This window comes from Lonchura striata, chromosome 4 (assembly GCF_050655825.1).
Source record: "Lonchura striata isolate lonStrDom1 chromosome 4, ASM5065582v1, whole genome shotgun sequence".
Classification (NCBI taxonomy): Eukaryota; Metazoa; Chordata; class Aves; order Passeriformes; family Estrildidae; genus Lonchura; species Lonchura striata.
The window spans coordinates 10863728-10990619 of NC_140706.1; the positions used below are offsets into that span (position 1 = coordinate 10863728).

The 126892-nt window shown below is 38.4% G+C and overlaps 2 protein-coding genes and 1 long non-coding RNA gene across 7 annotated transcripts; 1 reads left to right on the forward strand and 2 right to left on the reverse strand.

Annotated features, from left to right (window-relative positions):
• Positions 1-32012: 32012 nt before the first annotated feature.
• On the reverse strand, positions 32013-57125 carry HTRA3 (HtrA serine peptidase 3). Its single transcript, XM_021550771.4, has 9 exons — positions 56265-57125; positions 47887-47986; positions 46071-46293; positions 45236-45430; positions 42619-42651; positions 41835-41949; positions 35546-35594; positions 34230-34325; positions 32013-32985 (listed from the first exon to the last, which is right to left on the reverse strand). The coding sequence occupies exons 1-9, from the start codon at positions 56686-56688 to the stop codon at positions 32820-32822; spliced, it is 1401 nt and encodes a 466-aa protein (XP_021406446.1). The 5' UTR covers positions 56689-57125; the 3' UTR covers positions 32013-32819.
• Positions 57126-57242: 117 nt separating this feature from the next.
• On the forward strand, positions 57243-105189 carry LOC144246208 (uncharacterized). 3 transcript variants are annotated; one of them, XR_014955069.1, is made up of 4 exons: positions 57243-57382; positions 58249-58312; positions 87244-87357; positions 105067-105077. It is a non-coding gene; the product is annotated as an uncharacterized LOC144246208 (long non-coding RNA). The 3 variants fall into 3 exon arrangements; XR_014955071.1 differs by lacking the exon at positions 87244-87357 and having other exon boundaries at positions 105067-105189; XR_014955070.1 differs by lacking the exons at positions 87244-87357; positions 105067-105077 and adding an exon at positions 60279-60409.
• Positions 86709-119034, reverse strand: SH3TC1 (SH3 domain and tetratricopeptide repeats 1). Of its 3 annotated transcripts, none has more exons than XM_085578501.1 (18): positions 118923-119034; positions 109689-109940; positions 107337-107411; positions 105028-105155; positions 102469-102574; positions 102126-102269; positions 101275-101449; positions 100891-100964; positions 99884-100079; positions 98784-98911; positions 96139-96180; positions 92870-94555; positions 92322-92502; positions 90311-90461; positions 89021-89143; positions 88576-88726; positions 87511-87707; positions 86709-87297 (listed from the first exon to the last, which is right to left on the reverse strand). In XM_085578501.1, the coding sequence occupies exons 2-18, from the start codon at positions 109894-109896 to the stop codon at positions 87067-87069; spliced, it is 3996 nt and encodes a 1331-aa protein (XP_085434627.1). In that variant the 5' UTR covers positions 109897-109940; positions 118923-119034; the 3' UTR covers positions 86709-87066. The 3 variants fall into 3 exon arrangements, with proteins under 3 accessions (XP_085434627.1, XP_085434626.1, XP_085434628.1); XM_085578500.1 differs by lacking the exon at positions 118923-119034 and adding an exon at positions 115197-115331; XM_085578502.1 differs by lacking the exon at positions 118923-119034 and adding an exon at positions 115197-115280 and having other exon boundaries at positions 101271-101449.
• Between the last annotated feature and the right edge of the window lie 7858 nt (positions 119035-126892).

Below are 126892 nucleotides of genomic sequence, written 5' to 3' on the forward strand. Positions count from 1 at the left end.
AGCTTCCCCTAACTAATAATGGATCATCTGAGTTGAGAATAATCTAATGGATGGAGAAGCAACCAACTCAATCAACAGATTGTTCAGAAATGTCTCTGTGTTGCATCTCTTCTTGTGTATTTTTAATCATTTGGACATGAAACTGACCCTTCTGGTCCTAAATGAAGTCCATGTATTAGTACAGAAGTATCCTGGATTTACAACACTCTCTCATAGGCTGGTGCTCACCAAGAGCCCATGTGTGAGGTAGCCAGGCCATGTCCAGGTTGTGATCAGAGGGCTGGAGCATGTCTCCTGTGAAAAGTCTGAGAGAGCTGGAATTGTTCAGCCCAAAGAGGAGAAGGCTCCAGGGAGACCTTAGGGCAGCTTCCAGTGTCTCGAGGGGATAAAGGAGAGCTGGAGAAGGGCTTTTGACAAGGGCATGTAGTGATAGGGCAGTTGGGATGGCTTTAAACTGAAAGAGGGGATTGGATTGGATTGGATTGGATTGGATTGGATTGGATTGGATTGGATTGGATTGGATTGGATAAAAGGAAGAAATTCTTCATTGTAAGGGTGGTGAGACACTGGAACAAGTTGCCCATCCCCTGGATATGTTCATGTCCAGACTGAATGGGGCTCTGAATAACCTGATCTAGCAGGAGGTGTCCTTGTCTGTAGCAGGGGGTTGGAACTAGATGATCTTTGAGGTGCCTTCCAACCCAAACCATTCTTGAATTCTGTGGTTACCCTGAAGCTTGAATTCTGACTACATATAACTGAAATATAATAGAAGGGCCTTGGCTGAAGTTTGATGTTGTGGTCATCTTTCCTCTAAAGTACTACAACATCAAGGATTCATCGAAGCATGGAAACATTTGTGTTATCCAAAATCAGCCCAAACAATACATTTCTAAGTTCTCCTGTCAGAAAGCCAACATCAAACACTTGACACACTTGACAGAACTGGTTTTGAAAAGGCACCACAAAAAAAATTCAAACGTTTCCAATGCCTCAGTTGGAAGCACGACATCTCTTTAAACATGTTCACTTAAGGACTATTCCCCAAACACAGAGGAGTAAAGTGATTTTTAATTTGTTTACAAAAGAGGGTCAAACCTCTAAACATCAAGGCTGGTGCCATTTTGGTGTATTCTGAAGAGTTGAAGGGCTTGGGTTTGCCTGTACAAGAGGCTTCAACTGCAGCTAGTAATGGTATAAACACAGTTGTGCTTAAATACATATGCTTATACTTGTGTAGCTGATTTTGGCCAGGCAAGGAATTATAATAGTAGAAAAGTTTTTATTAATATACATTTATAACTGTATCCAAAACAGCATTATGCCAGCATATATACACTGGAAAAATAATAATACTCTTAAACAATCCCAGCTACATGATTATAGGCACTGCCTATAATCTTCTCAAATGGCTTTTATCCTTCTTATGGTCCATTTGACATCTTGAAATAACATTAAGTGAACCAAGAAACCTGAAAGTTGGATTTGGCACATGACATATTTGTAAATCAGCTTTCCATTGCATCAAATCCTCCATTATTTTTAATAATTAAATTGGTGATGCAGCCTTTAGCTAAATAAAACATTCACTTAACATCACTGAATCCTTTAAATGATTATTCAAGGCAGGAGCTGGTCTGTTATGCTCTTTATGCTGTGCTTAGAAGCCAAGGAAAGTCTCAATGGAGGGTAACTCAGTAAGAGCCTTCCCAGAGGACTCTGGAGGTTTTAGCAGCTATTCTGCAGAGTAGGTGCCATCAGGTCTGTGCATTTAGGTGAATTCCCAGGGGCAGAGCTGTCAGAAAGGTCCATCTCCCTCTTGCTTGCTTGTTTCACTCTCAGAAGTATTTTCACAGATAAAGATGATTCCACAATTATTTTTAACTGTTTGCAAGCACCATTTAAAATTGTATAAAAATTAAGTGTGTATATTTAGTGTAAACTGTACTTACCATTTTGGAGAGTTATTTTCTAAAGGTTTTTGGCAAATTATGAAACTCCTGCTACAGCTGTGAGTACTTTTTATTTAAACATCTGAAATTCCACAGCTATCAGCACATTAGCTTGAGCTTCAGTGACTCGTAAATCTTTCTCAGCATCTTATTTCATGAGGTCTAGTTCAAGCATTAGATGGAAATTGCATTTTGCAGAGACCATATTTGAGTGCATTGCTTAAAGAGAAGCAAATGGATTTTTATTTTAGCAGTAGTCCAGGTAGATACTAGAGAGTGTTCAAAAAGTCAAGGATCTGCTTTGAGCTAGGCAGCAGGTTTTTAATAGAAATAAAAGACCTGTGCCTTTTATTTTTTACCATTAGTAGTGATGTGAAACATCAGGGATATCTGAAGGATATCTGAAGATTTGAGACAAGAACACAGTGTCTCAAAATGCAGACTTGAAGGCAGGCACAGCCTTGACACAGCAGCTACCTTGCCAAAAGCTGGTGACAAGGGACCCACCCACTCTAAGAATGCTGTCTCGATTCCCTCTTCTTCAGTCCCGCTTAGAACACACCCTGCAGACAATGACAGGGCTGCTTGTTGCGTTTTGAAGCTATCAAGTGCAATCTGAGCCTGCATAAGAGCTTTTTAAACATCCATCTTGGACTAACCTGTGATACAGGTAATAGTATACCTAGTTAAGAAACAAGAAAACCCTTTTGATGATGTTCTAGATGGTTTTCATGTGTTTGTCACCCAGGTATCTATTTTTAGAGATCCTTAAAGCCATGGCCTATTTCAGCCTGCTGAGACACTCAATATTTTTCTGCACCACAAGATATTGTGTGGGTACTTTAACTCAGCCTAGCATAGCACCTGTGCTGGTGGTTAGGGGTTCCTGCTCAGTGCCACGATCTAAAACTTCCCAAATTTTAGAGAACCTAGGCCAGATCTTCTGCTTTCCACTCCATGACTGTTCTATGGATTGCTTGTCACATCCCTGAAAATGCAAGGGTTTGATACCCTTTCTTAAGACCCAGAATGACTTTTGCCTTGAATGAGATCCCATCTTAGCCCAGCAGTTTTCCCACAAAGCAAAGATGCAAATCTCCTCCACCACCAAACATCCACTCAATTGCAGCACTCATATAGGCAGTGGAGCCAGGTTTGTATTGCCCATAAATTTGGAACAGTGTCTTACCAGTGAAAACAGACTTTTCACCAGTTTGCTCCACCACCCAGTGATTATTCAGCAGCTTGTGCACAGTGAAATTATCCATTGAGAAACCTCAGGAGAACAAGTGTCAGTCGGTGCACAAACAACCCTGTGGTTCAGTTCCTCTCCTGACAGACTGGTGGGCACTTAGACATGCACTTATTCTTCTGTGGTGCTGTGGAAGGTGCTCACTAAAGGCTGAGCTATAGACAGGAGAGGCTTCACTGACCTATATGAAAAAAGTCTCAGGAAAAACATCTGGGCCAAACTAGACACAAGGAAAATTTTCATGCATGGAGTGTCGTGATCATTGCATTGTCAAAGACTAGAGATTTTACCTCATTCTCCCAGCTTTTCTCCAGGCAGAATTGGGACACATCCTGAGAGTATTCCCCAGGGGACAGGGACATCATGAGGAAGACTGACAAAATGTGTGGAGCTTAAGAACCCTAAGAGGACTTAGATATGCAATCAGGATTTTGAAAGAAACCCATATTTCCAACACTAGAAATGCAGACATCTAGACATGTTCACTGATGGGAATTACATTTATTTGAAAGGTATGAAAAAATCCAATGTTTTGGATTTAAGTACCTTAAGCTCCTTTGCAGACCTTGGCCTTTCCTTTTTATCTCTGACACTGATGTCATTCATGGCTTGTACATTTTTACAGAGCAAGTGACATAATAGTCTACTACAGTCAGTCAATAAAAATCCAAATAGAGGTGCGAAAAGCAAAAGGCTATTTTTTTTTAAACCCTAAACAGGAATTGTGTAGTGTTTAATGGACTACCTGCAGTGTAGGGAATTGCTTGGGGCCAGGTAGAAATGGGGTCCAGAAGTCCTGAACATAGTCAAAGCAAATAGTTTCCAGACAGTGACACGGTTTTCGGGATTAATAACACAGGGGATGTAGTGCAAATAGGCAGCCTGCAGAGACACCAGTCCTCAACTCCTGCTTCCTGAAAATCAGCTCTGGAGATTTTATTGTCTGTGTGACAATTCTTTTCCAGCGAATTCCCAAGCAGATGCTTCTGTCAGCACATTATGTTTTTCAGAATTGCCAATTAAATTCAGATATGTGACACAGGCTGTGTAACTGCAAAATGGTAGCCCCTCAATGCCTTCATTTTCACCAGCAACTTAAGCACCCAGTCAGGATCAGCCATGCAAGCTCTAGCACTGACAACACAGAAAAACCCAGCACATCATCAGGACTATGACTATTCTCCTACCTCTCTTATATATTACAGTTTTTTTTTCAGCATGTCTACTGAGTAAGATTCTTCATGGAAACACCAGCAAAGGTTTTGGCACTTGTGTTTTTTTGTCATCTGTTAATGCAGTGGGCAGAGCACTCATGCAGCCTGTGAAACACCTATTTCTAGTTGTTTTCTTAGCCTAAGGAATATCAAATTTACATGTCCTAGGAATGTGATCTAAACATTGAATTGTTGGAGGATGACTTCATGCACCCTTCTAGACAGCCAGCTTTTACTGGAGTTATAAAAGATTCACTAGGCCAAGAGATAATCCTTCTATTTTCAGTTTAAAGTATGAGGGCAGACTCATGTTCCAGTCCTGCTGTAAGACCTGTTTAAATATCCTGTCCAATTACTATGGATACAGCAGAAATAGGATGCAAAACTCCTAAATGCAGTAAAATTAAAAGAGAGTTTTTGCAGTTTTCAGGGAAACAACCCAACCACTAAATTAGAGAGTTGATTTCATTGCTTCTTCTGTCTCATTCATTTTTCCTTGAGTGTGATCAAAACTTAATAGTACCATCACTAGAAAATCTTTTATTCTGATTTTAGTAGGCCACATCTGTATTTCATTTCATTTCTGATTTGCCCACAACATTGGTAGCATAGGAACACCCTCTCTACAGTGTACACTCATTGTTTTGTAAAACCAGGTAAAAATAACCAAACCAATAACTTTAATAGCACAACTCCAATGTTATTTGGCTTCCATCTTCTTTTTAGCAAAACCAAACTCTAAGCCTGAAAAAATTTAGTATCAAACAATAGTTTTAATTTTCATCTTAGTGTTACACTGAGTTCATCCCCCTTACTCATGCCCCTTGGGCTATCACTCTTGCTGTTTTGATCTTTCATAAATACTTTAATAAATATCTTTAGCATGTTTTCTTCTGTCTCTTAGTCATAATTTGGAAAAAAAAACCCTTTTTTTGATCTTCCAATGCTTTTCTTAACTAACTCATTGATTCCTCATTAAATATTGTTAACTCTTCAAATTCAACATTCATTTCTTTATTTTAATTAAATTATTTAATACCTATCTAAAATTTACATATGACACACAAAATCACTTGATTCTGGAAGTCTTCAAAGTTAAAAGATGTTTTCTTACTTCTTGATTTGTGTTAAAACTTTACATTGATACCAAGATTTCAGAATATTTTTGTCTGGCTATATATCTCATTCCGAAGAAAATCTTGTGAAGACCATAATTTAATCTTTTTCCATATTTAATAGCATTTATTCATCCTGAAAATACTTCAGTGATGTGACTACTATGGTCATCTGGACTTTTCCTAAATCTGTAGAAAGGTGCTTCTAGAAAGTACATCCTTCTTCTTGACTATTTCCCTTTTTGAAGAAAGTTATCTTCTTTTTTTTCAAGAAAATATAGAAAACTGAAATGTTCTCAGCAAGTAGGACTCAGATAGATGAAGCTAGGCAAGATGTCTTTTCCCTCTTCTGTAGATTTTGGCAAGGTCTGACTTCAGTGTTTCTTAGTTTCCATTAACATGATAAATAATGGCTTTTAGTAAAGCTGGGCCTAGCACCAATTCTTGTAATACTTCTTATGTTCATCTTCCCTTCCAAACTGGAACACAGCCATTATCATTAACCTTGATTTATGGTCCCCTGTCTGCTCGCCAGCCTACTTGAAAGTGTATTTATCCTACTCCTTTTTAATTCATTTCTGAAATGAGATTCCATGCCATGTTATTATAAAGTCCAGATTCAGCAAATATTCTGAATTCCAATTGTGTATTAATCCTGCCACTCCATTTAACCAGAGATGTCACTTCAAGGAGAGCGCAAAACCCAAGGTGTGTTAAGAATGAGCATTCCCAGCACAGAAAGAATAGGGAAAACAGGTCTGACAGGTTGAAGAGAGGACTCTGGATTCCAGGAATAGTCATATCCCTTTTCAGTACAGGAATACTGACCTTCTGTTTTATTATTATGCCAAAGAGCCAGCATGAAATTGTCTTTATTAATTTTCCTCATGAATTGATAAGCATGGGCTCCATTCATCTGCATGAATAGAAAAATAGTTCATTTCTGTTGTTATTTATCTTCTAAATGCCTTCAGGAAAGTTGGCATTCTGAGGGGGAATTGGTTTAGTATGATCATCCTTGATGTATTCAATACAGTTCTATTGTGCTGTAAGGACTAAAACCTGCTCTTTTTCAAAAGCTTTTTGAAAACAGTGTTTCTTTTCAGAGGTCTCACTCTGTAATCCTCATTCAAATGGGTCTTTAAACTTCTCCATTGCTGAAAACTCATTTCTCCTTGATTTCTTTCCACCTTTGTCTTTACTGATAAGAGGAATGGAGACAACTGAAAATCTGATTCATAGAGGCAGGAATTCTGAATCTAGATAAGGAAAAGCCTCCTCTGCACTGGGGCAAACAACCCATTACCCCACAAAAGAGCACCTGAAGAGCAAAGGGGCAGAAATTATTTATATCAAATGCAATTAGAAATTTCTCATAATTTCTTAAATATAATAAGGAATATAAGTAAGAGTAATAATAAATTATCTAGCAAACCTTTTATTTAATGATATTCATTTCTTCTTCCATCTGTCCCTGTGAGCATTTTTGTACAGGATAAGCACACTGAGAGACTTTTAGGTGGTGTAAAATACAGTCTACAACTTCTTCAGAAAGGAAAACAATTATCAGCAAAGCTGGACACTGGGGAGTTCATTCATTTTCTAACTTTGATTCTGTTTAATAAGCCCCCAGCACTGGCAAGAAATAAAGAGCAACAGTCTCAGCTGCTAACCCCCGGCTTCCATCTCCCTCTAGGGCACCTCATGTTCAAAATCTCATCAGACACACTTTGATCCAATAATCTGATGCTTCTGCTGTGACCTTGTAGCTGGTGCTTACAGCTGTGTCTGTGCAGTATGATAACAAAAGAAATACAGGAGCTTGAGTAGACAAAATAATTCCTTTAAAGCAACCAAAATAGTTACACAAGAGCATAAGGTGGAAAGGGAAAATGTACATGAGAAAAGACAAGACATCAGAAGTTCCTAATGAATTCCTAATGAGAGGGTTAGGGATTAGCTAAACTTGGTAGAACAACTTTATATGGTTTCTTTGGGCCTGGGGCACAGAGAGGTGGAAGGATATCTTTACTGATCATGAAGTGTAAAGAGAAAGGTGGTGTAGATATGAGAGTTGGGTTACAATTATGGACATTTCAAGATATTTAATTCTCTTGCTCCATGGGGTTTTTTTGTTGTTTTTTTTTTTTTCCCCTGAGGGAGACAAAAAAAACAACTTTTTCTGCCAACGAAACCCATTTTGATCCCTGACATTTCATTCCATTCTCCATTTTCTTGCCTACCTCAAATTCAACATAAACTTTGGAAGACATTAGTGCACCTATTTGTCTGAAACAACTGTGCTCTTTTCTTCCTTGTTTTAATCCTTTTAACAGCTGCTTTCCAGCAACTTAGAAAGAACTTAGGTCTGCTAGATGTTAATTATTACACTGCTTGCCTACTCCTCCCACCATGTGTGCGCCCTGATCCTGTTCTCCTTCACCATAAAAGCATGACAAACTGCACTACAGAGGTAGCATTACTGTAAAAACGTTTCTACACACAGAGGTCCTTATCTGGTTATTGCTCAATACTCTCTCAGGGAAATTCTACTTCAGTGGGAGCAGAGATTTCAGGTCATGAACTGCAGAGCACAGGAACTCCCACAGAAATTTTAGTTAGCAGATCAAGGTAGTGAAGCCCTGCCAACACGGTCTTGTGGGAACACTGACACCACAACTGAAACGTGTTGACTTCTGCCTCCACTTAGGATATACTGCGAGATCAGAACCTACATTTATATATCAGTTTAAGGCTGTAAAACCTTTCATGACACTTCAAGTTTGATAAAAACATGTTTGTTACTGTTTTAATATTACTTTTAGCATGATCTTATTTATAGACCTAATAGTAGATTTAAGATATCCTCGAGGTAGAGTTGGTAGCACTGCCTACTATTAAACATTACTAACACTTCCACTTACAAGGCTCTGTGCTTAACAGCATATAGCTTTGCCAGACCTGAATGGTTTGGGCTGCAGTTTTACATGCAGCTCAGAAAATACAGCCTTAGGCTGAATTTTATTGGCAAGTGTCAGCCAAAATTGCACAACTGTCCAGCTTTCTTCATGAACAAAACCGAGAAAATTAAATCTCTTTTGCAATGTTAAAAGTATGCAGACATTTTCTTGGAGAAGCTGGAAGACTATGCTACAAGACACATTGGAAATACAGTGAAAACTATGCTTTCTTACATGAAGCATGTTTTCACTTCTTTCCACCAAATCTAGACGAAGTTTTACAAGATAAACTTCTATGATATCATAGATTAAATGGGCTCAGCAGAAGCAGCTTCTGTTTTAAAAGCAAAACAGCACCAGTTCTGTTCTCAGTGAATAGTCTTCATATTCTCACATCTGCTGTAGTGCTGGTCTCACAGAGTTGGAAATAGGGCATCTTCCAGATTTCCACTTTGGAGTCAGATTTCTTGGTATAGAATAAATAAAAATCAAAGTGAAACATGAACTTGGATGGGAGGAAGCACAGAGCTCTACTAAGAACTGGAGAGGGGGCAAAGACAGACCAGTGAGGAGAATGACACTCTGAAAATGAGTGAACGAAGATATAAATCTTTTCTGGAGGATGGAAAGTGGGCCTGGATGAATTACTTGGAATAAGAGGCCCAGAAGAATCAATGCAGTCATAGGAACATGTTGGACAAGGTGAGACATGAAGTGACAAGTTGAGAGTCATAACATACTTTTTTTAGCCTGCAATTGATACCCAGCTTCCTAAGCCCCATCCCTTGCTGTTCCAGATAGTAGCTGTGAAACCCATTGGTGATCTATAATGGATTTTTCTTCTTCACAGCTGGGCTCTATAAATTATGTCAATTTATTTCTGCTATAAATTATTTAACTGCTTGACAGCACCCTGCTGTGCTCAGCAATGATACATGATGAAATACCTCTATTTCTTTTACAAGAAATATGAAATAAGGCCTGGTCAGAAATGGGTACAGTGGTTTAAGATGACACTGCTGTCTAAGCCATAAATTTGACTGCCTCTGGTGGTTTAACTGTACCAATGGCTCCATCATCTCTAAATGTGGCCTAAAAATATCTCTTCCATATGCAGTGTGAATTCTGGTGAGGTTTTGGTGAAAAATTCTCAGATCTGACTGATGTTGCAATGAACTAGACAAAGAGCATTCGCACAATCTGGTCACTTAACTCATAATTGCAGTAATATCCAGCTAGGACATGGCCTAAAATACAATAAAAGAATTCAAATGCTTCATAGCCTAAAAGTCATTGTTTGGTAGGAAAACAACAAATAGGCAGGCCATCATTTATTTGGTATAATGATGGTACAGTGTGTAAAGTTTGTGTAAAATGCTACTTGATATCAATGGAAGGCAAATGCATGGGCCCAATGATTTCTTAAGATTTCAGTGCCTGATTTTAGTTTCTAGATTTGCCTGTGGCATTTTAAATTATTCTGCATGTGCTGACACACACAATTCCCTAAAATATGAAATATTCCTGTTTATTTTCTTTTTTATCACATGAGTTTTCCTTATTTTAGTTCCTGATCTAAGAAATTTTATTCTGGATACCAGAATTTATATACCCATAGTTTATTTCAGTGTTCAGCTCTTTGTTTTTGAAACCAAAGAAGAAAATGACAAACCAATCTGGATACTTTTTCTGGATTTGGTATACTGAACTGAAAGAGCACAGATATTTCTTTGTGGTTGGAAAAACCTAAGGTGCCATTGCAGTTCTATTTCACCTACTGTTGAGGTTAGGAAGAGTCAGCCACAGATTTTTCCACAGTTTAGTTTGGCCTCTGACTTTGTACAGTCACTCTGTGTCACATCAGTGCCAGCAAAGCTACCCACTTCAGTCAGCATCAAACACCAAAACCTCAGCTCCATGGAATTAAATTCTTCCTCTTGCTTACAGCAGAAGGGCTGAAGCTTACTTGAGCTAAAGCAGAGTGTATTTTGTATGTGCTCTCCAAGGCTTCCTACAGCAAGGCTGACACAAAGGTGACTTGTTAGAATTCTAATCAAGCACTGCTGGTTTTGGATTTTCTTAGAAAATCTTTTCATCTTTCTGAAATGAAGTAAATTTGGGAAGATCATTTTTCAGAGAAATACTTCCCAAACTTAGAAGTCCTCAGGTTGCATCTCAAAGCAGTGGCTTTCAGTTATATCTTACTGGATTTGCAGTAAGGCTGCAGGCAAGAGGAGGTCTGGATTCAGTCCTTGGTTTAAATAGAGCAGATTTAGGTCTCTGACAGCTACAGTCAGTGAGGAGCTGAGACCATGAACAGAGGACTTTGGTAGAACAAAGGTACCAATGCCCAAATGGTCAGGCAGGATGCTTCCTGCCCTCTGCCTATCTGGGATGCAGGCAGAAGCCATTCTCCAGCTTTGCCCAGAGGTCCACTTTAGAGAGATTGCTGATCTTGAAGACAAAATACTATTCGTGTATGTAGCATAAGTTTTCCTCCATATTCTCTTCAAAAAATATTCTGTGCAGATTTTATCTGTGCTAGAGTGGACCAAAACACAAGATTCCCTCCTCCACACCATCCACAAGTTGCATACTCCTGGCTTTGCTCCCTGTTGGACCTTGGGGTTCTGTTGGCTTAGTGGAGAGGGAGAGCTCCAGTTCTCCCCAGCGCAGGGGCCAGAGCTCTGCTCTCTGGCAGGAAAGCACAGCTGAATGCCCCTCATTCAGTGCCTGTCTGGCACAGCTCCTTGCCTGGTAAGAGCTTAAAGCACGAGACTCATAAAACAAGAGAATCGCTTCTGTCTTGAGGAGTTCTATTTTCAAAGAAAAGCATGAAGCATTATTCTTTCAAAAACCAGATGTAAATCTCTAGCCACAAAAGACCCTCTACACTATAAAATGTATGGATACATCATCCTGTAGGCTTGAATCCAGACTCTATGCTCTGGAGAGGGATAGTATTCATAACACATAGAAACCATTCTTAGTTTTTCCTATTGGTTAGCATTAAGCTTCTCCTTGCTTAATACATGTGTTATGTATTTTCCAAGATGTCCAGTTTTACCCCTGCTTTTCAAAGGGAGCCAAGTACCTTCATACACACTTATTCTTTGCACTCAGAGGGTCAATTAATTAGAAATGCTGGTGCGTCAAAGTTCTCTTAGGAAAACAACCTATGGGCTAGATCCATACTTTAAATTTCTTGTCTTTGTATGTAACAAAATTTGGTATCATCTCAATTTATTTGGCCTACTTAAAACATCCAGGCACCAAAAACTTACCCTCAAAATAGAAAAACAATTTATAGTGTGACAAGCAGAATGTTTAGAAAACACATTACAGAATCAAAACACTGATTTTTTTGGATACAGAAATGGAGATGTAAGAGCTCTGTATAAAAGAGTCATAGAAAACCACTGGCTGGACTGTTGCACTTCGTGATTCCAAATGAATATTTTTTCATCCAGACACTGAAGCCACCCAGCATATTCTGATGAAATCTGTGCAACTGATTTGCCAATATAAGTGGAACAACTCAGTCTATAATCACTTCTCCTTAGTGTGAATGGGATTACAGGAACAAATACTATCACACACATATTTTCCAGTTACTGTCCTAAGTGTTGCTAATGCCTTAACACCAGGAATGAAATTTCTATTAGGATTCCCTCAACCCCTATCATTCAGTTATCACTGAATAATAGAAGTCTGTAACCTGGATCTCAAATTCTCTAAGTCATTGGGGAATATTTTCCTGGTAGAAAAATACAAGAACTGCATATTACTGATTATTTGTCCTTTTCCTACCCTATTAAAGATGTTACTGGCTACTCAAAAGTTCAGAATACTTTGCTAAAAAGACCTTTGCTCTTTCGCTGCCATCTAAAGTCCATTATTTATCTCTTGGCTGCTTGGAAATGCTAAGACATTTGGGATTGTTCAGCCAGGAGAAGAGAAGGCATCAGAGTGAGCTAATTGTGGCCTTCTGGTACCTGAAAGGGGCTTACAAAGAAGATTGAGAGAGGCTACAGGAACTAGTAGTGACAGGAGCAGGGAGGATGGCTCTGGGCTGCAGAGAGTAGGTTAAGCTTGGGTGTTTGGAAGAACTTTCCTGTGGTGAGACAATGGAATAGATTGCACAGAGAATTCATGGATGTCCCACCCCTGAAGTGTTCAAGAACACTTGAGAGCTTTGAGCAACTTGGTCTAGTGAAAGGCATCACTGTCTATGGCAAGGGGGTTAGAAATAGAAGATCTTTACAGTTTCTTCCATCTCAAGCCATTCTACGATGCATCTTATGATCTGCCTTTTTGTTCTGAAAAACAACAGATTACCCACTACCACCAAATCCATTTGCATCACAATCTTTATTTAATCTCATGCTATCAAGAAAGTTACATGTTCTGAAGTATGAAATCTTGGATCAGAAAACAAAAAGAAGGCTTAGACAGTCAGTAAGGCTACATATTTTTGGGCTACCATCAGCTTCAACCTTCTAATTGCTGTTTGTTCTGGGTTGTTCTGGGTTGTCTTCAAATCTCACTGTGCTTCAAAACTTTTCCTCAAAACTTCAGTAACAGTACTACTCAGACCTATTTTAGGAATATGTATCTAATAGATGTCATGCCAATAGACATCATTAATAAGTATCCAGGTAAAAAATAAGAATTGCATCATCATACACTTGAGTTATAAAAGTTTAAAATCATTTCCCTTTTACAATATAGAGAATTATAGAAAGGAAAAAAGGTGTCTAGCACCTTTAAAGTGGTGAAAGAACAATTATTTCACCTCCAATACTTTGAAAGGAAAATAATACTGCTTCAGTATTGAATATACTGACTGTTTATAAAAAACTATAAACACAAAAAACTCTGTCAAATTCTCTTGCATCATTTTCATCTTTCTGTGCTTGCATTGTTTATATACCCATGGTTTCTCTCTCCCTGACTCAGACATGCATCATCACTATTTCTGGGAAAATATTATTGACATTTTGTCCTCGGGTGTCTGTCATTTGTGGGGGGGGCAGGGTGAGACTATCTAATGCATGGAATGTAGGTCATAAAAAGCTGAGGGCACTCAAGATGTTTTTGAACCAGAAAACAGGCTTTACTGGAATGGGAAAATAAGAAATTAGATGGCTTCATGTGATTTAATTTTAGATACTTCACTAAAACACCACAGCTGCTCTGCTGATAGCATATTTTCTGGAGAAAATTATCTGAGTGTTCTAACAATGGCTTAGCGCTGGTAGGCAAACTGAGAAAAAGTCAGCAATTAAATAGAATTCCTTTTTTTTCCTTCTGCAGAAATATTGGGGAAGTCAACATTCCTCCAGTTCAGCTTGCTCATGCATGGAAGCTGCAAGGTACATGCTGAAGCTTAGACACTACCTCACCACCTCCAGCCCCATCCAAGGCAATTCGTAAAGAGCACTTCACGTTACCGACAAAGGAATTTGGGACAGTTGGAAAGTGCTTCACAAGTTTTTTCCATTCCAATTCTTCATTCTGGGCGGTCCTTACCAGACCCTTCTCTGGGTTTTGGCTCTTCTCTACCTAAAGCTGGCCAGAATAATTTCAGTTATATAACATTTGCCAGACACTCCTCTATTCTTCAATCTCTTTTCACCACATTACCCTAGACTTCCAATTTACCTTACAGCATTTTCTCCCCCTCCTACTTTATCAAATTTTCACCTTGATTGTCATTATCTCTGTGGGAATCTCTACAAATATTTAAAACTATTTAATACCCCTAACTCCTACTTCAGGACTCACAGGTTAATACATAATGCTGCTCTCTCCCGTCTCTTGAACGGGTACCCAGCAACAGTTACAAAGGGAGATAATCATATCTCAGCCATTGGAATCTTTCTTAGGAAACTCTCATTTTCCATTAAATCAGTGGAGAATGCTGTTTTTTCTAACTTTGGTACAGATACTAGGCATAGGGAATAACCTTAAACAATTTTAAATACGTTACAGAGGCTTTAGAAGCATTCATGTAGGAAATATAATTTTCTTATAGGAAGGCAGAAACCTCTTTTATGCTTGTGTTCCACCTAAGTTTTAGAAGAACTAGGAGGAGTGATGACTTGCAGGGCACAAGAAGACTGCTGTTGAGCTGTGTTATTGGTCCTTTTGATATTCTGCTCCCTCCCTGTGCCCTTACCCAGTGCTGTGTGATGAGCAGGTGTTGGTCACAGCCTGGGCACGATCCTGAGCCCACATCTCACTCCTGCCCTGGAGCTGGCCTGGCATGTCTAATCCCTAATGGTAGCCAGGTGGTTACTGAGCATTTTGAAGACTACTGACCCTAGTTATTTCCAAACCAATGTTTATGCAAATGGGAGGCACAGGATGTTTAATGTCTGTCTGCTACACTTCTAGTGCAGTCACCAGAAACCATGCAATCCTCTATCATTATTTAATAGCTCACTTGAGAATAGCAGCCTGATTCCCCTTTCAGCAGTTGTGGCCTAGAAAATGCAAGATTACACAACTTCAGTCACTTCTTGACAGCTTACAAGAGAATAAGTTTAAAAGGTCTTTGTGGGGTTGGAAATTTCTGATTGCAGAAGCCCAATCTTAAATGAAACACCGTAAAACACTACTAGGGAATAAAAGACATTCTTTCAGAGTTACAGAAAAATGCACATTGCAGGTAATTTCCCAGTAAAAGTCCCTATTAGGAATACTCAAGTTTGTCTGCAAATGTAATAAAGTCCAGGAGAGGAAGCAGTGTTGGAGATAAACAATGCAGAAGGATCTCTGCAGTGGCAATGAGAAAAAAGAGGCCATTTGAAATGTATATGATTATACTCCATCTGATTTTTAACAGTAATGGGAAAGAATTAAGAATTAAGTGAAAGAATTAAGTGCCAGATCAAATGTTCATAAGTTGTAATAGATCTAATTAACTCTCATAAAGACTTGAAGGGAACAGTTGCCAATGGTAGATCATATCAGAACTTAATCAAAAAGGAGAAAACAAATTTGCATATTAAAAACTCACCTGAAAATAACATATTCATGGTACAGACACTGGATTTTCCTGTAATAGCCAAAGCATAAGACAAGAAAAAGTACTAAAATGTCATTTAGTCCAAGAGAAAAAATTGGGATGGATGCACTGGTTTAGCACAATAGAACTTGAGATAGGAGTGTGACTGTCAGGATAAGTTTTCTTGAGTAATTAATTCACAAAGGAGAAAAATTCAGAAGTAAAGAAATTAGGAATACCTGCACCAAATTGGAGAGACTAGTTAGATCAGATGTTTTAATTACTGACAGGGCTGTTGTATTTCATGTGTGCTTGATCACTTGATTTACTATCAATAAGTAAATGAAACTATTAAGGACAGTACAGAATGCAAAATAAACCTGCATTAAAGGAATCCAACAACTTTAAATCCAATTCAGCTAAGGCTTAATACTGAAAAGCATCAGACTGTTAATGTCTATCCCAGTCATTCAGTTGTAGCCTGAACTGCAATGTTTGAAAATTAACAGACTCCCACCGGAACACTGAATTTCAAAATATAGTGCTATTGCATGTCTTTTTCCACTTAATCTACCTGATATAAAACTAGTAGGATAAGGGCAGATTGCAAATGAGTCTGAATTTTAAAAATCTGGATATGCTATTAAATGCAGACAATAAGCAGTAGTAAGCACATGGGGCAAATTCTACACTTCAAGCCATGATTTTTCTTTTCAATAACATTTGTGCAGCTCTGCTCTTTATATAAACCGAGACTCCTCAAGTTCTGTCTGCCCCGTTCTGCAATTCTCTGATGATACAGTCTGCAAATCAGCTAAGTACCAAAGCCCTCAAGTATACATTCCAGGCCTTCAAACCCTTGAAAGCAAAGCCTCTTTCAGCTTTTCCTTGGAAAGATCTAGTGGGACAGACACACCAGCTGCTCAGACCTGAAAAAAGGCTTTTTGAAGCAAAAAAAAAAAAAATGAGTATAGCAAATATTCAAAATGAGACTGCAGCACATACAGACTGCCTGAAAATTGGGCATAAATCAGAGCTGTGACACCTATAGTGCCATTTGCATTATATAGGCAGTATTAGCAACTGGCAGCATCTTAGTTTAAACAAGCAGTCAGCCATCTCTTTGACTTGGCTCATGACCAGGTGACCTAGCTAAAGAAAATAAGTTCCCAAAATATTGAAAAATGCTCAACTTAATAAGATGTTTACAATTAAAACCAATTCATTGCAGATTTTGCCACACAGTAGATAACTTGCATATCTGCGAGTGGATTATATCTTCTGATAAAAATAAGAACAGATTTTTAAAGCTTTATCTCTAGAAACTTTCTATTTTCCAATGCTTTAATTTGTGAAGGAAACAGAAATCTGCTTTCTGTTGGAGAGGGGTGGCAGTATATATCTGAGGCTCTAGAAAAAGATAGGAAAAAAAAGGTCTTGCCTGGTCAGTATTGCAGTTGCCCTCCATGGTTACACTTTCCCCCCATAATCAGGCTGAAAGCCACTGAGAAGATTTCTCCCTGGCTGCATGTTCTATCTGTGCTATGGAATGAATACAATCACTAGAGCAGAAAGATTGTACACAGCTCTCATGCTGATACTAATGAGGCTCCTGGTATAATTTCCATACCCCCTCTAAGCTGATGCTATAAATAACAATCAATGCAACCTTACATGGCTAAGTCTTGATAAAGTTTCTGATGGTGCCAAAATATCCTATTTCTCTGCTTGCCAGCTGCTTTCAATAAAGTGCCTTCCATCTTATGGAGCTGTGTTTGCATTACCCTCCTCCCCCTGAGCTGCTTACAGTGATGCTTACAGTTGGGTCAAACTTTTTCCCCTGTCTTGCCCTTTTGCCTCTGTATAAAAAGTAGGCTCATTATTCTCTAGAGCCACCCACAAAGAAGAAAGGATATGTATATACCACCTCTCTCTGAAAGCATTTCACATTGATTTAAAACTTTCTTCCACTCAGGGATCACTTGCACTGCTCTTAGTGAAAGTCTCTAAAAATGGCCAGTAACTAATGACAAATAAAAATAAAGTTGAGTGGAAGGAAAAGAGCTCTAAAGCTGACAATTACACAGAGACCTTTTTTCCTAGTCTTATCACAGCTGCGTTGACATTGGATAGAGGCACAGAGGCAGCTGTAGGTTGAAGTTTGGATGTTTCTCAGAATTGATGGTACTTGAGAAGCATTTCAATATTGCAATCCTGGACGCTTGTATCTAATCCTAGTTAAGATTTATTTCAGATAACTTCTCAGAACCCAGTTCTCATAATCCAGTCTGGTTTCTGTTTTTTTCCCTTGGGGCAGGAATCATACAGAACTCACAGAACACTGAGTAAGAAAGTCCAGTTCTCCCAATTCTTATTTCCAGTACCATTAGACAATGTATTTGTTATAATTCATGAGAGGAATCTATTCAGAACTTAAAGGTCAACTGGTATGAATGGAACTAAATTCTTGCCCTCTGTGGAAAGAAAGAAATAGAAGACATGGAAAAAACAACCAACAAACCAACCAAAATACCCTGAACCTTTCCATAGTGTCCAAGTTCCAGTAATTACAAAAGTGAAGCAATTGCTGTCCCTTCTTCCCCTTAATGAGTAAGCACATGGCTGAGTGCAGCACATCTGCTGGATGGGCTGGTCTGACAGGCACTGCTCAGAGCCCACACTGGGATAAGGCCTTCAAGAGATCAAGGAAGCTGGGGTGGAGGTGAGGTTTCCATGCAAGCCATAGGAATGACCCCAGAATTGCTCAGTCCATGAGTACCCACGTTCACTGACTTCTGTGGCTCCACTGTTGCACTTCTGCCTGTTAGAAAGTTTCACAGGCCAAGTCTTTTACTATTGATGAGGGAGAATATACAAGAAAGTGTATTCCAACACTCTTGCTTGTGCATTAAGCAGCATGCCAGGCAGGCAAAAAATCTCGGGCTAAATTCTCAAAGCTTTTGGGAAATCTATCAAACCACAAACCCAGGCTAAGTCAGAGTGAGTGTGAGAGTCAATGCACTTATTTAGAGTTCAGCAGTGGCTGGGCTACAGGCTGTGCACACAGAGAGAGGGGTCAGTTGTTGCTCTGAAGCAGTTCCAGTCCACAGTAGGAAAGGAGACCCATTTCACTGTGGTACATGAAGCACTAAATGTTTAGTTTTCTAAAGAGATCTGAATTCATTTATGCCCCAGAAAGGAAAATCCTAATAATAGTCTTATCAGAACTCTGTCTACTTTATTTGGAACTGGAAAGTAGGGTTGTAAAGGTTATTTTGTGAGATCTGATAACTCTTTACTAAAAGATAGAATTTTATTACTTGCTATTGAGAATGGGTTTAAAGCTATTCTATTGGAGTCTTCTTAAACTTCCATTATTGGTCATACTACCTTCTGTATCACCATAAATGGATTTAGAAAAGTAACTGGAAAAAGATCTGATCTAATTGCAGAAGTAAGTGCAGGCTCAAAATTCAAGGCTATGATGTTATGGGTTACTTTTTGAGTTTTCAGCCAAATATTTTATAAAGCATTCTTACAAAAGGCTACCACTAATTGGGAGATTCTCTCAGAGGAACAAATATCTGCTGTAACAAAACAGTTGCCACAATTTGTAAGAGAGTCATAAAGATATATCTGTTTCATATTCAATTCCTGTTTGAACAATGAGATAGTGTTGCAAGAGATGTCATAAGAATTATCTGTTTATGAAAAACAGTGTCTCCAGGCTATAAGAGGCAAGGGGCAACACTGAAGCTGAGTGTTTCTATCACTACATCCAGCTCCAAAATAAATGTTTTGAAACTGGCTTTGGTGTGATTAAATTTTATCTTACTGCTGCATCAATATGGAAAATACAATTTTGTTGGTTCTGTATTTATACGTCAGAGGTACACTGACAAACTCTTACAATATTAGAGACTGCAACAAGATTTTTCTATTGCATCTTATTCTTATTATGCATTAGATCTGGTATTTTGGATTGAAGGTTATTATTTTGATTCTTGAGATATCCCTCCATTAAGCCAAGAAAAAATAATATGACATCTAGGCTGTTTCTATGGGTCTGTGTGCTCTGTTTTCTCTTTCAAGTAATTACAGTTACTTGTGGCTTTACATTTCTCACTTCAACAGCAGCATTGGCTCTCTAGTCTAGGAGCCTTCACCATTTGGTAAATGCTAGCCCCCTGTAGTCAGCACTGGTCACATCTCAGTTCTGAGCTCAGTTCTGGGCCCCTCACAGCAACAAGGACTGAGGTGCTGAGAGTGGCCAGAGGAGGACGATGGGGCTGGGGAAGGGTCTGGAGCACAAGTCTGATGGGGAGAGCTGAGGGAGCTGGGGGTGTTTAGTCTGGAGAAAAGGAGGCTCAGGAGGGACCCTACTGCTCACTAAAACCACTGAAAGGAGGTTGTAGCCAGTGGGGTTCAGTCCCTTCTCCCAGATAACAGGACAAGAGGAAACAGCCTTAAGTGATGCCACAGGATGTTCAGATTGTATATTGCGAAATTTTTCATCATGGAAAGGGTTATCAAGCACTGGAGGTGGCTACCCAGGGAGCCACCATCACTGGAGGTACTTTAAAAAAGTGTAGATGTGGCACTCATGGGTTTAGCAGTGCTGGGTTAAGGGTTAGAGTCAATGATCTTGGAGGACTTTTCCAACCTTAGTGATTCTTTGAATCTATGATTAAAATTCAGGGTACGCCTAAGCTGGTCTAAAACTCTTTGAGGACAACATTTTCTTAGATGTTAAACTTCTTCTGTTTTATTTAGCTAAAAAGTGCAGACCATTACATAATCCTATTATTTTTACCAACTGCATGCATTCCTTGAGAAGAGCATTAGAGAATAACACCCAGTGACTGCATAGTCACATTTTTATTTGCTACCTCAGAGAGGTCAAGTCAGGTGAGGACAGAATGGAAAAACATAAAATAGGATAGGAAAGCATTGAATAGGAGAGGCCAAGCCAGGCCTGGCAAGGCCAGAACTAGGTTGTCCTCCATTTGATTTTATGTATTTATATTTGATATATATTTGTAATTTGATTCTTGCAATGTTTCAAAGGGATCTGAACACTTTTAGCTTTGTTTCTTCAGAAGAAGTCAGGTTAGTAATTTATACAGATCCTAAAACTGGCAGTATATTTTCCATTTGGCCACTTGGCTCAAATCCAGGTCACCCCTAAACATAAAATTACAGCCATTTCATCACAGATGAAAAAGGACCTTGTTGATCTTAGACCAGATCTTAACAGCTTGTAACTTACCACAAAGACCTTGTTTGTACTTCAATACATATGGAGGGGATTGCCTGGTGTCTGGATTTACTCCTTGCCTTTTTCAGACTGCTTCTGTGTCAAAACTGAAAATGAAGCCCACAATATTTATCAGATAATGAATTTTTTTTCCCAAAAAAAATAAAAGCTTATTTTTAGGAAAATACTGTTTTCCAACATGTAAAGAAGCCTTCTTATTTACCTACATTTCATTATAAGCTAATGAATAAATCTTGCCTCACTACATCTCCCTCCTGAGATTTACTATATTTCATGTAGATAATAAAAATGTAGCTATTCTTGTTAAAAAGTTGGAATTTTTTTTATTTTTCTGTTCACAAATCCTCCTTTTCTTTGCTTGATGTTTCCCCAAATTGTCTCCTGCCTTTATTTGGAAAAGTCAACTTGGCAAAAAGCAAAGGCTGGGAGCAGAAAGACAGGGATAAAAAGGATACAAGTCATTTAATTTGACCTTAGTGGTGAAGCACAGAGCACACAGCCCTAGTATGATCTCTAAAGGGTTTTCTGAAGGCTTTAGTAGCAGCAAGGCTGGATGTTTTCTTGCATCTTGAGGTATCAAAGAAAATGGAATAAATCTTGTCTTCTATTTTCCCCCTCAAAACTGGCTTTCTCAGAAGCCTTGCCAGTACCAAATAGCTGCCTGATGATTTTATGCTGTATAAAATGCACAGATTACTTGACTTACTTCAAAATTACTTACTACTATATTATTCCATGCCTAAAAATAGGGAAAATCAGCCAGCCTGTGCATATTCTGCTTTCTAACAGATTTACAAGGAGGCTGACAGGTGACTTGTAGTCAGCCACTTCTAGCACACCTCAAAGCCCTGCACTGGTTTTCATATTCAAACACCCCAACAGCTCCCAGATATTTCAGACCTTCCAGAACCAAACACATTGTTAATGCACAAAGATGTTTCTGGGGACTTTTCCTGTTCCTACTTGTAATGTTGAGTTAATTTGTAGGGGGGTGATAATGGAGGCTGCCTTCAAAAAAAACCTGACACTTTCAGACAAATGTTTGCTGTGGTTCTGCAGGTAAGATCTGTCAAACACAATTACAATTTATGCATTTGGGGTTTTTTTTCCCTCCAATCCCTATAAAATTTGGAGAGCATCCTTGTGCTTTAACTTCTCTGAGTTTTGACCCAAGCACCAGTCACTTCCTCTCAGGAGGTAAAAGCAAGTGAAGATCTTCTGGCAAGGCAGGATTTATATTGTTTTGGCATGTTAGCCTTGAGTTTTTCCTATGGTAGGAAGTATGGCCCTAACTTATGAAGAACAAGAAAGAAATTATCTAAGGGATAGTTTAATTTTATATTTACTATTCTATCTTTTAATTACAAGAATCTTAATATCCTAAGAGAGTAGACTTGTTGAGGTTTGACACACAAAGAAAACATATAAAATTAAAAAGAAAACAAAAAGAAAAAACCACCAGCACTGACTCTTTCTGATAAAGGGGAAACAAAGCAGGACTTTACCCAGAAAAACAAAATGTTTTGGAGAATAGGTGGTGACTTATCAGGATTAAAAAATTATTAAAATATAAACTGTCAGCTGAAAAATCAGTCCTAATGAAATGGAGGAAGCTTAGAGACAACACCCTGACTAATTGGGCATTAGTATTAGCTGTCTTTAGCCTGCTGAGACACTGAATTCAGACATCTAGAAAAGCATATGTGCATAGCCATGAGCTAAGGTTTCAGTGAAGAGACTGAATATCAGAGGAGCCAGTGTCCATTGAGACATTTGTCTTCTTGCAGACCACACAGGCTCATTGAGTCGTGTTATTTTAAATCACACAGAGACAGAATTTGCAATTTGATAGCATAATCTTATTTTCCTGAGTTATCAGAATGCTTTGTGTTAGCTTTGCTACCAGTTACATCTAACAGATGCAGGAATTGAAGCAGAGGAGGAGTTAAACAACCAGTCCACCATCAATCACAGTCTGGAATAGATTTAAACTGGAACCTCACTACTCTTCAAGTAAGTTGATGAAAACTTGTTATCTGTATAAATTCAGGGCTTATTTACCACAGCCACCTCCTCCCTTGCCCTCTTCCTGCCACATGATTCTCATTCCTGTGAGATTCTCATTCCTGGTCAGATTTTTTAATGTCTGCTAGCCACAAAATTCATCTGTGATTTCCCTGGTGAATACTTTTACAATTTTTATATTAATTTCTACTTTTCATAGCTAATGCTTGCATAGACTGCATATTCACACACAACATGAATGCATCATGTATATTTTGTGGTATATATGACCTGTAACTCATTAGAAATGTATGCTGTGTTTTCATCTGTCATAAGATCAGGGCTGCTGTGAATTTGCTACCTATGGCAGATGGAAAGAAAATTGAATAAATCTTGTCTTCTATTTTCCCCCTCAAAACTGGCCCTCAAAACCCTCAAACATGTTGGACTGGCAAATCATGATTACTCACTTGCAGAGATTTAGAGAGATTTTTTAATACTTGAAACATGAAAATTCCAGCATGGAGCAGATTTCAGTGTTCACCAATATATTAACCATGTGCTCAACTTCAAGAACATGTTTTCTTTCCCAGATTTTAGGATCAGGCCCTATGGTGTATTTGTGCTGGACTCACAGATTATTTGTTAAGCAGACACAGCTCCTGTGCCTGGAACTGAGGAGCAGATGAGTATCAGTTTCAGAGATAATTATTCTACCTGTTTTCTCTTTCAGGATTTTAGTTACCTTACATTGTCAGCCACTCTCCTGTTTCTGTGTTTACCAAGGCTATTGAGACTTAGTATGGAAAATGAGCAGTTATTTTGATTCATTGTTGTAACAGACTATGAACTCCTCCTCTGTTTTCAGAAACATTTACTCTAGCAGCTGAAAAATGATTTTTCAAAATCTGTTGCTACAGCCATGGGATTAGGTCTTGGGTTTGACTCAGAACACCTCCTATGCCACTAACAGACCCTTCTCTAATTCCCCTAATCTGCACACACACGAAAGTTAAATGACCTACAGTGGCTTGTTTTTTCTTTTCTTTTTTTTAGGGGAAAATTTCAATCTAAACCAAATCTATCCTGTGTAATACATTATTACCAATATAACTTTCTATTTGTTAAAGTTAGCACAATGACAGGTGGGGAATTATCAGCGAGAATGAGCTGCTGCTACACATCACTAAGCATTTAGCCTTAATGTCATGCAGAGCTTTCCTATTTTGTATAAATCTGAATGTTGAACATTAAGTAGTTCCTCAAAATGGTGTGATTTTAGTTAAAGGTGATTGATATGGAGCAAAACCCACATTTTTTAAATTAGTTATATACAGCTGCCATTAAAAATTTGAAAAATTTCCTTCTTGCCTTCTCCTGGACACTTTATGTGCCCTGTGATGTAATGTATTTTATTTTCTTTCTGTCTGAGCTGTTGATGTGTTTGTAGGGAGATAAATGAACCTCAAAATGTGCCTCTGTAATTAGAAGTGTCAAGATGAACCTCAGGGAAGTCTTTTCTCCAATAAAGATGTTTACATGCTGATGCTTTCTCCCCTAAATCAGGACACAAACCAGTGCTGTGGTGTTAGATACTGCCACACACATATAAATTTTGTCTTATGGCCAGTCTGTAGGAAATAAAGTACCACACACAGCGAATCATGTAATCTATAAGGTATTCATGAAATACCACCTACATCTTCTGGAGAACCTGGACCTCAAATCCCATGGGAATGGGACTGTGTAAAGACACAGCTAAATAAACCTCTGTATCATCCAACCACTCTGAACCACAGCAAGAGCAAGCTGAGCTTCAGGCCACCCCTGCTTTTCTCTTCTCCTTCATTTTCCTCCGTGCTAATAATAAAAGCAGGATGGTGGGGAGCTCATTTTTCACTCTTTGACATCCCCTTCCTTGTTTTTCTCTAAAAATAAAAAAGACCACAGAGGCTTGATTTCACAGAGGGTACATCTATCTGTTATCCCACACTGCACATACAAAATGAAAATGTGCCAAGAGCTGTTCAAAATCTGTGATTTTTAAACTGCATAACTTTCTACTCACTGACTACCTTAATCTTAAGTATCTTTTTCCATTTACCCCCCAAATCTCATGGACCTAAACAAAATGATAACTGTAGCAATTTTTTTTGCATATTAGAAGTAAATGTAAGCAAGAATCCGTTTTCAGGAGAAAATGAAGCTAATATTTTATGCTTATTTATCACCTGCAGAGTTATGTTCTCAAACAGATGGAGGTGGGTATCAGCAAGCAGGGGAGGGGGATACAACTTTTGCCCAGCTGCTGTAATTAATAGCAATTGCTGCAAACTCTCACAGTTACATAAAGAGGCAAAGGTATGCCTGGGCTGTAGCAGTCAGCAGAATTACAGAAACCTACCCAAATTACATGGTAGGCCTTAGTTAGCTGACAAAGGAACTTTAAGATATCTTTTACATAGTCTTTATGTCTTAGTTTTTCATCCCAGAATCTGACTCCATACCACTAGTGTTGTCAGCATTAGCAACTTACTTTGATGGGTGAATATTCCTCAGTAATGTGTAAAATAAATGTTGTGTTATGAAAACACTACCTATTTAAAAAGTTATCTTAGACAAGGCTTACCTCTCTCCTATGAAAATTCTGATTTCATTTTATTACCTACCATGTTTCAAAGCAAAATAGTTCAAAAAGTTTTTCAAATATTGTTCCAACTAAAGGAAAATTTGTAATGCCAACCAGTTCAAAATGTGTAGAGGTTAGTATTTTTATTTTCAACACAAATATTAAATTGTTTAAATGGCACAAATAAGCTGTAGTAAAGCTTGCTTGGTAGTGGTGATACAGAGAAGTTGGCCAGGCTGCCTTCAGAGGCTGCTCTTTTTCAATTTTCCAGATTTTACTCATGTGTCTTTTTCTGCAGCTGATGCTACAGATGTGAAGCAAAAAACAAACAACAGAACACACAAAAAACCCTCAAAACAAAAAAACGACCCCCCCCCCAAAAAAAAAAAAAAAATTGCAGCTCCTCTATATTATGTTAAGTTCCTGGTTTTGGTTGCTTAGCCTTATACCAATAAGATGAAAGACATTGATCAGCAAGAGCTCATAACTTCTCCTTAAAAAAATCTCAGAAGCACTCAGAAAATTTACTTCAAAAATAAAACAAACAAAACCAGAGACCATGTGTACAGACATTTTGGGAGGAAAAACCATGCAAAATAATGGTATATATTCATCACTGCCCCTCTCATCACTTTCTCAGATTTCACCCACTGACTTTCCTCTTCATATGACATCTGACATCCCAAACCACTGAGAAACTGCAAAGAGTTTTTCAAAACATCAGAGCTCCGTTAGCCTGCTGCAAAGGCTTCTCTGCTTTTCTCTAAAAGGGGAATTTCACTGTAAGATTTATGGGCCAGAATGGCAATATTTAACCCCAGAGGAGTAACATATTTCAGATGTTGAAGTCTTTCTGCAGAGGCACAGCTGGCAGCTTTATGCCCTTAATGTGAGCTCGTTTTCCAGCAGGATGTACACCTGGCAGTGGGCGACCTGCAGGCAAACAGAGCACTGGTGTCCAACCACAAGGACTACCAACATGATGGACTTCCAAGCTCAGATAATTTTATGTACAAAGAAAAGGGTTTTGGGAGCATTTCTGCTGGTTGAGGTGTATTTTCCTATGTTCCTTGCACCTGGATTTATAGACAGGAAAGAAAGAGCTTTGGTGGTAAAACAACTAGAAAGGCAAGTGCAATTAATGCATTTCAAACACAAATCAGATAACTTTGGGTAGGTGGCTGTGGTGGGCATGTCATGAGGGAGTGAACTTAAAACCTGAACAAGTCAGGAACCAACATTTTGCTACCTTCAGTAGAAAAACTTACTCCATTTCTCTTGTAGATAAACCTACACAATACCATGAATTATCACATATTACTACACTCAGAAAATACATTTCTCTCCTTGTCACAGAACTTTAGGGCTTACTTCTGCTGGGCAAGGAAAAAAGTTGAGGGATTTTTTTCACTCATTCAAAATTACGATTGAGTTGAAACTAGTAATCACAGGTGAAACCTTAATTATTCAGCATCCATCTTATGAATATAAGGTTATTTATTTCCAGAAAGTAATCTCATCTAACTTGGGATTTGTACAGTGCAGTCGGGTTATCTGAGGTTTCTTCAAAGGAAGGAGGTTTTACAAGAAATATTTTTAGCATACAAACTTTTGGGTTTGTTTTGAACCTCTACTTTCTGAGAAGAGGAAAGTTTATTTCCCTTGATGCTAAGGGGCACCTAGACAGGTAGCTCAGATGAGATGACCAGCAGTTTATGTGACACCAGCCCTGGGGGGACTTCTTCCTACAGGAGGAGAACAGAGCAGCTGGCATGACTCTTGTAGTGCTGCACATCTTCTTGATCAACAAAGATGTCAGAAAATCATCATCAAAAGCATTAGCACTGTACTCTAGAACCTCACAATCTCCTTGATATTTAGGATCCTACTGAGAAGACACTTGAAGGCTTTTTATTTTCTTGTTGTGTGTTGGTTCAGTTGTTAGGGTTTGGTTGTGGTTTTGTTTTTTTCCCCAAGATCCTTCAGGGGCTGCAAGCAGCAAATCATCCTGCCCTGCTATTTATAGTAATGGAGGTAAAAATCATTTGAAGAGTGGAGCACAACTTCAGATGGAGGCAATTGAGAGTCATTGAACTCAGCAGCTGTGCAGCTGCGTCACCAAAACCCTCACTCTGCCCAATTATTTTCCTTGGCGACTGCTGTCTTTAAGAACTTGTTTTTTCCTGACTATGCTTCAGTTGGCTGTTTGTGAAGTCCTGGCTGGTGTTTGTTGAACAAAGAAAGAGCAAGAAGTTACTTCTGTTATTCTCCAGAGATCTTTACAGGGAAAATGCTGTTTAATATTGACATATTCTCACAGTCTCTGGGGGAGAGAGAAAGGGAGGGGAAGAGGAAGGGAGGATGGGGCAGCACTGTCTGACCTTTCTCCCCAGAGGATAAAAATCAAAAGAGGAAAAACCCAAATATTTTTTTTGTTTGTGATTGTTGCAGACTGAGTTTCTCTCCTGTAGTGGTGTTTTGTTCTCCCTGAGCATTAGTTCACTGCTGGTAAATATAACCCACATTTTGAGTATAAAAAGGCAATATAACATTTTCTCTAATGATTGACAGAAGATGGAGAATTGGACCAACCAACAAAGTCTCCTAAGCAACTTCCCTTAAGTGACAGAGGTTTTTCTTTCCACCTCGTTTTACAGCCCATGGCATCACCTGCAAAGTTCTTCTACAGCGAAGGTCCAGAAAGCTGCTCTGCTGACACTAGCATAGGGAAAGCCTGGATAAGAGACCAAATCTACTATTTACAGCACAGTTGCAAAAATAACCTGCTACTGTTGGAATAAGGGTCAGAATAAACACAGACTTGGAGGCTTTCCCTGGGCATGTCCAATTAAATGAAGATTATAACAATTATAACTAGCCAAGTAAATAAAGGGAATATAATTAATAAAAAATATGGTAAACACCCTTTTCCTTCCTTTTTAAAGTTTTCTTCCTACTTCAAAGCAATCCTTGGACTTCAGTACTGTATGTGGGCACAGAAAGCACACCCATACTGCCCATACACACTTTCCCTGGGGTATACCCTCAGCCTTGCAAGTCTACAAACACCAGTTCCTGCCTGGTGGTGCCTAAACAGAGACAGCATCTCCTGTATCCTGTATCCTTGTGGTTAAATAAACTTCTCATCAACCCAGTGCCCAAGTATTTTGCTATGGGCTTGAAACAGCTCAGCACAGCACTCCAGACTCCAGAGCTTGGAAGGAAAGAAATAAAAATTCCTCCTTCTTCCTTAATTTTGCTAAAACAACAAAGCCTCAGACAAAAAACAAGCAGTCAAAAGAAACTTTAAAGAGTGTGAGGCTGCTGTCTGGGATATATGGAGGTATGGAATAGCTGGTGCAAAGGGAGAAGGGCAAACAGAGCAGCTGCAGCAGAGGGCAAAATGCAGAGGTGTGAAAGCCCCTGTGGCAGATGCTGTGGGGAAGAGCTTTGCACAGAATAACTGATGCAGAGGCAGCCCCAGGGCATGCAGAGAAAGGAGGGACTGTAGGCTGGAGTGTGGCTGTGCAGAATGCACACAACAGCACACAGAGAGCAGGTTGTGCAGAAGAGCTGACTTGCACTGATTTTCTGTGTGAACATTGGGGCTCCCCAGTAATTCATATTTCTGCTGCCTTTTCAAGCCTTTTCAGATCTCCACGGGCCAAAATTCCTGGAGTGGCAGCAGCTACAACTGCTGGACCATGAGAGTGCTCCGGACAACACAGCAGCCACAGCCTACAAATCACAAGCTTGCTGTGATTTACACATAAGGAAGTGTAAAAGCTTGGCAAACCCAAGAGGCTCATGCACATCTTGAGTCTTGTATAGTTCCTTGACAGGTTCTGGATTCCCTTGTAAAAACATACACAAAGTCCCTTGTTTGCATACACAAAGCACCTCTCTCTCTCCTCCCAGTGATTTTTTTAGCTGATATCAAAGGTACAGATGTGTTAGAGCACTCATTTAGTGGGGGAACAGAAAGCTGTAAACATTCAGCCATTGGAGCAGCTCTGTGGGACTCAGGGAAGATGACAGTGTGTGGCACACTGACTACAGCCCAAAGGCTCTCTCTCCATTACTGCTTCCTCTTGGGGAAAATCACTGATGTTTGAGATGTTACCCATCCTGTACTGAGGGTAGAGAGTTATAAAGTACTATCCCTGCAGAAAGGGGCCTTCAAGTACTCAGCAGCTGTACAGCAGTCTGGCCCAGGGTCACGCCCATCTAGTTACATAAAAGAAAGTAACATACCCTATTTTCCTTTTTTTTTTTTCCCTCAGGAGATGATTATTTTCTTCCTGTTGTCTGTTGTTTTCCTGTTTCCTGCTCCACCCATACCTTGTCTTCCTAACAGCCACAACCTCTATTTATGGATGGTATTTCATTGTGCATGACGTGTCCTCATTCCTGTTTTGTGCCAAACACTGAGCCTGAAAAGTTGTCATTGCCTTGCTCAGCTTCACAGTGGGCACACACAAGCAGGACAGGTGAGAGGGAGCTTCCCCACAGGGCTTAGCTTGGGCAGGGCTGAGCAGCAACCACAGAGGACCTTGCTGGGTGCAGCACAGATGTGTCCTGAAATACTCATGTCTTTCTTATAGCAACTGGTGGTCTCTCTCTTTCCTTATTTTGCTGATTAGGCCTTGCAGAAATAATGAGGTCATTGACCACTTTGTCTTGAAAAAGCTGTAGCTGCCAGTCCAGTTCTTTTAAGAAATCAAGATAACTTTTTTTTTTTTTTTTCCCTAAGAGACACAGCCAATAACTGCTTACAACAGAAAGACTGCCAGAATATTTTGTTTTAAAGAGACACCACCTGCCATTTTACTTCCTTTTATCCAAGAAACAGAGATATCAAGTTTGGGTCACAAACTTGATGCTAACTGCTGGCATCAGAAGATGCTGACCCTATCTTTGAGTAATTACACTTTGCATTTCTGGCTGATGTCAGGGGGACAAGTGGAAGTTAATAAAGTCTGCTCCTATCTCAGCAGACAAGGGTCACACCACAGCTGAAGTGACACAGATGCTCCTGCAGCCACAGGGAATGACAATGCTTTCTTTCACCTCAGCTGGCCTTGTTACCTCAGAGGGACATTTGCTACAGTGCAGCAGCACTTGCAGACCATTAAATATGATGTGTGAGTTCACCAAGGTTTTCAGAGCCAGTTTACAAAACCTAGGAACTGCTGGTAGAATGCAATTTTTTTTGATGAATAAGGAAATAGCCTTTCTCTCCCCACACAGTGACTTGATTAAAAAGCCAAGGCATTTGGCAAGCATCAACAGTGTTTTCAATTTTTAATACTGTTGTGTCACTTCCAGTCTCTATCCAATCTTGCTGGACTAGGAGGTTTTATGCAATTTATTTCAAAATCAGCAATTTGTTAACTGGAAGACAAAAAGCTTCTTTTACAGTAAAATAAGATAATCATTCTCTAGGCTTTCTTAGCAAACAATTTCTTGGCCAAAACTTGAAAAATTAGCAACAAATTCAGAAATACTCTAATTTCTTTTGTATTAATCAATGGTTACAAACAGACACCCCTCACAAACTGTAAAATGTTGGTACTAGCATGGTACACATGAATGAACAGGCTGAACTTTAGCCATGAAAGCATCCTGCATGCCACAGCTACCCTAAGTTCAGAACACAAGCAGGCTTTTTGCAAGCCTGGATGCTAAGGCTGTATCTTAACATATTCAACAGGTACAACTGACCATCTTTTGTTTGTGGTCTGAAAATAGCTCTTTGTTTAGTGACAGCAGGGGGGTGAAGCCATAATTACAGGCACCTATTTCTGTGGTGGAAAGCAACACTTCATTTTTAAGGGGAAGGTACCCCATCCACCTCTGAGCTTTACAGCTGCAGTCCCAGCCAGCAAGGAGGGAGCAGCTTGTGCTTTTCTGCACGTCTGGCACTGCACAAACCTGAAGATGAAAGGCTTGTCACACATGAGTGAGCTGGTATAACCAGAAAGTCTAGGCATGATGGCAACCTCAAGGGAACTGTTCCAGTTTAATTCCTTTTTGCATCAGTGCAACAAAGACATGAGAAACAGGTCTAGAAAGCACAGCTTGATGTGGAAAATGCTCCAGATAGAAACATTCCTCTGACTCTTTGGGAATTGAAGCAATATTCACTAAGGGAGAAGATACTTGTTTGGTTCGGGGTACCTAGGAGATCTGGATTTAGCTCTTAGCAATTCCTCTCCTGGGTTTATTACACAGAAGTCTCACATGTTCTAGCTGTAAAATAGCTTCCCTTCTGCTGGTGTGCTTCCCTTCTGCTTCTCATCACATACAGAGGGTGCTGAGGACAACAGGATCCCAATTTGAGACTCTCTAACTGACATCAAAGCACAATTCGTAAGTATGGAAGAACACAGTGTAAATAAATAACTCGTGTGCAAAGCATTTCTAAACATAGTCTAAATAAAGGCAGAATAATTATATTATAGGAATGCAAAGGGTTTTCATAACATCAGGGCCCAATTTTCTCTAAGAAAATTTTCTCTTGGGAGAGCTTATTCCAGTCAGACAGAAGAAGCAGGGAAAACATACTTGTTTAAAAAGAGGTTTACATCAACAGATTATTTGTGTAAACTTTAATCTCCTTACAGTAGAAACATACACAGTCAAAGCCAAAAGTAGTGTAACAATTTTACAGCAAAGCTTACCAGTAAAAATGCAAAACAAGTTTGTATCAAATTCTTAAAAAATTGTGCACTTTCTCAAACGTAACTTTGTTCAGCACATCGTTTTGATTTATATATAAGGCATTAATTCTATAAGAATCATTTACTATATTCCAAAAATCGCATGACCTAGGTGTAACACTCTATAGCCTGACACCATTTTTGCTCCTTTCAATATTTACAGATTTCATCTACCTGCATTGACATGGAGCACAAAAGCACTAAGAACAAGCTTTGCCAATAATAGGTTCACATTGAAAGTTACATAAAGAGGAAAAAAAAAAAGCTCAATTTTGCATTGCAATGACCTGGGTCTGCTGCAGCCATGATTTCAGTTTAAGAAAAAAATCCCTCTTTTATATACTTCCTCACTTCCAGCAGTATTTGGATCTGCCCATATGCAGAACTGAATCTGCTCTGCATCTGCAGCTACAGGAAGTGGAACCCATTTCTACAAGCTACCCAAAATCAGTTTTTCTCCTCCTCCCCAGAACAGTTCCTAAGTTTCTTTGCAATTTAAATCTTCTATAAATGACATCTTTGAAGTCATTCAAGCTACTATGTACAGAAATGGCTCAGGCAATTAAGTTAGTCCACCTTGTCATTAGTCAACAGGAAGAATAATTACTGTAGCTGTAAAGGAGGTATCTAGTGTTCCAGAATAAGTGAGTTTAATTATGGTGAGAGTTCCCTCAGTTCTATTTACATGACAACTTCAGGCTCAATGTTAAATAGCAAGTCATCATTTCCTCGTCGAACTTCAAGTAGTAGAGGTGATTCATTCATCACAGCCTCCTGCAGGTCACTGGAAGTCAGCAAAGGACGCCCATTGACTTTCACAATAATGTCTCCATCTTGGATCCCTCCTCTGCAAAGACAAGGAAGAGGCAGTAAGGATGCACTCGATGCAGAGGAAAAGTACAAAGGCTATTCACCACCTCTTTTGCAAATGCAATAAATTTGGATTTGTTTTAGTCTCCACTGAAGGGAAATTCCAGCCTCCTGGCTGTGAAATAATAACAGGTGGCACTTGCTAAATGCAAAATAATGGTCAGGTTATTTCACTGAGGATTTTTACGTAAAAAACAAAAACAATTTTCTCATGTCTTCTAAAAAACTACAGCAAATGAAAAAGAGAAAAGGCTTTTATCTATTATAGATTCACTTTACTCAGTCCATTTGCAAAACCATACTTTTATGCCACGAATATGTATTTGAAGAATTAAAAATTAAAACCTCAAAATTTCAAGACAAGTACGCCAGCTAAACTATTGAGAAATTCTCTATTGCTGTTCAAAAGTAATCCTGAATAGCTGCTTTTATTACTTTTGCTTTTGATCTTTCTAAAATCACTTTTAGAAATATTTTATTTTGCAACTGTTCTGTAGAACACCCTCTTCCTTTAAGATTTAGCACTGTCTCAGATAACAGCTCTGACAGTGCCCTATGTGTATGCTATTCTGTTTCCTGTTTAAGCTTAATCCAAGTTTCTGTTTATTAATGTTCAACATACTTCACAAAACTCCTCAAATTGGTTCACTGTATTTTGGATGTTCTTTTTATTTGCACACTGTTAGTGTTTCATAATGTCATCAAAGGTAGTAGTGAGGTGGGTGGCAGTCTCTTTTACCAAGTAACAAGTGACAGGACAAGAATAAATGGCCTTAAATTGTCAAGGGGAAGTTTAGATTGGCTAATAGGAAACATTTCTTTACAAAGAGGGTTTTCAAACACTGCACAAGGTTGACCATCAAAGTTATGGTGTCACCATCCCTGAAGGTTACATAATATTAAAAGATGGATAGAAGTGGCCCTTAGGGACAGATTTTACTGGTGGCCTTGGCAGTTCTGCATTTGTGGTTTGAATTGATGATCTTAAGGGTCATTTCCAACCTATACAATTCCATTATTTAAATAGTTCTGAAATGCTTCATTTTTGTAGAGGTGAGCAAAATCTTAGTAAAAATATTTTAATTTGAGGCACAATTTTCAATTGGCTAAATACATATCAAGCCTGGTATGAGGAAATACTTGAATATTAAAGGAAATATTACCTTCTAGTATCCCTCTGGAGGTTTATTTGTGGTGAAGAAAATAATGGGCTCCACCTACCTATGAGAAGGTGAGTTTGGAACAACTTCATGAACATAAATTCCACTTCTGACATCAGGAAAATCAGCATTACTGTGCTTCAGTTCCTCCACCAGGCTAAAAGAAGAACAAAGTTATACAGAATTTTATTGCACTACAAAAGCATATAAATATTCTAATTTTTTTAAATTTTTGTGACAAAAAGTAAAAAGCTTAACAATTAATCATTTGCCTGTTGTTTTGTGATGAAAATTTAGGGAATTTTCAGATCTGTGTACAGTGTGGGTTAAAATCTATTTATAGAATGGAAGATTTTAAAACAAGGATGGATTACTGGGCTGTCTGCCATGAAAAATTTTGGTCCCACAGAGGGAAAACAAGCCAAAATGACTACACAGCTTCTCTTTGATTTAGTACTGAGGAAGCTAACAATTGAATAAATTAAGCAAACACAACAAAGCAAGTGGTCTTTTTCTGAAAGCAGGTCTGCAGACACCTTACATGGCTTCCTTAGATATTCCAAAAGCAGTAAACTCGCATCATGTTCACAATTATGCAGAGAAACATTCTGAGTTTCTCTCCATCAGTGATGTTAATGCCATTACACTGATTCATTCCAGCTGAGGATCTGACCCTTCAGGGAGGACTGCAGGAGAGTAACTCAAGGAAAAAAGATGGCTTTAGTACAACCCCAGCTGGAAATTGTCTTGTTTAATTTTGCAGTGTACTGCCACATTGGAAGCATGCCTACTGCTGGGAAAGAACATCAGGATAAGAGCCCTCATTTATTATCCAAGAATATACCTGGGTAACAGCAAGATGATAAAGCAATGTAAGAGGGAAAATATAGTAAAGGGCCAGTGAAGGGTGTTCATTTCTGACTTTGTTAATATGGAGACACAAAGCTTTAGTTTGGCACTTTAGCAGCTCTTTCTAGTTCATGGTTAGGCACCAAACCTCACACCATATGGCCTCCACTGGCACTGATAAAACAAACAACCCTGCATCAGCTGATGGGTCCACTGGCACTCAGAGTCACTTGAAAGCACCATTTTGTTTAAATACCACCTAAAACCTGGTGTAATTCCAGGTGTCCTTGTCAATAAACCAAAATCTGTGTTCAGGCTCTTCCCATTTTCCCTCAGCAGGACATCCACTACTATCAGTATTTAGAGAATTTCCAGGTCTCAGAACACAGATTTCACCTATATCATTTAAATGCCCACAGACTTCCTAGAAGCCAATGCCCATTTCTGGATCTTTGGAGATTTGTAAAGAAAGATGAACCACTGCTGACCACACCTTGCATGCATGAACATCCTTTCTAAGATACTTACGCTGGTGTTATTGTCAACATTCTGATGCCAATGAAACGTTTCTTCCCATCTGAAAGGAACACAGAGGATATTTAAGAAATTTAGGCAAACACTGGCAAAAATAACTGCTCTGATGACCCAAAATAGCTGAAAATTAAAACAGAATTTAACAGATTTTAACAAAACTAAACAAAGTCACGCACATTTGTACTAAAGTGTTTTTTTTTTAATTTGCTTTGGTGTACACAATGACAATCCCTCTCCCTGCAACTAGCGGAAAGAGAGAAAGCTCACTGACACGCTGTAAGAGTTTTTCCTCCAGGAAATTGCTATGATTTAGTATCACAAATTCAGTAAATGGAAAATTTCATAACCAACTACTATTTAATCTGTAAGTGGTCAAGACAATTTAATCATATGATATTGTTCTTAAAATGTAGAAATTGAATCCAAACAAATCTAAATTTCCACTTTTCAGAGAAAGGGCAATCAAAAGATTCACACTGTTTATAATGCAAATGGCTTATTTCTACCCCAAAGGATAAAAAGTAAGTTTAAAAAAACCCCAAAACATGTAGAACTTTGCCAAAATGATCACAAAAATACTCAGAGGACTGGAGTACCTCTGCTATGAAGATGGGCTGAAGGAGTTGGGGTTGTTCAGCCTATAGAAGAGAAGGCTCCAGGAACACCTTAATGAGGTCTTTCAGTATTTAAAGAGGGCTTATAAGACAGGACAAAAGGCAAGGGTTTCAAACTAAAAGAGAGCAGATTAGCAGTAGGTATCAGGAAGAATTTATGATGAGAATAGTAACACATTGGAACATGCTGCCTAGAGAAGTGGGAGATGCCCCAGCTGTCAACACTCAAGGTCAGGTTGGATGCAATGAAAGGTATCCCTGATCAGTGCAGAGGGATTGGCCTAGATGACCTTTAAAGGTCCCTTCCAATAGAAACTATTCTATAATTCTATGATTCGCCAGGACTCTGGAATTTTAAGTGGTGAGAAATCACTCCTTTACAAAGAACACCACATTTCTGAAGTTGGCTTTTAGTAAGTCATGATATTGCACAGCTGGCTTATGAAAAAAATGCAGTTTGATGACTTCCTACAGTGAATGCTGCAGTACTCGGTTATATCCAGGATGAAACAATATCCCCCTTACTTGTTCCAGCACAACAACTTAACAAGATCTTTGAGTTTCTCCATGAGGAAAAAGGAGATGTACACAGTCTTCTCTAGCTCTTACTCTTTCCAAGAAAAATACTCCCAAGCAAAGGACTTAGTTCTGAATATTACACATGCCAAGTATTCCCACTGGGGTCACTGAAAATGTTGACTACTAAACATTGGATTTACTACACTCTGAAAAATCTGGCATCCATAACTGTCATCCATTCCTACTTTGCCCTGAAATGTTTGGCTCTCCTCTATTTTAAAGTGACAATAGAAAGCTCAAAATCAGCTATAGTAGGAGTGTCAAGAAGTTCAATTGCTCAAATTTGAAGTCTGAAGAGCTTTGGCATGACTATGAACTCACTCATGGTGCTCCTCCAGTCCCCATGGCAGAAATGTAATTTTTCATTTCTTAAAAATATTCAGACATGATAATTCTCCCGCCTGAAAATAATCCCCTTTTCCATACAATGTGGACAGTTAAAACAATGAAATTCCTTTTGTAAGATCAGTGACAGCATCTGTGGTGACAGTTTTCTCTTTGCATTAAACAATTTGATGCTGGTCATAGCCTGCGAGGCAGAAATTTGCAGATGCACCAAGATGATCTGGAGCCTGAGTTAGAGATGTTTACATGATGAAAAATGAAAATGAAAGAAGAGACAAAAGAAATTGACTTGGAAGAAACAGAACAGCAAGAATGAAAAGCCACAGAAGAAATTACACTAGTGATAAAGGGAATTATTTCTGCAGTGGCTAAAGATTACATGTAAACATAAAGCATTAGGGAAAAAATATATCTTGCAACTATAGACTTATTCCTAACCAAAACTCTAATCCTACTTTCAACTTTGGGCAGGTCAAAATATTATTTCACTCCTGCTCACACACTGAAATCCAAAAAGGCCTTTTGCCCTCTCTCTGCAGTAAGTTTGCCATACTGCAAATAGCAATTCATACTACAAGAGTAGCAGGCTATTGTATAAAGTAAAACTAAAAACTATGAGCCACAGGTTACTTTAGCAGCAGAGTATACACTCCTCTCTTTCCCCTTTCCAGACATTTTGTGAGTCAGAATACAAGTAAAAAAAAATTCAATCCTTTTTTTTCACAGAAGTCCAGTCCACTGAATTTTACCCAAATCAAACACCTTCAACAAAAACCAAAGTTTTCAACCAAGATTAGTGGGAATATAATTGTCCATATCTGAAGTAACAGCAGAGACTAAACAGGCACAGACAACCACGACTGCTGTTTTAAAATTCCCAAAGTTATAGGCATGGTGATTCTGGGGCTAAGTGACATTGCCAGGGACGGTATGTGGCACTGGGAACTACCACTGTCGTATTACATCTACTCTGTGAATAGAAAGTCTCAAAACCTCTCATTCTGGCAATTTATGCAATCATGAGGGAAAAGAAAAAATAATTAGGAGATCTGGAATAAAGTGATGTCATAAATCTAAGGAGCACATCACAAGGGTGCAGTCCCAACACTAGTGAAAAGAAGATTCATATGTTAAAATAATCAGATTTAGCAAATGTGAAACCATTGTGGCCTAAAGCTGGAGTGTAACACAGAAGAGAAAGACTCAAATCTCATTTTTGTAAACACCAGGCCAGATTAAACACTGATTCCAGAGGTACAAAGTCAAGCAAACCAGCCTCAACCACAAGTTTAAACTTGAATCTGCTTAGTGTTAATAGAAAGTCAAAAGCAGCTGACCCCAAGTATCTAGAAGCAGTTCACTATTCCCAGAAATTCCTGTTCCACAGTAAGGAAAGCACTTGCCTTACTGTTAAACTTTACTTATTGGTGCTTGCAACAATAGAGATACAAACCAGACAGATAAACACCAATTGAAGGCAGAAATGTTTATGATTTATAAACTGTAGTAAAAAGAACTGATAAATCCAAATTAAGGGGTCACATACTCAAACATCTATGGGCTTGAGTAACTGTGGTACAAAATTATACCCAATAGCAGATTTCAGTGGGGGCCAGGATATCACCAGGACTTCCAAGTAAAGAAATGGATCCTGCACTTCTTATTCAAGTGCCAGGCAAAACTACTTTTCTGCTAATCTCTTTTGCACCTAGCTCATCTTGTAGATTACATGAACAGCCCTGAAAACATTTAAGAAACATTCTACCGCCAAACAGAAAACATCTCAAACCAATAATGCTGGTCTGTCTGCAGTGTCCCCTTCATATAAACTGCATAGCTGAATTTAATCATTGGTCTGAATCTATACTCAGCAAGGCTCCTAAGCAACCCTCATGATTTGTGGTAATTGTTATGGGTAATAATCATTCAAATACAAAGGTAAGAATATTGGTTCAACACAACTAATACAAGGCCCTAGGGATGTAAAATGAGGATTCATGTGAATGATATACTGGGTGTAGCCAAGACAGGACTGCCCCATTTCCCCTTGCCCATCTGAAACAAGGCCTATTCACTTTTCTGCTGACAGTGTTAGAGGCCAAGCTGACCTACTAGGATGGATTTTCTCTCTCACATTTTCTTCAAATTGCTGACTTACTGGCCTCCACTTCAAAGCATCTGAAAGACTTTCTAATTTTACTGTTTTGCTCAAGTCTAAACTAGGAATAGATAGATCCAAGACCAAAATGGAGAAATTCCTAAAAAAAGAAATCTAAAAAAAATAAAATCAATCCATGCTTAAGCATGTAGTTAACTTCCAGATGTAAACAAAGAATATACAGCTGGTTAAAACTGAGCTACAGATGAGACACTTAACGTCACAAAGCAATTTAAGACTTTCTAACTATAAAAGGACATTAACCTTTTTACTAGCCCCAAAATTAGCAAAGGCTTTCAGACCATTCAACAGACAAACATCTCTATGATGGCTGTGGCAAATCTTTGGTCAAAAGATACATTAACAATGCATTAGGTAATATAGTATGTACAGATAGCATAATTAGTGCAAATTCTTCATTCAAATGACATCCTTTACTTTTCCCCTGCTCTCCACTCCTGTTCTTCAGTAGATCAGATATTAGAAGTTATATATAATAGGTAAGATTTTAAAAAATATAGGCCTTCTATATAAAACAGTTATCTGATCAACTAAAATTTGAAAGACTAAGCTTATTAAACAATTGAGTATCTGCTATGCCAGAGTAGATTTGGAAAGAGTGGTATCCTAAGGGAGTGTTATCTTCAGGCAATATGATATAAAGACCAAAATGGTAATTCCCATAAACTTTCACAATTAGGTCTTTCTATGACCTAATTGTACCATAAGGGAGGATCCCAGTGAAACTACTGAAGCATAACTGGAAGAAAACATGATAAAAACATCCCTAAAATTCTGCTTACATAAATTCATTATACTAAAAAATAGCTACTATACAATAAACCTGAGAGTTATTACTAAAGGCCTAAAAATGCAAACTACATCTCAAATATGTGGTGAAAAGATCTCCTTGAAACTTTCTCTATTTATCAAGGGCTTTAAATGACTGTTCTGCCTTAGCAAAATTATAAGATGTACTTCAGAGAAGCAAAAGCAAAAAAAAATTGAAAATTAAATAACATTTCCTGTGCTCCAGGATATTTGAAGCAGTGATGCTAAGAGAAACTGTGAATCCTTTTGATCAGGGAATTATGTGACATGATTAAAAATAAAAATCTGTATGTTACAATCATGGTACAGACTTTGATTTTCAGTCTTTTCCTAGGGTCTTTCCATGGGCAAAGCTGTCTCTGGGCCCTTAGCTGGGCTCATCATTCTGTGGAGGTACAGGTGCCTGAAGGGTGACTGACTCTCCAGCCCCAGTTACCAGGAGATGGTGGGCTCTGCACAAGGCCTGAGCTCATGCCTCTAGGCCAGGCCTGCAGGCTGAGTCATTGCTTCTCGAAGGATTGGGATGAGCAGTTTGGTTCTGAAGAGAAACAGCACTAATGAGACACCTGTTTGTTTCAGAAACCAACAATAAGTTAGTAACCAGGGCAAATACCTAAGTTTTCTTGACACGTTGACCGAAATAAAATTATGTCAGCTACTGTGAAATGTATTTCTCAGCCTGTAATTAGCAACTTTTTTTCAACTATTCCTCCCCCTTCCCTCCAATCAACAGTGAAAACAATGATTTGTGGAATTCAGCAAAACACAGATGAGGGGACCCATCAAGTTTGTGATGCTCTCATACAAGCAGATGCATCACTTTAAAATTGCTGACTATGGGAAGTTTTCAAAATAACAGTATCTGAGCGGACAATGGTGCAGGGAAACAACCCTGGCATCAGAACTGGATGAACTCAGGAGAAGACAAGATTAATAACAAAAAGATTCAAGAGAAAAAGCAGCAACAGCCAATATTCATGGTAAAAGATTAGTAGGAGGGTGTGGACAGATAAATTGGCAAACAAAATAGTAAGGAAGGTTTGGCCTGGATGCAGCATTACGAGATCAGATTTGGCTGTGCAGCCTATGGTATGACATCTAGAACAGGGTGACAGATATGTTGCAGGCACATAAAAACAGTCTAAAGTACTGCACTTGTCATTGCCAATATACTTAGATTTATATGCTCTTTGATGCACAGGCCTTTCTTTCTGCCTCTCCCCATCTTCCCACGTATTTCTTCATGAACTAATAACAGCTCTTCTTTTACCAGGGCCTGAAAGTCTATCACAATATCTGATTATATAGCACTGACATACATGACCATGATAAAATATAGGTCAGATTCTATGGACTACATCCCACCTGTGTACAGGTGCTTAAAAATTTTTTTCTACAGTATACCTTAATCTTTTTGCTTGGACAATAAATGAAAAGAGGAGAATAAAACTCCTTAAACAAGTGATCATCTGTTCTCAAGATCATTTGAGACAGTGATGATTCATCTGTGTCCTCACTATTCTCAGAGGACCTATTTCCCATATTTATATATACACTGTCTGCTCTTTAGGGGTGTGAGTAATAAAAAGTCTTTCCTATTTCTGTGAGATTGTTTTCTATTTCCCAGTCTGTGATGCTCTATAGTGGAGAAGGATGCTGCTCCATTCACTAGTAGGATCCCACACCCATGTCTTTTGGCACTTCACCTGGATCAGTGTAATAATTGGAAGATATCCCCGTTTCTTGCAGATCTTACCTTTACTTTGTTTGTCATGTGACTCTGTGAGAAACTGAGTGATACGGTCTGAAGGAATAGCAAAAGAAATTCCAGCTGTGACCTTCAAGGTGTTAATCCCAATCACTTCACCATCCTGTTGAGAGGCAACACCCAATTAAATTTGTTCCTAAGTACAGGATCCAGCTCCCTGCCTAGCATTTCATGTTAAAAACTGGTGCAAGAGATTTTAGAGTGTTGTAATCACTCAAGAAATAAACACTACTTATAAGGGAGGATCTGGGCTTTGATTCATGATCCGTTTCACGTTTAACCGTGATGGCCAGAGAGATTGCAGTACAGTGTGTTCATCCAAGGTCCATCCCACCACTCAGGAAGACATTTCCTCTGCCAAGTGGGCAGTGGAGTCACTACTACCACTACAGCCACAAGTCACTGCCCTGCAAAACCAATGCTGATTTAAAGCAATCTACTTTGAAAGAGTTGTGTGGGTGAGCCAGATCCCATCTCTGTTGCACATCCCAGGTTCCACAGCGTGAACCAGCCTTACTGCTCCCTCCAGATCTGATGATCCTCACTCCAGTGTAACATTTTCTGTGCTCAATGGGGCAATGTTTTCCTATGGTGTGTCTACTGAGACCTAATTTGCATATTCTGCATTAGCTACAGGCTATCTGCCTACCATTAGCTAAACAAATGGAAGCTGGAATGACCTATGAATCTTTCCAAGGGAACATTCTCACACTTGAAACTAATTCTTGAAACAAAACCAACAAAGCAACAAAACCAAGCCACATGGACTTACCAGATTAACTAGAGGTCCTCCAGAGTTGCCATACTGTAAAAATGACATAAGGGAACAATAAATTAATACTTCTCTCTTGGAAATTAAACTCCTTTTACAAACAGTACTGTTTTTGTACAGAAATGAAAGAGAGGAGGTAATTTCTTAGGCAGCACTGACAGACACAATATTAATCACAGAAGATTACAAGTAGATCTTATCCTATCCCTCCACCCCTCTCATGATTATACTTGTTTTTTGGTTTTTTTTTTTTTCAGAAACAGGAATTAAGTTAGGAGCCACTCCAAATAGGCAGACCCTGAGTTTAAGACACTGAATAGCTAAAACTAGTATTTTGATTCTTCTAAAGCCTGTCAGAACAAGGTTTTGAAATAATAAATAGTTATTTAAATTTATACTTCAGTGAGGTGCTTGTACAATTTTCATTTCACTCATCACTTTGGTTTGTAACACTGTCAGTCTCTCATTCTCCACTGGAGTAAAATAGAGTGGCTTACATATTTAATCACTGCATATTGCTATGAGGTAGCTACTACATAAGGATTGATTTAGTAACCACAGACACATATCCTCCCTCTCTAGGGAAGGCATAAAGCAGCTCTGAACAGCCCAAAATTACCTAATACCTAATGGCCTTTAAAGGAAACATGCAACAGGACCACAGGAAATGAGAGTTGGAGAAGCTGCTTGTCCATCTTCAAGCTGGCTCAACAATTTGTTTTTGAGTGAGGCCAGAGTTTTCAAGTAGGTTTGCAAAACAGCCAAGAGCAGTAACATACTACTCAAAAGAAACAAAAGCTAAGTGATGTATGACAGAGAAGTGAGACACAAACTGTTTACACTTAGATAGCACTGGGTAAAGTTTATAGATTCTTACAAGAATAAAATAGACATTAAAATTTATAAAACAGCTTCAAAGTTCAAATTCAACAAATAGATAAGTTCCTTATATCATATCTCTCCAGTGACCAGAGGCTACACACGTGATTTTTATGTCTGACTGGCACAAAGAAACCAAAATAGTGATTTTTCAGCCTAGCTCAGCACATAGTCTTTCATTCACTTGTCTCCTGCTTGAAGGATGTGACTTTCAGCAATACAGCTCCATTTAGAACCTTAAGGCCCTGTTTTCTCCTGCCCTATGTTACTGCTATCCCAGCATTTCTCAAAAGGCAGCTGCATGCACATTCCTGCAGGAAAGTCTTGGCTGAGCCACAGGAATGCTCTGAACAGACCAACTCTCAAACTCCTCCCATTCTCAGGAGAAAATGAGTGCATTAGCTAAGCACAAAGCATCCTTATGCCAGGGACCATCTTCATATTTCGCAGTCTCGGATGCCAAAGCAATTCAAACTTAGTGTCGTTTTCCTCACCTCATCTGCCATCACTCTTCCTTTGGTCCAGCATTATCTGACACACTCTGCTATCCTTGTCTAAACCTACTCATGAGCTTTGGAGGGCAGCACATGTCTAAGTATATACACAAGGAAGGAGTCTGAGCTTGAAAAATATGTATAGGCAGGAAGTCATGAATTCCATGTTCCAATTCTGTCTCCACCACCAATTCAGTGTGTGCTCCCAACTAACCCATATTGCCTAAGTTTTCCTTATTCTCCTTGCACAGCTGAAAAGAGTAATTCCAATTAGATGTCTGGAGAGGTTCAGCTCTTGGGTCATACAAAAGCTTTTTGAAAAAGCTCACTTTTATGTCATATCTTAACACAAAAAATAATTACCCTCTTTTTTCCTCCCCACACAATTTCTTTCAACAAGTCTGTGACAATAACCATTTGTGAAGCACTCTGTGTGTGTAAAACACTATTTCTTGTTATGTCAAATTTGACATTAAAGTCCAGCAAACAAATCCTGAAAATATTTTCCTTTCAATGTGCAACAGATTTAAGGTACAAAATTTCAGGCCATTTTCCACCTCAGATATGTGTGCAGTGCTCTTTTTAGAAGCAGTACAAGCTAAACACACACCGAAAAGCACTTCACTTAAGCTCTTTGGATCACTCCAAGATGCTCTGAAGGAACATTATTTTAATGTATTTCTATATAACATGCAATGTTAGGACCCTTAGCTCCAAACCGTACCACAAACTTTTTGTTATTTTCAACCTTGATTCTTGTTTTGATTATGTGGTATGCAAAGGGAAAACAAGAACAGCAACAAAAACCCCCACTCCTCTGCTTATGCTCTTACCTGGGTATCCTGTCATTAAACTGAAGCACACACTCTCAATGTGACTACTCCATCTTCTTCTAATGGATGGAGATGAAAGAAATTTTGGCTCTATTCTACAGCTTCCTTGACCAGAGCAACTCAGCAAGCAGAGAGAGAAATGTTTTGATTTACTGGGGGTTGATACAACCATGTCACTGCATGAGATTTACAGAATTCAAAGCATCTGACCTATGCAGCATCCTCACAGACAAACTCAGTGGGAGAACTTTTATTTATCATTGCCTTCACAACACTGCCTGAACACACCTTACAGACACTGCATAGAGTTTTGAGAAAGACAAACAAAGCTGCTGGATTCATCTCTCAGAGCAGGCACTTCCATGCAGGGACAGAATGTGAAGTGGAGCTCATCCCACACCTCGTGCTTACATTAATAATGGCATCTGTCTGGATGTAATCCATGTCCGAGTCCCGGAGGCCCAGCTCTTTGCCATCTCGCTGAGCAGTGCTGACAATACCTGTGGTCACAGTGTTCTGTAAGGCAAATGGACTTCCAATTGCCACCACAAATTCTCCTGGCCTCAGATCAGCAGAGTGTCCCAGTAACAATACTGGTAGTTTTTTCTTAAGTAAACAGAAAGAGAAAGAAATAAGCATTAGATCATACTTAATCTGATTGCAAAGATCAAAAATTAACAAAAAGTTAGGAACAAATATTTTCCATTACATTAATGAAAAAACCACTCACTATCCTATACCCAAAACTTATGCTAGGAGGGTTGCTGTTTTAAACTGTCTTCAAAAACAAACAGCTATCTGTAGTTCCTTGCAATTTCACTGAGAAAAGAGCATCAAAATTTCCCTGTTTTCCAGCAGATTGTTGCTTCCCCCTAGAAACAGCATAAAAGCCAACCACTGACCAATTGTTGACTGCCACTCCCTATGCATTATGCCCACTTTGCAGTCCATGCATACTGGCACAAAGCTTTGAAAGATTAGCCTGGTTATTTACATAAATATAGCACAATTTTGCCAAGCATTAAATGAGTGGTATTTTTTTTTCTTCTTCGTTTGGTACAGTTTCTTGCACAGAAGACAAAGTAATTTAATTCTAAGATACAAAAAATTTCCAGGCCTGTATTTCAGTACATTGTTTTGCACAGATCTTTCTAAGGAATCCTTAATCATATATTCTAGTCAATCACTTTGTACTAAGTGAAACAAACTGCCCAAATGAAGGCATTCTCCTGTTTAAGTCACTCACCTTAGGGTGAATCTTTATTGTTGCAATGTCAGATTTCTTGTCAATGTCTTTGATGGTCGCTTCATAGGTATCTCCATTCTGGAGCTGTACCTTCAGTTGTTGTCTCCCTGATATTGCATTTGTGCTTGACACCACGTGAGCATTGGTCACAATTAAACCAGAATCAGACATAATAAACCCAGATCCACTGGAAAGGGGGACATTCCGACCAAAGAGAGGGTGCCTGTACAAAAAGCAAGCAATTTCGTGTCATAAGGGAAACCAACTTAAGAGAGGATTATATTAGACATCACTTACCACCTTTCACCCTGAGCATCAATTTTTTAAAAAATTACAAAGAAAGGATCCCTTACTGAAAATTGTAACTGGTTTTAGTCAGTCAGGGAGATAGGAAATGAGGTTTACAGACAATCAGCAGGATCCTTTTCCTTTGATTTCCAATTCTGTCTTTATAAACTTCCTTGCACAGAGGGTAGGTGACAAAAAGGAAGGAGGAGCACATCTGATCCCACAGGTTATTGATTACGTACTGAAAGAGGGAAATAATAAAGCTAAAAATAAACTGATCATCTAATGGGAAAAGGGGAAGAAGGAACCTTGCAGCTGGACAGAGGCATAAAGGAAGAGACAAGGTCTAAGGGGATCACGAAGCCCAAATGCAGAGTGGGTGGCGAAAGCATGTCTGGAAACCAAAATTACTGGGAATTTGAAAGAAAAAATCAAAAACACTAACAAAGGGTAAAACTTGGCGAGAAACAACATGTGCTGCGAAACAGACAGATAAAAGATTCTATACACTGTTCAAGGCATTATGAATTTTCTCTGTGAACAACTGCTATAATGATCTTAGATTGTTAGGGGAACATAAAGTGCCTGTGTAGCAGAAGATGAGAAAAGAACCAAAATCTTTCTGCCAAGACGTGGTCCTGGTTAGAATATTATTTGAAAGTTCTGAGCTATTTAGCAGTAAACAGCTAATTAACAGCTATTTAGATGTAAACAACTAATAGGAGCCAATCCCAGGAAAAAGTAGTATCAAAATTAGCACCCAGCAAGCTGCTGGGCAAACATTTACTTGTAGGGAATGAAAAAACAATCAGTGCAAAAATACATATGCAAGATCTTAAACATCTTCAGCTAAAACATCCTCTCAAAGGACCAATCACCATGTGCATAAAACTGTGCCTCCTGATATACTTGATTGTCTTGATTTTGTATATTAAAAAAGCCTATAAAAATTCTCCAATAAATTCTTATATCTGTGGAAATTGAGAGAACTCCATGAAGAAAGGTATTCACATAATGGAGTATATACAATATTTGCAGTAATTGAAGCAGGTTGTTCTGAGGACTCATATTTAAACCTCCCAGGTTGTTTTGAGCACTCAGTTTTGATCTTGCCAGCTCAGGTTCAGCTTCAGCATCCTGAATATCAGAGATGCATTGGTCAAGAAATTTAGTACGTTTTTTTCCAGCTTAGCGTCTGAATACACACACACGCACACATATATATGTATGTATTTAAATTGAGATAACAAATGCAGTCCAACAAGCAAAACATTTTAGTGAAGGCTGAAGAGACCTCCAAAGATGAGACAGACTTATTTTAGGGTAGACAGCATATATTGTATAGTACTGTAACCCATTAGAATAGACCTAATGAACAGGAACAAAACCCACATATGTGTGCTTCTCTGGGGAAACAGGTCTGCTGTAATGTTTTAGAATGTTTTGTGAACCTCGGAAATTCAAAAGGAAAGTTACTACATTGTAGACCTTTATTAAATAATGTAACCAAAAGAATTCAAAGTGTTACCTGAGGAAAAGTTCAATGTGCACAACTGCAGGTGCAATCTTTTCCACCACATCAGCTATGAAGTTGAATTTGTATCTTGGGCTGCTGGACTGTAGGTGACCTATACTAGCAGAAAGAATTGGATATGTTAATAAGACAATACATTTTTTTATCAAGTAGGCAAGATGAACCTGCCTTGATTTGGTCTGTTTCTCCTACTAGAACAGCTTCCAAACAGTACTGGAAAAGGAATTAAAATCACTAAGATTGTTCAAAACTTACCTAGCATTCTGTGTGATCCTGAGAAAAATAAACATCAGCAACACTCAGCTCTAAGTTCTTTTCTTTGGAAGTCTACAAGCTCTGTCTTGAGCACTTTTCTGAGGACAACTACTTGTTATTATCTAAGACACACAGAATCATAAGATAGGTGAGGCTAGAAAGGACCTTAGGTTCTGCCTCCTGCTCAAAGCTGCATCAGCTTTGAGGAAAGGGAAACAGAGCTGGGACTTGCAAAACTCCAAGGATGGACACTCCAGAAATTACCTGGGAAACCTGTCCCACTGCTTCACTGTTCCCCATGATGCAGAGGTTTTCTTACATCAAGTCTGAACTTATTGAGCTGATGTTCCAACTCATGCCCCTTGGCTTTTATCCTCCCATTATGCACCTCTGGATAGATCTGGCACACAGGGAAGCTGCTCTCAGGTCCTCCTGAAGCTTTCTAATCCCAAGGCTGAACAAGCTCAGTATCCTCAGTTTCTCCTCACAGGAGATATGTCCAGTTCCCCCAGTCATCCTCATGACCTTCTGAACTCACACCAGTTTGTCCATGCCTTTCTTGTACTGAGAGATCCAAAACTGGATGAAGTATTCCAGATGTGGTCTAGCACATACCGAGTATCACAGCTGCAGAATTTGGGAGTCACAATTTGAACTTAAGTTCTAATTTTTTTAAGTAGACATATTAGAAACCTGTTTTAAATTACAAACTTTGCACCTAAAACTTCCTGCAAATCCACATTTAAGCTGTCACATGCAGCTGGGCCTAGCAAAAGATTACTAAAATGTCTGACAAAAGCCAGTATGGTACTACATTAAACAGCACTATACACAGCATTCATTAAGAGTGAATAAAATATTGGGAAATTAAGATCTTAAAGAGGGGGAGGGAAAGCCCACAGCATCCTGGATTCTAGCATCACAACATCCCAAAGGAATAGCACTGTTTGTGCTAAATGTTATATTCTCTGCAATCCTTGATACAGAGTCATATCACCACACTTGTAAAGCATATGATAGGGGATGTATCACCACACTCAAATAACAACCTTTTGTGTTCACAGACTGAAGCTTTAAAGTTAACTATGTGATCTACCAAAGGAAGCAAATGAGTTGAAGAAATCAGACCAAGAAGATTAGGAATTTCTTCACAAAAATCTTTAAGTTTTTTATCCTGTTACTGGACATGGGATTTACTTCTAAATGAAAATAAACGCTGCTTAAATTTAGAAAGTTAGATTTATGTGATACCTAATAAACAAAAGGAACAGCTTGGCAGGACTAGGTTCAGTCTATTATTTCTATATACATTCTCACACACACTGAAGAATCCCTCCAGTCAATTGAATGTGCTTGTTTTAATGCTTAGTTTAAAAGAGACAAGGCAAACAGGAATCACAGAGGACAGTCAAATGTAAGCACAATATACTGTTATTTATTTTGCTTACTAAGCCACTGAAGAGTTATCTTACCTTCAGTTCCCAAGCAGTTTGCCTGATTATGCAGTATGTCCTTTGAAGTCCACTGACATGACTTTGAACACTTGCCTACACAGCAAGTGTTCACTGACAGGATATAACACTGCCATCATGTTTACCTTAGCAGACATGACCATGCATCAGTGAAAAGCAGCTGATGAACCAGCACAGAACTGGGGAAGAACCGGGGATGAATGCAGCCTTTCAGTTGGTGTAAATCAGGGCAACTAAACCCATTTGCATCTTCTGAGTGCTCAACTGTTCTGCCCAGGCCAAATGGACACAGCACTGTGCATGGCCACAAGCACAGGAAGATGCCTGCCAAAAACCTCAGGTCTGGACCACTCCTGACCAGCCACCAGGCAAACATTATGGGTGGCAGTGGCTTTCCAGGTACGATTTGGGGGAGGCAGAGAGCAAGTATCTGAAAGAGGTAGTGAATAAAACATGAAAAAAGGTGAAGAAAATAAAATGCAGCAATACAGAGAGAAGACTAAAATTGAAACAATGTTTTTCTTCTTTTCATACAACAGTGAAAACATTTCTCTGCCTGAGCAGAAGCCCAGAACCTCCCTGCTGGGGTTAGCAGACAAGAATGCAAAAACTTGAAAGAAAATCCAGATCTGCACCAATATTAAAGGGAAATCTGAAACAAAGGAGGCTCAAGAATAACAGGCACCCAGGTTTTGTACCAAAGGCATGCCCAAAGATCTGGGCTGATCAGAGATGAGCTGTTTTCCTCTTGTCTGTTGGGGACCAAACACTGGTGAAAACTGACTTACAAAGCTGAAATGCTTTCATAGAACTTGATCATTCTTGAATAATTTTCTGCAAGCTGGCAGTGATGAGAACCATTAAACACATATGATGTGCCAGAAACTCAAACTACAGATGTGGAAGGTGTAACTGCACACTCGCATTTACTCCCACACATACAGCACTATTTAAGGGAACTGAAGTGTTGGTTATTAACAGCATTTTAGTGCAAAATTATTAAACTGATGGTTTTCATCAGAAGACCTCAATATACTTCAAAAGGGAGGAAATGAAGCCTGGGAAACTGAAGAAGGAAGCAACATCCAACACTGAGTATACTGTATAATGTCATCCTGAATACAAGTGTTACAACTGTAGAGGTAGAATCCATCCTTTAATTTGCATTAGTTGGTAGACTCCAGCTGCTGCTACTGTCCTTACTGAAAGAGAAAGTTAAATATGTATCTCTCCCCTCCATAGTACTGTTGCCTTGTGGAGCCCCACACAGCCCTCAGATCTCTGCTGCCCCGAGCATGTAACAGCTCTGAGCTCAGAGCACCTTTGTAGATTTTGACCCAATGACCCTCTGAATTTGCCACATAGTTTTTCAAAGGTCACTCAATAATCTGCATTATTTTCCATGTTATTACTGAGAGTTCAAAATCATATCACACTAACAAAATCTAATTTCTCTTGGCAAAAAAAACATAATTTGATCCAATTAGCCATGTGTTGTATAACCAAGTTTCAAAGATGCTGCAACCAGGTTGTATTTGAAACAAAACCAAATTTATGCTGCATGAGTCCTTAACCGTCTATGCATTTCTTAGCCAAAAAAAACCTAGATTTCCCCAATCTGCTCCATAACCACAAATCTACCAGATTGTCAGCAGCCTTGAACTTTGAGCCTATAATTTCAACTAAGTGATTAGATCTTCAGGTCTCCAGCTCCCCTTGCAGAATACTCAAAATCCAGACTGCAATGTAAGTGCATAAACTGGAGCTAAAGATTTTCAGCCTATTTTCTAAATGTGATCTTATGTTTCAAATTTTATGGGCTCCAACTACACTGAATTTAAATAGCTAAAGCTACGTGCCTTTTGGAGTAGACTTATTATCAATTTAAGATTTTTTTTCCTGGATAGTAGTGTTACCTACAGGCTATGCATTCATTTAATAGTGGTTTATTTACTTTCTTGCAGAGACAACAGACCCACATCAATCTCATTAACACTGTTGTAAACCAGGAACAATGCCAACAAGTCTGTAGAGTTAACCTAGTATGAAGAGAACTGGAAAAAAAATCAGCAGAAATAATCATTATAATCCCACTGAAGACAATAAAACCAGACCAATTTACATTTGCAAAAGACTGAACATTTCTGAATATCTGCCAACTTAGTCCCTGTAGAATTAAATCAAATCACACTCACTGCTTTCTTAAAGACAATACATTGTATTAAAATCCACACTTTTATATTCATTAAGAATTTGTGAGCCTGGGAAACTAATTTTTTTTAAGGTTGTTTCCCCATCCCCCCTTTTAAAACCAGCTTCAGAAAAGATCTGTGCATTCAGCAAAATTATTATGTCTAAGGGAGGACTGCAACCTGGCAGATCTGATCACCAGGGATAACCACTGTCCCTACTGTGCTTTCATGAAAAGAAATGAAAGACAAATAAAAGATTATAATGTCTCTGCTTAAAAAACAGAAACATCTGCTGGAAACATAGGTTCATGGGCAGCTTTTCTGATGAATTCAGCATTAAGATCAAGTTGCATAGCTGTGCACTGACCATAAAGTCTTGGTGAGTTTAATGCCACATTATGGTTCAGGCAACTTGTTTATACAATGGATGTCTAGTGTGCACAGATGAAAACAATTTGGTGAACCAACACCAAAGTGGCTTTCTTGTGCAATGCAGCAATCACAAGGGCCAGACAAACAGGCTGGCACAAGCCTTCTAGCTCAGACACCACACTGATTTATATGCTTGCTATCTCTCCCTTCCAAGCAACTCTCATGATGACATGCAACAAGAATATACTTTTCCTGTTACCTAGCCTTTAAAAAGCAGTGAAGTGCTCTACTCTGAATTGTACACCAAGTACTGTGCACTATCCATCCTCACCTGCAGTGACTCAAAGCAACTCAGGCATAAGGAAAACAGGCAGTACAGGAATGTAACCAAAGTTTGTGTTTCCAGCTAATACCTTGTACATTTCCCTAAATAAAGCTGCAGGCAGCTTTAAGGCTTTGATGGCAATAACACCAGCAGGAGACTTCTATCCCTTACTGGGCCAACTTCTCAGAAATGCAAATAATCATACACTCAGTTGTTCCTCTGTATCTTCAAGGTCATGTACAGGAACACTCCAAACACCTGTGTGCAATGACTTATGAATTAACTGTGTTTCAAACACTCTTAGGAAAATGAACTTTTAGGTTCTTATCTTGCAAAGATCTGACTGACTTGGATGAGTCTTAACATCATGACCCCATTCTTAGAGTGAATTCAGGTTAACAGTGCAGAGGACAGTAAATGGTGTCAAGTCCAGCCTCAAAGATTTTTCTAAGTTTTCATTTTCCTTGTTCTATTGACAAAAGAGCACCTGTATTAAAAAAAAATTGCTTCCATATTTTAGGTAAGAAAATACAAATCTTTTGACATTTGAACACTCTTCACAGAAGCTATTTGCAAAATAACCTTGCAGGGAATTTAACTGTGCTAAATTGTACTGAGAGATCAAAAACAATCCTTTGTTCAAGAAACACGGAAACAAGTAGATGGACTGTAGATGGCAGGTGACCAAGTGAATCCTTTGAGATGATTGATATGTGGCATTGTTAAAACTTACACTTGCTGCCCTGAGTAGAAGGGATCTGTAAGATTAGATCTTTGATTACAGAGAGTAAGTATTCCATAAGTATTTCTTCCATTACTTACATGCTAGCTTGTAATAGCTTGTTGTCATCACAGTAAGTGACAGAAGGCATGAAAAAAACCTAGCTGCTTCACAATGTATTCCCATAGCTAAAGGTACCTAGTGTCGAAAAAAGTTATAAAAACCCCAGTATTTGTAGCAGGGAGTTTAACTTTGCTCAGGATTTCTGCAGACTGCTCCTGTTAGTATCTCTGAGAAGCCCCTGGGCACTGGCATATTGCAGGGCATCAGTTATGGACCACTGCATGCAGAACTTGCAATCTGGTACGGTGCTTTTCAACCCAATTCAGGACTAAATCAAGGAAAATAACATTTTAAATTCTGTTAATTTTTTGATTATTACTCAGTAACCCTGGTCACCTCATTCCTCCCTTCCTGCATCCTTTACTACCCATGTTTCATGCATCCCTATTCACCCAACTGCTGTCACAAGGAAACCATGCCTAAGAGTTTCTCAGCCTGTCTGGGCTTATCACAGCCAGAATGCAACTCAGCATCAATATAAGCAACTGAAAAAGGAGAGAAGCAGACATTTCAGGAGCCACTCTGGGTCTCTGCATGTTCTAAATAGGGCCCTAGTCATACTATGTGAAGCTTCTGTTATCTGAGATAATTTTAATATATGGATGGTAAAGTAAAACTGCACTTACTTCATAACTACCTTATCCCTTCAAACTCTGAGTCATCTGAGGCCAGACAAGAACAGGAGAAAGAAATTTTACAGCAATTTTAAACTGTCAACTTTCTTCCAAGCCTCTCATTACAGCCATAACATGTTATTGTTTAAAAAAACCAACCAAACAAAAAAAAAAATACCATAATTGAGTTCTATTCCTGGCTCAACCACCAACTCAGCCTGACCTTGGGCAAGACACTCGGTTTCTTTGAGCTTCAGTTTGTGCAGCTGTAGAACTGAATAAAAAAATTAAATCTTAACAAAGAACCAGATGCTTCAGCTAAGCTGAGGTTTTCTGAGACAAAAAAAAAAAAAAAAAAAAGCTAAAATAAAGTGAGCACTAAAATAGTTGCTTTAAAAAAAGAAAGTTCTGCTTCACAGCTCCAAATTCCTAAGCCTATTAACATTAGATTCAGGAAGATTCCTTAAGGAAAATGTCATATATACCAAATGCCAAGTACTCGCCAAGCTCTCAGATGCTGGCTAGTTCACTTATTTTGGTTAAACATTTTGATTATTTCATGTGGATCAGGTTCAACCAAGTTTTAGGAGCACTAAAGTTAACAGATGCTGATGTGAAAAGGTACAGGCAAAATGGAACACTGCAGCTTCAGGCTAGCATTTGAAACAATTCTTGGCTCTGACAAGATGCTCTGAAAGGAACTCCAGGAACATAATTTGAATATACTCCCACTCTGAACTGGTTTACCCTTTCCAAAGATCAGGATATATAAGAAAGATCCCCTAGTAACTGAAAGGCTGCAACAGTACCCCTTTTCCTTCTGAACCCTCCTAATCATTTTGGCCAGCCTGCTATGAACAGGATGGTAAGGAGTTCACCTGACATAACAGAAACTCTAATGCATGTTTGAAAACTGCATTAAGCATAGCATTTCTCTCTTTTCAGGAACTCTATGGGAAATGTAGCAGAATCAAACCCTTAAAATAATGTATCAGTAAGTATGTGGAAAGATATTGCCAGCATTAACACTTCCATAAAGAGACACATTTAATACTAAAAGGAAATTACTAGCTTAAGAGATTACTAAACTTTCCAAAGTTAAATCACCAAGCCTGAAGTTGTGTATCATAGCATATCACAGGATCTGAACAAAGGCCTCAACTTTACTACAACCACAAGAACGTTTGATAGCTTGAATATCAATATTTTCCACTATAAAGGAGATTTTCAGGCTCTTTTTTTTCCCCTACTTAGGGGCTCTACAAGACTACAAAACCCTTTGGCCAAGAAAGCAAATAAGGCAAAAGACTATGTTTTAGGTGGTTTATCTATTACTCAGTAGTAGACTTTTCTGCCCTGATGGGCTTTTAAGGGGTTTTCTGACTCGCCTGTCGGGTCAATGTGATTAACACCCCAAAGTGGCCCAGGGACTGTCCGGGGCTCAGGTGCTCCCGTGTCCGGCTGTGTGTGCAGGCTGCGCTTGGCCGGCTGTGTGTGCAGGCTGCGCCCAGTGCGACCCGCGCGGGGAGCGCCGCCGAGCGCCGCGCTGAGCGGGGGCGGCGCTGGCGGCACGGCAGCGGGATGGAGCCGCTGCCCTGCCCCCAGGAAAGCCAGGGCTGAGCACCCGGCCGCTGCCCTGCCCCCAGGAAAGCCAGGGCTGAGCACCCGGCCGCTGCCCGGCCTCCAGGAAAGCCAGGGCTGAGCACCCGGCCGCTGCCCTGCCCCCAGGAAAGCCAGGGCTGAGCACCCGGCCGCTGCCCTGCCCCCAGGAAAGCCAGGGCTGAGCACCCGGCCGCTGCCCGGCCTCCAGGAAAGCCAGGGCTGAGCACCCGGCCGCTGCCCTGCCCCCAGGAAAGCCAGGGCTGAGCACCCGGCCGCTGCCCTGCCCCCAGGAAAAGCCAGGGCTGAGCACCTGGCCGCTGCCCTGGCCTGGCAGCCGAGCGACCTCCACCCACCTGGCGAGTGCGACGGCCTCTTGCCCCAGGAGCACTGCGGCAGCAACCTGCGCCTCAGCGAGGCATCATCCACGGCCGCGCTGCCGGGGAAACCTTCCCAAACCCCAGCCCAAGCCCACACCGAGCGTGTCGAGGAGTTTTGCTGTTCGGAAAGCACCTGAGCATCCATTCCGCAATACCACAGGTGTGAATAGCAGCTGGGTGAGGTGCCATATCCTTGGAGGTTTTAAGAGTCCCTAGAGCCACCCAGTCTTCCCAGGCCAGGGAAAATCATGGCTTTCTTCACCCTGGAAGGCAGGTCTCCCTCCCCCCCGCCCCGCGGCAGGTCCCACCATGCTCCTACCCGATTCACAAGCTCCCTTCTGGACCTGGGCGACGGCGGGCAGCCCGTGCTGCAGCGCCTTGCGGCTCACCGCCTTCAGCTGGCAGATGTTGTCGTAGGTCCGGCCGTCGCTGCCGCACACCTGGGCGCTGAGCTTGCACTGGCAGACGCCCTTGGCGAAGCGCTTGCCCATGGGGTAGCGGCAGTCGAGGCTGTCCCCGCAGGGAGGGTCCTCCTTGCGGCCGCAGGAGTCCCCCTCGCCCGCGGCGCAGATGAGGCAGCAGCCGCAGCGGTCGGGGACGTACCCGCTGGGGCAGCTGGGGCTGGGGCACGTGGAGACATCGCAGCGGGCCGGGCACTTGGCGCGGCCGAGCGGCAGCTCCGCGGCGTGCGGGCCGGCGCTGAGGGACAGCAGCAGCAGCGGGCTCAGCAGCGACACCCGCATCCTCGGCGGGGACAGCGGCGGCGGAGCGGCGTGCGAGCCCGCCCGGCCCCGGGGCAGGAGGCGGGAAGGTGCGATCGCGGCGAGGGAAGGGGAAGGCGAGCTTCGTGCACGCTCGGGCAGGACAGCGTCTTCCGCCGCGGGCGGAGCGGGACGGCGCAGCGGGCGGAGGGCGGCAGGCCGCAGCGCAGGCCCGCGGAGTCGCGGCCGGCTCGGTCCCCGCAGGACTCAGCTGGCCGGGCTGAGGGGCCGAGCCATGGCACGGAGCGCCGGGGGCAGCGGAGCGGGAGGCGAGGCGGCGGCAGCGCGGCAGGGTTATATGTGGGACGGGCCCGCCGCCTCCCGCAGCACCGGCAGCCCCGGGCGGGCAGGCTCCACCCCGGGCGGGACGGACGGACGGACAGAGTGGGGAGGGTCCGCTCCCTCCGCTCCCTTCATCTGGGCGTGCGGGACAGAGCCGCCCGTCTGCTGGTAAATCACCGCCCCGAGCGGGGAGCGCTGGCGTGAGGCGCTCCGCTGGACACCAGCGGCTGTGGGTGCCCGACGTGGCATCAACAAAGGCGAATCTGTTCGGTCTGAACGCTGTGACCGCTCTGAGCTCGGGGGCAGAAAGCCGGCAGCCGCTTTGCCTTCCCTCCTGCTTCCTTTAATGTCAGCAGTAATAAGGGAGTTAGTTTGTCGCCACTGCCACCGAAGGGTAATCAAGTTTGGCCTCTCTTAGTTTGGTCTCTGTTGCAATGTTAAACACGCTCTTGGGCACTAATCCCTCTTTGCAGGTGTCGGAGCGGAGGCACAACTAGCTGAACATAGTCCTTGTAGCCATTTGTTCTGCTTGGCATCATTAAACATTGTACTTTCCACCTGCCAAAGGCTCCCCACCGTCATTTGCTTCCACAAAAGATTTGGCAGCTTCTCTATAATAGTAGTTGGACGTAATGCCAAAGCCTTAATATTTGAGGTTTGGGCTTTTTATAATCTATTCTTAAATGTATTCAGTAAGACTGTCAGGTGGAAGAGAGCATCTGTTGAGCTCTGTCAACTAGTCACCCTCACAGTCTTCATAACATGCAGAGTAAATTTTGCTCATGCATACCATCTTTATTAAGAAAATACTCACTTTTGCTCTAAGGTAATTAGAACTTTTTCTGGGCGTAACTTTGAAATTAATTAATCCAAGTATGGGTTGAGCTGGCTTTCAAAAGAGTTAAGCTGACTTCAGAAGAAGGATGTTTGACAAAGCTCATCCAGGGACTATACCAAATTTTGGAAGTCTTACTTCTTGGATATGATACATCCAGCCTTGACTTCTGCCTGCAGTTCCCCTTTCCCTCTTTTTCACACAAGGGATAAAACTCATGTAGTCTTGCAAGGTATTGCCTCAGGCCTTCTGATGGGATCCTATGAAAAAGGTTTAAGTAGGCACAATTTACTGAGCTGCATCAGTCTATAGGGTTGAAATCACCATACTGTGTTCTAATTAAGGACCTCTGAATGCAGTAGGCAGCAGCCAGAATCCCTTTCTACAGTTAGTGAGCTAGTGTTTTGTTGTTCCCTCTGTTATAGGGGCAGAGTTGGTCCAAGCCTGGATTTTCCAAGCAGCAGCAGTCTCACTTATGACAAGAAAAAGGTATACATCATAGCTAAAGATGTGGCATATCTTATGATAAAAAAACTGTAAGATTTTGCTGTGGCTTATATTTTTCCACACTTTGAAAAGGTAAGGTTTACCTAAATGACTTTATAGTGCAGCATGTAAAATATGAAAAATGTCAGTGCTTTGATATAAATTTGCCCTTTAAGGAAACAGACTATTAAAAGTGAAAAGTGTTTGGCCTGAAACATGGATTTGAAGGAAACAAGAGCACTGTGTGTAGGTAAGGTGAATATTTTCATTATTTACAATGACAGTTACAAGAAAGAGGTTGGGAAAAATTTCTCAAATTACAAAGTAGTAAATACAAAATAGTCTGTGAAGTACTGCTGTTACTAGTGTTGGATTCCTCTTGTTATCTCTGTAGTCACACTTGGAGACTGCAGACACAATATAAGAAAACAGGGTGAATATCAACAGATAAATACAGCCACCTTTATTGGAGAGAGTTTGGCATATAAAATGAGTTCACATCAGCTTGCATCTCATTTATTTGGGATTAGAAAAAATAAAATAAATAAATCGGAGAGGTGTTTCCTGCTAACTAACTGGTGTCTTGTGGCCAAAATATAACAGATGAAGTTATTTGTCTCAGATAAGCATAGGCATAGTATGGGATACATTCCCCCCAAAACTCATTATTCCAAATAAAAGAGTCATGCAGAGAGTAAGGTTAGGAATAAAAATGAAACTCACAACAAGTATTGGCTGTGTTCCTCTTGGGAGCAGTGAGTAAAGTTTTTTGGCTCTGTTGACACTTGTTGAACACCTTTCACTAGAGTTTGAACTCATTCAGAATTCAAATGTAGCACTAAAAGCTGTTTAGATCATAACTCATTCAGTAACTGTTTTCCATTCCTTAGAAAAATGAGCATTTCATGGGTTCTGAATCACCTCTGTCTGGTGGAAATGATGCTTTACTGCAGAGCTGGAAGGGAAGGGAGGTGCCTCAAGACAAATCCAAAGCAATGCAGCAAATGTTACTGGTGACTCAGTGGGTCTCCGTTTTCTCTCTTGAGGCCCAAATTGTGTTTTGCAGGTCCTAAAGGACGGCAGAGCATGCAGTCATCATGTCCTCAACAGAATATCAGGAGTTGTCTCCAAAACTCACCTACTGCATTCTGAGCTCTCCTCTTTTCTTTCTCACAATAGGAAAGAAATTCTTGTTGCCTTTTTATGAAGTTAATTGTCCTTTTGTGCTTGCTTGTTTGCATCTCCTGGCATACATGCAGGTCAGGTCCCTGGCTGTTCCTGCTTGTCCCTGGCAGCATATGTGTCATCAGAGCCATGGATGCTGTGCTCTTCTGTGTTGTGTAGGCCACATAGCCATGACAGAGTAAAAGGGTGGCACATGACATTACACAGAATTAAAAGTTAAATGATGTTTTAGTGCTGTTCTGGGGACCTAGATGATGCTGATAATGGAAGTGCCATTTGAGTACTATCTAAATCTAAATTTATGAGCCCATAACCATTAAAATGCATACTTAGCTGCTTGAGTAGAAGAATATTTTCCACTCTGTCTTGGCCCAATCCATACTTGGTAATTATGTGCCATCCCTTTAAATCTCTGTGTGTCTCTTAGTTATAAAAATCACAATGCATTCCAATTCACACAGAGTCCTAAATCCTGTTATTCGAATTCATCTTGGTGTATTCATAAGTCTTATAAGTGACTTTGGAGTCAATTGTATAATTCTTTGAAGTGAATTTCTGTGTAATTCAAATTTCTTGTTGTTTCTTTAGTATGGCTAAAGACCAGAAACAATCGCTCCTGTTATAACCTAACTATACAAATTGTGTAAGTTAAAGACCCTCTGATCTTGCCATTGAGGTCTCTAAATTATGTTTAATATTCATCCTCACTTCCTCGTAGGAGTATTTTGAAAAGAAATCCAAAGCACACTTTAAACTGGAGTAATAAACACTGTTTATTTATCAGGTTTTCTGCATCTCATTTCCTGAACTAAACAGCAAAAATCTGTTTGCACTCCTGACGTTGCAAGTCTCACAAGCTGATCCAAGAGAACATCTGTCAGTTTGTTTTCAAGACTGGACATTGCAGAAGAAAAGAAGAAGTGGGAGGAGAAATGAGACTTTCACAAACACATCAGTTCAAACAAAGTGAGAACTTTCTTAGCTGTCTTCATAAGCCAGGCAAGCTGTGCCCTAGAAATATACTTTTAAGGAAAATTTCATTCTCTTTCCTCTATCCCCTAATAGTAATTGAAAAGCAGAGGTCATTTTTCTTTTTTGTGTTCTGCCTCAAACTGATGCCAATAAATAATCTTTGGAAACGTTAATGAATCCAAAAGTCTATTCAAGAAATGTTCTGAAAGTATGCTGAAAGAAAAGGTAAAAATCCAGAGCTTTTTCTCCTCTAACATGTATTCAGCTATTCTAAACTCATTGCATTTGGTGCAGGAGAAAAAAGGTAGGCTTTTGACACAGAGACAGGATGATCTGAAGGAAATGCCACAGCCTGCTCTCTTCTTCACTCACTTTCCAGCCAAAAGAACAGTTTGTGTTAGTATGTTTAAGGAGAGGAAATTGAGACTGTTAATAACAGAACTGGCCTAGAAATCATAAGCTATAAATTTTGCCACAGTCTTAACAGGCTTTTTTTGTAGCTGTGGAAGGGGGAATTGTATCTCAGACTTTATTGTTAAGTTATTCTGCAGTCAAAAGATAAGTGTATTTTTAAGCAGGTGTTTGGGAACAAAATAAGAATCTGTTTTTTTTATTGGAAAATACTGATTCATAAAAATGAAAGGTGTCCAGAGGAACAAAGCAAGAGGATTTGTGTTTTGAAGAGCTGTTTGATATGTGAGGGTGTTTATAAAGAGACAAGGGTAGGTCAAAATACGTGTTTGAAAAGGGAAGAATGGAAAAGGAAAGAAGGAAAGAAAAGACCCTCTTGTTTTTTCCCTCCATGAAATCCAAGTAGCAAAATTTCAGGCTTTCTTCCTGAGCTGTAGGAGACAATTTCTATTCTCTGATCTTTCTGGTTAAGAACAGGGTCTTGGCTTTGGTGCTTTGGTGTTGCAGATGAATATTCTATCTATACTGGAAAATTCAATTTCTTATATAGTTTTAGAAACTTTTGGGTTTTTGCAGAAGGAAAAAGACAGGAAAGATCTAACCCACCTAGGAGTGCAGGTTTCCTGTTTTGCTGCCCCCTCTACTTGTTGCACTGTGCAAGCTCAGGTGGCTGCTGAGGGGGCTTGGGCGGGCTCAGCAGACCTAAGGCAGAGTCACTGCTCAGCAGAAAACCGAAGTGTGTAGTTCTTTAAAAATACTGATCTATTGATCCTTACCTCCTGCTGGCCTCCAGAGGGAGAGTGCTGACACCAGCTACTATCAGTTCAGTACATGAAGGGCTATCTGAAAGAAAGAGGAATCTCCTTCAAGTCAAACTTTTGTGTGTTACTCACACAAGACATGTTGCCAGGCCCACGCTGCATCTGCTCTAGCTCATAGATCTGTATGTGTGTGATCCGAATTTGTGGAACCAGCAGCCACATGGAAATGGTTGTGAGTCATAGAAACTCCTTATTCTTGTAATAAACGGTTACTGTGAATTGAAGGAAAACACAAACGTAAATGGGATTTTGATTCTTTTCTGCTCCATGCACTGCTTTGCTGTTGAACAACTGCCTAGAACTTCAAATAACTTAATCCCAGCTGATGTATCCCTGTGAATATACATGTCCTGCAACATCCTGCTTATCAACAAGGATACAGTGCATTAAAGGGGACTTAATTTCTAAGGAATGAGTTAAAGGAGTCACTTTTAGAGGTTTTCTGCTTGGCTAGGCCAATATGTTTCACTTTAGGATGCTTTAATGAACTGCCAGAGTCAACCTAGAAGAGCAGTTCACAGTACAGTGAAAATAAAATCATTTTATAAGCCTTCAGAAGACCATAACGTAATGAACAGACATGATTAAAACATACCTTGTCTCACAAGCCTAATTTTATCTACAATAGAATAATAAGTATTGTAGACTGTGAAAAAGCTGTGACTGTCACATAATTACATACTGATATTACTAATATCTTTGATAATATTTTTGTAAGCAAATGGTGAAATTAAAATCTAGGTAAAACTTCACAATGCGCAACTTCTTGAAATTCTGTCCATATAGTCATCAGTCCTTCAAAGTCCATTACAAATTATGTTGGATGTTTCCATAGGAACACGTCTTGAACTTTCCTTCAGCTGACTGCAAGACAAAAGAATAGAAAAATTAAAATTTACATTTATTTCTTTAAATGGAGAAGTCTTTCCAGTAAATAAGATGCAATTCAATGAGAGCAACTGCAGAGTGCTACACCTTGGCACAAGTAATGAGCAATCCAGTAGTGAAACTGACTGGTTCAGTACAATTCCCTATGTAAGTTTGCAAGCTTATGATAGACCCCACCACTTCACCTCTCCTGTTTCCTCTTTCCTCACTGCTTGTAAGGTCTCAGTTGGAATTCAGTGCCTAGATTTGCATTTGCTGCTTAAAAAGTAGTACATTAATCAGTTGGAGAAAGTCCACAAGAGTCATTAGACCTTTAGAAATATGACTTAAAGCTAAGCTGTAAAGAACTGATATTGTTTAGTCTAAGACAAAAGAAGACAGAAAAGGGACATGATGAAAGTATTGACATACATAAAAGGTTGCTGAAAGAGTTACAATCTGTTATTTGTGTCCAGTGGGTCAGCTCAAGAAGAAAGTCTCAAAATGCCGCTAGAGAATTTTAGAACTGGTACTACAAAGATTGTTTTCAGTGTAAAATGTATTTTTAAATATAAAAATAGCTAAGGAGTGAAACTGAGTTTGTGGACAATATGTGGAATCTCTATTTTTAAAGACATTGTTTATAAGGAAGCTTATATAGTTTTTGTTCAAAAATTACTCTAGAAAGGACAGGTCCTGTCTTGGAAAGATAGGATCTTGAACTCCCTTCCTATTTTATTTCTGATTGTCTCACCATAATGCAGACAAACAACCTGATTAAAGGGTATATGATTGGATAGCAGAAGTCCTTAAATGAGTTCAGGGAGCCCACTCTCATTTTCAAGATAAAAGAAAGAAAGAGACAGATTGGAATTAGATATGAAGGAGGATTCCACTAAGACTATTGTAGACTAGGAGTTCCAATAGTGTGATAATACTACAAGGCAAAAGCCAAAGAGAAATACAGTGAGACTGAAAGTGAAAATGGTTGTACAACTAGAGTCTGAGGTCTAGGGATGATCAGAGGATAGATAAAATGCTGAGGGTGGGGGAAACTAAGAGAAATATATAACAGATGGGAAGGTGGGGGAAAGAGAAACATTTCCTCCAGATGGCATGTATTATCTCCTGGAAGGATTGGCAAGATTAGAGAATCTTGCCAAGGGGAGGATATACTGTGAATAGAGCTATACTAACAGTATTACATTAAATTCTATTCAGCAACTAAAAAATACATTTTGTAAATTAGTTACTCTTTTAGAAATGCAGATTCCATGTATTAACCCAACTTGCTCCCTTTGTACTATCATTGTTGGTGTCACTCTGCATTCAGTACATAACTATGCATATTTTCTAAAACATCCAAAAATCAACCTTCTTCTGTTTTCCATTTCTCTCCTAATGTTTTTTTTCCTTGATACCATCCCATTTTATATGACTGGCTTTTTGCTTTCTGGCAGAGTAACAAGGTTCTGGAGCCTGCAGATTTTATGAATCTTTTTATGGTGGCTTGGCTTTGTGGAAGGATGGTGTGGATGTCACTGGATGTCAGCCAATCTTTCTGTGAGAGGGTCTGCAGGGTGGGTGCCAAGAGGAATGGGAATTGGAAGACTGAAACAGAATTTTAGAATTAATTAGAGAAACAAATACAGAATTAATTCTAGAAATCAAAGCTAAAAGTTTAAATTTATGAAGAAACCTTTCTTCTCTTTAATTAATGAAAGGATAAATTGTTCAATTTAACTTGGAAAGAGTTAAGGGATTTACCATAAAAATGGTGCTTGCCTAGAGTATATGATGCTTTTCTCATCAATTTTTTCTAATTAAATGATCCAGAGGAAGATTGCTGAAGAAAGGTGAGTTTAGGAGCCTTTCCAGTCTCAAGTTTTCAAACTCCTGAGCCTTTTTCTAGTTATGAATTAAAAAATTTGTGGAGGGGCTATTTTTATGGTCTTCTTTTTATAAGCCTGGGAGTTGTGTTTCTGAGCTTCCCTCTGTGAAATGAGAACTGGAAAATTGTTTTATTATGGAATGGAAAGTCTCAAATTACTGCTGTAGTTGATATTTGAAGAAAACTACCACAAATTTCAAGATTTGCCATAAAATTATAAGAGTTGGAAATTTTGGGTTAAGTCAGAGGCCTAAAGCTTAAAGGTAAGTAGAACTACTTCTGAGGAATTAAAGAAAAAGCAACATAAGCACAGTGAGGAAAATTATAAAGCAGCCTCAGTTCTCCCTGTGAAGCAGAATGATGGCAGAAGAGAGGAGCTAGCAGAACTCAAAAGTCATAGTAGGGAGATTGATAGGATGAGGGAAACCATAAAGAGGGGAGCATGGGGACAAGTGTGGAGAAGATAAGGTCAGTCCAAAGGGCCAGTGTCCTCTCATTTATGGTGACTTAAAGCAGATCCTTGGAAAAAAGTAATGAAAGTGACGCTTCCCATGGTAGATGGTGCTGCTGATTTGGAAGCAGCAGTTTTCTCATATCCTGCCCTTACTGTTCTAAACTGGAGCTCTCAGCCCAGCCATGTGAGTCAGAATAGCTTTGAGTGAAAGGTCTGATTGCAGAGGTGGGTGTTACACCTTCTCACCCAAGCTATGGGCATTTTTATTAGCTCAGCCCTGTGAAATAATTGCCCAGAGCAAATTAAGAAGACAGGTGTTAACTGTTGGTCCAAGCTGTTTGCCACAGGGCTGCATTTGCTTACCCTGGCACGTTTCGTGTGATGTCAGCACACAAAGAATGTTTCTGCAGATAAAGCAAACAGCAAATGATTTCATGAGCCTGTTTGTGACAGATGTGTGCAGTGTGAAGAAACATTGTAGCACTAACTATAGTACTCCTCAAGATCATGTTATTCCAGCTCATTAATCACTTTTCTCTGGTTTGTCTCCATGGATAACAATCTGTTAAAACTCACCAGTACTCACAAGACTTTTTGCTTGCCACCCCCTGCACACAGAGGCCTGTTGAAATTCTGTGTATCGTTATCAAAGCCCCACTGAAAGACAGATGGTAGCTCTACCTCTTTCACGTCTGCTTCACACTCCTCTTCCATTTGGGGCCGAGAGCTGCCTTGAACAGGAAATCTCCCACAATGTTTCATGCTGAAAAAAATAATGGGTTTTCTCACGAATTCTTTTATCAGTGTGCTTTATCCCAATAAGTTAAAACTGTCATGGCTTTCTTTGGTGTTGACTGGCTAAAAGAAGAATAAATAATTGGCAGTTTAAGAGAAATTTGCATAATGAAATTACTGGATCATATAGCTACAGTGAAGTTGGAGCATAAAATATGTTTGGAAACATGCGTGTTTTAAGGGTATTTTTTTTTATATAAGGGAGGAAAAAGAAGAGATGCTTGTCTTCTCTCCTCTCCAAAGAACCCAAGGGAATGTATAATTACTGCTATCCCCAAGAGTTCTGTGTGCTCCTGGCCCAGTTTTTGGAAAATTTTACGAGTCAAGAAGTCATGCATGCCTGTTTCCTCATCCTTTACTTGTCATGGAGCAGCTGCATTTCAGAGTTGTTAAGAAAGAGCAGTGACTACATATGGAAGAGAACAAAATGAATATATCAATATTTTAATATGAGATGAAATCTGAAAATAAACAAGTAATGTGATGTTCATTGTTGCAAGGAAGAACAAAGGGATTAAAAAAATCCCTCTCTCTTGGTGCACAGGCTCATAAATCTTTTCCACAGACAAATCTTTTAACATTAGACATTTTTGGCAGGTTGAGTTGCAAGGACAGTTCTTTTACAGTTCTGCCAGTTTCCTGGTGTTCAGGAACAGCAGCAATGAACCACTCAGGTCCCAAATGGAATACACTTTTCTCCACTGAAGTGCCATTTAGTCATGTCAGAGAGCCTCAAAGTTCCAGTCCCACTCTCCCCACCCTTCCTGCTGTCCTTAGAGAAGGAAGAAGGCACTGCACCCTTAGTAGGATTATGATGGGTTTTAGTTTTCCAGTAGATGAGGTGTTTGGTGTTACACAGTGCTGCAAAGACATGAGCAACTGAGAGGGGATGGAATTCCTCACAACCAGGTGGCTGAAAATCCCCAAAACAGGTCAAGTAGGACATTGCCAGGTGGAAGTCACTGCAGCGAAACAAACACAGGACTGAAATAGCTTCTGCACTGAGGTGTCTGGGTGTAATCCCTGACTGTACTTTGGCCTAAGTCTTCTTTTCAGAAGACCTGAAGGAGATGAAGATTTAGTCAGATTTTATATAGCATTATAAGGATTGGAGAACTCATTCTGAAAGCAAGGAAAAGAACAGTGTGCCATTCTCACCAAGAGGGTGAGAGGAGCTCCTCCTGGCTCTCCATCTAACTTGTCACTAGCAACTTCCCCAGGTTCTTAAGGGGTTGTCTCATCAGAACTACTTTGTTTAATGTTACCTTTGTCTCTCATCTGGCTTCTTGAAGAGTTTCTCTCCTCATTTCTTCCATTCATTTCCTGCCTCATTCACCTCCCGCATTTAAAGAGGTGTCTCTTTCACCAGATGTCTGATTCAGATGTGTTGAACTTCACTCACATAAATCATATAACGTATCAAGATACAGAGGTCCCTTTTCATCCACCAACACCCCCAAATCTTTTCCCCTAGAGCTGCTCTCAATCCATTCTCCTTCCAGCCTATATTTGGATTGGGAATGCAGTCAAGTCTTTCTGTTGTATCCACAGGGTATAACTAACCCAGTGAATTGTAATGATGGTTGTCCCTACATATTGTGCTCAGCATTTTGCTTGTTCATATATAAACCAACCTGTGTTTCCTATTGTTTTTCTCCTGTTAAATGTTCCTCTTCCTATAATATGTTTCAAAAAAACCTTTTAGATGAAAGCATTTATCATGTTGAAATGTTTTTATCAACAAATGGGAAATCATCTGGTATCAATATTTAGTAAATAAGTATGATTTAGCAACACCAAAATGTTTTTTCCCCATTTTTGTAACTCTTTTCTTGACGTGCATAAAGTGCCAACAATCTGTTTTTCTCTTGTAGCTAATGTTTTCTTATACATGCTTTTTGATAGCTGTGGTCTAAAAACATCTGTTCATGGACAGGATCACTTGGGATTTTGGTTGCTTTTTGATTTCCACTTCAATCTTTGGAGTTCAAATAACGCCCACTCACCTGACAACATCAAAACCAAACCAGAACAAAAGCCCATCTGCAGTGGATGAATTTCCCAATGCACAGCTGACAGCAGATCTAGAAGGGAGCTGAACATGGGGCCACATCCAATGCATATTTTGGTTTGTAGAGCTCATTTGAATCCAGAGCACACCAGGAGAAATCTTGGCACCTAACACTGAGTGCAGAATGGAAAACTAGACCCACAATGTTCTGGGCTTGGTTTTAATAGTGTTATATAACCTGTCCAGGTCACTGAGGTCAGTGTCTCCCTTGTGAAATGTTCAGTAAGATCTTTGATTGACCACAGGCCACCAAGGCTCAGGTTTATCTTTCTCAGCACTACAGGGACTCTTTGAAGCACATTGAGCACTTGGAGGGAAGACTGCTGTCTTCTGAATCACTGCCACCCTTTCACTGCAGCATCCAGTAGTTCTTTGAGATCACAGCTGCCATCCAGATTTTAGCCACTCTGAGCCTGCATTGCTCTACAAAATCTGGAGAGATGATAACCTAAGCTTGTGTAGTATCTGAGCTGAAAGTGCCTCACAATCTCAGAAACCTTTAAATCAATGGCTAATAAGTATTTACTATGCAGTCAGGCTAAAATTTCCACAATACACACAACTTCCAGGATACAAACACAGCTTTCAAGACACAAGTAGAGAGATAAAACTGAGTTAGCTAGTGAAAAGGTAAAGGGAACTTAGATGTCATATTAGAAAATCTCTTCAGTCTGAAAGCTTCCTCTTAGGTACTTAAGCCTATGGTTACAATGAAAGAGTTTTAGAAAATTTGCAGGAGATATAGAAAATTATATGATCTGGAGAGCGTAACAGTTCTCTGAGGAGAAAATATCCTTATGGATCAATCTGGAGACACTGACAGAAAAATGAAAATTTCAACTCAGTGTTGGTTATCAAAAATAAGACATATGCTCTTTAACTTTTTTATTGTTATGGACTTTGAGTTATAGAACAGCAGAATGTTTAGTTCAAGACAAGTAGAACATTTAGTTCATTTCATGAATATCATCCATTGAATTCAAGGTACAATTAATTTCATCAAATGTGTCTACTTTCAGATCAGAGAAATAATTCCGTATTTTACTGATGTATTAACTCCATATTAAGATTATGTAAGACATGTAGACATGTCCTTTGCAACTATTTATGTTTCAGTCCCGATGCACATATATGGATCTATTGCCATCTGAGCTGCATTCTATCTGGCCTGCACAAGGGCACTGGCACTGCAGAGAAGCACAGCTCTCTTATATGCCCCATTTTTCCTGGCAGCCTTGCAAATGTTTTGAATGTATTAAAGTGCTAAAAATCACAATCTGCACTGATACTTTGACAGTTGAATTCTGACCTTGAAGTTATGGGAGAGGAATCACATGCATTGTGTCTTGTTTAATTTGAGAGCTTGAACAGGCTTTAGTTCATCTTTCACAGAAGACAGCCACAATCTCTCCCTTGGTTTAGATGGGTATCAGGTAAGCTATATAAAGTAAAGATAACAGCTTGGGAGACTGAATAGTCCTCCAAACTGACACTATCCAGACTGCATTATTTCATTTCAAATAAAAGCAAAGCTGGTCAGAATCAAAACTTACACTTATCTAATGACTGTTTTTTATCTGTCTTGTAGATTGGTACCTGCATCCCTGATAAAACTGGTGTAGTGGATACTAGAAATGTATCCAAGACTCAGATTTTATAATTCTGCCAGTGAATTTTGACTCAGTGAGCTCCAGAGCTCTGTAGTGGGAAGTTACTTTGTAGTCTCAGTGGTTCTAGTAAAGCAATGCTGGTTTGGCAATTGCCCAACAGCTGAGGGTTGGGACTGGGCAGTTACCACAGTAATTAAGTGGAGAAATGTACAGTGCAAAGATGTTGCTGTGATGGGTTCTGATTAACGTTTTCAGGAATTTCTATCAGGCACTGAGCATCCACACTGCTTATCAGATTCAAAGAAATTGGAGAGGGATCTAGAGCATTCCTAAATCGTGCTGGAGAATCCAGCACATCCACTCTCTCATAGCAGTGGAGGTGCTCATGCTGAATCCAGCACATATAAAGCTTTGCTTCTTGGCCTGCATGCAGTTGTCCTGTCCTGACCAAACTGGATATTGAGCTGCCTGTTCTCTAATAAAGCCCATGACCATTCACAATGTTGGTATCTTTATGCCAAATTCTTTTGATGAATTTGTTTCACTAGGCATTTCATGCACACACAGAGAACAGTGACCAGCAGGCATCTTATATTAATTCATTTATTCTAAATTCATGCAAAGACTTGAAGAATATAATTTTAGAAGGAGACCAATATATCTTTTTTGTGTCGTAACTGTTTTTCAAATTTGGCTTCCCTTAGACAACAGAGAGAGTAGAAGAACGTGTGGGGTTTATAAATTGTCACTAGAAAACTTGTGTTTCATCTTTTTAGCCAGATTTTCACATTTGAAAATAACATCTGCTCCTTCCCTCTTTCTCAGTAAGACTTTTTAGGAAGAGATTAGATGCAACCATTTTCTAAAATCCCAATATAATGAAACAGCTGAAAGAGAGGCTTAAAAGAAGGCAACTGAAAAAGAAATATATTCCCCACCATGATCATAACTCATAGCTATGTGTTGTGAGAACTCTAACAAGTTAATCCGTCTGGTTTTGGTTTTCAGTCACACATGAACTAACAGCCTCTCATTTAAGTTACTACATGGAACCACTGTGAGCTTAAGAAGCATTAGTCATTTTATTTGCATTCAAAGGGTTGTGTTTTTTAGAATGCAAGGAATATCCCTTCTCTTAAGAAAGGAACATATCCTGCATAACAAGGGTTAGCAGAGAGGCAGAAAAATATGTGTTAGCTAAAAATTGATTACATAGACTCCTTCGGGTTGGGCAAGGATCCTTCTGTGTCATCAATTCCATTCCACTGCACCAGCATCAAACTGATGATACCAGTCAGATTGTGGGATGGAAGAAAGTATAATTTCAGAAAGGAAGAACCTAAAATTATTTCAGTCTATGTGTATGAAATCAAGGACCTTGAACTGTTCTGATCTCTCTCCTGCAGAAAACACAAACAAGATTTGCATTATTTTTGCCAGCTTTCTATTTAATACCCTCAGTGTGATATTAATCGATACACATTTTAACTCCAAATATTTTCTGTTTCTTTCAAGAATGTTACTAAAAGTCCTTCATGAAGTAGTTCTCAGCAGATTATGTTAGATTAGCAATCATGCTTTTGCCACGTAGCAAAGAAGGTAATATAGGGCCTTCAGCTTGTCTTGGCCTTGTTAAGGCCTGTAGCAGTTAACGAAAACTTCTAATTGTGGAAATATGCTTCTATCAAGGGAAGCCACACCATAAGGAGGCAACTTTGTTCACAACAGGCTTCCTTTCTCAAGAACTCACTTAAGTTTGTTGTAGTTTTTACTCTGCTTCTATTTGGCATTGGGTCAGGCCTCTTCAATGATGCGTTTGAAACCCTCATAGATAGGAGAATATTCTGTGTAATAATAATTCAAAGAAATTACCATGCTACAGTGGAGCATAGCGGAAAATTTTGCTGTAGTAGGAATTCTAGTCTTTCATTTTGGTTTTGACCTAGAAATTATCTGACATGCTATAGACAGATAAATTGTTACCATTTTTTTGATTGTATTTGTTGTTTGAAATAACCTCAAACAGTTAGTTTTCAGTATGTTTTCTATTTTTTTTTAAATACTAGTCTCATTATCCCTTACTCCAGTGCTAACACTATAGATTTCATAGAAAGGCAGAGATTATCTTAAAAAAAAATTGAACTACATTATCCCTAACCCATTGGCAAGTTGTCCTTCATTTCTCAGAGACTGATAAAGTAGGGCTCAACTGGGCTTGGGACAGTATTATCTTTAATTCAACACTTATCTAAGTCAATATATATCTGTTTTCCTGCAGATAGAAAACCAATCAGATGCAGTTACATGGCAGTGCACCCCAGACTCTTACAATGTCGGATATGTCATTTCCCAGAGAACCACAGGCTAACAGCTTTGTTCACAGGAAGCATTTTTAGGACATCATTGTGTAAGGTCACAGGGAAAGAGTCTGGATTCCTTCCCAAAGAGCTCCTGAAAAAAATACTTGTGCATAACTCAGGTCAAAGATGACCAGACTGTTAAATGGAAAGACAGAACAAAACTCTGAATTTCTGTGACCAGAAAATTTCTGTGAAACAGTGCTGTTTATTTTGTTTGGGTTTTTTTAATTATGTTGTTTTTACTAATTTAGAAGCTTCAGTATGGTGTGATTTTTACTGTGGCCTACATCTATCATTAGCTATTGTTTCTAATTCTTAGTAGTTCTGTCACCTCTTCTATTAGACTATAATATTTTAGGGAAGAAGATTATGGTCTTCATTCTACATTTTGTCTACACACATGAGAGTATATAGTCATATGTGTGAAGGAATTTCTTTTCAGGCGTCCTGTGGACAATTTCTGGTTCTCTTTCCAGGCTTTGAGGATATGTTCTCTGTGGTGTCTGCTCTGTTACACGTCAGGTAATATTGGTAGAGATCCCAGAAGCTGTTTATGTGAGAGGTTAGAAACTCATTTAGACAAGCTGTTAAGTTTACCTCAGAAATCTGTTTTTATGAAACCCACAGACAAAATATTATTGAAGTAATCTCCTTTTATATGCATGGTAATAGCCATTTTGCCTTGAGGTGTGTTTGGAATTATTGAATTTTCAATATAAAATTTAATAAAAATATAAATTATTGATCTCACTTTACTTTCCTCACAAAGTCACTGGTCCTACAAAAGGAGAACAATTCTGCACATTCCTAAAATTCAAAATTATACTAAATATTTTATTTTCCCAGTATTTTACTTTATTTTTATACCAAAAGGAAAGTAATTTTTAATTAAAAAAATATTTAAGAATCATTTCCAATCCATACTGCTTAGAGTAATGTGTTGGTTATTCTTAATAACAGAACCAGGACCACATTCTGCCTTATAGCACATGAGGGTTGGAAACTACAGCCTTAATGTTGCCTTTTCAGTCCGCTAGTCTCATGCAAAAATATGGCTATCCAGTTAAACTAAACTAGTTCAGCAAGAGTAATTAGAAGATAGTATTTAAGATCAAGGTCTTGTGAAAGGCATATTCTATAAATAGCAGCAAACAGAATAAAAAACTTATGCCGTCATTAAAAAAATTCTATTGCTAAATTATGCCTAGCACCTGTGGAAGACAGCAATCAGCACCCAGCCTATAAATTTAACATTTTTTGTTCACATAATCAAGTCTCAGTTCTTACAGACTTGGTTCTGAGCTTTGCCATTACCTCACTCAGGATTTGTGCTCACTGGTGTTTTTGTGTTTGTGTAGCAGTGGAAATTTTTTTTCAGCAAGTATGAGAAGAAAGCCTGCATGTTTTTCAATTTTGAAAATATTATCCTTGGCTATGAAAGTGATAAACTGAGTGGCTAAAAATGGTGTACTTTCTAGAGTATATTTCTTGGTTTATACCTGAAATTGGACACCAGACTCAATTATAACAAGTTTCTCAGGTGGCAAAATTAGCACAGTAGCATGATCTCTGCCAATTAACCATGAGGAGGCTCTCATTAATCTAGATTTTTGGAGTTACATAATGATACAAATAATTTCTTGCACATATTACTGATTTGATACCACAGAATGGTTGTGTGCACCTTTATAACTTTTGCAGTGTTACTGGAGAAATCCTTTAGTCACTGGAAAAGCAGTTGTGTTTTAGTTTTCAGGGTGGTAGTCTGAGTTTTCATCAACTTCAAACCACAGTGCTGAAAGGCCAATATAGGACAATCAACAAAGTCAATTGGATGTGTAATGGAAGTTTCCAACACTGGGATCATTGTGCTTCACACACAACTGAGACCCAGCAAAAGCAGGTAGATGGAAATTGCCCCACTGTTTTACAGGTGGGACTTCCTCTTCTAAAAGAAAACTTTTATTCTGATAAGGACCTGCTTTTGGAACTGCAGAGCCCACAAAGATTATCTGGGACCTTTGGACAAATACTAAGATATTCAGCAATGGGATCCATCAATTTGTGGGAAACCACAAAGCCAGAGAGGCCCTGTTTGATTTCAGTCTTATTGACCTGTTTGGAACATTCTGTTACAACTTCCTCCGTTTTCTATTACCTCTTGCCCAAAATTAATAGTGCCTGATGATTAGGGAGGGCAACCTGTTGCTGTTATTATTTTAAAAAGACTGGCTTATTAAGGAAGTTTGAAACTGCTTTCCCGATCGAGCTGTCAATCCAAATAAGCAAAGGAATATCTTGTTAGCAGATTCTGATGGGACTTAGGTTTGAGCTATTAGTCATATAGAAACTAAGGTTATACCACAGGAAGAGCATCAGTCAAGAGAATCCAATGGCCAAAATTGTAAGTGTCTATGGGTTTCAGATTGCTTTAAGCAGTTGATAAGCATGAGTTTGGAGTTCTGGAGCTTTGGTTTCAGGTGCTAAATATCTTGACCATTCATCTGTGTAGCTCACACAATAGTACTTCAAAGTATTTTCATTGAAGGCAGTGGATAGAAAAGCAATGTAAGCCAGAAGAAACAAATAACAAGAAGAATTACTGGAAAATATTGTGTCATGCTTCACCCAGTATTACATCTGATTCTTCCTGATAAATATTGTAAAATTTTTTAAGTAGCTTCATTTTTCCGTTACCATGAGGGAGTCTTACATTCAGCTGAAATAAAAATCTGCATAGGAAACAACTCTGCCTATAAAAAATGTTTTAGTAGTGGAAATTAATTTCTGAGCAGACAGTAGCATGCAATTGGTGTAACATTTCTGTTCTCAATTACAGGCTTATAGTCCAAAATGTTAGTGACAGCTGTTCATTAACCTACACTCCTCTCTCAATCTCATTTCCCAGTGGACAGGCACCCATAGCAGAATCATCAGTCTTGGTAAATAATTATTTCTACATCAGCCTGGAGACTAAACTATCCTCCCATAAACTGAGAAAGCCTTTTAACATCATGTATTTCATGCTGTGCCTGTACTGTCTCTGTACAGATAAAGAAATTATGTCTGTCTCTTTTGCTGTTATATCTACTTTCATTCACAAGCACTAAGCTTGTCTGAGCACAAGAATAATACAATGGAAAAGTTAAATCTTCCAAAAAGATTTTTTATTGTTTAGCTTGGGTTTACCAAAGCCCATGCAGTCACTGTAGAATACATCATTCCTTACTAAGCATCTATCCAGTGTTTTGGTGTAACCACCATTCAAAATCTCTCCTGAGCTCTTCAACCTGATTAAATCTGATGACACTTACAGCTTTGTCACTGGTCACAAGCACATAGCACAGTGCCAAAGATATGGCTATAGCCTAAAAAATCTGAAAGAAAACAGGTTTCCCCTATCTCTTGCTCTAGTGATGTAAGCATGGTTTATGCCTACAGAGCACAACCAAGTGAAATAATGCCTTTTTAGTTAGTGGTTGGACAACTAGACATGAAAGAGTCTGAATCACCATCTCCTTTGGCTTCTATCCACTATAGTCTGGGACATTTACAGATGGAAGGCTTTTTATCCCTCCAACTAAAGCTGGTCTATTTTGTCAAATTAAATCCTGAAAGCATGCAAATGCAAAGCATCAGATGGATCCCTAGGGATCTAGTGCAACCCTGGTGCCCTGAGGCAGAAATACCTACAGCCAGGACACCAAATATTAAAAAAAATATTTATCTAATTTGTTTTTTAAAAGTGCAATGAGTGTGACCCTCTGTATGTGGTAGATCTTGGTATTTCAATCAAGTACTCCTTCTGTTATGAAAATACACAGTATAAATTGTTTTCCTTTTCCCTGTAGATGAGAGAAGCTATCCTCTTTGTAAAAGGCTATTACATTGTCAAGCCTGTTATATCTGCCCTCAATCTGTTCTAGACTAAACAAACATTGCTCCTTCCACAAAGTTCATATTTTCTGAACTTCTTATCAGTTTTATTGTTCATCTTTGTGCTCTAATTTGTCAACATGTTTCTTCTGTTGAGTTGTGCCTAAAATGGATACAGTCCCAAGATCTCTCTGGACAGAGAATAAATTTTTCTTTGTTGTCCATGACACTTCTACTGATTTGAAGCTTGCCATTTTTGTACTACAGCCAAAGTGTTTATTAATGTCTGACTTGCCACCCATTACAATTCCCCATCAGCCTGTTACCCAGTCAGCTATTCCTCTTCCACATCTATTTTCCCTAACACAGGCCTTCAACACAAGTTTCCTTTCTCAAAGAGATTTGAATTCTGATCCTGCCCTCAGTAGTGCACTTAGCCCCTTCCAATTTGCCATTAAAGGCAAATTATATGCATCCAGATTTCTTCAAAAGAAGGCTGATGTTTGAAATCCTTTCTATTTTAATAGCGTGAAGTCCCAGCTGCTTGTTTTAAAATTCTTTATAAATCATATCTTTATATCATGTATTCCTGTAAAAGAGGATGTATGAAGTGACACTGTTTTACAAAATTTGTCATTTATGACTTCACCTTCATCCACTGTCCTGTTAAAGCACTTACCCTGATGTGTGAGCTCAAAGACACTTTACCATTATCTTGGTACTTCCTACTGCCAGTTTTATGCCAGTGGCACATATTATGTCTTTGTTTTATTAAATCCGATTTCTGAGATCCTTGGCTTCTACAGGTTTCTCAAAGTATAAGGACAATGGCAAGCCAAGAATTGCAAAATTGTCAAATCTAAACAGCAGAGACTTTGTGCTTTTCTGCTGGACTCTCTATAGTAATAAAGAATTTCATCCAAGAGTAGGGTCTTGGGGCTGAAGCAAATTTATATGTTCTTTGGAAAAGGATGTGTGAAATAAATTTGTTACAAGATCTTTTCTTTTAATAAGTTCAATTATTAATACATAAACCTCCTTCTAAGTCATGATTTAAGCTTCAACAATAATGAACATCTATTTGCATGGTGCTTTATTTCACAGATTTTATTAGTTTGTTTTCATTCATTAAATATGAATTTAAAGAATGAACATTATTTTAATCTGCAGAAGAGTACAATAATTATACTCTACTCCACCCAGCTAAGAGCTACACTGCCCCTTAGACTGAGAATTTGAAAGGAAGAAAATAGCTTCAGGTTGCTTTCAGATGTTCTTGAAAGTTGGATGAATTTAACCCATTTTGTTTTCCACTGTTTGCTCAGAAGCATTCCCTCAAGATACGGATTATTTCAAATATTGATATTCCACCATACTCTGTAATACAGGACACAGAAACTAAACATAGTAAAAATTAACAGATTCTTCTTTCCTATGCCTGAATTCAGACATTTGACAAGATTGTGAATGTATCTGAGATATTTATACTCGGCTCACTGAACCTATGGATCTGGGGAACTCAAAGGTTGTAACTTTAGTACTTTATTCCATGAGGTCTAACAAGTAATTATCTTTCATGTATCTTCCATAGTGTCCCAATCTTCCTTGCATTGTATGAAAAAAAATTATTCAGTCATCTTAAGCAAAATAAAAATAGAGCTAAAATCTTAACAAGAATTGTATGTTTGCAAAAAAAGAAAACTTGAAGATTTTTTGATCTGTAGTAAAGTAATAAAGGTACCTAAGAAACAGAAAATAGGCATACTATACTAATTTTAATTCTGCAATCTTCCATCTTTTCATAATTCTGTTGATACTTTTCGTGTACATTTATTACTTTTTGATACATGTAATATTTACCAAGGATTTCCTATGGGAATGTAACTAATGAATTCTTGTAGCTTATTGGCATGCACATCTTCAGTTACCAATTTGAGTCTCTTTGCTTAAACTGTGTTATTGGTGGCTTGGGAGTGAGTTTAATGGCTTTATCTTTAGTTGCTATGGCATAACTAATCAATACCATGACAAAAAATACAACTTTTGAAGATACAGTGAAGATATCAAAAATTCATTGCCGTCCTGTGTTTGTCCACTGAAAAGATTTAAATTCTTTTTTTTTCCTCTGTAAGAACTAGACGCATAATTTATTCTAGAGATTAGGGTATTTTTGTTGTTTTTTGTTTGTTTTTGCCGAGTAGAAATAAAGTCATTAAAAGCAGTGTAGTAACACAGTATTAGATAAAAAATAATGCTAAAAAAGAGGTTCTACAAGTGTCATGAGACTAGTTCTCCTATGCTGGAATTCTCCAAACTACTTTGACCATAGTGGAGAATATCCCACATGCATTGATACTTTAATTAAAGCCTAGATGCATATTAAGTTAGATCTTTCAAGAGTATTTTAAATTACCTGAGTGATATTAAAAATACATGTGCTTGCCTAATCAAAACCTTTAAGTTAACCTTCAGCTTTAAGTTAAAATTTCTGAAATTACAAAAGAATGAGGGAAAATATGGCTTGATGCAACTTTTGAGATATACAAATCATTCACAGTTTTCCTTATATTTTCCTGTATTTCAGGAAAGCTGAAGGCTTATTTTTAAAATTTCCTGACTCCTCAGTATTGAAAATTAAATAAAGAATAAAATTATCTTGTCATTGATAGTCTCTCGTGCAGTATAACTGATAGACTAACTGTAGAAGGTGTCTCCACAAGATGACGAATTAAGAAAGAATCCAAGCAGAAATTGTCAAACTCATATTCCACTGAAATCATCCAAATATTAGTTTCATGGAAGTGTAAACAAACAAAAGCAGTCTGTAACTTGGCTAAGGAATTGTGGAATGGGAGAAGACTCTAATTACAGAAATATGAATCAGCCAATAAAGGATAATGGATTTGTTCAGAAGAGAAAAAAATCCTGTAAGGTCTTGAACTATAGGGAAAGTGAGAGACTGGTTTTAAAGCATGCACTTGTGATCGTCTTCTAAAATCAGACCTCTGTAATGGGTCTTATAACCAAATCCTGTAAAATGTGTCCCACTCTGCAGCCCACTTTCCAGTAGAACCTTTAATATTTTGTAGAGCAGTAAAAGAGAGGGGAAGGTCACTGAAAGGACAAGCAAGAAGGATGTGTAGGAATATACCAAAACTTTTACATCCTGTGGAGAAGTGCTGCTCATGGTTTAGTGCAAACACAAGGATGAGGAAATCTCTCTCGTTCATCCCTGCCCACGTAACCCACTTCTCCAGACTCTCACACGGGAAAACACACACCAGAGCTGCTCCCAGATGGGAGGAAGATCCAGTCTCTCAGCCCGCATTCACTGTTTCCATTGTTCCATTCAACTTGAGCCCTTCTGCAGGACCTCAGCATTCAGCTTTTATCTCCCATGGCAAGGGAATGTTGTGCTAGATATAGACCTTGAGCCAATCTCAAATTCTTAATTTGACCCAGATCTACAGCTTTATTTTAATGGAGCTTGGCTGATTTATGTGAACTGAGAATGTGGCTTATTGTCCAAATCAGAATTCCATGTCTCAGCAACTGAGTAAAATAAAACCTTAACTTGTGAACAGAGAGGTCCAAAGGCAGCAATATAAATATTTTTAAATGCTCAAAGTTTATATTAGATTTAGCTAGCTGTAAACCATATCCAGCATATTTAATCCAGGATTAGTTTATAAAAAATAATTTAAAAATAGAACACAGTTCAGAAAAGATCAACAAATACATTTGGGTAATCATGGTATTGATTTTAAAGTTGGTGAGCACTAAAAAAGCAGCTTTCAAAACTGCAGATATTTGAAAATTAACAATTAATAAAACCATAGAGAAATGTGCTCAGGGCACTGCTTTTAAATTTTACCCCTTGCCACTTAGAAAGGATGTCTATAACAAAAAGCAGCAAAGAATTCTGAATCCATGTAATTGCTGTGACTATGGGGGACTGGACATTATGTAGCAATATCTTCAAAAGTAGTTCCCATGGCATTTTTCTTCATTTTGAGCTGAGCCTCGTTCATACTTCTCACAGCTTTTCTCTTACTTCCTCTTGAAGTCCTGTAGGTTTCTTTGCTTCACCCTTTTCAAGGCACAGAGCATGCACATGGCAGGGCCTGCTCAACCCCACAAGATTCAAGTAGATGAAGCTTGCTCAAAAGGCACAGAATTTTGGTATTGTGCTTCAAAACATCTTTCCTACACAAGTTAAAAATTTTTAAAAGCTTATGACAGTAATAATTTTCAATAGGAGAAAGCACACTGGTAAAAAAACCCTTCCCCTTTCCTGGCAAATCAATGTTCCTGGTCACTAAAGCTTAATAGTGAACAGGTAACCAGACTTTGCTCAGTCTGAAATAAACATTGACCAATTAGTACACTTTTCTCTAGACTCATTCTTAGAAATAGGATTGACTTTTTTCCAACATTAACTGGTATGTGGCAGACACCCAGGAACCAGCAAGAGCAATGAAAAGCCTGGCAGGCATAAAAGTAAAAACAATGTCTAAAAAAGGAAAGCAATAGAGCAAACATAACTGGCAAAAGATGCAATATGGACAACTTTTCTCTGATTTAGTAAGAAAGTGTATCATCTTTTTAATGATCCAAAAAGACACAGATGCAACTTTATACACATGATCAGCTGGAAGGTAGAAAAAGGAAATATGTAACAGGAATGTGATTCAACACAGAAATTCCACTGTAAAAGAAGAAAAAAATATGTCAGAAATAAAGACATCAACTGAAATTCATTAGTAAAGGACAGATTTTTAGGCTAAGATACTTTTTGACATATACCTCAATTTGCTTGAAATTTCTTGTAGTTGCAAATATTTCAAGCTTATAAGAAACCTGTAGATATCAGTAAGTTAAAATAAATGGGATATCTTGGATATTAAATAAATAATCATAATAATCTAATTATCATTATTTTATGCTCAACAACTTATTTACTCGGCTGCATGTTTTCATGTAAGACTACTGCTATCTCTGGTATGCAGGAAGAACAGAAAAAAGAACTTTTATACAGTGTATAATTGACAGACCTACAGCAGAGCATAAAGGAAAAACAGTTTTCAGATTACTTAGTAAGCAATTTAGAAGTGTTTTCTCTTGATTTCAATTCATCAGTAGCAGAATGTATGATTTTAACCATGTCTTTATGCAACATAAGTCTTGACAAATACAAGACAAAGATTCAAGATTTAAAGGAATTTGCAGTGTATATAACTTTAATCTACCAAGGAAATAGCTACAGATTTATGCCAAGAATTAAAAACTCAAGAAGAAATAATTTCTAGGGAATAGCTTCATGGATAGGGTGGATGTATTTATTTTACTATCCTGTGTCTGTACAGTTTGGGTGTTTCTGTATGGTTAATACTAATTTTTCAGGAAGTTGCACTTAATATGTGGAAAAACTCCTTTACTGTGCAGGTGACAGACCACTGGAATAGGTTGCTCAGGGAGGATGTGGAATCTCCCTCACTGGAGATATTCAGGACCTATCTGGACACAATCCTGTGCAAAGTGCCCTCAGCTGACTCTGTTTGTACAGGGAGGTTGAGCCAGATGCTCCATGTCCAGCCTCACCCATTCTGTGATTATGTGAATATCAACTCTGAAAACATAAGACAAATCCTGACCACATTTTACATTTATGCTTAGAAATTCAAGTTTAAATTAAGAAGGGAAGACTGAAAAGGGATCTGATCAATGCACACAAATATCTGAAAGGCAGGTGCCAAGATGATAGTGCCAGACTCTTCAGTAGTGCCCATTAACAGGATGAAGAACAGTGGACATGAAATACAACACAAGAAGTTCATCCTCAACATGAGGAAGAACTTCTTTACCCTGAGGATGGCAGAGCACTGGAACAGCTGCCCAGGAGGTAGTGGAGTCTCCCATTCCAGAGACATTCCTAACCTAGACATGTTCCTGTGTAACTTGCTCCAGGTGACGCTGTCTTGGCAGGGAGTTGGACTGGATGATCTCCAGAGGTCCCTTCCAGTCTTACCAGTTCTGTGATTCTGTGAGTTGGGAGTGAAATTGCCTCAATAAACAACAGGTTATTCAAGGCTGAAGATATTTTTTATAGGAATGTAGACTGAAAGTGATTAATTTACACTCAAATTTCAAGAAAATACAGATGCTTTGCTGCACTGCCACTGAAGAGTGTATCTGGATGTGGAAGGTTTTGTGTGTTATTTTATGGATAGGAATTGCTAAAGAGAAATTATAGAAAAATATAGAAAATAACTTAGGAGGTTGCTGTATCACTAGACCTAAATCCCCAATTCTCCTAAAAGCACCCACCCTCACCACACAAGAACTCCAGAAAAGGAGCCAACATTAGGGTTCACACTAAGTTTCAGACATTTCTTAGGTGTTCACTTGCGCCTCCTAATACCCATCTTCTCTTGCTGTCTTGCTTTTTGATATTATAAAAACCACACTGTTATACTGGCAGGCACACAAAAGTGTGTCTTCATCTCAAGCAAAATGCAAACAGAATGATAATGGTCCATGATTCTTTGTAAAGTCTTTTCACAACTTGGGAATGGATTGGCTCCTGAGAAGTTTTTCTCTCCTTTAGCATGTAACCTGACTGATAGAACACAAGTACCAAATACCAGCCCACAGTGTTAAATATACTTCAGGAAATAACCAGTGTTATTTTTAGAAAAGCAAAAATGCTCCATTTATTATGCTCATTCCAACTTCCAAAAAATTAGATATTTTCCATGCAATGGTGAAATTCCCTTCTGTTGGCTTGGCAAAGAAAGGCTACTTTTAACAGATTTTGTACATCTGCTGCATCAGGAAAAACACCTGCTGACAATTTTTGAGAGTTTCCCAGCACATAACACTTAGAGTAATTCAGCATCTAAATGGCATACAAGTTTCAAAATATTGTAAGTCAGTGTAATTGTGTTTAATTTGCCTCTTCATGGAAAGATACAATCCATTTAGTATGTCAGTGCAAAGGCAACTTAACCTGCCACCCAATGCCAGAGCAAGACAGATATTTGTGAAATTAAATGTTTTTCTTACCTTCATTATCTGAAATAGCCAAATGAAGGCAACAAAGCATTAGGAGCAAAATATTTAGGGGAATATCTCCTGAGTATTCAGCAGATAATAACACCAACCAGGCAATTTGTGTTAACTGGGAAAATATCGACTTATACCAATAATAATAATATGTACCAATACTTTTGGTACAGCTTCAGAAAAAGTTCTTGGTTCCTTAGGTTAGGTATGTTGAATGTCACTGCCTAGACTGTACCACCAGGCTCATACAAAGAATTCTTGGAGCATTTCTCTTGGAAAAACAAGTAGATGTCAAAAGTTGACCTTACTTAAAAATAAGACCAAGAGTTTTGAGCACGTACCTGCATCCAGCCTCATGCAGTGGGTTTCTTCTCTACCACAGTACCCTTCCCTTGCACAGCGGTTTGCCTGTTACAAAATAAATCCACATAGCACCTCCAAGCAGCCAACTTTCTCTAGATTGTAGATAAATCAGTTAAAGGCATTTCAAAGTAGCTTAGAATTATTATCTTCAATTCTTTTTGCTCTCTGCAAATGCTCTTTTGCTTTCTTAGAGTATATTTCCCTTGAAATAGATGCTGACTGGTAAAAGCTCTGTTTTGCTTGCCATGGTAAAAGCTCTTAAGGAGTTTTAACTCATCCGTTTCTAGAGGGTTTATTTCAGTGAGTCATGGGGTTGTTAGGGCTGTTTTTTGGTTTGTTTTAAGAAATTTTTAGGTGGGTGGAAAGGATACTGGAGAAAGTGGGATACTTTTCCAAGTTGTCGGAGTCCTTTGTTAGCTGGCGGGCGGGCAGGCACCGATGCGAAGCGAGACATTGCCACCCCGTGGCCGGAGGCGTCGGCTGGCCAAGGCTGGGGCTCCTCCCGCTAAACACGGAGAGCTCAGACCAAATGAGGGCTTCAGGGTCCTGGAAAAACGTGAAGGGAGCTCAACTTCTCCAAGCAGGCCAAAGCTGCAAACACAGGGACGTGTAGCCCTGACATCTATTACTCCAGAGTGAACTGCTTATCCACGAGAGGGGCCAGGACTGCCCTGCCTTGCACAGACACACACAGAACGTGCAGAGTTTGGAGTGACTTTTTATTGAACCAAGAGACAGGGAGAGGACAGGCCCCTCACTGCCTGAGTACATACTATGTATTTTCCTCTTTGGAAACATGAGCTTCTACAAGAGGACATCCTATCCAGTAATTAGGTATCCCATACCATGGTGTCATCACTACAATTTCTTTTTCTTCAATCCCATTTTAAAAATTAAGGGGTGATACTTGGGAATGTGTCATTTCTGGATGAGAAAGCACCACAAGCTTCTGGCTCTGTATCTGACAAGGTTCTACACATGGAGCTGCTCACAGGCACCAGTTTGTGCCAGTTCAGGAAGCAGAACATTGTTGTTTAAAATCAAGCAGAAATACCTACAGTGTGATAGTTCCTGCAGAGTTTTTAACAGCTCAGCAGAGCTTTTTGGCTCCTTAAGAGGATATCAAAATTTGCTGCTAATCAACTACATAACTCATTATGGGTAGAAGCTCTCTGAATCTTCATGCACTTCCTATGCCTTTTTTATTCAAACATCCCATTCCTCACTACCTTTTCTAGCAAACAGACTTTGCAGAGACATGATTCTGTACCCTCTCTAGGAGGTATCTAGACTCCATGCTGTTCAGCCTTTTTGCTTCATTATGCTGGAAGAATGTTCTACCAGTTATCTGGCCAAAACTGATCATTTACATAACAGCTATGGGAAAATAGTTTTATAATAATCACATTTCTGTTCAATAAAGACTTGAGCCAGGAAGCTCATCAGGTAAGATTCATCTCCCACATCTCTGGAATTCCACATTGCAGACCATTCTCTGATGCTAATGAGACTAGGGCCACCTAACAGGTGTCTCCTGCAGGGAAGATGAATCCTACCACTCCTGACTGGATGAATAGGACTTATCGGTGTAATCCTTCTATCCAAATTCAGTTCCTCACAGAACTCTTAAATTACAGATTTGCTGTTCAAGTGCATTAATTGTATTTGTTGATTCAGAATCATGAAATGATTTTGTGCTCCCTGGAGGAAAAGATGCATTTAAAGATCAAACAGGTTTTGAAGCAGCTTTTAAAAATTAAACATGCCATTTATATACATAATAGAAATGCAGTTCTTTGAAATCCTCTGCCTGTGATGTACTATAACCACATACATTAGCAAAACGGAATTCCCGTGTCACCAGAGCAAGGGGAGAATTCAGATCCTGCCTTTCCAAATACCAGATACATTTTTATATACTGCTTCACTGGCTTCAAGGGAATGGTCAAGAAATTCCACTCTTAAGCACAGCTTAACACTAAAGGGTAAATTAATAATGTAGAACAAGATTGCTATGAAAGCAAGAATTCTGTAGAATCAAGGCAACAAGATGAAGTAGCTGTGCAAGAAAGAATATAGGTCTTATCAGCAGAATTGAATTCCAGATAAAGTGCAGCTTCCCTTCCCAGAATATAGAGACAGCCTATGATTGCAGCAATCAGAATCAGCAAGAGGTTACAAATTTATCTCGTCTGAAAACCAAATGAAATGGAAAATAGAATGTCAAGCACTGAAAAGCGAGTAATGAAGAAAGAGCAGCATCTGCAATTTTTACAGCTCTGAAGGGATCATACAGGACTTCTGTTGAGTTTTCAAGTCAAAAGCATGCGGGATAATTAATTTCCCATGCTTAATGGAACAGTATGACACCAGCATGAATCTTTCATCAAGTCATTCCTAAGACACCATTACACTAAAACTTTCAAATTTACAGTGTCAGAAGAGAAAACAAGCAAACAAAATTCTTATTGTGTAAAGAGCCTTCTAGAAATGGCAAATACAAAGTTTAATCTCAAATGCCACTTTAATTTCTGGACCTTGAACTAAGAGCAGGACCATGAGTTACCTTGACTAGTTAAGTCACCACACAGCTTCAAGATGATTAAAAGGTCACAGTTACCAAGATAGTGGCAACTATCTGTATATAGACCATGGGAAGACCAAGGAAAAAGATGCACTTCTCCTTTCCCTGAATACTATTTCAATTATATCTAGATCTATATATACAGACATAGATATGTAATATGCGTATTATATATATAAAGGTCAAAAAGACAACAAAAATCAGATACCTGAATGTATATATAGGAAGAATTCAGAGCATACTCTGAATGACAGATTTAAGGGAAAAAAAAGATTCTTAGGCAAAAAACCAAGGCAATGAGATTACATAGCTATGGAGTTCTGAAAAAAAATTTGTATGTTTTTTAACTTTCCCCAGACATGACAATAGAAACAAACATAATATGTAGCCAACAGCCCCATCTGGTTTCTGAGACTGAATGTGCAACTTCCAAAAACATCCATACTTCCATTCTTTGTGATATCCCTTAAATATAAATCAGCAGTTTCTGTAGAGAGTTCTTGAGAGAATGAAAAGGCATAAACTCAAAATTAATCTGAATATGATCTGTTATTTCTACCATAGTTTCAGTACAAAAATGTTGAGACACAAAGTTTTAGAAGTATCAAAATTAACAATCTGGATTTTTTTGTAATTAAAGTGAAATAATACATTTTTCTGAAAAATATTTACTTCTATGTAACACAGTAGGAAAGGTTGTAATAAGTCATTGCAGCCAATATTGACAGTTCTGAAAAGGGCACTTAAATTCTCTTTGAAAATAGGGAAGGAGGGCCTTCACATGACCACTGAAACCCACAAAACTAGTACTCACATTATGAGAACCTTCAGTTCTACAAACTCGTTAGTTCTTAGTACAATATGTATGTAAGTTTTCTTGAATTAGAAGATAAAGCTAGTTCCCATAAGTGCTGCAGTAGATGAATTTGACAGAAAATGAAGAGTGGTGTCTGGGGAACTGGGCCAAACCAATTCTCAAGCCCATCTAGCATGCTTGTGCAGATGCATTTACTTGATGTCAAAAAAATGTAATAAAGCTAAGTCAGGGAAAGGAAGCCACAATTCATACTGAGCGGTTTTTCTGCTGTGACACTTTATTAAATATTTTTCATTGCATCTATGCATTAATCATTTTCCAATATCCATCAAGACAGAAAGATATAGCAAAGAAAATTGTAGTTTAAAAAAGAGACTGTTGGGTTTTGGTTTTAGTTCACAGACTGATCCTTAACAAGTACAAGACTGTGTATCTCAAAGACAATGAAATGTAATTCACCATCATATAAACTGGTAATTTAGTCTGGGATGAGGAGCTCCACTTTCCAGCACACAGATAATGAGTCATTGAATGCAACCTGCATCCTCCTACAAAGCCAGTGCAGTATTTCCATAGGTACTTCTGCAGTAGTTAGGCTACATTTTCCAAAAATGCTTATGAACTCTTGTAACACTGATCAGGAGCTAAATTTATTCTCCTTACATTCAGCTCTGTTGCAAAGGTTCTTGCCTTTTGGTAGAAGAAGAGAGACATTTCCCGATCCACAAGGAAATTATGGTAGATCACAGCAAGTCTGGTGTAAATCTTCAGTTGAGCTTTTTTATTGCCCAGGTCCATGGCAGCAGCGAGTGCCAAGTGGTAATAACCAGCTGCATCAAAGGGGTCCTGAAATAAGAGGCTCAAAGATAGTACAACCAGTGCAAGAGGACTGCAGAGCTCAAGTTTGTAAGTATCTAATAAAAATAATATAGATTCTGAGTTTTTGAGGTTTTCTCACTTTACATTCCAAACACACAAAAATAGAAAATGGCAACATCTGATTTTATGAAATATTACTCAATAGTAAAATTTGCTACACAAGTTGTTAAAATTTCTTACCTTAAGGTCATAGAATATAATATCTCCTAAGATCAAGTACACCTTGACATAATAGAGTGTTTCTTCCTCAAACTCCAAAGGAGAGGAACAGAGGGACAAGGCCTTTAAATAGAAATGTTCAGCTAGTTCACAGTGACCCAAATGGTGATGGATGGCTGCCAGGCGATGGTAAGCTATTCTTTCATTTAGCTGATTTCCTAATGAGATAACATAGGAGTCAGGAGAAAAACAGAGAGACAAAGTACTCAAATCTATGCTACTTAAAAAAATAATCTATATTGAATTTGATGGGCTTTTATTATAAAAAAAAAAAACAACCCTACATTTGCTTAAGAGATACATGGTCAAAACCTGCCATTCAAGAAAAATCCTATGGAATTTCTGAATTTCCTCCCATAGGATTTGACAGTGTCTGGAATGTTAAGAAATAATTACATTAATCTCTGATATATAAATTATAATACACAGAGTGCATTCTTACAAAGAATACAAATGGATTATTATGAAAGGAAGAAAGTTAATGGGAATAAAGTCTCCAATGACAATTCCAATATATATTTTACATGAAAATTTACAACAAAAATATTATTTTCATACTGATCAAAATGTCCTGTCTGTGCTTGTACAGAGGGTTAAGAAGGTTCTTAATCAGTTGAACAGCTACCAAACTTGAAGGATAGTAATTTTGAAACAAGACCTATGATTTTTGATTTTTCCATCTTATGTTGGTTCACAATCAGAGCTTTGGGCAAATCTGAAAGTACTCTCAAAAGCCTCTTAGGACTATTTCATTCATGAGTATTGTATCTTGACTCTTAGAAGCACACTCAGTTTGGACATAAAATTCCAGCTTTGATTCTGTGCTCTACCACAGGTTTTCCATTTGAGCCTAAGTTGAAGAGTAAGCAATAAATTGCTCATTCTTGAATTAGAAGCGAAAAATAGCAATTATAGTAGTGTTATGAAATCCTGACAAGAGATGACTGAACAAGGGAAGAAAACTTTAGAGTTCTTTTGTATTTTTAGAGGTATCACTCATTCAGCTACAATGGAAATTGTTCTTACCCAATTTTACACTGAGGATGAGAGCTACTCTTGCATATTCCAGACTTTCCTCATAAGCCTTCAGATTCATCAGCAATTCCACCAATTTATTGCATAATCTGAGTTCAGTGGTTTTGTTGCCAGTCTGAAGAGCAAGCGGGAGAGCCCTGTCCTGAAACACACAACAGCAGCTTGGGTATGGCTGAACCACAAGATATGCACTGACAGGCTCTCATTTATGTCAAATCAAGTAATTTCTGGTTTCATTTTGCTCTTTGCTTAGAACAGTTCTTGCAGCCAGAAGTGGATTTGAAACTAGTGATATCTACTAACAGCATGACAAGTACTCAGCTGCACTAGGTTATAAAATTTTTCTGAGAGGTTCAGCTTTTGGTTCAGCATTTGTAGAATACCAGCTATGGTAGTAGTTACATAACTATCAATGCAGCAGAAAAACTGCACAAACCCTGTAGAAAGTCACTGCTTTCTCCTTTTCCCAAGTACCATTGAAAAATATGTCTCCAGCAGCTTCAAACAATTCCATTCCTAGATTTGGATCTCCTGTGCAAAGAGCAGCATCCTGAGCAACCTGAAAAGTAAAAAAGGAGTGGGGAAGGAAAGAAAGAAATTAAATCTCGTTTACTCAATGGTTAGAAAAAATCATAAGTATTAGCAATTTTAAAAAGATCTTTTTATTTTCTCTCCTATTATAATGATGAAAAAGGCTATATTTGATTTGAACACGCTCCTTTTTGGTACCCTATCTTTGAACAAGCCAGTGGCAGGTGCTGAAGAAGAAACAAAAACCTGGTTACCTTTTTCTGTCAATAGTATCCTGTTGTCTTTGTCAGCACATGACATTCTAAAAACAGTGTATTTGATAGCTGCCACATAGTAAATTTGAATTAGATCAAACATATCATGGAAATAAATTCAAACTGCAAGTTAGATATTACTAACTGCAGATTTAAAAGCCTGTGAACTGAATTCTGTAACTAAATGCAGATCTACTCTTCTGTTCTCATGGATAAATACATGTCTTGTTAGCAAAAAGGGTTTAATGACAGAGCATGCAAAGCAAGAATACCAGGATCTTCAGTTATTGACAGAGAAAATAATAATTAAAATGTGCCTTTTACATTAGGCAAGGTTAAAAATCCTGCTCTGGCTTTGTCTTCTTTAGTTCTCAAATTGCATTCAGTTAATGCAAGTCCTTCTTTCTACTTGAGCACAGAGGTGTGCAAGACATGTGACTCTCTTCCCACATGTGAAAAGACAACAGCAGCTCCAGCTGGCTCCATGTCATATGAGGCATGGTCACAGAAGGAAAAATGCAGATGCTGTGGAAGTGCTTCTTAAAGAAGATAACTCTGTTTTCCTGGGAATTTGGCCCACAAGCCAGAGTGCTAAGGTGATTGTTCTCTGTCACCCAGCAGCACGTAGCATGCCTGTGTCATATAATTGCTGTGGTGCTGTAGAGCTGGTAAATGGTGTTGAAGGAACACACAGAATTAGCAGCAACTAAGAAAGGTCACTGCCCAAAATCCTTCCAAAATCAAGAGACAGATTAAAATGGATTAGCAGTGGAAAATGCTGAGCCTTTCCCTTCACCTGCTGAGCATTACATGAATGCTGGCACTAAGTGATCAGAACATCAATTGACAAAATGTATGGAATTTTTATATCTAATTACTCTTACCATGCCATCTGCACAACACTGATACCATGTGCATGCCTGTAAGTGTTGACAATGTACCTGAATATAAAGATCCACAAGCTCGTTCTGCCTCAGAACATAATATATCTTTCCTGCCCGGAGCCAAGCATATGCCTCCTTCTCTTTTTTCTGGAGATCTATAAATATTCCAAGGCTTCTTTTGGTATATTCCAGAGCTGACCTGTAGGCCCTGAAACAGGAAAAAGTGCTAATCACAGAAGGGTTTTTCAGAATTGCAAATAGGTTTCTTCGTAGCAAGAAATGTTGCTGTAAGACATTCTGTTTCCCTTTAGGGCAACTATAATTTCTCACTATATTACCCTAGTAACTACAGAACTCTTCTTTTTCCTCTTTTGTTCCATCCACATTTCCTGTTAGATTGTTACTTATTATATTTTAATATATTATACAAATATGTTTTATATAATGATATATAAATTGTTATATTGTGTTATGCATAAACTTTTTCCTGTAATATTATTTCAAGATGGTTTATATGTGTCCTTGCTCTACCTCAAACTTGTGAGAAGTAGAAAAGTCTTTCCTCATCTTTAACTCTTCTATAATTTATGGATTTTCCTAAAAATGCCAAAGAAATCACATTTATTTTTTTTAAATAATCTGTACTTAAGTATAGTTAGTAATAGACTTAAGTGCAGTTGAGACTAATTAGCAATTTTTGGAAAAAAAGGGAGAAACTGGGAGCAGAGTGGTAGGGCAGTGGAATGGGACATCTCATGATCATTTCTAGAACATAAATTACCAGGTTTATTGATCTTGTGGTGCTTTATACCAGACATAGAAACCCTAGATGTCTTAAATCTTTCTCCATCTTTCTCTAGACTCCCATCACCTTGACCCAATGCATTTTCTTATGAGCACAAGACACAAATATATTAAAATAGAACATGCCCTGCACAGTTGTGGTGTTGGAAGAGCTGAGTTTGTTACTCAGGACAGCCAACACAAAGAATACTGATACTGTGGTCTAATACCACACTGAGTTTGTGCTATTATCTGCTGGCATGCTAAGGTTATACAGTCAACATCTGGGAGCCAGGCTGCTGGGATTTACAAATTCCATCTACTACAAGCACAAAGCAGCAGCTTCTCCAGCCAGTAAAGTCTTCCTGCAAATTCCAAGCAGCTTGAAATCTTAACCAATTCCTTTGTCTTCAGTCTCTGCAAAGGATGGTCACCAACTATATAATTAAAAGGCCTAACAAAGCAAAATTAATTGGGTGACCTGCTAAGCATGTTAGATGCTCAGACTACAGGTGCTTAAAGCTAAAATAGGCATCTGTTCTCTTTCCAGGACTGAGAATATTTTTTGCATCCTTACTAAGGCAAGCTTGAAAATATCTGAATCTAAAGTAATTCCTTGAAGTACAGCAATAAAAAAAAAAATTCAGACAAAGCAGCCTTAAAAAATACTTTAAACATTCTTAGAGAAAACTAAGTTTCCTCAGGACTTAGTACTATAACTTAAGTTGTGCAGTTTGTTATTTCAATGGATAGAGCAAAAAATTGGTATTTGAAAAATAAGAGCAGTATAGAAATTGCAGAAGAGGAAAACTATCCAGTTTGGCTTTGTACTTATGTAAGTTTTGAAAAAAGCTCTTCCTCTAAGAGAAACACTTACATAGAAGCAATTTAATGCCTGACCTCTTTGGAATATGTCCTTTAGTGCCTTAAAAAAAAGTCTTGCAAAAATCTTTGAAAACAAATCACCTGATATAGCAATCAAGAGCTGCATAACATATAATAGGTTTAAAATGTATTTACACAGATTTTAAAATAAATTGGTTTTTGAATTAGTGCTAATCCCTGCAGAACATCTTGTCTCCCTTGAGAGATTACAGTTACTTAAAAAGAAATAAGAAAATTATGCATTAGGACTGGACTCTTCAATTCTGATAAAGTATATTACCAAAGCAGAGAGAAAAAAAAAATCAGCCATATTCAGCTTTTGCACAAAAATTGAGATCCTTTGCAGGATGGAAACGTTAAAATCAGAATGAAAGAAAAGTCATTATTCAGCATGTCTTACCTTTGTGTTCCTAAAGACAAATAGAGCTGACTAATGGTTTCCAAAATTTGTCCCTCCAGAACCTTGTTGGACATCTTTCTGGCTAAAGATAGTTGATATTCATTGTAGATGACACACTGAGTCTCATTGGGAGCAACTGTACTGTAGAACTGACACAGCAGTTTAATTGCTTGTAGTTGACCTAGCAGAATAGATTGGAAATAAAAACATGAATTGCTGTTTTAAAATTAAAGTTAATTCATTTCAAAATTATTCATTTTCACTGTTTCACAAATTACAGCTCAGACAGTGAAAATATATAAATCATAACAAGAATATCCCACTACCACTTCATTCACTCCCTAAATTAACAAAGGCTATGGCTTGCTTCATATTTAATTTCCAAAATAAAGCAGTAACAGAGTCACCTTAGCTATATTAGCTGCCCCAATCATGCTTGGAAGAATTACAAAGTAATACATGCATCTTCTAAGTACAGATGTGACATATTTGTCTAATTAACACTCCCAAACAGGGTACATTTGGTGACTTATAAATGACATACTTACTCTCCAGATGACTTATCTCCATTGCAACTAAGAAAGCCCATTCATAGTAAAACCTTCCTTTCTCCCTTTCAGTTCCACCAACATAATAACATCCCAGCTGAAGGAGGACTTGGATAAAATCTTGACCACAGTCCATAATTGGAAGCTTGGAGAATAGCTTGACTGCTCTGATAAAATAATGTTCTGCCAGCTTGCTGGCTGCTACATGCAGGCAGAGTGCCCCAAAATTAGCCAGGGCTATGGCTTGGTTGTGGATTATCTCAGTCTCTTCTGAAAGACACAGTGCCTTGTAGTAGCTCTCAGCAGCTTCTTTTGTGTTGTTTGTCCTTTTCAAAGCAATGGCAAGCATGTTATGAGCGATGCCAAGTTGCTGAGGACTGCTCCATGCAGAGCCTACAACAGCATTTAAAATACCTAAAGCCACTTCATATTGCTTGTAAAGAATGTGAAGCCAAGCTAGTAAAGCCAAATAGTTGATAGTTTCCTCTGGCTTAGCAGAAGCAGAGTCCAGTGCTTTCATCATGTAAGCAATGGCTTTTCCATACTGTTTGTGGTGGCTGTACAGCTTTGCTAAGCTGAGATAGATAATGCTGCACAGTCCTTCCTCCTCATCAGTAAAGACAGAAGAAAGTGCCTGTATGAGGTAAGGTGCAATTTGGGATGGGAATATTTGTCTGAGTTTTCTCAGGCCATATAGTTTGGGAGCATTTTTGATAACTAAATCAATCCTTTTCAGGGAATCCATTAAGGTACTGGAGCTCTGGGGAGAGGTCACCTTTATGCAACTTAACACAATATGTGGCAAACACTTTTCGTGGTAGGACTCTGCCAGTTTGAAGTAACAGTTGTTGGATAAATTGTTTTGTAAACCCAGGTCATTGAGCAACAGCTGAAACCTTTCCAAGAATGGCAGTGCCTCTTGGTGTTGTTTGCGTACATTGTAATGTTTTGCCAGCAGAAAGCATGCCCTTGCCTCTGCGTGTCTATTCTGGCTCAAAATTGTCCTCTTCAGAGCATACTTCAGTATATCTGACTCCAGGTCAGCACTGCAAATGTAGTTGGGAATTCCCATGAGAAGAGATGCAGCCTTGTCAAAAATATGAGTACACTTTTCTTGGTTTTTCTGGGTCAAGTAGATGACTGTTAGATTTGTATAAAGAGCAATTACAAAGTACAAATCATTAAACCCTCCAGCTACTGCTCTCAATGCTTCCTCAAAATACACACGAGCTTGGGAAAACTTCAGCTTTTTGACACTGAGCCTGCCTAAGAGAAAACACAGCCTTGCTAGTGCCCAGGACAGACCTGCTTTCTTTGCTGCTTCCCTTGCTAATCTTAAAAAATTAACCAGTTCTTCTTCTTCAGAAAATCCATAAAACATGCTATTTGTAAATGAATTAGAGAAATTATACAGACATTTGAAGCTGCTCTCATACTCTTTCCTATTTAAGAAGAGTAACAATGGCTCAAAGATGTCAGATGCTTGAATATCTTCTTGACATATGTGGAAACAAGGCCCTTCAGGTAGAGGAAATATTTCAGTCTTTGAAGAGATAGCAGATTCCTTCCCTTCAGGAGTTGGCTCTTCAGCTTGACTGGCCTCCAAATTCTTGAAGTTCTTCAGCAATTCTTCTATCTTGCCATTCTTGCTAGTGGATCCTGGACTAGAAGGTGAGCATGCAATTTCTGAAATAAAAAAATAAAATACAGATCACAACTTCCTGTATGCATGCACACAAAGGCCTTTGATAGGCCAACTAAAACATTTGTCAGTGAAAATGCTGTTGAGAAAACATTATGTAAACATACCATGATTTCTTAACAGAATGTCTAGGAGACAAACCAAAGGTGTAAAAAGATAGCAAGGAGGATTAAGAAGTGTGGGAGACTGGAGGAGTGAGAAAAAACAGAATTTGCCACATGTAAGCAGGTTAGTGATCAGTACACTTGTCTAGCCAGGCCCTGGGCCTGATCCAACACTAATCCAACTGAAGTCCAGCATTAATTCACTTAAAACTGCCTTTTGTCTGTGTATACTCAGGAAGTACAGTCAGTGTATATTCTCTGTTCTCTCCATGTGTACATGAACAAGAGACCTGCCAAAAAATACAGTTCAGACTAGCTGGTAAGCAGAAGGGAATCTAGGAAGATCCAAGGTCTGAAGTGGATAAAGGGCCAGGGTTCAGGGCATAGTTGAACTTATAGAACTTATAGTATGAGGGAAATGGGAATTTAAGCATTCAAGTGGAGTAAGGTATGTCTATGTCCTGACAGCCTGCTCGGGCAGGTCAGCCAGGGCAGGGGTAGGACTGTGCTCTTTGAGCTGGTTCAGTCTCACATGGTACTTGGGGCTGCCTGCAAAGTTTCTGTTCTCCTGTCTTAGCCAGCCAGGCCTGTGTATTGTGTAACAGAATTTGTTCTATCAGTCAATATCAACCCCGATTCTCTGCTGGCACAGATTATCTTTCACAAAATTACCAATTTGTGGCAACTGATGTGGCCATTGATCTAAATTCTCCTAGTGACAACATTGTTGAATACCTTACAAATATAATAAAGGCAGATATGCCATCAAGTCTTAATCCTCCCACTGTTTTCTAGCCCATTTAATAGGGCAGGGATTTGGGATGAAGTATACAGTCATAGTCAGTCCTTAAGTTTACAGCTGCAGATCAACAGGAGCTTGTTGAAATTACAGATTTAGAGTTCAATTCCCTTAGAATCTCATTTCTGAAACTGCGGCAGAATCATAAATGTAAAAATTGTTGTTTAGGAAAATGTTGTACAGTATGAGTAATGATAGTGACAGCTTAGCAACAAATGCCAAAGGGAAATAATTCTGCATTCTCGACAAAATATCTCCTTTGGGAAATCTATTTCTGGGACAAAGTTTTCTAGCAGACAAAAAAAAATCTGCTGGAATTCAAACTCAGCAGTTGTCAGGTGCCCCATAAGCAGTATTTTGCCTTGATAATCAATGTGGAGGGGCTGGGAAGTGGTGAATGTGTGTAACATCAGTGAAAGGGAAGTCATAGAATTTTTAGCTGGATAGGAACTCCCAAGAAAGACACTTGATATCAGTGAAAACCCACAATGTCATACAGAAAACCTATCAAGAAGGGGTTAAAGCATAATCTCAGAAAGCAAACAATGAGCAAAGAAAATTAGCATGTGAAGAGACATTAGAAGGAGAATAGCTGACAAAGACACCAAAAATATCAGAAGTCTCATTCATTTTATGTAAAAACTGTATGTGTATGAACTATTACCACATTCATGAGCTTTCTGAAATTCAGGTTCTTCTAATACATCTGTAAGAAAGAAAAAAAAAATCATATTAGAAAAAAATCATAGTATCTTGGTCATTTATCAGTTTCAAATCTCCTAAAATAAGGCTCTGTTTATAATTCTGTAAGTCATAAGAATTTGATACACCCTGGAAATTTAGAAGAAAAGAAATATTCCAAGTCTGACCCATAGCTAACAGGGACTTACCCTTCTGCTGACACAATTCACTGCTTCTGCAAGGCTATCATCAAGTAGCTACCTCTGCTCAATAAGCTGGGGAGCACATCACAGTCAGAATTAAAGCCAACCTGTCCTGCAGGAGGGAGGCGTTTCTGCTGCATTAAAATACAAGTGGGCAGCAGAGATATGACCATTCTCCACAACCCACTCCTAAAAAGAGGTAGCAAGGAACCCTTCATATCTTTAGTATTACTCCCAGGGTAATGGGGAGAGAGGTGGGAAGGGAAATTATTTAGGGTTGTTTGTGTAGATAAATGTCAGACTTTTGAAGTCAGTTCAATAGCAGGTGGATGAAAAAAATACCTCTTCTTTTAAAAAAATTGAGCTTAATTCTATAGACATTATAGCTATAGATCTAGCTTTACATTTAAACATAGCACATCTATAGAGCATTTAAGAATTACTATTTTGTGTAGCAGATAATTCTCAAGGCATTTCAGTTGTCATACTAATTTCAGGAATATTTTCACTATCTTTCATACATTTTATGCAATAGAGTACTGAGGGCTTGAAGGATATATACAAAAGCAGAGGCTCACAGACCTATTTAAGCTCTGTTTAAGCTGGTGGAAATCTACTAGTCTTTGAGAATGACGTCTCACTGACTGTTTGCTTCTGGAAGTCCTTTTTATAAATGCTTTTCTGACTTTGGTGGATGAAAGCCACAGATGTTTACAGTAGTTGTAACTTAATACTCTAAATATTTAATCAGGGAAGTGCTCATAAGTAAATACTTCTCACTAGATTGATGTAGATGGAAGAATTGAAAATCCATTTAGTCAGATCGCATAACATAATATCAAGTGAATATTAAAAGTGCTTGCTCTGGATAAATTGAGTGAAGAGAATCAATCAATAGAGCTGTTTAAGAGAAAAGTGGTGAAGATGGTACTATGAGCTTGGGAAGATGCAAAAGAAGGTGGTACTTAAAAAGATCAGGGAGGAGATAGAGTGAAAAATGTGCAACAGCAAAAATAGCAGTATGTCCATTAAGCCTATGACATGGTTTAGTACCTTAAAGGTTTGAGCTTTTGTTCCCAAGCTTCTCATTAGGGCACAGCAGGTGAGATGTGGAGGCATTTTGCACATTGCCAGGGCAGGTCTGACACACCCTAGTTATTGTTCACACTCACACTCTGATTTGCAGAATTAAACCAACATGCCTGCCTCCAACCTACAGTGGCTCCTTTCAACCTGGAGCCTACAGGACTGTCTCTCAGGATGGCTCTAATGGAGAGAAAACGTCCTTAGATGTTGCACAAGCACGTGCAGCACTAGCAGCCTGTGGTAGAATAAGAAACCACTGCCTCTCCTCAGTTCAGCAAGACTATTACTGATGGCTCAGGCTTTTATATTTTTCAGATTCTGTACTGCTTTAGTGTCTGGGTCTGGGATTCTTGTTAGATGATAGTAAGCTCTCTTCACGGAGTAGGGATACAAATTATTTCTCTAGCTGAGGACCAAGGACAGATCCAGGTCTCAGGCCCAAGAGCATAAACAACGTGGACTGAAGAGAGAAGAACAAGAAGGATAGGACTTCATGGGCTGGAGTTGTAATTGGGCAATTAGCTCCAATGTGCTAATGGACCAAAACTTATAAAAGTGTGAGACCCCATGTCTGGTCATCCATTTTGTGACCATTTTGGGTTCATCTTGGGTGTAGTCCTGGCTGGACTCTTGTGCTGCCCAAGGTAGATCTGTGAGGTCTCCTAATAAATACCCGATTTATTCTTTAGCTCCATCTAGTCTATGTTCTTTCTAGGTTGATCTTCAGAAAGCATCATTACATCACCCTGCCTGACAATAAGTCTATGGAGGTGAAACCCCAGTTACCCCAATTGCTTATGCACAGCACAGAGAAATAAGAGCTGTATCAGAGATTATGTTACTATGCCTCAATTTTGCTACTTTTCTGTACCTTTGAAAATTGAATCAAGCATGAAGTGGTGTGTGTTTGCATTAGCTGTCAATAATTATTATGCTGTGCTACCTTTCCAAGGATGAAAAGCCAGCAGTGTTTTGGTGTACATACTGGTTTTTATAATGCAGCCATGTGAAATTATAATTTGCAATTCAGACATGTAAAAGCCTGGAGATCTGTGCAGCATAATAAGAGTTTTTAAAAGCCTGTTTAAATTCACTCAGGAAAAAGAAAAAAAGACAAAATATTTACAAACCCTCTGCTGGAAAACGCCTTGAAACAGCAGAAATATAGCAAAATTGATATAAAGGATTTTTACATGCCATATCAAAGATCCAATTGATTACCAAGATATTTCAAAATAGGTGTAAATGCTGGGGTATCATTGAAAAATTAATTTTGTAACGGGGTATAGGAACTACACATACATCTTGTGCAATAAAAAGGAGTAAAACTCATACTTACCTATTCTGTACACAGAGCAAACATCTGTGATGGAGGTTTGTTTCAACAAATGTACTACTTCTTCCAAATTCTTTTCTTTTGAAAAAAAAGATAGCTCTTCTGCCTCAAGAAAATCCAGATCTTGTGGTCTAGCAAGGAAAGGAGTAACTTTGAAGGTGCCTGAAAGCAGATTTGGCTGAAGGAGCTCACTGCATCAGTCACATGTGAACTTGTTAGAGAAGTCAATACAATCTTTACATTATAGGTTGTGCTCTGTTCAAAATTTGTTTCAGTCAATTTATAAAATATGCACATAAACTGATAGTAACTATGCTTACAACTAACAGTTTCTGCTATATCAGAGTAAACTTTATGTCAGTGTCATTGGATAGCATTTAATGAGAGTATTTATTAGAAGCATGAGTCTTGAAGGACTTTATGGTACTGATTTTCTAATATAAGCTTTAAGTTACATATGAAATGGACCTGCAAGCAGCATTTAAGAGTTCCTTGTTTCAGCATGCAAACAGTTCAGGCATATTAATAAGAGCAGCCTATTTACATGGTGCCAATGCATGATGAAATATACCCTTTTTAAACACCAGTGTGCATTATTAGCAGCTGTTTGCAAAGGTCCCATTAGAAGCAAGTTAAGCCATATAACTGAGGGTACTAAAAATAAAAAACAGAACAGGGATGCTTTAACACAGATCTTGAGAGACCAGCAAGAGAAACTTCTGCAAGGGCAAAGCTGCTTGGATTGTGTGAGCCAAAGAATACAAAGTGAACCAATGTAATAAGTCCAGCAACCTCTTTTCCCAGGAAGAAACTCAGCTACAGAATAATAATATCTTGCAGTATTTAGGAGACTTCATATTCCAACTGCTTTGTAGTTTTGACTGATATGACAATTCACATTAAAACAACAAAAAAACCCAAAACCAAGCAAACAAAAAAAATCACCAAAGGAAAAAAAACCACAAAACCCACACAAAAAAAAAAAAAAAAAAAAAAAAAAAAAAAATCAAAATCGCACCCTGAATTTAATGTTCAGCATTTCAAAGCTGAGACTAGGAGACTATGTTCTTTTTGCTTATGAAATATAAATATGTATCACTCACATATTTCTAGATAAGTCCAGTTGAACATGTCCTGTCTTTACAAAACCTATTTGGCCAGTAAACACATGTCTTCCAAGAAACCATTCCATGCATTCAATGAAGTAGCCAAGGATCTCAATTTTGTCCCCTTCCTGGAAACTCAGTTCTTCTGACACAATACTCTCATAATTCATCACAGCTAGACAGGATCCCATTGCTATGTAATAAGGAGATAAATAATATTTGCAGACAAAGTAATTTAACAATAGAAATACACTTAATAGAACAGCAAGTCAGCAGAATATATTTAACAAAAGACATTCCTGGAACCAGTGAGTTGAATATCTGCTGTGACAAGATTTAAAGCATCCCAACCTCATTGGTTTGGTTTGATGATTAGATCTATAAATAGCATAAAAATCTTCATTTCCCAGCCATTATAAAGAAAAGCCTAAGATATTATCTCAATTCTACCAGATTTCATACTGGAGCAGCAAAAGGAAGTGTTTTAAGTCCTTAGTTCCCCTCTTACAAAGGGCTCTTAACTCGGGCTGGAGTAAAGCACTTGAACCAATTTTGAACCAATTAAAATGATCCCTATGGGATAGATATGGGTATATACCAGTCAGTACAGTATTAAAACTGAAATCATGGAAGAAAATAAGCCATATTTACTCTCTAACCTCAAACCATCTGTGTAACCTTTATTTCTCTGTCAGTATGAGAAAAAGTACCACACATATCAAAGATTTACAGTTACATTGGTGCATTTTCTGAGGCATCCTCAACTCGGTCACTGTGTTCTACCTTCTATACTATTTAGGAGGAAAAAGGAGAAAGAAAAGACTTTGGAGTTTGACTCTTTCGAGTTTAATCTTAGACAAATTTATAGTCTCACTAATTTTACTGCAAACTAATTTTGAAAGCTGTTCCCCTACTCTAATTGTTATTGAACTTTTTAGAGACTTCTAGCAAAAGCATAAAGTTTGGGGTTATTCTAATGTTGATGTTTGAATGAAGTTTCTTACCAACTTTTCTGATCAATTTAGATTCATTTTTATATGAAAAATCAATGGGATTAGAATACCCTTTAAGAAACCACCTGAAAGCAGAAAAAGAAATTGAAATTAGTGTATAGAACACTTCAGCAAATGTCATGACAGTAACAGTCATATTCAAAATACACAGGAAAGCTGATGTGTCCCTCCCACAATTAGCTTTCAATTTCAGCTCGGCCCATACGCTTCAGACACATTTATATTAGTAGTAAAAGTACTGCTACTTCAGGAAAACAAACCAAGAAAGTCACGCTGTTCTTCCCTGCCCCAGGTAGAGGCATCTCTAAGCTGAGGTGTGTATATGAATCAGATGTATGGAATATATGGAATAGGCAGGTAGAGTCAGGTACCTACTGATGGAAAGGCTCCAATGGCTCCAGGGAAGCATTAGACTTCATGGGCATGTCACTATCCACAGATCCACCTGTTACTTCTTCAGTAAAAGCCCCAGTCTCAAAATAAGCTGTTTCATTGTCTATAACCATCATCTTTTGTATTGTATTATCAGGATATAAAACAAAAAAAGATCCTAAAACAAAAGCAGTTGAGCAGGTGTCATTTTATGTAACATTTTAGTGTCATATAAGCCATGAAACTGACTTCAAGAACATCAGTAATATTCATTTAGAAATTGAAAATCTGATCTTTGTCAAGAATTTTCTTGCTGATTGTCAGATATTCATACATTTCTGTCTAGTGTGTCCTTCAGCAGGGAAAAAAAAAAAAAACAAAAACAGAGATCATGTCTCAATGATGCACAGAGACCTCTGCTGCAATTCTGCATATTTCTGTTGCAGAAACAAATCATCCACCTATCCTGATATCCTGTCTCTGGCAGTACCAGCAGGTGATGCTGTGTAGGAGAAGCATGTGAGCCTTGTAACTGTTTATAAACCACCTCCTGCACATCTCCAGAAACTGCAATAATATTAAGCAAGTTGGAATGTACATCACTCCCTAATCCTTTGGTATCCATTTATGCACCAGCTGCACATGAATTTCTTCAATCCCTTCATCAATCCCTTCATAATCTCACTGAACCTAATCTGTGTTTGCTCCTTTCTTCTCTTTACAATGTGTATTTGGAGTGAGTAAATTTAAACTTCAACTCATTAAGTATTTAAATAGGTCATAATGTCTGATTTGGGGATTTTAAATAAAGATGCTTCCCTGAACCTAGCCTTAGCATGTACAGTCTTTCTTACCTTCCTGTACTAGCAGACTTCTGTACATCAAATGTAATGATTTTTCATTTATACAGACTTCAATGCCTGTATCTTCCTCCTCTTGGGAGTATAGCCAAAAAGACTGGTCTAGAAATAAATTCTCCATGCAATGATTTATAAAACCTAGGAAAAAGAAAATCCAATTTGTTTTCTTTGCCATTTTACAGTATTACGCAAAAATACAAACTTTCAGAGAGTTAGAGATTACTCCATTATTACTTAATGCACAGTGTATAAATCACAAAATTCATCAAGTTCCCAGAAATTATGTGCAATTGAATACAAATTGACACTGAACTATTATATGGTAAAACAACTTTACCCAGTGAGTGGTAGGTTAGAAACTTCCATATTTCTTCAAAAGTTTTAAATGTTACCACTATTAAATCTTGATCACTGTGAATAGACAGGAGTCTGGCAGAAAGCTCCTAAAAATCAAAACAAATACTTTAATTACAATTACACCAGATTTAAGCAGGATTTCTCACTAGGTAACACTTAGGCTAAAATACTATTCATTAAGAAGGATTTAAAAAAATAAGAACCCAAAATTTTATCTGTATGAGATATCTGTTCTTTAACCAAATTTTAATCTGACTCTTTCTTAGCAGCTGTACTGCCAAGTCTCAGTGAGCTTAATTTACAGAGGAAATAAAGACCACACTGAGTGAGGTTTGTCTAGTTCAGAAATGTCTATGTATAGTCATATGCATAACCATAGTCAAATGTATATCTATAGGTAAGTACATAGTAGTTCTTTCCAAGAATATCTTCTGCACAGAGTGGTTTACAGCTTGGGAACTGCCTTTGCAAGACATGTGGGAATGAATATTAAATAGTTGAAAGGAGCTAGTTTAGGGGTTTTCATAACTTGGAATTTCTCACTTGACTGGTGTAAATGCTTCCGTTTTAAAACTTCCTGATGTAGATTACCCTCAGAGCTCTGTACACACACAAAAATGCAGCTTCTTTGATACAACTTTGAACCAACTTCCTGGTATAGTCATTATCCAGAAGAGATATTGAATAATTATTTCCAAGTTCACTCTTCTTTGGTTAGAACAAATATACTGAAGTGTTTTGGGGTTTTGTTTTTTTTTTTTTTAATGCAGTAAGATTTTTTTTATCCTCATTTGTACTGGTTCACATTGCTAGAATAGCATTAAATTACACTTCTAACAAAGATAAAAAATAACCACTGTAAATGGTAATGATGGAATTTAAGTTATTCCAGAAATTCTAAAAGGAACAACTACATAAACCTTCAAATAAGTGAAAGGAGAGCACTTTTTGATGGATTCCAGACAGAGAGGGGTATTATAGAGTCTGGTTGCACTCCATTTTGTAGCTTAAAAACAGGGCTCCCCAGTGATGCTGATTATTGCCTTTCAGGAAAATACAAAGAGCTGTGTAATTTATAAGACAACTATCTGGATCACTATCTCAGAAAATAAATCAAACTTAAATCTAACAGGTATGATGCTACTGTACCCTTACTCCTGTCACATTAAAATGGAAGTGCAGCTTGAAAAAATTGAAGGACTGGTTAAGAAATTTATTCTAATTCAAGGTAGCAGGGAGGAAATTGTCCCTCACACCTTTTCTATAATATGAGTAGAGATGGAGCTGATTCATTTTATGACTGCTACAGCACAATTTTAATAATCCCTGAATTAATTCTGTTTAACATCCATATTTTAAATTCACACAATCTGAACACATTAAAATATAAAAGTCCAACCTAGACTTCTTCAGCAGGCATGTCTCATCACTGCTTTGATCGTCTGCATGCACCTTTCTATACCAGATTACATATTAATGAGAGCCTGAAATCTATTAATAAATTGCCAACACATGCTAAAGTATGTCAGCCTCAGGGGCTTCATGCACTGCTGAATATCAAAACAACATTCTATCGAAACTTAACATTATCTGTCTTGTCTCCTTCAAAGCCTTTTCCAGTCTGTTTCTAATAAGGCCACAAATCTAGTCCATTTGTTTACTCTTTTTCTTTTTCTCCCAATCCCATTTTCCTTCCTCCCTCTCCCTCTAAACACAATCCAGAGCAGAGAAGCAGAAGTACAGACTTTGCACAGAGTCAGCAGCCTTGTTGTGGGGTGGTCACAACACATGAATGGAAAATGGTGTAGAAACATGTGTCTGTATTAGTCAAAACCATAACTAAGCTTCCAGTCATTTGGCTTGCTAGTGAAGAAGGCTGGAATCCATGGCACAGACCAAAAAAAAACCAAAAGACACACCAGAGGTTGGATGGTGTCTTTTTTTTTTTTTTTTTCAAGACCAAGGAGGAGACTAACGTTTCTGCAAAGTAAACATCACTTGTAGAGGACAGGTTTCTGATATACAAAAAAAAAAAAAAAAAAAAATTGAGTAATAAAATTTGGCCAACAATTGTATGCTATTTAAAGTTATGGCCTCTTAGCCCTAGGAAGTTCAATGCTTAGCCTGTTCTCTTTCAGACTTCCTCTTTGGCTTAGCAGTGAGCTTCCCAGGAAATGAGCATGCAAAATGACTCCAGGTGTCTAGAAGCTGAAGTGATAGGTCAATACAAGGACAAATTAAAATAAATCAAAGCCCCATTATTTTCCTTGATGTAAATGAATGCAGAAAAAATTTTAAATAAACTCATTCAATTACTCATTAAGGTGGGTTTATTTATTTTATATCAATTTCGTTCTCCAGTCTTTTTCTATAATTCAATATTTCTAAAGCGCCTAAATGTTTTTAGGGGTTACTGGTTACTCAAATTCAAGCACCCAGCATATAGATGGAAATAGGACCTAAATATCTTGCAGACTATTTCAGTAGCACAGGGGATATTATCTGAATAAATAAAACAATTTCCAAGCAATTGACTTACACTGAAGACAGTCATCACCTCCTTGTTGTCATTTTCCAGGAGACGGAGCTGCCCTCTGAGCTGTCTTTGGAGCCTGGGATCAGGACATCCACTCTTTCTTTTTACCATTGTTAACTTCAAGGAGATATCTGGAGGAAGACATCCATTTTCAGTACTACAAGGTTTGTGAATCAGCTTTGGATAACCAGAACATGCCTCAAAATCATAGATTATACATTAAGATATATTTTTTCAGCTTCAGAGACAGGCACACAGAACACTGATCTACTGCATGTTTCTTTTACAATTTTTGTTATCCTGTAGACATAGGAACCTAGCATGAAACAGTTTTGAGAGACAACTGATACTTATGGATGGAGAAGAAAAAAAAAGAAGAAAAAAGCAAGTAGATTGATAATTTGTCAATTTAGACATTTCTGGGCATTGCAAACATGTCCAGATTTCCAAATATTCCACACCTATCAAAAATCAAAGCAAACAGATCGTGGCATAACGAAAAAAAAAAAAACAACCAAAAAAAAAAAAACCCAAAAAAAAAAAAAACAAAACCCTGAAGAATAGTTCAGCATGTTACAACCCTTCATACTAATCTTAAATTCATGGCTATCTGACATGTCACCCCACTGCTTCAGAAAGCTTTTATAAATCAAATGTTGTAAAAGCTGATTCTCAATTAAGCTTGGTTGGTTAACCAAGTTAAATGGTCCAACTAAAAGCTCACTTAGATGATTTTCCCAGCACATCTGAAAGCAGCTAGATACCTATTGGCAAGCTCTTGGCATCTGTTTATGAGAAGCTTTTACAACAGCTAAGGGTACAGCTCCAGCCAGCTTCTCTCATATAAAGAGTACGTTTGATAAAGCTGCTTTTATTCCACATTAATTTGTTAATTTTTCTCAATAACAGTAAATCATACATTTTCAGACACCCAGATGGGCACATATAAGCCAATAATACCCAGTCAGGAGGAATTCCAATTGCAAAGTATGTAAATAGGACACACTTCCAGCAATATGGTACTGTTGTGCATACTAAAATATTCCACCTCCTCTGAGTTTCACATTTTAATCTGACAAAATAAATGGTTTTCACATTCTGGCCTAATATTCTGTATCTTGGTCTGTTTTCAGAGGGCTTCCTATGCATATCTCCAGGAGTTTTACCATGACTTGCAGAAATTACTCATTACTTTAAGGTCAAGGAGGGTGGCTCAGAAATATAAACCTGTGTTACTGAATTACAAGGCCTCTCCCTTTAAGCTGTGGTCATATAATCAGTTGTTAGCAGGAAGAACACAAAATAGAGTTTCTGAATGTTGTTAGATCTCTCCCAGAGTAGAATTACTGACCTTTTCATTTTACCTGAAAACATACAACATACTGGCACAAGAGAAGACTGACTTAAAAATGTATAAGTACAATGTATAAGTACATTTTATTCAAACTTGTTCTGAGGTAAATATATAATGGCAGACACACAATCTAACTTTTATAGAAAGTTAATGTTAATGAAATAATTATTAAATTGACTTAAAACAACAGAAATTCAGCTACTTCTGCCAAAAAACTCCTGTAATAATGCCTTATAGAGATGAAATGTAAAACCCCATCATAACCTCCTGTCTACTTCTGTGAGCCCAGACTCATACCTCCAGTTACAAAGAACCTAAATTCTGTGCACAGCAAGACAAGCAGGTATACAAAGCACAAATAATTTGACTAGAAATAACCATATGCCTGGGGAAGGCTGCCTGCCACTGGTGATTTGTCAGGTCAAGCCAGAGAGCAGGGAACAGCTCAGTGCTGCTTTTGATGGCACAAGAAGGGAAATGTGCCAAGACTCTCAATACACACTGCCTGCCATGAGCCCTCCAGAGGTGAAGCCTGCTGAACCCACTTACTGAAGAACTGCACTCAATTGACACTTTACTGAAAATACAGCATTAAAACAATAAAAAATAGATACTTGGAAAGGCCACAAACTTCAAAAGATAAGACATTTGAAGGATCGAAAGGCATATGTAAAATAAGCTATGAACTTTTTATTTGCTTCTCTTTTTTTGTAACCAGTTTATTATAGTACATAAATTATTTCTGCTTTTTATAGCAGTTGCTCCACCTTTTTGTGAGAAATTCTCAACAAATCTTGTGTATAAGTTGGTCACTTCACAGCTGCCATGAAATACATTATAAAACTTACAGGAGTGATAACTGCAAATGTTGACATAGTTGAGTTGTCTCAAAAAGAAAAAGTAAGCTGTGAGAAAATCATTATAATATAAAGATAGGACAGGACAAAAAATGCCTTACCAGTTGGAAAATTCTCTGCCTGATTGGGAAGGGTCCTTGAACTGACATTCATGCATTTTTCACTTGGAGAACACTCTATTATGATAAATGAAAGGAATTATTATGTACATTTACTAAGTCATAAAAATCACACTGAAAAAAAAACCCAAAAAAATACACCATGCTTTCAAAGTATTTGATGCATCAGACAATTTCTAAAACAGAATAACTATTTTCTACCCTTTCTGCAGAATATTTCTTTCCTCCTGGACTGGAGGGGGAAGTTGAATTTTTATTGCATCATTTTGATGTGAAATTTCAAGCTGGGGAATTGGTGGAAAGAAAGGTTCTCAGGAAACAGAATTCTCATTTGGGAGAGAGCAAGGGTCAGACCTAATTTTCTCTTCCCTTGTACCTATATTAAAAATGGCTCCCACTGATGCTTTAGTGGTATAAACTATTGTGCCTTGTACCAGTTAATACAAGGAGAAAAATAACTCTTTATCTGTTATTTGTGTATGCAATACTTGCGAGGGGGTACTGTATAATCAAGTGATTTGAAGTTTCAGGAAAACGCCACAAATAAGATATGTTTTGCATTAATACTAATCTGCTTTTTGCCTTTAGCCCATATTTCTTCCTGTCCTTTGGGGAATGATATATTTTTATGATAAGACAACCATTTCCATTTTCTCAAGGCTCCCTGGGCAAGTATCAGTGAAGACAAGGCTTCATATTTCTAAGAATAAAAGAGAAATAGATCTTGCCTTTTTACTAGAAAATTTCTGAGGCAATTTTCATGTATCCCAAGACATTATCCTATGAAGCTTTGCTTTTAGAATAAACCCTGTAATATAGCAGGGCATTTCCAAGTCTTTTGCATCTTCCCTCAAGTGCATCTATGAATGTTACATTAATAAAGTCATGCAAATAAATAAGGATACATAAAACAGAGTCTTTCCCACTTCACAAAGAAAGGAAGTAAGCACAGAAAACATTATCTTTAATGCCTATTACTAGCATATACTCAAACTAGAAATTGAAATCCCCAAACACTTTTGTTTTGTAGGGTTTTGGTTGGGTGTTTGACAGAAACATTTGGGCTGGTGTTTTATTTATTTCCTTAATATGGACTATATGATGTTTGTTTTTAAATAGAAACTTGATAGTAAACTCACTGCAGTGCAGGCTGACTATGTTTAGGAAACATTCTAAATTTAAGTCCCCTAGATTTTCTGGGACCAGACTTACCTGTAGTTCTGCTTTTTCTGGTTTTAGTCACAATTACAAAAAGAAGGTGTCAAAGCTTTGACAGCATGTTATTATTTTGATTATAATTTTATAGTTGACAAGAACAATAAATTAGCATACGTTTTTGATATGTGAACTATTATCACTATTATTTTGATATTAAAAAACTATAAATTTCCTTGAATGATAAAGACATTAATATCCATTTCTGTGACTTTTAGGAAAAGGCAAAGCCTATCAGCAAACATTGAATTACACTGAATTACTCATCCGTTTAATTTAAAATAATAGTTTGCTGTTAAATTTGAGTGAAAGGGTAAGAGTTGCTATAAATACAGTTCGAATATGTTTCAACTTCTTAAAGTATTAGAATTAAGTTCAGAAACTTAATATTAACTCCTACTTGGTGGAATGTGTTGGATACTTCTTGGAAAGCTAAAGAGCAACTTTATACTGCCCTGGGATGCTTGCATCTGGTCTTTGATGTCAGAAGTGTTGCAGTTGTGAAAACAAAGATATTATACAAGTCACAGGACATATACTTCTAAATTAAATAGGGGTTTTTTTGTGATTTTTGGAAGTGTTTTCACATAAGAACACTCTTGAGCCTACTGTAAACTAAGAGCCTGGCCATTGCCATCTACCTATGTCCCTCCACTCCTCTACCCAAAAGGTCATTTCTGACTTGCATGATTTTACTCCACAAAGTAGATTTTCTTTTGTACAAAGGCAGAACTACACCTCTGATGAAAAAGGAACATTAAAAATTATTAAAACAGAAACTTGGCTTCTGAATCTTACAGATATAGCAAAAAGTGCTGGAAAAAGAACTTATATTTGGTTCTGATAATTTTCATCTCCTCCTATCTTACTAAAAGATAATCCATTTGCCTGCCCCAAGTGAATTTCAGTGTAGATTGTTCAATAGTCCAATCTATGCAGCATTTCTATGGAGGAGACATAGCTGCTTTTTGTATTTCAAAAGAAATCCATCTGGGTTTTGTCATTCTGTGTAAAACACATGAGAGTTCTCAGTTTCTGCAGCATTTAATAAACACAGTAATTCAAGCACAAGGAGGAGTCAGGAGCAGAGGCACCAGGATGTATTGTTTGAGGTCTTACCCGTTTGTTCTTGCAACGTGTCCATCCCAATTCCATCTCTGAGGGTGCTGATGGCAGAATTGCTCTCCACATGTTTGCAGTCACACCTGCATATTTTCTGCTCTGTTTCTTCCCTCTCCAAGTTCCTGTCTTGCTCTCCCTCCAGAGCAGGGACAATGGTGTTAGTGCTGAGCATAGATGTGCCACCTGCCGCTGCCAAACTCTCCATAATTTGAAGTTCCTCACAGTGACACAATTTACATTATCAACAACCTGAAAGGGGAAAAAATTATCAATAATATTTTTTTAAAGCATCAGAAAAGATGAACATATTTAAGAGCTGTCCCTCTCCTGCAGAAGTTATTTTTAATTGTAATATGGATTAAAGAATTTTGCTATAGGCTTTTCTCAGAGGAAATGTTGTGTAACACACAAATTTATCCCAGAAAAAGCTCCTGCAATGAGGTGGCATCACTGCTTTAGGAACAAAGCAACAGACTTGGCTAACAGCAACAATTCAAGGCCTGAAGTGAAATGTACTTGTGTCCACTGCTAATTATTCATTCTTGGCCAGCTATAAAGCAGAGCCTCCCAGGAATAACATCATTCACATCAACAGAGGAATTGCAGGGGAAAAACATCATTTTCTAAAGGTGACAAGAATGGAACAAGTACTGCATGCTGAATTCAAACAACAAAGAAAGTTTATATAAATTCAGGTAAAGAATGAATCCTCCACAGGAACCTACTGTGAAGGAAGACAAGCATCCAAAGAGCCAAGTATTACTTTGCAGCAAAGCAGAAAAATGAAACCCTACTGAAGCGAAAGGCTGAGTCTGGCAGCAAGACTCCACTTGGCATGATCAGGAAGAAGGAATAGAACTGGAAGTAGAGCAAAGGGGCTGCAAGCTTCACTGCTCCCTGCAGTCACTGAGGTGAGGCATCCTGCAATCCCATTTCTCGGGCACAAGCTACTCAAGGGTCAGGAAGATGCAGCCGGACCACCAGCCAAAGCATCTGCAAAGGATGCGACTCATGTAGCCAGAACATGCCCACTGATGTTTACACCCTTTTCCTCATTGGGCTTTCAATGTGTCTAAATGATTTCATAAAGCCACAGGACAGATTTTGCTTCAGTCCTGTCATTTGGATTAAATCTGACTTCCTCTGTGTTTACTCCAGCAACACTCACTAATGAGCTACATTCATGATGAGTGTTCAAGGCTGCAATCTTCAGGGAATTTCATCTCCTTTGTTTTCCAGCAGAAATTGGTTACATCTGAAGCTGCAGATGAAAGATGCACTTCTGCTCTGCTAAAGCTTCAGACTAGTGCCTGGTCACCTAGTATCCACTCATGATCTGCCTTCAGTCTGGTCAAGAAATATCTCACTTCTCCATTTACCATGCAATGGAGTGTCCCAAAGCACATTGATTCTGGCTTTTTTCTTCACAACCCTGCCTCTTCCAATGCTTCTTGCCCTCCAAGCTTCACATCATAGATCCCTAACCCTGAGCAAACCAAGTACCAATATGAACAGCAAAACAGCTCCCAGCAGCCTGCCAGGGTAAGCAGGTACACAGGACAAGGCAGGATCTGTCTGCACAACTTTCTTACTCTTTTACAGCCATTGAAACCTTTGCCCCAAATGAGCACTTCTTGAAAAAACAGTGAACTATATATAGACTGAGGCAAGTTATGCAATTACAGAAAATTAATGAGGTATAGTTACAGGTTGTATTTCCAGCTCAGAGAATTAAATCATAACCGGATCTACCACAAATTAATGAAGTATGAAGAAATCTAGGCTGGATTTTGCTTTAATGTTTTCATTGTCCCATTTTGCCATTTACTCCAAAGTGCCTATCAGAGTGCTGAGGCTGACTTTCAAAGGATGCTTTTGGTGCTGCATCACTGTTCTTTATATAAAGCTATGAGTAAAAATTCATATATGCACCTACAAAACATAGATGGTAACTCAAACACAAGTAATTTTTATCCCTTCTCTCACAAAAGAACATTTTAATTCACATATGTGGTTGACACTGAAAAACTGCCTATCAGACTTCATGACCTAGTTATAAATGTTTAAAAATACAGATCAAACTCACTTTGCCAGGGATCTGTTTTTCCATTTATATAGCTGACCCTTTCCTTGAAGTAATGACAGTAGCTAACACCATTCTTTTCATTACTGTACCAGGATTATAGGTAATGCATTCCAATTTTCACATTTAGAAATTAAATACTTTTCTGCATATATTTTGTAAATAATAGTATGTCCTGTCAATGAAGATGTAAATATTTTGGTATTAATGATAATTTGGTTCTAAAGGAGGTTGTTTAAATTACATTGTTCTATGAATTCAAAACCAGTTGTTATTTTTAGGCCAGGATTACCCTTAATCCCAAAAATGAAATTCAGTGTTCAGTTTATTAATTTTTTTCCATAAGCTCCTATCCACAAACAAAAATCCTGCACAAAATTTTGGAAAAAAAAACATATTCTGACTGGAATTATTAGAATTCAGTTGAATTGGAGAAGAGATGATGATAAACTTTTTCATCTCTTCTGCATCAGCTTCTGTTGGTAAGAGTAACATATATGCAGGCCTGTGAATGAACTTAGAAAGCTTGGTGCTATAAGAGCAAGTAGGACATCTGAGCAAATCAAAATGGATATAATCTGTTTAAGAAGATTCAGTCATAGAGCCTAAGCCAAGAGAAAAAAATCAGAATGAGTGAAAGAAAAGCAAAACAGGTATGTCCTTATGTATATTTCCTCTGGGTTCTTCCAAGATGCACAGAAGAAAAACTCAAACCTCAAGCATTTTTAGCAGTCATGTTCTCCTCTACAGATTTCTTTTCCATTTTTAATGTTTGCCTTAACCACCAAATGTCAACCCTTGTGGCTTTGTCTAAGAACAAAACAGTAAACTTTACTGTAGCTAGGCCCCTTGTCTACCTAGGCCCTTTTTAATGTTTATCTGGCATCTAAATGTATCCTAACTGACACAAATTTGGTCCCAAGTGACAAAGATTTCATAGAAATTTACATGAAATCCCTGTACTTTTATTATTTACCTTTAACTATCATGTAAGTACCCCAAGACACAAGCAAAGCTACAGTGTAATAATCCTATTTATTATGAGGATGCTTTCTCAATTATTAAATTGTTCCACCACAAATGAAAGCAGATTTAATGGCACAGAACCAGAGAAAAACATTCATCAACATAAAACAGCTTTAGAGAATACTAAACCGCAGTGCTTGAGTCAGTCTCATTATTAGAGATTTTTTTCATAAATCTATAATGCTAGTAAGTATAATGGTAAATTAGCAACTAACACAAGATTAAAATCTTCAAGATTAAAGATCTAGCACTCACCATATAAAGTTTGTCATCTCTAACTAGTCCTTGCAATCTACATTTATGTGCAGACTATTTGTACTGACTACGCATTTTATTAATCTAGGTAAAACTATTTTTCTCATATTCTTTGAGTCTTGACCAAAAATATTCATATTTGCTGCAGGATGTTGGCCATAAAACTTACTGATCTTCCTGTTTTTCAGAACCCAGAGCCAACCTCTACTCAAAAGCCATCCAGCCAAGGGGTGGCTCTCCCCACTGCTCAGGGGGAGGCTCAGTTTCTGAGGCAGCAGAGAGGGGAGTGGCAGATGCAGGACAGCTCAGCACCTTGGGTGCTCCTGGGTGCTCGGGTGTCCTCCCTGTCCTTGGCCTGAGCTCCTTGGATCCTGGGAGTGTGCCCAACACCTCTGTGTGCTGCCCCTGTCCAGGCTTGTGAGGCTCAGGAGGTCACTCACAGAATTACAGAATCATGAGGTTGGAAGAGATCTCTAAGATCATCAAGTCCAACCTATGCCCTAACACCTCAATTAGACTATAGCACCAAGTGCCATGTCCAGTCTTTTTTTAAACACATCCAGAGATGACTCCACCTTCCCTGGCCCTTCCCAGGGCACAGCAGGCAGGAAAGGACAGAATCCAACAGCTGTTGGGCATCAGGGGAAATGAGACACTATTTTTCCTTCTGGAAGTTAACCAGAATAATTCCTTTATCGTGCCTTTCAGTGTGTTCCTGCTTCCTTTTTGCTGAGTGTTTTCAAAGCCCAGTTAATCAGAAAAAAAAACATATAGTTTGAGATTTTCCATGTAGGCTGAGGGTGGTTTTTCTCCCCTGCCTTTTTAAATTATTTTAAGATGTATTATGGATGACAGGAACACCAATTCATTCCCATTTAAAAGGTGTTGAAGGAGAAAACCAAAAACATCCACTGAACCAGATTCTCTCTCTCCCTCTAAAGATATTTTTCTGAGACTAGGAGCTGGTATACAAAAATAGGCTTTATTCAAACTAGCTGCCTAAAACCTGTATGCAATACAACATCTTTTTCATTCATCATCTTCCCTCTAGGAGCCTCAGGACAATGTACTAATGACTTACTAAGGACCTGTCTTGCAGTTAATCTAAATTAATCTAGGTCATTTTCCCAAACTGATGCTAGAGTAGTTATTTTATTCCTTTCTTCCAGTTCCAATTAACATTTCACATCTTCTATATTAGGCTACAAACATCTTAAAGCCAAGATCACTACAAACGTTTTCCTTAGAGAGTAAATCAGACTTGATCTCTATGAAATTCACCAGCATGACTGTAAGAAAAAAAATCCATATTAGGTTCTGTATAGGCAACAATTTTTATGTATTCCACATAAAGGTAAGCAAATCTATAATCCGGGTAAACAAATTTAGAAATCTGAGTGCTTTCCAAATGGAAGATTGACTCCTTTATCACAGAAGTAACTTGAGTTTAGTTAGCAATTCTCAGTAAACAATGTTGCAATAGGTATTATTGTTCCTAGTGGTCTACAAACAAAAGAGCCCTAGCAAGAGCTTCAGAGATGCAATAGATGCCTTTAAAAGCTTTAGCCCTCTCTATTATTTATTTCCTTTATATCTCAGTAAGACTGAAAAATATTTTTCATCCTCAACACAGCTCTAAAAGCACCATATGTCCAAAATTTCCAAGTTTAGATATGGAAAATTGGAGAATAAAATCCACAATAAAAATAAACATAAACTCGAGGCATGCTTTAAAATAAAAATCAGATCACTTAGAAAACTATAAAAGGCATCTGTGAATCTCAGTACTTCATTCTGAGTGCTAGATGTGACAGAACTTGGCCTGTGGCAGATAATGCAGAGGAATAAAGTAGGAGCTGTTGCTACTGAATCAGAGCTCAGCCAACACCATGCTACCTAGAAGAGGAAACAGAGCAGCACAGAAAACCCCAGCAGGTCCTCATAACTGTGACAGATCACATTTACCCATATTTTCCAGTGATTTCATTACAGACACCAAAGAACAGAGAACTACTGAAATTACCCATTTAACTGGCTGCAATTCCAACACATTGACAATAAAATAGTCAAACACCAGATTACAAGTACCAAAAATAGAGCAAAGAAGGAGATGCAGACATAGAGCACAGGACTTCCCCTACCTTTTCCAGGTCTGATCCACTGTACCATGCTGGAATAGAGCAGGCACATCCCTGCCTTCCTCAGCTCTGCTCAAAACTGACTCCAGCACAGCTCTTCCTGTTTGACCTTCTTATCTTTCCTGTTGATTGCACAGCCTGGCTTGGATGTGGCCAGTACAAAAAGTTGTCTATTAACCAATACTGTTAATTCCAAAACTTTTTTTTTTTTTAAAGAAAGAAAGATTCCTGAGAATGGAGTTGAGCTACTAAAGTTCATTATGCAAAGCAGAAATTTATGTGCTAGAAGGTTCATTCTCTCCAGCTTTTCAAAGCAATAATTAATTGTGGCATTTTGCATTGGTGACTAAAAGGCTCCAAGGGACACATCCAGGCCATTGTGTTAAAAAAGCATTGTTCAGAAAAAAGTTACAAACAGTCCTTCAGATAAATTACAGGACTTTGTCACCCTTTGGCTTTCATTTGCAAAATTAGATTTCTTGCTATCATTACAGCTACAAAAAACACTGATGAAAAATTTTTTGACAAAAAAATTACACCAATATGCTCAGGTTTAAATGCAGAAGTCTATTATTTAGCAGATCTATCATGCACTATGCAGAGTTTAATATCAGGGAGTGGAGCAAGACTGTTCTAGAATGCACACAGAGTGTAACAAGACTGATCCATGTGCCATATCCTAAACAACCCACAAAAGCAGTGGGGTTCAAGGTGATGGGCTGTCCCCACTGCACTGTTGTTCTCCTACAGCTCTTGCCAGCAGGACCCTTCAGATGCCTTTGAGACCTTAGTTATGACTCTGCCAGTCCATCTCAAGAAACATGCACTTGAGAGTTGTTTTTAAACATTAGAAATCAGGTATTAATTTAAAGTCATGCTCTCATTTACCTTACTTCATCCCATCACCCCACATAAACAGGAATTATAAATGCTACTTCACACTGATCAGGCAGTCTGTTCCTGCAGTGGGCTTGGGAACTCTCCATATTCCCGGAAATTATGCATTTGGAAGACACTCAAGTGATTGTGTAAATCACAACCAACCAATCATCCCAGAGGGAATTAATTGATATTGCACTATAATGCAGTACACAAAGCATACCTCTTCAGGAGTAATTAATTTATGTAGTAATTATGCCAACAGCATGAAACACAACATTTCTGTCACCACTTTACTGATTAATTTTCCATGAGTTTCATAAATGTCCAATGTCCATGACATTTATTTTATATATATATTTAAAGATAATATTTGGTTACATTTTATTACATCAATTCTTCACTGATATTCCTCTTTTTTTTATGTGATTCAAAGTAGTTAAAAAAAAAAACCTCAAAGAGTCATCTAAGACTATATTTTTCCCAATGGGTAATAATCTTTCAGTCTCTATTTCTGAGTCCCCAATCATCGTAGAATCTACCACTGATTAGTATGTCCCTAAAATCTTAAAAGATACAACTAACTTTTATATTAGAGTACTGAAATTAGGAGAGATGCAACTCACTTCAAGAAACACAAAAAATATAGCACCAACTGAACTCCAAGCTCCTTAGCACCCTTTTCCATACTATCATAAAATAGTCTGGGTTAGAAGGGACCTTTAAAAGTAGTCTTATCCAACTCCTCCCTGCAATCTTCAACTAGATCAGAAGTCTTCAGCTTCCTCTGTGATTTTACTCTGAAGTCATGTTCCATGGTATTTCATCACACCACAGCCAGTACTTTAATTCTTGGTTATGTATGGACATGTAGTTTAGGTGGAAACAAGAAAAACAAAGTTTTCAGTTTTAAGGTAATGATATCAAAAGTTGTCCCTGGACTTCATGTTGTCTTGTTGGAAAAGTACTAATCTGCATTACAAAACTCTAGGTGGATAACCTTATTGGACAGCTGCTCTCAGGAAATAACACCAGAGACCAATATATTGCAGCAAACAGGAAAAAAACAGAGGTAGCACAGATTGGTTTCCATATTAGTAATCACATCCCTCATACTACATTTTAATTACTATGAATTGCGCTACCTGTTTCAGATTTCCTTTTGCTAAAAATAGGCTTCAAAGTTGTTACTTCTAGTCAATTCTTTACCTAGTAAAATTACATGAAGACTTGATGGTCCTGTTTATGTTGGGTTGTCCCTGATCTCTCCAGAATTATTAAAAGAAGCTGACAGGAGGCTGGGGAGGACATTGGGTGTTGATACAAAACACTTCCTCTAATTGTCTTGCTCAGGCATTGCCTTTCATCATCCTGTTTGCCCTTCTGCAGCTGCATGTTTGTCTGACCATTTATTCACTTCAGCAGCTTGTTTTAGGGAAAACAACACATTTTAAGGCTGTCTTATACCTTCCAGTATAACTATTATTACATCACGCTTGGGGAAATACCTATGAAGGAACAGTCCACTGCCAAAGGGACTAACTCTAACTTATAAAAATATTGAGGCATAACTCATTTGATTATTCACTGGCAAGTGACAGAAATACCAGTTTTGGGTGAGAAGGGATATTTCTACACATTTTACTAAGTTCCTGTTTGATTTCTTTCATCCCAAGTCCAAAATATGTTAGCAAATGTATTGTCCCTTGCTGGAAGCCATCATAAAATGTTCCTGTTTGTTCCATGTTTTGCTGACACTGGCATTCTCCACTGTGTACATCTACCATGGCAAATTTGAAATCACACATGATACTGACTGCTGTCTTTGATAAATTAGTCTCTGTTGGTTCCTCTTTCAACTGGCAATTGAGGTACACCCACTTGAACAAAATGTAATATTATAAACCTGTGTTGCAAAGTTCAAAAAGAAATATCAATTGAGGCCCTAGATGTGAAAAACATTCAGCTTGAAGTAGTAACTCATAGTAACATTTTAGCAAACTTACCTGATTATATTAATTCTAGCCAGATGATCAGCATGCATGGATATTAGTTGTGTTATGTGCATGCTATGATTACACACAACTTCCAGAGAAATAGGTTTAGCCATATGTTTCCTTTTGATTAGCATGTTATCTCTCCACAGCAACTGCATATAGAACTAGCTAAAGTGCTTTCTTCTGATCTCCTGTCATCTTTACATCTGCCTGCTTGAAAACCAGATAGCTTTACTTCCCCCCAAATCTTGAAAAAACACCATCCCAGCTCCAAAGCCAGGTTCAGAAAGGAAAAGCAAAAAACACAAAAAGGAGAACACACTGCCACCCATCTGCACGGAAATGCTGTCGCCTTCCAGTCTGCAGGAAAATGCTGAGTCAAAGCATCCAGCTGTGACACCACCTCCACAGCTCCTGGGCTGTTTACACAGCCCACTACATAATTTACTAAGTCATACAAATCACACTGAAAAAAAACCCAAAAAACATAATGGCTGTTTGCTTACAAACACCAAATGCTAATAGTAGATGTTACTGAGCTTGTTATTCCTGAGCACGAGGAGGACCATGGTACACACCTGACAGAGCTTCCACCCAAGTTCAGCATCTCCCAAGTGCCACTGCCACTCTCTTGAAAACACTTTTGTCTGCAGACCAAGAAGCCAACAAGGTTCCTTCCTATCCAAGGAAGCCCATATTCAAATCTCAGCAGGCAAAAAGGGATCCAGTCATGACTGGAGTCACAGTTCCATTTCAGCCATGGCATGGATCATAGGCCTTCCCACAGCAGAGCAGGAGAAAACTTCTAAAAGAGTCTCATCAATATAGAATAAAAACTGTAATTATCACTTACCACTTAGAATCACTAATACTTAGATGAATCATTTTATTTCTGTATTTTATGGCTGAGCAGGATTTATTTTCTTCCCCACAGGAGTAACAGCCTCCCCAAATCAAGCACAAACTATGGAGTCCTATGCAGCACAAAGAGCATATTACTTCTCAATCACCCCAAAACAAATACACTGAGAATTTGTATTCACAAGCTTCAGCATAGGAAATGAGCTTTCCCTATTTTTCTTTCATCTTGCAAGTGGAATTAAGTTTCTCTTATCTACTGGAATTAACAAACCACTTGGCAAATAGAGCCTTTAAAACATCCAAGTATAAAGAAATTAGGAAATATACATTGACAGGGAAACAATAATTATGTTAATCTACAAACCTCCAACTATTAAAAGGAGGAGGAAAAAATCTGTAGGTTTAGACTTAAACTACCACAGAAAATCCTTTAAAAAAAATTTCCCCTTGACAGGTTAAATCCCCACCTTTTTCAGCATTACAGGGGAATTAAAGGAAAAAATAGGTACTTCCTTTTATAATTAGGTGAAGTGATTTTTAATTAAAGGTTAACTACTTTCAGCTGCTTGAAGTTTGCAGGTAGAAATAAGAATTTATTCCTAAGGAAACCTTCTTATAGGTATCCAGGAAATAATTATATGTTACAATCATATATTGAGTAGAGATCATTTGTTATGCTGTTCCAATGGATTTGATATCTCTTTATGTTCAGAAGATTCTTTTCACAGGGTCACATATCCATCAAGGTCAGAAGAGACCTTCAAGAGCATCTAGTCCCACATTAAGCATTTAGAAAAAGGCACCACTCAAGGCTTTTTCCTGGAATAAGATTTCTTGCTGAGGTTGTCACAGCTTTTCTGCTGTCCTTTAAAGAAGAGGAAACTGTGTCAGTATATCTAAAACTGTTTATTCTGGGGAGTTGAGTAGAAAGGCACAGCTCCTTGATCTTTAAAAAGAAGGGGGAGGAGCAGCAGCAATGAATATTTAGTTCTGCTTCAGTTCCTTCTCCCTTCCTAGGATTTGCATAAATATGTACTATTTGAAATGTATTTCTATATTTCTATGTACATATTCAACTTTCTTCTTTACTAGAATGCCAGAGCATTTCTGTGATGGATAAAAAGACTTTCAAGAAAGAAGCACTTACAATCCTTAACCATACACTGAAACACTTAATTTGCAGAACCGAAATTTTACCCATCTGTTTGGTGATTCTGCTTAGTGCTAAAAAGTGCAGGGCCATGGAAATTTATTTATAGGAGCTTGAATATATGTGGAATACAGATATCTTCTGAGATAGTTTTGGCATTGAGAAAGTAAATTTTGACTTCCTTAGGCATTCAAAAATTGGAGAAAAGATGTTTCAGTATGGATTCAGTAGAAATGAAAGCTTGCTTTTGGCTTTCCTAATGCTCTGTGGAAGAACATGCCTGAAGGAATATCTGGAAGACCAAAACCGAGAGCCATCAGGATAGAAACAATCACAGAATTTCAATTTATCATCCTATAAGCTCTGTTCCATTCACTAAGTGCAACTTGGTTTAGTGTCAGTAGTTTTCCTTTTGACCAAGGAAGCCCAAAAATACTGTCTTCCTATAGTTTGGGATTAGTATTTCCAGCCACCAAAATGTCTACAGTAGAGAAAATCCTATAGTGATAATTTTGACTTCAACAAATAACTACAAAAGTCTGTCTTCACAACAAACTAGCAAAATAATTGGAATTTTTCCAAATTACTGCTGCCCTCTAGTTGAGACCCAAAGAAGGGTTTATGTGTCCATTTTTTGCAGCTTTATCTGTAGATATAAGTTATAATTTCTAATTTTCCTCTCTAATTTTTCTCTCACATTTATCTTTTTAGACCATTTGGCCACAGGTACCAGAACTAAGTATATTAAAAGGTGTTTATAAACATAACAAGCACAGCATTTCTGCTTCATTATCCAGCCTCGTATGCTTGAGGTCATACTTCTTATAAGAAGAATAAAATCCTTAAAAGGTAGAGTGCAACCCTCAGTCTTGAGAAATATGAGGAAATATTTCTATTTATCAGGAAAAAGCTGAGACAGTAGAACTTTTGTCAATGCAGATCTGAGAATCATGAAAACTCTAGATGCTTCCTGTCTGAATTTTGGCCTTTGAACCATCCTACAATTCCATTTATGGATTTTTGATTAAATCAACTGTACTTGCACTGACCACCACAGACATTAATGGTGCTAAGATGTGAACGTGTAGGGGGATGGTATAAAAAGATTCCTAAATTTAAGGCTATGCAGCTAAACACAAAAATTTTAATAAGCATGAACATATTTTGGACTCACTCCATTAAATGTACAGCATGTTTAATGTACATTAATTATATTCAGTGACATTTTTTCCACTTTTTCCCATGTTTGAAAAAAAAAAAAGTTTCCATTCCTTCTTTTTTCCTAGCTGACATCTGTTCATATGCTATCCACAGTCCCCATGTAAACTTGAAGTTCTCGTTTAGCTGGGCTTGGTCCAGGCCATTTCATAGAGACTGAGACCTTCCCCTAGTGAAGCCTGGAGAGCAGCACTGCTAGTCCAGGATGGCTTTGTTGCAGCTGTGGACACAGAGAGAAGTATCAATCACAGCTGCATTTTTCTAGAGCCTGATGTCTCAAAATATTCACTGCCAGAGTGGGCTGAAAGCTCCTGCAAACTGTCATACATCTTCCCAGGCAAAGCCTCACTTACAGACAGTGCTACATGAGAATTTTATCACCTCAGAAGAGTTTCTATTCTGCTGGCATGAGGCTGTGTTGTATGTTTTTTTTTTTACACAAGAACATTGTTAGATATGCAGTGTAGGATATGGAATGGGAAATCAGCACACATCAGCCTGGGCTGCAAAACAGAGTTAAATTGATATTACTGAACTGTAGTATCAGCTACTCAAAGGGAGAAGCTGTAGCTTCAGATTAAGAGTGGTTTATCCAAGGAGTCATACTGGAAAGGGATCATAATATACTTAATAAGTGTCAACCTCTCTGCAACCAAAGAGACCTCATTATCCTTGCTTACTATAGAAAGCACAACATTATTTATATGTTTACCGTTGTAAGTATTGATATCAGTGGTTACACACACTGTGTGACATGGCACTGAAGTCCTTGCAAGATTCATCTGCCATTCCCAAATTAAAATTAAATTTTTGCCAATGTTTTTTTCAAGTGTAGTGACTTTAATATTATTCATGCTTTGTTTTGGCTCCTCCCCAAACCCTTCTTTGCATTTGTATTTCTGCCCATTTTATTGCTGTAACCTTAAAGTTTCTCATCCTTGTGTATGAATTCTGTATGGATGCTCATCATTACCTCCTAGACTTCCTGCCATGTGCAGCAGCCTGAAATACTAAAATTTATTTGTTCTGACCAACTTTCCCAAAGCTGACTGCTGACATGAGAGAACAGTCTTTGATTGTCTCACTGTAACAAAGATTTCTTTCATCCTCAGCCATTGCTCCCTTTGATGTTATTTCACGCTTTCTGTTTTCAAAGTTTGCCTGGGAGTTTTATTTGACCTACTGATCATAATGCATTTAGGTTTGTAATGGATAATGGATATCTAAGTTATAGCTGCTGATGCAGTGTTTATATTCTTCCCACGGCGTGAGAGGATCTTTGTATAAAAGTTATTACTGGCATCTTGATAGTGCAACTCAGACATCTTAATATAGTGCCAAGTTATTATTTCATTGCGGCTGCTTCACAGTAATTCATTATTTATAAACACGTGTGCTTCTGGCTCAGTGAGTAGCTAGCAATTTATTCCCACATACAGAATCTCATTTTAAGATCCCAGTTTGTTACTTTTCTGGAACTTCAGACTTGCCCTATATTTTATTTAGTACCAATATCGTTCTAATACAACAGAGTAAGGTGGTGGAGAGGTAACTGCTGTCACTGGTTGCAAACACAAGGCTGGTTATTTTGGCAACTGCCTCAGTACCAGTAATTCAGTGATATAGTAATTTTAATGTCAAAAAGCTCTTAACTTGATATGGAATTAGTCATAAAATTACAGAAGTTCAAGTCTAGTTGCTGTAACCCAGGCAAAGTAGCCCAGCCCTGAATTCCTTAGAGGTATATGACACCAGAAAAATAAAAGTAGAAAAGTTTTTAATACAGAGATGTTTAGGGAGCTTTCGTCACAAAAAAGAGAATCAGTAAAAAAGAAAAGGGGGGTCATAACAGCATGTCATGTCAGGTTCTTACTATTCTGTGATACAAAAGAATTTATATTTTTGAGTTAATAGGAAAATGACATAATTCTGTAAATTTATAGAACACGATTGAAGGATAATTTGTCATTTAAAGCATAAGCACTTCAAAATACATTACTGTAAATTACAAGATTTCTTTTGTCTTCCAGAAGAAATAACAGCTGTCAAAAGACAGCAGTTCAGATTGAAAATCAGCCTATAAAGTAGATTTCAAGTTAAAAAGTAAAAATTACTGCAGATACTTAGGAGGTTAAATTCAGAACTTAATGGCATGAAATAGAGAGCTGCACAGTAAGATTCACAAAAGTGGGTCTAATTTATGTGATTTTTTTCTAATTTTTCTTCATAAGAGATCTATTTAGGACAACACTTCAGAAGGGTTTCAACAACGAATAGCATAGCTGGCACAAAGTAGTTGTTTTTTTACTTTTCACTCCAAGTTGGCATTTGACCTGAAAATCTTGTGATACTGTATCAGCTCTGAACATGAAGTCAAGTGAAAACTTCACCAGGTTAAACAGCTGCTTGGATTTGCAGTTTTCTATAGTCTGGATTAGAATGTAAACTTTTTGGCAACTGGATGGATAATGGCTTTTTTCAAAGTTTTTTGTTTGTTGGGGTTTTTCTTTGTTTGTTTTTTGTTGTTTTGTTAGTTGGCTTTGTTTATTTGAGTTGGTTTATTTTGTTGGGTTTTTTTGGAAGAGATAAAGGTTCTGCTTCATTCCCAGTGCAGAAGTTCTTGTTCCTCTCTGTCTCTTACTGGACCGTCCATCATTGAGGTGCTTTTAAAATATGATCCCTCTCATATGGCAATATCTTAAAAACTTTCAGACAAATAATCAAATAAAATTAATAATTTTATTATCCTGGAAGACCCTGACCACCCTGAAGCTGGAAACTTTGGAAATATTAGAAACAATCCTTTTGTTCTTGCTTCTGATGCTTTTTAAACAGAAGACATGCTATATCGAATTTTTTCTTTTCCTTTACATTTACAGTGCTCATTCTTTTTTTTTCTTTCCATCAAAACATATTCCCTTACTTGAGGGAAGATAAATAAAGATATATTCCCTTATGTGAGGAGGATGCATTTCTGATAATTGGGATGGTTACACATGGACAGTCAAATGCAAAGTTCTTCCATAACATTGTCCAAATAATAGTGGAGAAATTTTAGAAAACACTCTATGCTAGAAAGTAAATTTGTCTTGTATAGTATTTTTCAAGCTCCTCAAAAAAAAAAAAAAAAAAAAAAATCAATGCTCTTAGAAGAATTCAGGATGACAAAGAGGAGAGGAAGCAAGATACAGGATCATCAGGTTTGCCAGGTGCCAGTTGAATTCCCAGTAATGACAGAAGTGGTGCAAAGTGCTGACAGGTCAAAGGCTGACTTTTCAGCCTTCTTTGCTGTAGCTGAACAAGCTTATTGCTTTCAAAAATGAAAACTAAGAGATGACTGCCCACTAGCCCGAGATTGGTAACAAGAGGCTGAATATTACAGTGCCCCAAAGAGTGCATCTGAATATTACAGTGCCCCAAAGAGTGTATCTGCCCATTCTCAGGACAGATCATTTTCCTGAAAGATTTGAGCTATTTATACTGTGAGACTGGGTGCTCAGTTTAAATTGTTTAGTATAAGCCTTCTTGGCAACTCTTCCTGGATGGTTTCACTTTGACTCTGAAGCCAAGAATTTCACCACACTTTTGCTATCAACCCTTTCAAGGCCAGCTTCTCAGAGAAAGAGACAATGCTTTCCTGGGGAGCAGGGATAACATCAAATCCAACAGAATTCAGAATAAAATCTGGTGACCACTTTTGCCATATACCACTCATGCACTGCACTGTGATCTCTTCCCAAGTAATGCTTGTGTCATCTGTCTCATCCATGATACTGAACTACCTCCAAAAGTCACTGAAGAAGAGTTTTTTTCTGGATAAGCTTGGAGAAGGTTTTTTTAAGACAGTAGACCTTTTACGTGCTGATTACTCCTTTATTCATTGGTTGGAGTAATGGGATCTTACAAGAAGCAGACCATGATTTTTCCAGTGGTTCACAGGAGCTTATAATCAAAGGTTGTGGCAGGTGGAATTACCCTAAACAAGGGGAAATTTGCCTGTTTCTTAGTGTTCCCTAAGATCTGGCACCATGAGGGCACTTTGTTGTCTCTATGATTTGTAGGAAAATCTTTCAAGAACCTCTTGTGGCCTTGGAGTTCTCACTGCAATTAATTATGAAAGGCTTTAGTATACATTCTCCTTTTGCAGTGCCACCCAGCAGAAGGGTCAAACAATCTTTTAGCAGCCTTCAAGCCTAAGGCAGTTTCCTCTTCATTACTTCCAATATGGAGTGTGCACCCACTACATTCAAGACAAGAGTTCTGTCTAATTTAGCTTTCAAAACAACACTTATGCATAGCCACAGGGTTACTAACATCACTCAGAGATTGCCTTGAACTCATGATGATTATAATATGCAAAGACACTTCATTACTAAAACCAAAGTTGATAATCAAGCAATAAAACTCCAGAACAAATGACAGAAAGTGACAGCAGCATAGTACTAAAGTTACAAGTCACCCATTTTAAGGAATGACTAAGTAGAGTAGGAGTGAAGGGTGGAAGCTGATAGAGCAGTGTAAATTCATAAGTGGCACAGAGGAAGTGAACAGGGAAATGTATGTTTGCTATCACTTCTATTTCAAGAATGAGCAGGTATTGAGTAAAAAAAAACAACAAAACAGCAGGTTCAAAACAACAGCAGATGGTTCTTCACAGCAGACAGGTCGGCTGTGACATTCCCTGCATAGGATGCTGTAGTTGTTTGAAGTGTGCACGGGTTCAAGCTACAATTGGACAAGGCAACAGAAGAAAATCCACAGAAGGGTCTTCTAAATGAAGAATACACATCTAGTTCAGGAAATCCTCTCAGCAGATTCCCTCTGATGGTGGCTGTCAGGAATGGGACCTTACTTGTTTGGACTGTCTGACCCTGTGGCTGCTTGGATTGCAGGTTCACATTCTTCCTGGTGGCAGTGATTATGTCCAGGGGTTCCTCATGCATAATGGTACTGCCATTCTTACACAGGGCCAAGGACCATGATTCTCTATCAAAGTGTGACATGTAAGCACTGCTTCTGAGCTCATCTCTCTTCAGTTTCAGGTGTAGGTTGGAAAAGCCGTGTAGGTTTTATGCTTACAACTGTTTATTAAGTTGTAACTTTTAGGCTGTTACTGTAACCCCAAGCTGCCCTGAGCACAGTCTGAAATCAGCATCAGAGCAGCTGTACAGTACAGCACACTTAGGCAACCACGCTGGCTGCTTTTGTGTTTGTTAAAACAGATGTTTGTTTGGTTTTTTTTTAAAAGATCCCATTAATTCTCACAGAAATAAGATTTTCAGATGGATGAAATGCTGACTAAATAGGTATTTAATAAACAAATGGCTTTACCAGTAATAGTGTACGCTTGTACTTTCAAATCTAAAGGATCGGTGAAAGTTCACCTGATCCAGAAAGCTCTGCTTTTCCCTGCTGAACGCCCAGACTTGCTGCCAACACCTTCCGTGCGGTGCAGCGGTGCCTGGGAGTCTGGGCTGCGCTGGAGAACAGCGCAAGCATCCTCATCGTCACTGCCCGGCCCACGCCGGAGCACCTGTGTACCTCAGCGCTTTGCTCGGGCATCGTGCGAGCCCGGCACAAGCGGGACAGGAACA

Coding starts and splice junctions, on each gene's coding strand:
- HTRA3 (XM_021550771.4), bottom strand. CDS start 56,688: ATGCGGGTGTCGCTGCTGAGCCCGCTGCTGCTGCTGTCCCTCAGCGCC. Junction 46,294..47,886: donor CACATTGAACTTTTCCTCAG/GTAACACTTTGA, acceptor CTTTTTGTACAG/GCACCCTCTCTTTGGTCGGA. Junction 45,431..46,070: donor CAATAAAGATTCACCCTAAG/GTGAGTGACTTA, acceptor TGTTTACTTAAG/AAAAAACTACCAGTATTGTT.
- SH3TC1 (XM_085578501.1), bottom strand. CDS start 109,896: ATGGAGAGTTTGGCAGCGGCAGGTGGCACATCTATGCTCAGCACTAAC. Junction 105,156..107,336: donor GGCAGAGAATTTTCCAACTG/GTAAGGCATTTT, acceptor GTCTTCCTCCAG/ATATCTCCTTGAAGTTAACA. Junction 87,298..87,510: donor TTATATTCTATGACCTTAAG/GTAAGAAATTTT, acceptor CTCTTATTTCAG/GACCCCTTTGATGCAGCTGG.